We start from the raw sequence: 144,179 nt of genomic DNA, 5'->3' as shown, positions 1-144,179 counted from the left end.
GTTACAATCATTTAAAGAAGAAAACATGGCTTGGTTTTTGGCCATGTGATAAGAGGCTCCAGAATCAATGAGCCACTCATGAGAATGAGAAGAAGATACATTTAATGCATAACCAGACTGAGATGATTGACAACGACATGCAGAAAGTGCCATTCCTGAAGTTGAAGTTGAAGTATGCTCCACATGGATGTTATGTTTCTTCATTGCGGCTTCCAAGGCTTCCATCTTCTTAAAGCATTTAGATTCTAAGTGGCCATCTCGATTACAAAAGTTACAATGTCTATCAGTCTTCTTCCATTTGTTTTTATTGGTCTTATCATTTTGCTGAAATGATCTTTCAGTTTGAGGCTGAGTTTGCTTAGGACCCTTGTTTGGTTTAGGACCATTCTTTTTAGGATAGGACTTCTTAGGATTCTTTGAATTTGGTTGTTGCTGGGCGGCTAACGCTTTCTTGGAAGAGTTTCCAAGATTAAGAAGACCAAGGTGTAAGAGTTTTTCTTGTTCTCTTATTAAAGAATCACAAAAAGAGTCAAAGGAAGGGGCCTTGTAGTCTTTTCCTTGACAAATGAAAGCTTCCCTTGTAGAATGGAAAGTGGAAACAAATACAGAGTAGGCTGGTCCCAACTTAGTAAGGATGGAATAAATAAGGTTACTATCTTCTTTCTTAACCTTAACACCTTCCAAGAGATATCTAAGGGTCTTGAATTTGGACAAGAAATCTTCAATGCAAGAAAAATTATTAGGATCCAATGTAAGCAACTCATTTTCAAGTTGATGGGCTCTAATTTCATTTTTAATCCCAAAAACTTTAGTGATTTGTTCCAATGCTTCATGAGGAGTATCAAGTTCTGCAATATGGAATCTAAGATCAGGAGAAATAGACATCCCTATCAAACCACGTGCTTGATCTTGTCTATTTTCCCATTTTGCAGCCTTGTCTTCATCTTTTGGTTTCTTCTCTTGGCCTGTGGCTATTTTGTAGAGACCTTTACTTCTAAGTAAATCTTCCATGTAGGATATCCATTGGAAGTAGTTAGTGCTGTCAAGAATGACTTGGCATGGACTTTCCATTTTAAAAAATTGAAGCTGAAGATGCTGAAGGTAAGTGTTCCAATGGATAGATCTCGAAAAATTAGGCGGTTTTAAAAAAAACGGCTCTGAAAAAGGCTTCCGGATGAAGAAGTTATGGCTTTTTGAAAAACAATTGTTGAAGTTGCCGGCAAAGTGCGCGAATGTGCGGAAATGAAAAAATCCGCCCCCACAAAATGGAGACTTGAACCCAAGACCTCTACTCTCTTAAAATAGCTTTGAACCAATTGATCTATACAAAAAATTTGAGAGAGAGAGAGAGAGGGGGGGGGCCTTGGTTTGCGTGCTTGCCTTGAGAAAGCTCTTTTTCCCTACAAAACACAAGACACAAAACCCAACACGGACATGCAAAGAAAACGAACCTTATGGCTCGAAGTTAGCTTTAGCCAAAAAACTAGATATTTTAAAAAATGAACCTTGCGGCTCAAAGTTAGCTTTAGCCGAAAAAACTAAATATTTTTCTCAATGTTTCTGATTTTCCGAGATCACACTAAGGTGCAGGGAAAAGAGCATACGCATGAGAAAAATCCTTCCTTTCTGTTTCTGATTTGCCCAGATCGCACATAGTCGCAGGGCAAAGAGCATACGCAGAAATGAAAGGTATAGATCCGGTTAAAAAAAAGCTAAATAAACCGAAACCGAAATAAGCAGAGAGAAAATAACAGTAAACTGCAAATAAAGACTGTATACCTCCAGATCTTAAAAATGACGCAGCTAGGGCTACCAGAAACCTTTTCGCGTGAAACGAAAGGGGTTCCTCACTGGAACAGATGCTCCGAACACAACAGAGCAGTCCTCTCGGCCCGAAAGCAGTCAGAAACAACAGATCTAGGAAACGGCAGTCGGATGCAGTTCTACCGGCTTCAGATTTGGATCACCAACGGACGCGGCCCTCAAATAGCTCTGATACCATGTAGGAATTTACAGGGTAAGTTCCTCAGAAAGAACACCAAAAGGACACCGCTCACAACCAGATCACAGATCAATACACCAATATTTTTGACGTGGTTAAAACCCTCAAAGAGGGAAACAGTCCACGGCCTGTGCCAACGTGGCTACTACAGGCAATTTATTAATCAAAGAATGAAAATTTACATAAGCTTCTCTCATGCACGGATTACCCGAACAATGACCCTCCATGCGCTTTAAATAGAACTCATGGACCAATCGGGTGTCAAGCCACGGATCAAGTGTCGGTAATACCGAGGAGAGAGTGAACCGTCGGATCACTACATATCGTGACCGTCGGATTGTAAGTTACAAAATGTACAACGGTAAAGAAACACACTTTACCTAACTCTATACCTAACTCTATACTAGACCAAGTTGAACTTAACTATTTCCTATGTGTCGGAATATCCTAACATTCTTGACATCTTCACAACTTTAACTAAATTTTTTTAATTATATTTAAAAAGCAAATCACTTCTCAAATTCCATCCCTCATACAGAATACAACCATCTTTGATATTTAAATTGTTTCATAGACACGAAGCCTTCAACCCGCTAAGCCATAGGCAACACAAAAGGAAGCTTTCAAAACGTTAAGCCATCATTAATTGACCAGGGTGCACATGTAGCAAATGATGTAATAATGGGGAACACAACCATCTTGATATTTAAGAGGTTTGCTAGACACGAAAGGAAACTTTCAAAGCCATCATTAATTGACCGGGTTGCACATGTAGCAGAATGATGTAATAATAGGTGAGATTTTGAATTTTGGTTATTTAATGATGTAATAATGGTGAAATTTTGAATTTTGGTTATTTAATAGAGTATTTTACTATTTAAATGAATTAAATATTTTAAAAAATTATTTAAATTATGTAAATTAATATAATTAATATTTATTGTATTATTGGTTTAATGATAGGCATATATTGCGCATTAATGGATCAATAACACAGTGATATTGAGAAGACAATCTAATATTTATGGTGCTAATAACATAGTAAATATTGGGAAGACAATCAAATATTTATGATGCTATTGACTCATAGGGCACTGTATATACTCACCATTATACTTGCTTAAATCTAACTATAAGCATATACCATCCGACACATTAATAAATTAATACTTAAATCTAACAATAAACATATAATACCCCAGACATTAATAGATCAATAACGTAATAAATATTAATTTATTATAAATTACACATCTCAAACTTATAAAAAACATTAAATTATAAATAATTAAAAAACCTATTAATAAATATAAGAATTCACTGTAACTTGATCTTTATTGTAACTTAATCTTTATTACGACACTGAATTTATTGCCACTTCGTATTGTGTCAATCACAAGAACCAGGGAATTTATTGCCACTTCGTATTGTGTCAATCACAAGGACCAGGGACCAGGCCTGAATTTGACTTTCACAATTAACTGTCCCATCAAAATTTGAGGGTGAAAATTTTGGCATGTAAATCACACAGCAACTGCGCCTAAATTTCACTTTAACATTACCCGTCATATCACAGTGTTAGGGTTGAACTTTTGTCATGCACATCAATTTACGGTGAAATATTTTGAACGCATTTCATCCCAGAGGATCATCTCTTTATCGCATAAAGGTAGCTTCATCCCACTGGGCAAGGATTTAAAATTGTAAACCTTCAAAGTATATTAAGCATATTTAGTTGAAAAAACTTTTAAATGTTTAATTATAAGTTGAAATTTGAATTGTAAATAGAATCCTTTTGAGATCTTTCTCAGCATTTAATATCCTTATAATAAGCTTGCTTTCTAAGTAATGTACTAATGTTTTAGGTTAAAAATAATGTACTAATGTTTTAGGTTAAAAATATTGATTTCATTTTAATGTAGGCGGTCATTATTTATTTCATATTTTTTTTTTTTTAATTTCATATTAATGATTTTTTTAATAATATTGGTGAAAATTTATTCTCGTTTTATGGGAATCTTTCCAATAAAATCTCATATTAAAGGATATTGCTAATTCTTTCTTAAATTTACTTAATAAATAAATTTTAAATATAAAAGTAAATTTTAAACTTTTTCTAAATTTGCATTTTCTTTTCTTAATTTTTTTATGATTTCTTGGGTTCTTTCCTTTCTCTCTTTGTCTTTCCCTATACATTATAGTCAAAGCATTACTCAATGCCTTGTATTTTTTTATTGCAGTTCTTTGCTAAGGATAATACCATATCAAACATTAAAGTGTTTGAACTAGAGATATAATTATTAACAAACTTTCCCAACAACCTCATCAAACATTAAAGTGTTTGAATTAGAGATAGAATTACTAACAACCTTTCCTGAGTCATTCTAGCTTTTTGGTAATGAGTAGAAAAAGAAAAAGAAAAAAAGCCCTAGCCTCATCAACAAAGTTTACTCTTACAAAAAATAATTAATTGCAGATTATGTTAAATTCATTTAATGATCAGCAATAAACTCACTTTCTCACATATACATATTAAATAAATGTTTCAAAACAATTACCTTCTGGGATGTTGATAGTTTTTCATACAGTTTAACCCATGCCTTCATCAAACCCACTATTGTCATTTTGATTGAAACTCTAAAAGTCATTAATGCTACAATGCATAGTCATATTGCTTCCAATGCCTTTCTATTAAAATCTCTCATTCTCCATCTTTCACACTTGTAAGCCTTTTTGCTAATTTGGGTCATGTTAGAAAAATACATTTCTAATATAGATAACCCTCCATTTCCATCTTTTATCACTAATGGTTTTGGCCATTAAACATATAGACCCTAAAACTCTCTTTCCCATCACTTTCACTTGGGCTAGACTCTCCCCTCAATTTTATAAGTCAAAATAATCCACCAGCTCTAATAATGGTTATTAGGAATAAAACCACAAACTAATAAGATCAAAATAAATATTAAGCAATTTGAACTATGACTTTCAACTAACAAAATAAAATGATACAACCTATAATACATCTGATGCAACCTTCTCTTCACTTTTTCATAATTTTCTCTCCATTAAAATAAACTCTCAGTAATACATGCTCCAAATACAATACCTTCCTTAAAAAGAATCACCTTCTAATAAAAAAAATATCCCCACATAACTTCTACAGTTTGATCTGTGATACAGTGATCAACCGTCTAAATTAACTATGAAATTGTAATATTTAACCTGACATTTGTTTTCCCAAAATTTATCTCTGGTCATAATCCTCTCGACCGGGTGGTCGGGTACCTGCAGCTAAAAACAGTGAAAATCGAACCTGGAATAGCTGGGGGAAACTCTCAATTTTAGTCAGCACAACACTAGATCCCAGTTATACACCGAATAACCAGTAAATGATCTATTAAAATTATATTTCATTGGTGAGTTTTGTGGAGTTTTAAAAGGCATTTATAAAAGCATTTCACTATAATATCTTAACCACTAAATTATACGTGTGTGATATCTCATTTCATTTTGTGATTATTATTATTGGCGATAAATTGGTCGCGTAGATCATGAAAATATTTATTGGCCTATTTTATTATAAAATTTGTGAAAAAAATTATTACGTATTTTTATATTAGTTAATAAGTTGTTTTTCTCGTGACTTTTTAGAAATTTTTTTGGTTTTTTTTGGTATATTTTCTTTAAAATATAGTAAGAATTTAAAGAAATCACAAGTTTGATAGGTAATCCCTACAAAATCTAAGTGCCCTAAAGGTTTTTCAAGGTGTTGAATCCATATACACAATAAAAAAATCAGTTTAAATAACACAAATCAAGATTTCACCTTAAATTTTTCGGTGGTAAGTCCAAAAAATCACATTAAAAGCAACTCCTTTCAATAAAGCTTGTTTCCCTTTTATTATTTCTTTGTAGGAGCTTATTCCGGTCATGCGAAGTAATAATCCATGGATGCATGGCTCAATGTTATGCAAGCTAATTAGTAACGTTAAGAATGGAAATGAATTATTTAATTAATTTATTATTAGGTTGGTTTGATGGCATTAGGTTGAGTATTGATTTCAATGCAAAAGTTTAAAAATAATAATTTAACATGATTTTGATTAATAAAATTTCTGGTTTTTTTTTTTGAGAATTTTTTAAACCAACATAGATTCATTTTAACTCTAGATCTACCAAATGTGAAGAGGGATTAAATGTCTCAAGATGCAAACCTCTTTGTGAGTGTAAAATTTGAGGAAACATTTGCACCTCTAGAGATTTGATTGCTGTTGGTAGATCTGGAGTTAAAATGGATCTGTGTTGGTTTTGAGCAACACACTAATAAAATATTTTAACTATAATTTGTGTTATATAATATTTACATAGTTAATATTTAAATATTTTATTTATGATTCATAATCTCCACATTAAAATGTTAATACATTCCCCTCATATTCAGAAATAGAAAACATATATCCATAAGAGTGCTCTCTGTCTCTCCACACAGACACATTGTAATATTTTTGTTTATATGATGTTATACATCATATCCATATTAAACATTGACATAATTATAAATCTCCATCATATCTTAAATTAGAACGCACTTATTAATGGAATTAGAATTCTTTCACTATTTCTGTCTCTCTCTCTATATATATGTTCATATTAAAATGTTTTACTCAATATGCATATTGAAATATTTGATTTATTATTAATATTGTTTAGATCCTCCTCCTCGGATGAAGAGAAGCTGCTCTGCAAACCCCAGGAGCTCCCCGCCATTGGAATGCCCAAACCCTAAGGTCTGAAACTTGCATTTTCTGACAAACACAGTAGGAACGGTAGATAGAAAACCTTTAGAAAGAATGAGATGACAGATGTAGACGGGAGAGGGAGGGGGAGAGATCCCCTCCTACCGGGATGCAGCGACTGGAGTATCAAGCCGGAAAACCAAAAATCAGTCGAGTTCCCAAGAAACGACTAACCCGATAAATGGCCCAGACCTTGGAGCACGATGGCACACAAGAAGTAGAGGGCAGTGTCTGTCATGTGCAAAAAGAGAAACCCATATTTGTAATCCCAATGAACAAACTGGAAAGATATCACAGCTTTATGAAGGACCATGCGATGATCTGCAAGTTCATCGGTGTGTGGCCAACCAAGAACGAACTGATCAAGTGGATACAACAAAAATGGTAACCCAAAGGCCATATCGAGCTCAAGCTGGGAGCTAGAGGATTCTTCATGGTAATCTTCTCAAACCTGTAAGATAAGGAAAGAGTATTTGAAAATGGTCCATATTTTCATTATAATGCAGGCCTATTTATGCGATACTCAGAAGAATGTTACAACCCAGATAAAGAGAAATTCCTGGAAGCCCCAGTATGGTAACGACTCTTTGGACTCCCAATGGACTTCTGGGATCCGGAAATACTGGAAGGAATCAGGAACACAATAGGAACATTTGTTAAAATAGCTGAAACCACAAAAAGAGACCAATATACTTCATATGCTATAATATGTGTGTCTATGAATATAGCAGAGCCCATCCCTGAATTAGTAGAGATAGAATATCATGAAGACATCTGGCAACAGACCCTGGACTATGAGCATATGTCGTTCCGATGCCGAAGGTGCCATGAATATGGCCACTTATTCAAAGAATTCCCCTTGAACTAGGAATGCTCAGAGCTAAAAGAAAAATAGTTGAAATCCCCACAAGAAGGAAATGAGGGGTTCTAAGAGGTGAAGAACAAGAGAAGGCCACCAAAGGGACCCCACAACCCAGAAACAGTTAACCAATCTCAGTTGAGTAGTAAAAACAGATACGAGGTACGGCAAGAGGAAGAAGAAACAGAAAATGAAACCCAACTCATGGATTACCAGGAAAAAGAAAAAGAAAGTAGCTCAAGTCAAGAAAAAACAACAACAAAGAGGAAAGCTCAAATAGATCTCACAGATAAAGAAGAATAGGTGGGGATGGAAACCACTACAATGGAAATATACCCAAGCAAGGGGGAGGAGCAAAGCATGGAGGAGGAAGTTCTAAAAAAACTGTTAAATGAATGGAGACACTTAGACGAAAGATTTATACTAGAGGACCAAAAGAAACTATACAAGGAGACCTTCCAACAATATAAGGCCAACCAAGGACATAGATAAGTAGAGATTGCAGAGCAACTGGGTATGAAACAAGAAAAACCCTGGGAATTTCAAAACAGAACAAAATGAGGAAAGAAAAGAGGAAGGATAAATCTACAAGAATTGATCCAGATAATGGGAGAGATGTTGGTCAACGCTGGAAGGGTGGTACCGCTATCAACGTTCTACCAACAACTCAACAAAGTTTCCCAATGATAGTAATATCCTGGAACATAAGAGGCCTAAACAGTAGGGGAAAACAAAGATATTTAATAGATCGCTTGAAAAAGGAAAACCCTCAAATAATGCTTATCCAAGAAACCAAGATAACAGGAGAAAAGCTAGAAGAGATTCTAAGGAGGATGAAACCAAGGTATGAGGTAGTAGCAGTGGATGCGAAAGGAAGTGCAGGAGGCATAGCAATCATCTGGAACCCAGCAGAGGTAAAGGCATATTATTGGATAGGGATGCAACGAATCCTCATAGGTCGCTTCCGAAACATAGGGACCAAAGAATGGTTTATGGTCTTAGCAGTCTATGGGCTGCATATTCCAATAGAAAAGGAAAAATTCATATAAAACATAAGGACCCTAAACCAAATGCATGATGAAAAGCTTTGGCTGATCACAGGGGACTTTAATCTGATAACAACTTTGGAGGAGAAAAAAGGAGGGATTAGAAGGGAAGAACCCGAAATGGAACAATTTAGGGACATCCAAGAAGAGCTACAGCTGGTTAATATCCCGATAATCAATGGAGTCTACATGTGGAACAATAGAAGAGGAGGAAACCGACAAATAACGTCTCGCCTAGACAGATTCTTGGCAACTAAAAACTGAATCAGCAGAGATGTATACTATGAGGCATCCATCATGCCATGTATGGGATCAAATTATTAGCCGATTAGACTAGAAGTGGATATGAAACAAGGGAAAACTAAGAGACGTTTCAGGTTTGAAGCATTCTCGTTAAGATATCCGAGCTTCCTAGGAAACCTAAAGGAATGGTGGAAAGAAAGTGAGAAAAAAGGAAGAAACCAAATGCATAAATTCCAACTCCGTCTTAAAGAACTCAAAGACAAAATAAAAAAATGGAACAAGGAAGAGTTTGGTAATATCCAACAATAACAGGAACTACTACAGGCAAAGAAGAAAAAGGTACAACAACTTATAATAAACAACGGACGCACTGAAACCTTAGTGGAGGAAGAAGGACAACTACTAAATAGACTGGCGGAAAGGAGGCAACAGGAAGAGACCCTGTGGAAACGAAAATCAAGAATTCAATGGCCGAGAGAGGGGGAAAGGAACACTAGATTTTTCCACAAAGCGATGATTCAACATGGTCAGCATAATAAGATCTTCTCCCTATTGGACCAGGAAGGAAATCGTCTCACTCAAATGGAAGATATGGAGAATCTGCTGGTCCAACACTTCCAAAATTTATTGACAGAACCCCATATAGAAAGGACAGAAAACATAAACATGATAACTCAGCATATTCCTCAACTGGTGACTAAGGATCAGAACCTGGCCCTATTAAGGGAAATCACTAAGTTTGAGGTGGAAGAAGTAATCAAAGGTTTAGTGAAGAATAAATCTACGGGCTCGGATGGCTTTACAGCAGAATTCAGGCAACTTGGTCAATTATAGGAGAAGATATCATGGCAGTAGCGGAGGAGTCACGACGCAATAAAAGGATGCATCCGAACCTGAATTCCACCTTCCTAGCTCTTATTCCCAAAACAAACCATTTGGAAGAACCTCGGGGTTTAGATCAATAACTCTATGCAATGTAATATACAAAATTGTGACCACAATCATGGTAAACCGCCTCAAACCTATCCTACCTGGATTAATCTCTCAAGAGAATAATGGTTTTGTCAAAGGGAGGCAAATTGTGGATGGAATAGTCATGGCTCAAGAGGCAATTCACTCATTGAAAAGAAAAAAAGCTAAAAGAATGATGATAAAATTATTGACTTCTTTTTAAGGTATGATGTCATTATCTATTTCATATTAGTGTTTCTTGAAAAAGCAAATAATGAAGGTGAAGGTTTATTATCTCCTTATTGGAAGCTTCCCCAATAACATCTAATATTACAATATATTGCCAACTCATTTTTAAATTTAATTATTAAGTTGATTGGTTCAGTTTATAATGAGTAGATTGCTTTCAATGGTGGGTTTAGTTATGGTGCATTTATGTTGTGGTTGGTATAAAATAGATAATAATTTTGTAACCACATTAAGATTCATGAAATTTTTGTTGAGCCTAGAGGCTCATTCTACAGCCCTATATGAGCTGATGAAAATAAATAATTTTTTATTATTATTCAAAAATACAATTTAAACAATGAAAATTACATATTATATTTGCACTTGAAGAAATTTAATCTTGATCTTTTTTATCCTAAAAGTCATTTAGCTAAATTGATTTATTTACTGTTTTAATTTATAAAGTATCATTTAAAATTTAAATCATATATTATATTCTATAAATATTAAATAGAATATTATAATATTAATATTAAACTAAATTTAATATTTATTGAGACATGTTTTTGGTGATAATGACATCAAAATTCATTTGTCGACGTGTTTTGCACTAGCAAGTGTGGTTCATCATCAAGACAAGATATTGTCTTGACGATGAACCACACCTGCTGGTTCGAAACGCATCGACAAATGAATTTTAATGTGATTATCACCAAAAACACGTCTTAATAAACTTGATATGGATCACAAAAACCTTAATTCAATAAATATAATATTATTAATTAGATTTATTTAGAATAGTTAAGAAACTAATTGAATTATAATTTTGTAAATATTATTGCAAAATAAATATGGGATTTAAATCTTAAATTTTTTGATATATAACATTTTCATGAAACTTGTCAATTGAACTATCTCCTATAAACTATTGAAGAAAATAATTGTTAGTATGGTAATCCAAATTTAATTTATAAAAATCATAATAAGATTTATTGTAATTGTCTCTGGAAAATGCCATCCATAATAATTTAAGTTTTTTTTCACTAGTTGTTTTTTTTTCTCAAAAAAATTGATTGTAGAAATGTTTGAATCATATTATTTACGATGGAAATGGATTCAACACCATCAAAAACCCCTAGGGCACCCAAAATCTGTAAGACACACAACTAGAAACAAAACTCAACTATATATTAAATATTGATCTTAAAGAATGATGTACATAATTTACATATAAATACATAATGAAACTACTGATTCAGTTTTTGGGTCTTCTTGGACTCTAATAACCACTCATAATAACACAAACCTAATACCAATGATTAGTTTTCTAACATTCCCCCCTTAATCCGAAGGGATGTATCAAAGTCCAAGAATAAGAGCTCAAAATGCAAAAATGCTTCTCATCCAAGCGCTGAATGTCTCTGAAAAATGGTTTTTAAGGATGACCACAAACCAATGTGGGAGAAATCAAGGTATCAACCAACACCAACTCTGGAACCTTCATAACAGTTTTCAGAACAACCATAAAATATGTTTTTAAGGTGACCACTAACTCTGGAAATATCAATGTAGTTCCTCAAACAATTCCAAATCTAGAAGTTCTAGTTCACAAATAACTCATTAATAAAAAACTGAAGTCTCTATGGCTAAAACTATGACTCTAATTGGTACAGGTTGTGGCTCAGGCTCACTTGTGGATCTCTGACTCAGGCTCGCTTAACAAATATTCAAACTTATAACAAACCATCAACAATCCCCCCTTATCGGATACAGGGTGAGAAGATGAAGTATTATTCATCACTGCAAGGCTGGTCAATACTCTCGAACATATCCCGTTGTATGACCTGTAAATCTTCTTGGCTATTTTCGACCAATCCTAAGAACCAATTGATCCAAAATTTAGTTTCTCTCTTGTAGTAGTCTTTTTTCTGGAACATCTGTTTGAATGGTGATTTCACTTTACATAATGCTTACACGAGTGAAGATGAAAACACCGATCTTTCACATGTCCAACTCTGTTACAATGTCGGCACTGATAAATTTGTCTTGAAACAACACCATCCATAAATCCAAAACTTTGAAATTGTATAGGTTTAGAAAAATCAAGAAGATGAAAAGATGCATCCAGGACATCTTTGTTATATCCCAAACTAGATATGTGTTTGTTATGTGTAATTTCTTCCCATGGTCTTATAAAGGATTTGGGAATGACAGGCTTCTCATTAGGACTTTCGGTTGCATCTAAATTTGCTTTTGAAATCACTTAATTACTCTTATCATTCTCTGACTAATGATCAGACTCAAATAAACTGTTGTTCTGAACAAGAACAGGTTCACAATTCTTCTTTTGTAATTCATGTTGTTCATCTTGCTAGAATTGGGATTTGAGTTGCAGAAACTCAATCTTCTCTTGTGCATTTTGTAAACAGTTTCTAATGTCAAACAAGATGTCTTTGTTGATTTGGATACTGTTATGAACCGTAGATGACACTAAACTACTTAATAACTCTAACAAATCATTGACTCTTGATATTTTCTACAGCTTTCTATCAGAGATAAACTTGCAATGAGCTTTGAAAAAGGGGTGTTGGCTACCATTGAAAATGCACCCGTTTACAATGTAAAATAAAATAAAAAAAATCATCAGATAACAAATAGTGACCTATGTAGAAATTCCTTGTAGATTCAAACTGCAAATTGTAATATGCTAAAAAAATTGACTTGAATCTACTCTACTCATTAGCGAAAATAATAACTAATCGATGAAATCACAAATAATAAAAGAAAAAGAATTCAATCACACATAACACAATAATTTTATGGGGAAAACTACAACTACAAACCCCTACAATCTGTATATTGCATTATTCAGAAAATATGAGAAGATTACAATGCTTTGCTCAAGCCCGAGCAATCTCTACTATCTCTATCTATCTCACTACCAACTTGTGCACAAGCTTCTCTTGGCACACCTTTCTTTCACAAACTCCATGCACAAACTTGTGCTTCCTATTGATTGGTCTCACCAACTCGTGTTCACAAAACAATGATTAAACTTGTGTCTTCATTCCTCCTTTTAAAGGCAATTCGATTGGCTAAAATTAACGAGTTTTCTAATTAAGGAATGATTTATTGTAGACCTTCTTTTGATTGCATGCACCATCTATTTAATTTAGATGATTTTACAATTGATAGTATATTGTACCTAAACTCCAATCTCAATTGGGTCTTTCTCCGATATGGCATGCATAAGTTAATCATGGCATGCATAAGTTAATTATGAGTGAATCTTCAATTTACTGGTTGAGCAGTACTGGTTACTTTATGACATGCATAAGTTAATTATGAGTGAATCTTCAGTTTACTGGTTGTGCAGTGTAGGTTACACCCCACTACTGCAGGTTACAACCCACTACTGGATCTCCCACTAATTCCTCCATCAGTTGGAACTAGTTTAATTGAATTTAACTCAGTTAAGCTGAATTAAATAATTACAACTCAAAATAACTCTACATGAATCTAGATCAACTCCCAATTACAACTCAAAATAACTCTACATGAATCTAGATCAACTCCCAACTCAAATTAACTGAGTCAATTAAGTCAAATTAACTTAGTTAACTATTACAAGTTACTATGAGAATTAGAATTACAATATAAATTAAATTAGGATTTTCTTTGTTGATGCTCTTTTTTACATTCCCCGTTTCTATTTTCAACAACCTAAATGTCCTCTTCTTGTTGCCCAATGAATATCATAACTTCCAAAATTAACTTCCCTTTTATTTTGTAAAAATAAAATTTATCAAGCACAAAGATTTGAACTTGTGACTTTGTGATCTTTAATAAGCTCTTCTAACCACAATGCCCCTTTATCTCTCTTGATTTTAAATTCATATTTTCTTAAATTTAACCTAATCAAAATCAATGTTTAACAAAAAAATCAAAACTTGATATTAAATTTCTATGCAACACAACCAAAACAACATAAGCTCCCAGTTTTTTTCAACAACCTAAATGTCCTCTTCTTGTTGCCCAATGAGTATCATAACTTCCAAAATTAACTTCCCTTTTATTTTGTAAAAATAAAATTTATCAAGCACAAAGATGTGAGCTTGTGATTTTGTGATCTTCAATGAGCTCTTTTAACCACTATGCCCCTTTACCTCTCTCGATTTTACACTCATATTTTCTTCGATTTAACCCAATCAAAATCAATATTCAACAAAAATCAAAACTTGATATTAACTTTCTATGTAACGCAAACATAACAATAGAAGCTATCATTTTTTTTCACATGCCACAATTCAAAATTATTTCATTTAATGAAAATAAGAATCAACCAATCTCTTTTTACGGTGCTTGTTTAGACAACACATCGTACTCCATTCATAAAAACATTAAGAAAATGTAAAACCTCCTGTGTTGTCCATCCATATTCTAGCACCATGATCTCATAAGAACGTTGAATGGTTATAGCCTGGAAGATATGAATCGATTACTGCAAATTAGACTTATTTTCTCCTTAAAGAATCCTTCGAATTGGACTAATACACATTGCACGATGACATAAACTTTGCACCACAGCCATTTTTTCGAGACCCTACAATACTATGCATCATTCTTTTCCAGGAACTCTGAAAAATACAATGGAAAGCTTCTGAAAAATACCAGGATCCAAAATAGTTGTTAGGGAAGTGTATGTATCAGGTACAAAACTTTAAAATATTTTGGCCATTTTCCACGCTTCAATTTATTTTAGAGACACCACATTAATAATAAATAAATAAAATAACGGGCTTGATCTACCGAAATGTGCACTGCTCTCTTGTATATTTCATGATCGTGAGCATATGGATACCCAGGCTTGAACAATGCCATGTTCGTAGTTGAGGACCAACCCTTCTCCCTTTGAATTCAATCAACATAATCTATCATAAATCCCGCAAATATGTGCATCATGATTTAACATTCACCCCACCGGGTTTCTAAGCAAATAAACCTCATGACTCTCAACTTCTCAGCTATTCCATTCCACCTTATTTCCTCATTTACTAGAGAGAAGGAGATTCTTCAGATTCGAAATTTGATCCAAAACCTTCGAAATCACCACTGCTTTAACATGTTACAATTCACAACTGAATCGTCAGCAGAGTGTATACTAGCATGCTCTATCTGGATCGTGGCAACTCGTGACAGAGAAGACTACCATCTATCCAAGCCCTCTTTTCAATTTGCAGAAGTAGATCCAAAATTAGACAGGAATTCTAGGACAAAAACATCTACGCAGGTTTTAAACTTTCCAGCTATTAAAATTAAGATTTACACAAGAAGGATTGAAACTCCAATTACAAGGTAACATTCAACATCACACAAACATCACAAATTGTAACTATAACATGCCGACTCATGGCATTTAAGCTTACACTGAACCATTTAAACAATTATTCAGTGTCTTCAGATTCAACATGCAAGTATTGAAGATTTGCATACAGACCTTGACATATGCGTTGGACTTATGCCTGAGAAGGATGTTACGATAGGGTTGGCTTTGTTTTCTCCAGGGGTAGCAGCGACAACATTATCCAGCAAGCAGAGGTGGACAACATATACCTCACAACATAGTGGTCATTTCACCAAAAATCATAGTCGACATATTGTTTCATTGATTCTTGATTCATTCACTGACCCAATCTAGCCATGTCACCTTGGAGTCCACATCCCTTCTTCATACACATTCATTTTAAGTCCATTACGCTTTAGACATTTTACTGTTCACTGCAGTAAATGCAAATAAAGCCTCCCAAATTTTGTCTTTGTAATATATTAAAAAAATAATGAAATTCTTCCCAGTTCCATGCATCATAAGGGCCACTTATTTTTATCAGACGGGATCGAGGTTTAAGGATGACTTTTATTCATACAACTAACCAGTCTAGTGTTGTTGGCATTCGACTCAGTCTTGGCGGTTTCTAATTCGACTTAGTCCTGGCAGTTTCTAATTCGAATGGCAAGCATCCTTATCTTTGGTCTAGCGGAATGATAAACAAAACTCCAACACGTTTTCAAGCTTCCAACGATGTTAGTTTTAGAAAAAATTCTCTATGCCTCGATGGTAAACAACGATAATACGACATTTTTATTTACTTTATACCATTTAATTTCTCTAATCGATGCACAAGTGACTTTATGTATTTGGTTGCAAATTCCTTTGAAATGATCTGCGGAACTCATCATTTATTTTCGCCTCAAAACGTGTCTCGAATGAGGACTATGTAAACATGCATGCACTCCTCCATTAGCTCACAACATTTTCATCTCACCACCTCCATTTCCATCGTTCTCACACAACACTAACTGCAAACAGTTAATATATGCAAAAATGCTCAGACAATTTTGCTCTGGAAGGCCAAGGCCATGACTTAACTGTGGGATGCCACGAAACTTGTGGCTCAACTTAATCAATAGGACGAATGAACCTTCGCTCTAATACTATTGTAAGATAGATAACTAACTGAAACCAATCTCAACTATATATTAAATATTGATCTCAAAGAATGGTGTACACAATGTACATATAAATATATAGTGAAATCACTAATTCAGTTTTTGGGTTTTCTTGGACTCTAATAACCATGGACAATCACACAAATCTAATCTTGATGATTAGTTGTCTAATAAAATCTTGAAATTTGACAACTGTAACCCAAATTTCCCAAAATTTCAACCAGATTTTATCAAAATCTTACCATAATTTCTGTTGTTTTCCGGACAAATTTGAAGCTTTATATATATAACACCCGAGTGCATGGTTCCCGTGGTGGGGATTGATGACTTTCTCGCACCCCACCTGCGAACGAATCCCGTCTATGTATTGCTGCACGCTCGACCATATGCTGGAGTTAAATTGTGATCTGATGTGACAATCAATATAACATTTGATGTATATATTGTACAAAAATCAAGCCTGCCCCCTTTTAAAAAATATATATTATTCTAAACCAATCCAAAAAATTAATACATTCAAAAATAATAACCACTGTATATATATCATCATATATAATGAGACAAAGGTATCAAAATAGCCCAACAATAAAATAATTCTGGTTCTTACAATCAACGCAAACCAAAAATAAATTTGTCATAACCACTGTATATATATCATCATATATAATGAGACAAAGGTATTAAAATAGCAGAACAATAAAATAATTCTACTTCTTACAATCAACTCAAACCAAAAATAAGTTTGTCATAAGACATTACAAATTATATACATATATATATATATATATATAACTTCCAAAAACGTTGCATTTCAAATGTAATGTTCATTAAGACATAAATCTGAAAGGTTCAGATACATTTTGAATAAAATTATATATATATATATATAACTTCCAAAAACACTGCATTTCAAATGTAATGTTCATTGACACATAAATTTGAAAGGTTCAGATACATTTTGAATAAAATTATATATATATATATATATATATAACTTCCAAAAACACTGCATTTCAAATGTAATGTTCATCGACACATAAATTTGAAAGGTCCAGATACATTTTGAACTATAAGAAAAATGGTTTTTTTTTCAAATACTTAAAATTTATTGTAACTTTATATTTATTGTAATTTGATAGGCTCAAATTTCACTAAATTACAAATAATTAAAATACTTTAAATTTAGTGTCACTCAGATATTTGTTAAAATTTCGATATTTTTTTTCAAATACTTTATTAATAAATATAAAAATTCAGTGTAACTTTATATTTATTAGAATTTTGATGGCTAAAATTTCACTAAACTACAAGTAATGAAAATACTTTATTAATAAGTATAAGAATTCATTGTCACTTGATATTTATTAGAATTTTGATGGCTAAAACTTCACGCCACTTAATTCATTGTTACTTCGTATTCGTGTCAATCGCAGGGACCGGGCCTGAATTTTCACTTTCACAGTCTACCGTCCCATTCAAAATTTGAGGGTTAAACTTTTGGCATGTAGATCCACTTTAACATTACCCGTCACATCACGGTTTCAGGGTTGAACTTTCGACATGCACGTAATTTACGGTGAAATAGTTTGAACGGACTTCATCGCACATGATGATCTCTTTATTGCATAAAGCAGCTTCATGCCAGTGAGTTAGGATTTAAAATTGTAAATTTAATATTAAATATGTTTTGAAAATAAAATTACATCTCACGTGAAGTTCTAAACTCGAGGACAAACAACTTCATGTATAAAATAGTATTAATATTAAAATAATTAATAATATACTTTTAATTGAAAACCTTCCAACTCTTTTTAGATTTTTTATGATTTTTTGAGTTATTTCCTTTTTCGATTCGTCGTTTTTTATATTTTATATTTTACAGTGAAAACATTACCCAATTTCTCACTTGTACTTAACGATAATATCAACAATCTCTTCGAGCATTGAAGTGTTTGAAAATGTTTGAATTAAAGATACAATTACTAGCAACTTTTCCCCTGTCATTCTAAATTTCTTAGTAATGAGTAGAAAATCCATAAAAATCTTAACTTTATCATCAAAGTTTACTCTTACAAAAATTAATTGATTTTAGATTGTAATAAATTCATTTAACTCACCTCACATATTTTTATTAAATAAATGTTTCATAACAAATACTTGATTGAATGTTGAGATTTTTCAGACATTTGTCATTTTTTTTAAATGTTGAAATTTATTATTATTTCTAGAGAATCTTCCATTTTTCATCTATCATACTTTCGACTTATTTGTTAATGTGTGAGATGCTAGAAAATATTTTTCTAATTAAACAATAAAATCAAAATAAATGTTGAAATAAAATATAGAATGAAACAACACAAAAGGAGACACCAATATATGTGACACATATGCTTCACTCAATGAACCTTTGATATATCATGTGCATTCATGGCATACTAAACAATACCATAGTTTGACTACATATTGGAAAATACCTCTAAAAATCACATTATTTATCCCAATGCTAATATGAACCCAATACACTTTCCTAATTTAAAAAAACCCCTACTTTCACTAGATATTGTATGTATCCATTTTTTCATTAACATTTTTAATACCCTTTTATATTTTTTCATTAACTTTGAGCTCCATTTTTTATACCCACCAATATAAAAACCCTTTATCCCCTACTACATGCTCAATATATTATGTCATTTTTTCCTCAATATATTATTCTCCCATTTTTTCCTCAATATATATCCCCCTATATGAATACACGTGGTATAGTATTTCTCTCTTAGTGAATCCCAATAATATGTGGTTTAATCAATTTAAACTTCTTATTTCTTTCAACAAGATAAAGTGATACAACTTGTAACACATCTAATATAACTGCTTCTTTACTCTCTCACATTTTTCTTTATAAATTATAATACTCTCTCAATAATACACAATCCCAATACAATACTAACGTAAAAAAATTCTTTCTAAAAAACCCAACATAACTGGTACTATCTCATCTGTAACACAATAATAAATAATCTAAATTAACTACAAAATTATAATATTTAACAAATTCGCAATCCCTTGGACCTAGTGGACACACTTCCATCAAATATCAGAGTTAGAAACGAAAACATAGCATAATGAGTATGACTCCACAACCAACCAAGCACAGATGTTGAATTCATCAAATACCTCGAAGGGTCATGGCTACATGCTGTGTGTGTGGTACCTTTTTGGTTCGTAGGGTTGAGAGCACGCACATTTACAAGCCCATGGTTTTTACTTTCAAAGGTTTACTTAGATATGGCTAACAAACCCTTGTCGTTCAAGGGACTGCTTTTCTCCGTTAACCAGCTCTCAGCTTTGGGTTGGATTGCGTGGTTATAACGAGGGGACGTAGCACTCACCCATTCCATCTACTCTCCCACCACGTGTTGGGATGAGAGATTGTATCACTTACCATCACATAAGGCCAACAATATATATAGAGTTGATAATGCATTTGGTTAAATTTGAAAGTGATATATAATTTTCAGCTCATTAAAAGACAAATAGTTAAATTGAAGGAACATATTTTGAAGGGAGTATACTACAAATGTACAAAATTTCGAGCATTAAATCCGTGGCATTAATATAAATTTCCAAAAAGTACGAAATGCTGACCAGTTAGCTTACTAAGTTGGACCACCCTAGGAAAACGTTTGTATAATAAACTCTTTGTGATGCTTTTTGTTTGTATAATAATGCTTTTTGTTGGTACGTTTGCCATTTCGTTTCATTTTGTGATTATTGTTATTGGCCATTAATAAAGTTAGTGTACACCATGAAAATACCGTGCATTCCAAATTTTCTCAGAAACTAATATGTTTTTCTTCTCAAGGGTTTTTTTTTTAATTTAGTGGAGAGATTTTGACTAGACATGTTTGGGCTTATACTGGTCGTGCAGGGTAACTACCTGGGATGTATAGCTGATTAGTAATGCCAAGAATGGAAATAACTTACTAAATTAATTTAGTATTAAGTTTGTCTGTTGACTTTGCGATGGTGTATTGATTGGTGCATTTACGAAGTTTTTACTTTTCATCTTTACAATTATTTATTTAAATTCATGTATTTATTATATATTTAATTTACATTAAAATAATATATAATATTTTAATTTTATTTAAATATAAAATTATAGTATTAATATTAATGGTGTATTATTGTTAATTAGATTTATTTAGGTAACTGTGGAAAATAATTGTTAATAATTTCACCTATATTTAATTTCTAAAATGATAAGATGAATATTATTTTAGTAGTTTTGAAAAATATTATTAATAACAATTAATATTTTTTTCACCTTACTCCATGTTGCATTGAAAGTAAATTTTATACTTACAATTACTTAGAAACAAAGAGTACATAGTGCACTTAAATATATATCTATAAAATATTATAGGCAATTGTTTCTGTAAATTATATATTATTACTTTATTTTTAGATTAAATATTTTAACAATACATTGGAAACTACTCATTACATAATTCTATTTAATTAAACCATTTTTAAAATTTTAACTTAACTATTTTAACAATATATTAGAAACCACACGTTACATAATTCTATTTAATTAAACCATTTATTAAAAAAAAATTATAGTAATTTAAATGTAATCATTAACATTCAAACATATTTAAATAAAGTCTTTTTCTTCTTGAATTGCATAATTGCATGATATATTTAATTAAACCATTTATAAAAAATTACAATAATTTAAATGTAATCATGAGCATACAAACATATTTAAGCACCATTTAATCACAGGTTTAACATGAGCAGAGAGGGATCAAAATTTTTCAAGTGCAAACTTATTCTAGAGTGCAAAAAATAATATGTGATTTTACATCGTTTAAATTGTATTTTTGAATACTATAGAAATTATATAATTTAAATTTGTAACTCCAAAAAATCTTGATTGAATTTCGACAAAAAAAATCATATACCTAAAAAAATGATTAAACTATAAAACACTAAAACAACTTCAGATGTTTCAACTATAAAAACTTATTTTTTTCAATAACTTATTTAAATCAAGTGATCAAATATTTTTTTTAAAAATAAGGTTTAAACATCTACTCACATGTTTTTTTTACTTCTAATTACTTTACTTCGACCTCTGGAGTTTTGGTGTTTGGAATAGATTTGCAAAGAGTCTCACCCGTGTTCAAATCTCTGGAGGTGTCACCATATGCCCGTAGTGTAGGAAGATACAAGCAAATAAAAAAGCAAGTCCCATCACCAACTCCAGCCTCTAGAGTTTTGGTGTTTGGAATCGATTTGCAAAGAGTCTCACCTATGGGCCTCACCCATATGCCCGTAGTGTAGGAAGATACAAGCAATAAAAAAGCAAGTCCCATCACCAACTCGGGCCTCTGGAGTTTTGGTGTTTGGAATCGATTTGCAAAAAGTCTCACCCGTGTTTACGTGAAATTATATTAGGTCATATGGAAAACTAATTAAACATGCATTGCATATTCTTTTTTTTTATGTTTATTTAAATATAAGCGCCATTGAGAATATTTTATTTTTATTTTTATTTTAAGAGAGATACGCGTCAACTCCAAGTTGAGAAAAACAACTCAATGAGCCTCTAGGCTCAATAAAACTGCTTTTGCTTTGCTAAGGCTTGGTCTTCTTTGAACCTAAAGAAATAGGTGAACGGCCCAAGATCCAAAGACTCCCGGGTAATACCAAATAAAGTTGTTTCCCTTAAATAATGGCAATGAGTCAACCAACATCAACTAGTAATAACTATACTCACTACTAGTTTAACAACTAAATTATAATAAATTTTCTTACTACATAAAAATAAAATAAAATATCTAAAATATCTATGTGATAAAATATCATATCACTTCATATCCCATATTATCCCATATTAATAATATGTAGTTAATTTATTTAGTTATACTCCACACTTATGTAGCGTCGAAGGCAGCTTCCTAACGTGCTTCTCTTCCTACTGCTGTGATAGAACCGTACCTTCAAATCATGTTGTTTCCTTTACCGTCGAAGCCACTTGGATACTAGGCCGCATGCAATAATGATGTTGGAAGTTTTTCCAACGACGTTGTCAGTTCAGTGGCAAATTTGGCCTTTTCAAATTTTATCAAAACTTACCAAAATTTCTATGGTTTTCGGGACTAATTGGAAGCCATTAGCCTAGGCATTTTTCAACAAGGTTCACATTACCTTACCCAAAAGGTCATCCTTGTTTTTAATAAAGCTTAACCAATAGTGGTTTGTCCACTAGGAATTTGTTATTTTTAAATTTTTTTTTGGTTTTTGAAACTTGAGATAAATGTGACTTTTTAAAAATTTAAATTTATAATTTTTTTCAAAATTATATAATAAAATTTAGAAAAAAATAAATAAAAAGTTCAAAGTTTTTTATTTCGATTTAAACTGGATGAAGATATATTTATTTCTTTTAATTATTAATTTACTACTTAGAATGATTCTCAAAAGAATATGTTCCAAATATGTTTCGTTTGAATACTTATCAATGATTGTAGTGTGTTGGAGTTTGTTAGGTTGCATTGACTTTTAATAAATTAAAAAAAAATTGATGTCTGAATGCCCACGAATTTCTTAGGGATTTTCAAAGCATAGCTATTTTAGAAAAATGCCTTATATCTTGGTTGTAAAGGATAAAAACTCTTCAACACTTAGACTTGGGGTTTTTAAGCGTTAAGTAAAATCAAAGTTAATAATAATATTTTTGTTGCCATAATTTTTTTTGTTATATATTTATCAATGGTAAATACAAATAAAGCCTTAGACTATATCAATTTAATGTAGTTGTATTAGCTATATTCTTTATTTATATTAGATTTAAAGCCAATACCAATTTTGAAAGATAATGATATTTAGTTTCAAAACACTGCAGTTCTATAACAAGGTATTGGGATTGTTTTTTACTTGGTTTTGTTTTTTTGGTTTCTTTATTTTTTTTTGTCCTCACCTTTATTCCGAAAATCATAATTAATATTTTATTCTTATAACCATAATTAAAATTAAAAGCACATTGGCGCTCCCAGAATACCACCTCCTCATTAACAAACTAAAAGCAGGCTAGTGTTCACAGAATGCATAAATTTCAAGTAATTATCTTGAGTATCAAAAGAAGAAATTTCAAGTAATCATCTCTATGATCAAAAGAATTCGGAGGAGTTCAAATCTAAGTTATAAATTTTTGCATATCTTAACTCAAATCTCTTGAGTGGGCCTAATGGTTAAGAGCACCTCTTTCCTTTTAAGAGGTCACAGGTTCAAAACCAAAGGGTTGATTATATTTTCCGATTGAAACCAACATACCTTTTGTGCCTTTTTGCACAACTTTATGCCTTTTTTCACAACCAGCATAGGGTTGATTATATTTTCCGATTGAAACCAACATACCTTTTGTGCCTTTTTGCACAACTTTATGCCTTTTTTCACAACCAGCATGCATTTTGAACTTTTAACTAAATTAACTTTGTGCCTTTTTTCATAACCAGCATGCATTTTGAACTTTTAACTAAATTATTAACAATAAGGTTGGAATTTTAAAACACATTTATTCCATAAGTTTGACCATCTTCACAACTTTTGTGCCTTTTTTCACGCCATGTCAGGCAACCAACGTTTAACCAAATTATTAGCAATAAGGTTGGAATTTTAAAACAGATTTATTCCATAAATTTGAGGGTATTCACATGGCTAAGCCATAGGCAACACAACCATCTTGATATTTAAGATGAAGCCGAAAAACGCTAAGCCATTAGCAACACAGTCATCTTGATATTTAAGATGAAGCGGAAAAACGCTAAGCCATCATTAATTGACCGAGGTGCACATGTAGTAGAATGATGTAATTATAGGTGAGATTTTGAATTTTGGTTATTTAATATGGGTATTTTCTTATTTAAATAAATTTAATATTTTAAAAAATTATTTAAATTATGTAAAATATTATACCAAAAATTTCTCTTATGTGATTTTTACCAAAAAACTTTGTTTTATATTTATAAGATTATTGATTTAATTGCAAGCATATATAGTGTATTAATAAGTTAATAACACAGTAAATATTGGAAAGACAATCAATATTTATAGTGCTATTGACCCATAAAACGTTGTATATACTCACTATTATACTTGTTTAAATCCAACCAGAAGTATATCTATCCCACCCATTAATAAATCAATTACATAATAAATATTAATTACTATAAATTACACACCTCAAATTTATTAAAAACATCCAATTATAAATAATTAAAATATTTTATAGATAAATATAAGAATTCATTGTACCTTAATCCTCAAACTTAAAAATAAACATTAAATTTTATAGTAATTAAAATATTTTATTAAATTTTATAGTAATTAAAATATTTTATTGATAAATATAAAAATTCAATCCTCACAACTTTTAAAATACATTAAATTGAAATTTGAATCCTTTTAAGATCCTTCTCAGCATTTAATATCCTTCTAACAAGCTTGCTTTTTCGAAGTTACGTAGTAATGTTTCATATTAAAAATATTGGTTTCTTTTTAGGGTAGGCTGTCATTATCTATTTCATATTAATTTGTTTTTTTTAAGATAACTAAAGTGAAAGTTTATTATCTCTTTATGGGAATCTTCCCCAATAACATCTTATATTAAAGGACATCTTATATTAAAGGATATTGCCAATTTTTTTTTAAATTTAATTATTAAATATAATATCAATATTGTTAATTTTTTTTTTTTAATTTAATTAATAAATAAGTTTTAAATATAAAAATAAATTTCAAACAAACTTTAAACTTTTAAAAAAAAAATTTAGATTTCCATTTTTTTCCTTAATTTTTTTATGCTTTTTGGGCTCTTTCCTTTTTCTTTTTGTCTTTCTCTATACATTATAGTCAAAGCATTACTCAATGCCTTGAATTTTTTCATTGCACTTCTTTGTTAAGGATAATACCAATAACCTTATCAAACATTAAAGTGTTTGAACTAGAGATATAATTATTAACAAACTTTCCCAACAACCTCATCAAACATTAAAGTTTTTGAACTAGAGATAGAATTACTAACAACCTTTCCGGATTCATTCTAGCTTCTTGGTAATGAGTAGAAAATAAAAAAAGCCCTAACCTTATCATCAAAGTTTACTCTTACAAAAATTAATTAATTGGAGATTATGTTAAATTCATTTAAATGATCAACAATAAACTCACCTTCTCACATATTCATATTAAATAAATGTTTCAAAACAATTACCTTGTTGGATGTTGATAGTTTTTCATACAGTTTAACCAATGCCTTCATCAAACCCACTATTATCATTTTGATTGAAACTTTGAAAGTCATTAATGCTTCCATGCATAGCCAGATTGCTCCCAGTGCCTTTCTATTAAAATCTCTCATTCTTCGTCTTTCCCACTTGTAAGCTTCATTGCTAATTTGGGTGATGCTAGAAAAATACTTTTCTAAACTAGATAATCCTCCATTTCCCATTGCTAATTTGGGTGATGCTAGAAAAATACTTTTCTAAACTAGACAATCCTCCATTTCCCATCACTTCCACTTTTTCTAAACTAGATAATCCTCCATTTCCCATCACTTCCACTTGAGCTAGACTCTCCCTTATTTTTAAAAACCAAATAATCTTTTAACACTAATATCAATAGTTAAGAATAAGACCACGAAGCAATAAAATCAAAGTAATCAAAATAAACATTAAACAATTTGAACTATAACTTGTTAAAAACAAATAAGGCTTATTTTTATTCCATCTAGCAAAAAAAGTGATACAAGCTATAGTACATTTGATACAACATTCTCGTATCTTTCTCAAAATTTTCTCTCAATTACACTAAACTCTCAATAATACACAATCCAAACACAATATCTTCATAAAAAAGATGGCCTTCTAATAAAAAAAATCCCCTAACATAACTTCTACCGTTTCAACTGCGATACAATCATCAACGTTCTAAATTAACTACGAATTTTTTTCACAAAATTTCTCTTTGGTCATAATTCTCTCGACCAGGACCGGGTGATCGGGTACCAGCTAAAAACAAAAGTCAAAGAAAAATAGACTCCATAACGAACAATAAATGTCGATGATGCAGGAGCATCTAGCTAAGGGAGATCATGGCTGGAGTATTTGTCTTAGCGGACTAGAGAAGTTTTTAGTTAGTTTTCCAAGTCTCATTTAAATCTTTAGTTAACAACATTTAGGATTTTATGTCAAGTTTAAGGCTCTCCCAGCCCACTGTTTTATTTTCATTACTGTTCTTTTTTTTTTAATTTCTTGTTTTAGGTTGACTTTAGAGTTTAGACAAAGATGAACAGTTATCAAGGAATAACTAAAATGTAACTACTGACAGTTTTAAGTAATTATACAGTGAACTTATTAAAGGAAAAAAAATCAAAAACTGTAATCATCCATCATAGTACGAAATAAACAGAAGTATACAATCATTTTGAAAGCAAGAGAGAATCTGAGTCCATGTCCATTGCAACATAAAATTATTTTCTTCCTATCTAAATAATTAAATTGAGTTCATTTCATAATAGTTGACGAGAACAAGAAATTGAGTTCATTTCCTAACAGTACAGAGAACAATTAAATATTGACAGAGGCTAGTCGAATTCCATCAATTGACAGAGAGGGTTTTGCAGAAGAAACAAACATAGTCACAACAAGAAAGCAACCAACATTTACAGGTACCAAGCATCTAACTATTTATTTCTTTTCAAAATCTGCGTATATATACATATATATAGAGGTATCAAAATTTACAGTCCAAGTTATAGACAAAGTTACAAACCAACTGCAAGACCAAACAGTGAGACAGTGGTCCAAAACCCCAAGACTATAATTTAAGCAAAGACCCAATATAAGTTACAGGGTCATCATAGTCGAAGACATAATTACACAGTGCTTGGAAGACAGTGAGGCCGAAGCCGTAAGACCCTCAATTATAGACCCAACGGAAATGACAAACAACAAAAAGCTCGAGACAGGCAAACAAGAGGAGTAACGTGGCACGGCCCTACCCGTTACAGTTTACAGGTATCAAGACAAGAGACCAGCGACCAGAGAGGCTCGATGTCCCCCTGCAGTGACCACAAAACAGGCCATTAGCAACCAGGTAAAGAAACCCTGAACGAATTGAAAATCAGAGACGAGGGTTGGCATAGTATCTACTCACTAGAGGAGTCGAGCTCGTGCAGGCAAAGAAGCCGTGGACCAGGTGACAGTCGCCAAAGCAACCCCTACTCACAAGGAGCGAAAAAAATTAATACCAACAGCAAAACGAAACAGAACTGTAAATCATAGACATAGGTCTTACCTTTGTGAAATTGCCGAACAAGAATTGAGAGTTGGGTCACCCTGCAACCATGGCCTGAAAAACCCAACAAATTGTCAGTTAAACAGTGGAGCAATCACCTAGAGAGTCAAAAGCATAAATAAAACCACATACAGGATCGACGGACAGAGAAGGACCACGACCACAGCCAAGCCATACAACCACAGAGATGAGAAAGGCAATGCATAGCCAAGACCCACAGCTAAAGGAGCGAAGTTCATAACCAAGGTTTGCAGACAGTTACCCTCACAGAGCGCCATCAAACCCTCATAGATTGCAAACAGAACCAGGGACAAAGAACCCTCTCGACAGAGCAGTAGAGTGTCAGAGCAAGAGACTGAATGAGTGAGGTTAGGGTTTCGAGAGTAAGGTGTAGAGGCGGGAGAAGCGGAGCCCGAGGACAGGACAATTGTCCTCACCACATTAAAAGCCAGTACCATATCATTAAACACATCATCAACGCAATCAACTGCCAGAAATGTCAACCATAATCATATATTAATTATTGACCGTAAGACATCAGGGCTGGTCCCATCAATTTTGGTATCAGAGTAGGTTAAGGTTAATTTTTTTTTACTATAAATGGAAGTCGGAAGAAGGGGTCATGGGATCGCTATTCGAAGAGTAGCAGATGAAGGATTGAGAGAGGAGATTAGGATCCTGAGTGCCCATTTGGCGGCAGTAGAAGCAGGAAGGAGAAGGGATCCGGAAGGAGGAAACGATAGTGAGGAAGAAGCTGCAACTACGACAGATGGATCAGATGAGGAAGGACCTGAAATTAGGTTGTTAAATTCAGTTTTGTTGGCTAGCAGTAAGCCAAAGCTTGAGATTTCGAACTGCGATGGTAGTTTGTCCACAGAAGTACTGTTGGACTGGATCAGTGAGTTGGACAAGTACTTTGAATGTGAGGAGATCAACGAAGATAGAAAAGTTAAATTCGCTGCCACCAAGTTGAAAGGACATGCGGCCTTATGGTGGGACAGTGTCCAAGCAGAGAGGAGAAGATCAAATAAACAACTCATTAAAAAATGGACTAGAATGGTAGTCAAAATGAAGGGTAAGTTTTTGCCCAAAGATTATCAGATTGCTCTGTATCGACAGGTGTAGAATCTAAAGCAAAAGGGAATGACTGTGAGAGAGTATATCGAAGAATTTTATCGGGTGAATCTGAGAGCAGGTTACATGGAGGACACCCCAGAAAAACAACAAGGTTTGTGAATGGCATAAGGCTGGAGATATTAGACGAGATAAGTATTCTTTCTCCAAAAACCATAGAGGAAGCATACCAGAGTGCCTTAAAGGCAGAAGAAAAGATCGCAAGGAAGTAGAATGCCAGAAGAGGACGTGGATCTGGTAGAGGGAAAGGACAATCCTTTGGTAGAGGAAGGACTGCCAACAACAGTGAAGAAGGCAGCAGTTCAAAGACCTCAGGGACAACAGAAAAGGAAGGTAGCACTAGGGGAGGAAGGCCATACCAGAGAGGAAGGGGTAATGGTAGAGGCAGAGGAGCTGCCTACCAGTGTTACAAGTGCCACAAGTGGGGGCACAGATCCTTTGAGTGTCCTGAAGGTGAACAGGCTGGACAAAGAGGAGCATATGTTGCTCAAACAGAGGAAGCAGAGGCACCACCCCAGGAGGTAGAGAATGTACCGGAGACAGGAGAGGCCTTAGTCTTGAATAAGGTACTGTTGAAACCGGCAAAGGAGACAGCTGACCAAACCCAAAGAAAGGCATTATTCCGGACTGTGTGTAAGTCACACGGAAAATGCTGCAAACTGATTATAGATAGTGGAAGCATTGATAATCTAGTTGCTACAGAGATGGTGGAGAAGTTGGGTTTGAAAAGGTTGAAGCACCCCACTCCCTATAAGGTGTCTTGGTTACAGAAAGGGCATCAACTGCTAGTTGATGAACAGTGTGAGGTGGAGTTCCATATTGGCAAGTATAGGGACAAGGTAACTTGTGATATTATGCCTATGGACGTGTGTCATATTTTGCTAAGTAGACCATGGCAGTATGACCGAAAAGTGGTTCATGATGGAAAGACAAACTGCTACAAGTTTGTCAAGGAGGGGATTAAGCATACACTTTTACCCATCAAGGAAGAAGAAACAACAGAGATTAGTGGAGCCAAAGCGCTATTGATGGGAGGAAAAAAAAAATTAAAACAGATTGAAGATAATGAGATAAAGTATGCCGTTGTAAGGAGGCCAAAAGAAATGTTGTTAGTATTGTTATGCTCCTATACCAATAGGTGTCATATTTCATGATTGATTTTATGGGCTATGTAATATGTTCATACCTTTACTTGTTGCAAAGGTTTTCCATATTGTCAAAAAATAAGAAATTAAAAAATTAAAAAATGTAAAGAGGGTATACCCTAAAAGAAAAATCAAAGGGTGAAAAGAATAAAATGGTCAAAAAGTGAAAGAAAATGAACCCCACCAAAAGAAAGACCAAGGAAAGTGTGCAAGTCTAAATGCCACTACTTTTTACTCTTATGTAATAAACAAATTGTGTGCAACTTGTAACTTATGCCACAATTGATGAACAATCAAACAACTTAAGCCTGACTAGTTCATATTTTTAATTCTATGTTTTAGAGATAGAGAATAAAGATCTGTCCAAACTGTTTAATCTTGGCAGATAAGTAGATAGGTAGAGTGAATAAAAGGAGCTCAATAGTTTAATCTGAACCCTTGGATGTAATAAGGTTAGACTTAGATAGATATCTGCATGTAAAAGAAAAGATAATGTGATAAGGGTTTGCCAGTCCAAGTGCACCCTAATAAAGAAGAAAAAATGTTAGGTTAAAGTAGGTAGGGTAGGTAGATGATGTTGCAGAATTACATGTGATGGATAATGTCTCTAAATGTGTTAATTTTCACTTTCATCACAAGTGCAAGGTAGACATTACACTTGATGCATTTTAGGCAAGACAAGGTCAAATAATTAACTCCCCTTCTCATTTTTCCTTAAAAATTTCACTAATTCCCCCTAAGTACTAAGGCATTTGAAAATTAGAGGGCTCAAAGCATTTCTCTGACTTCTGGAGGGACCGGACACTCGGCCCAATCATCTAAAAAAGCCTAAATACTTAAAATCATCATTCGTTCACTCTCATAAGTCTTTTCTTAAGTAAAATCCTATTTTACTTAGGAAAAATATACAATATCACATAAAAAACCCTTTTTCCACGTAAGCCTAAGTTAAATACATAATCCTAATGTTTTTCTTAGCGCTTTTACATTTCATGTCATATTAACTATTAACCTATGTATTATATAAACCCCACACTATTTCACCATTTCCCGTATTATTTAACTATATATTAAAATCCCAAAATTGTTATATACCCCGCCCCTGGTTGAATACAACCATAATCAGCATTAAAAATAGGATTAATGAATTAATCCGTAATTAATTAACATCCTAATCTCTTCGCTACACAAAATGGGTTTAATTAACCCTCATGGTTAATTAAGAACCCTTCCCGACCAATCATATCACTCCAGATACAATTAAATAATCTTTAATTTAGTCGGACCCGCTCACATTTAAACCCTGCTGTATCACGCCTCCTGTCAGCCGTCCGATCAAACCTCCATCATCCAACGGCCATTAACGATATTGCACGCCACTTTGTGACCGCGCGTTACCGCGCGATCGCAAAGTGGTTTTCGCACAGTACCCTGCCATGCGTCGCAAGACCTATGGAATCGCTGGCTCCCGGTCAAATCTTGCCCGTCTCCAAAAGCGGTACAATACTATACCACTTACCGCCCTCTGCAAGCAACAAAACATCCTTTCCCGCTTACGTCATCCGCCCGAATAATAAAACTCTCGCCACCTTTGACTTTGTTAATAAAACCAACAAAGCGTCATTTTCTATGTTATTCTGTACTGCAACCTGTGCTTCCATGCAAACAATGTTCAAGTCAACCTTCCAAGCTTTCCAACCGCCACCCTACCAAGAAAATTGCAGCCAACGCAGCCAGAACCTGTTAGTCACCATCAACACCTGTTATTACTCTGTTCATTCTCTAAATACAGGTATTTATCCAATTTCCGCCGAAACCCTGCAAGTTTGGTTTTACAGTATAAAATCCACAGAGAAAGGAAAAATTCATTGCAAATTCAGTCTTTATTTTGCCAATATAAGTTCCCAGATCAGTTAATTCGCCCATTTTTCACCAAAAACCCAAATTCCTTTCTAAATCCACAAGAACCAGAAATGGAAACCCCTGTGGCTCTGTCTGTTGCACCCATCAATGCCCCTCATAAAGACTTAGACTATCTGGCTCTTGCAGATAAAGACTTTCAGATAAGGGAATTAACCACTGATATAAACTGCCTGAAAGTCTTTTGCCAAGCCAAAGACCAATACCTAAATGGCTCAGATATCTTGGCACTGTCAGAATCCAACCTTCCTAGGTATTTTCTCCCCTCAGTCCATATTTTCCCTGATCTGATTCATCAATGCCAGGAAAACTATGACCCTAACCTCAGAGCTGTTATGTCCCCAAGTCAAACAGTCCTTTTCCCCATAACAGTTGCATCCATTAATGAAATGTTGCAATTTTCCCCTGAACAAGCTCTCACTCCTCTTTCTATGGGATATTTACTTGAGAAATCTACCCAATTGTCTCAGTCAGAACTGACTCGCATCTGTCAAATTTTCATGGATCCTAAACATCAGCCTAAAGGCCCACCTCCCTATCTGCAAACTTTCTTCACAAACATAGGAAGACTCATTGTTGATATGATATCCTTAATCATGGGATTCAACTCCAGTGAGTATGTTGATGATGTAACCCTAGTGTTGTTGTCAATTTTTACTCCTGGAAAACCCCCTACTGTTAAGTATGATTATGCCTCCTATATTGCCAATAAAATTCATGACCAATTCCTGAGACTGGAAAATGAAGGAGTCTTTAAATACACCACTTTCATTTATCATCTTATGTTCTATTATCAGTCAGAAAACTTCCCTTTCCCTGTGAGGAAACTTGACAACTGCAACCACTCTATTGATAGGGGTTTCCCCTCCTAGAATCAGTGGTGACATCAAGAGAATCTTACAGCTCTCCAACAAATACAGAATAGGTGATTGGTACCTATACAAGAACCATACAGAGATCCAGATATATGGATGTGAGCGCTGCCTTTTCAAGTTACCCAAATACGTTCCAACGAGACTGTTTGCATTGGAGTATTTTAGACAAACAGTCTCAAATAGTGAACAGGTCAATATTGAGAATGTTATGAGAGATCTTGAGAAAAAACTTGACCTGGATTCTTTTGGGCAGGTACCATTTGAATTATCTCAAATATCAGAGATTGGTGCCTCCAGTGCTGGAACTTCTCAGCAACCTTCACAGGAAACGAGCACACCAGCCACAGGAACGTTAAAGGGCAAGGAATTAGAGACTAGCTTTCAAACCAGAGAACAGTCTACCATGTCTAAGCAGCTTGAAACTTCCAAAGAACAGGCTCAAATACATACTCCTCCCACTCAGATCAATATGGGAGAGCCTCCAGTTTTGTAAACTCCTCTAAATGAGGAAAGAAACAAAAAGAGAGACAGGGAAACAACCACCCCTCCCAGTGAACCTTCAAGATAGCCTGGAACAAAAAGACAAAGATTAAATCCCCTTTCAGAGGAGGAATTTGCTGAAGAAACTACAGATAGTCAGAGGGAAGAAAGAGTAGAGAGCCAACAGACTTTTCCAGTAGGAGGAACATCCACTAGCTCACAGAGACAAGAGCTAGAAAGACACCAAAGTGCAGAGATATCTTCTTTCAGGCCACCAGGGACTGATGCCTCAGATATCAAGAAGACATTTACAGAAATAAAGGCCAAGAATGATCCATTGAGACTTCAGGTTTATAACCAATATTTGAAGATGGCTCCCACAAATCAACAAAGATTGATGTCAGCCTATGACATCAAAGAAGGCAAAATGATAATGAGCTATTTCAAGCCAAAGGTGCAGCATCCTAAATCAGCAACAGATTATATCAAAACAAATTTTGAAGTCATGGCAAAGGGTATTCATCCTTTGGATCATATTGAATTGCATAAACAAACTGGAGAAATGATTTATTCAACCTTGAAGGTAATGATGGCCCGCAGGTTGCAAAATTCTTTGAATAACACTACTGCCCAACTACACTTGGAAAAGGCTTCCTCCCAGGCCAAAGATAACAGAATAAAGTCTTTGGAAGAAATAATTATTGGATTGGGCCATGATCCCAAAGATGTTAAGGCTACAAAAGCCTTAATCAAAAATAAAGATGAAGATATTGTTTCTCTAAGGAAACAACTGAAGCTGCCACCTTCCAAGCATCCACAAACTACTGAGATTATAAAGCAAAAATTTGAAGAAGAGCTGATGGATTTGCTCTTAAAGTTTAATGAACGACTGAATGATACTGAGCAGGAACTTGAAAAAGAATTGAAGTACAACCAGGGAGAGTCGACCTCTCAGCCTCCCAATGTGGTACCAATAGTCTCAACAGCAGTCCCTTCAACTCTTGGAGCAGCTCTAGCACCAAATATTCCAGCAGTTACAACAGAGGTGATTACAGGTACAGCAACAACAGGAACAACAAAAGTAGCACAGGGTAGCATTGCTAGTTTGAGCACAGAGGAGCTAATAAAATCAATGGAGGACCTAAAACTTCAAGTTTTAGAACTAAATAAGGTAAAAGAGCAGTATGCCAACTTAGAGCAAAGGTATGATCTCAAAAATCAATGCTGCAGAAAAGAGAAGAGAGATTAAAGTGTTAGAAAACAAAGTGAAATCATTGGAAAAAAATCTTACTTTTGACAAGCCTCTGTCATAAATCAAGAAAATTCTTTAGGCCAACATCACTCAATCAATAAATGATGCTTGGCCATCAATTCAAATAATTTTTGAGCAATTGATTTAGTGAAACTAGCTCAAGAAGAAATTCAAAAGACAAGGGCAGAATTAGGAAATATGCTTGAGGAAGCCAATAGGCTCATACAGTTTTTGAATACCAGGAATAAGTACCAGCTTGAAGAGTTGGGCATTCAAGATAGAACAGAGACAATTTTGGAAATCAAAAGGGTTTTTACTAAAAGAACTCTGATGCAAAACTTAAAAAGAAGGTGCCACTACATGCAGGAAGAAATTAATGCCTTCATGAAGAGATTTGATGTTTTGCAGAGTAAAGGGTTGCCAAGTCCTCTAGTTATTCATGATAAACTAATGGCTCATAAAGACTATGTGGAGAAATTGAATAAGTATGCAGGCAACCAAGCAGGTTTCTCAACAAGTGCATTAGGAACAAAAGCATTGCCTACAGGCAGAGTTCTCTATGACAGTCTGGAGAACTTGTTTTAATGAAGCACTTGTTCCTAATTCAGCCTACCTTTTTTAGGTACACAAAAACTGATGAGACCCTGAGGAAACTTCAGAAAAACAGATTGCCAGAAGCAAAATGGTGGGAAGACATATTATAAATTTTGTAAAATTATCCTTGGTCAAATGTAAATTTTGGTTATTTACTACAGTAAGTAATGGTAAAGAAGATGAACAGAGATCAGAGAAGTCGAAGTGTATCAGAATAGGTAAAGAGTATCAGTGAAAACAGGGCAACCAACACAGAGTTATCAAAGAAGACAACATCAAGCCAAATCATAGGGCCCGCCCCCAACACACTCACAAGAATAGGAACAACACCACATCAGTTTATCTTCTTTCCAATCTTCGACACCATTTGTCTCTATTTTCTTGTAACTTATTCATAGTCATCCTAGAATATATCTCACTCTGTTATGAGATATTTTTTGTAAAATTTTTGTATAAATACTCCCTCAATTGGAGTATTGGGGGTGGATTCTTAGACATTGCTGTAATACTGATTATTTTGGAATAAAGTGCTGTTGGAACAGCTTTTGTATGGCTTGCTGGATAAAGAATTGATGTAAATGATTTTTCACAGATTTCTTGAGTCAAACACCGGATCAATAAGTTCTCTACACCTTATGTTTTAAATTTTTCCTTGTTTATTATATCATCTATGTTTCATATCTGAATGATAAACAAAAAAGAGTAATTCAGAAAATGCTTGATTGAAATCTATTTTCAATCGTTATTATTCTCAATGTTTTCTTCTGAACTAGCATAAACAGTGAAATCTTAATTGCTCATGTTTTCTAGTTTATTCACTTTGATTATTTTAGTAAAAAATACTTAACTGCTCTTTATTAGTAATCACTCAAGTTCCCTCTTTCAAATAGGTTGAAGGATTCTGAATTTCCCTTCATCCATTTTGGGTCCATTCCATCTATTTTAAGTCTTTATTTGTTCCCCATTTGACCATCTTGCCCTGTGAAACCATCCCTTGTTAAGAAACCGAATCTAGTTAAGCCATCTTCTTTGACTCCATTAGCCCAATGGCCTAAACTACTCAGTCCTACCCCTCTGCTATTGAATTTCACCATCCAAACTCAATCAAAACTCCTAAACTGTCATAACTAGCCTAATATCTTTCAAAACAAATCTAAAACTTAAAGAGAGAGCCCTCTCTGGGTACAGATTGGCTAGATTCTGTACCTAAAAGTTGGTTTGTGGTTACCTCGGACCCCTTTCCTCTTCCCAACAACTTCAAGGAAAATCTGAGTGATAGCAGTTACATACTGAAATTTCTGACTTACCTGAAGAAATTCAGGATTTGTTACAGGAATTCAACAATATTGTGGTGGATGATTTACCGGATAAGTTACCACCCAAGAAAAGTATCAGTCATCACATAGATTTCATTCCTGGAGCTAGTTTACCAAAGAAAAACCTCTTACTGGATGAGTCCTAAGGACAACAAAGAGATCAGGAAGAAGGTACAGTAATTGTTGGACAAAGGATTGATACAGGAAAGTTTAAGTCCTTGTGCAGTTCCGACAGTTTTAGCTCCCAAGAAAGGAGGAGAGTGGCGGATGTGTACTGATTCAAGGGCCATCAATAAAATTACCATCAGGTACAGGTTCCCATTGCCACAGATGGATGACATGATGGACTGCTTGAGTGGAGCAACATATTTTTCGAAAATAGATCTAAAAAGTGGATACCACCAGATCAGAATAAGAGAAGGGGACGAATGGAAAACAACTTTCAAAACCAATGAAGGTCTGTATGAATGGCTGGTGATGCCATTTGGGTTGAGTAACGCCCCTAGCACTTTCATGCGCCTAATGAATGAGATGTTGAAAGAGTTCATTGGGAAATTCGTGATTGTATATCTTGATGATATACTGATTTTCAGTAAGACCAGGGAAGAACATTTTCGACATGTTAGATATGTGCTGGAGAAGTTACAACAAAATAAGTTGCTGATAAGTTTTAAAAAATGTTCTTTTTTCAGAAGGAATTAGTCTATTTGGGTTTTGTGATTGCAGAAAATGAGTTGAAAATGGACCCAGAAAAAGTTGCAGCTATACTTAGCAGGCCATCCCCTAAGAGTCTGTTCGAAGTTCGGAGTTTTCATGAGTTGACAAGTTTCTATCACAAGTTTATAAATAATTTTAGTGGGATCTGTGCACCTATGTTGGATACCATCAAAAAGGCAAGTCATCATTTCCATTGGACTGAAGCTGTAGAGAAAAGTTTCCAGATATTGAAGAAGAAGATTAATACAAGGCCAATTTTGAGATTGCCTGATTTTAGCAAACTTATCCAAGTTCGTTGTGATGCCAGTGGTACAACCATTGGAGTTGTACTCAGCCAGGAAGACAAACCAATAGCTTACTTCAGTGAAAAATTAAATGAAAGTAGGCAGAAATACATGTCTAATGACAAGGATTTTTATGTTGTCATCCAAGCATTGAAGCATTGGAGATACTATTTGTTGGGTAATGAGTTTGTCTTGTTTTACGATAATTCTGCATTGCAGTATGTTATGCAGCAACATAAGTTGAATCATAAGCACACAAAATGGGTTGAGAACTTGCAGAGTTTTACGTTTGTATTGAAGCATATCAGTGGTCAAGCCAACAAGGTAGCATATGCGCTAAGCAGAAGAGTTTTACTCTTACAGGAGAGCACGATACAAGTCTTGGGTTTTGAACACCTGAAGGACTTGTATCAAACAGATATAGATTTCAAGGAGGCTTATGAAGCCTACCAAAATCCCTTGTTGAGGAATAATAGTCCATGGCTAGACTATAACTTACAGGAGGAGCTCCTATTCAAGGGAGGACAACTATGTATTCCAGAATGTTCGATGAGGGAGAACATCATCCAGGAAAAACATAGTGGAGGTCTAGCTGGACATTTCGGCATTGATAAGACCTTGGATCAGCTCAGTCATTTTTATTACTAGCTGAAGATGCGAAGAGACGTGCAGCGATATGTAACCAGGTGTAAAGTGTGTCAGTTGGCGAAAGGACACAATCAAAACACAGGATTGTACACACCATTGCTTATTCCAAGTAGACCATGGGACTCAGTCAGTCTGGACTTTGTCTTGGGTCTGCCGAAAACACAGCGGGGTTTTGACTCCATTATGGAGTTGGTGAACAAGAGCTTGGTAAACCTGCTATGGAGTCTAGTTGGGGAAAATTCACAAATGTGGGATTGTGTATTTGCCCAAGCAGAATTTGCTTACAACGATTCACCAAAACGAAGCACGAGAAATAGTCCTTTTTAGATCTTGTATGGTATGCATCCTTGCGGAGTGCATGAGTTACGAGATCTGGGACAGTTGGAAAGAAGGAGTGTTGACGGGGAAGAGTTCGCAAGAGCAATAAATGACCTACATGAGCAGGTGAAGTCAAAGTTGCAGGACAACAGTCAAAGGTACAAACAGAAGGCAGATTTGAAATGGCAGGAGGTACAATTTGACGTAGGGGATCAAGTCCTGGCACATTTGTGCAGAGAAAGATTCCCTTAGGGCAAATACAATAAGTTAAAATTTAAGAAAATTGGACCTTGCAAAATTCTGTGTAAGTTTTCTGCAAATGCCTATGAGCTACAATTGCCTCCAGGTATAGGCATATCGCCTATCTTTAATGTGGCAGATTTTTTTCCATACATTGCCAGTCCTGAAGACGACAGTTCGGCACAGCCAAATCAGGATACCTAGAAAGGAAGTAGTTCGTGGATGAGACAAATGCCTTCAGCTCAACCACTTGAGATCGAAGGAATCCTCGATACACAGGTGGCTAGGTGGACTCGAAGAAAAGAGTACCTACAGTACCTTGTCAAGTGGAAGAACCGTCCCATTGAGGACAGTTCATGGCTTGACGCAGGTCAGATACAACGTGCATGGTATTCTATCGAGGAGCTCATGGACCGGAGCCATGAATTTTCATTTACCCCAGAAGCCTGATGCAGGAGCATCCAGCTAAGGGAGATCATGGCTGGAGTATTTGTCTTAGCAGACTAGAGAAGTTTTCAGTTAGTTTTCTAAGTCTCATTTAAATTTTTAGTTAACAGAATTTAGGATTTTATGTCAAGTTTAAGGCTGTCCCAGCCCACTGTTTTATTTTCATTACTGTTCTTTTTTTTTAATTTATTGTTTTAGGTTAACTTTAGAGTTTAGACAAAGATGAATAGCTATCAAGGAATAACTAAAATGTAACTGCTGACAGTTTTAAGTAATTGTATAGTGAACTTATTAAAGGAAAAAAATAAAAAATTGTAATCATCCATCATAGTATGGAATAAACAGAAGTATACAATCATTTTGAAAGCAAGAGAGAATCTGAGTCCATGTCCATTGCAGCATAAAATTATTTTCTTCCTATCTAAATAATTAAATTGAGTTCATCTCATAACAGTTGTCGAGAACAAGAAATTGAGTTCATTTCCTAACAGTACATAGAACAAGTAAATATTGACAGAGGCTAGCCGAATTCCATCAATTGATAGAGAGGGTTTTGTAGAAGAAACAAACACAGTCACAGCAAGAAAGCAACCAGCATCTACAGGTACCAAGCATCTAACTATTTCTTTCTTTTCAAAATTTGTGTATATATATATATATATATATATATATATAGAGAGAGAGAGAGAGAGAGAGAGAGAGAGAGGTATCAAAATTTATAGTCCAAGTTATAGACAAAGTTACAAACCAATTACAAGACCGAACAGTGAGACAGTGGTCCAAAACCCCAAGACTATAATTTAAGCAGAGACCCAATATAAGTTATAAGGTCATCATAATCAGAGACATAATTACACAGTGCCCAGAAGGCAGCAAGGCTGAAGCCCTAAGACCCTCGATTATAGACCCAACGGAAATGAAAAATAGCAAAAAGCTCGAGACAAGCAAACAAAAGGAGTAACGTGGCACGACCCTACCCGTTACAGTGTACAGGTATCAGGACAAGAGACCAGTGACCAGAGAGGCTCGACGTCCACCTGCAGTGACCACAAAACAGGCCATCAAAAACCAGGTAAAGAAACCCTAAACGAATTGAAAAGCAGAGACGAGGGTTAGCAGAGTATCTACTCACCAGAGGAGCCGAGCTCGTGCAGGCAAAGAAGCCGTGTACCAGGTGACAGTCGCCAGAGCAACCCTTGCTCACAAGGAGCGAAAACAATTAATACCAATAGCAAAATGAAACAAAACTGTAAATCATAGACATAGGTCTTACCTTTGTGAAATTGCCGAACAAAAGTTGAGAGTTGGGTCACCCCGCGACCATGGCCTGAAAAACCCAACAAATTGTCAATTAAATAGTGGAGCAATCACCTAGAGAGTCGAAAGCATAAACAAAACCACATACAGGAGCGGCGGACAGAGAAGGACCACGACCACAGCCAATCCATACAACCACAGAGACGAGAAAGCCAACGCACAACCGAGACCCAGAGCTAAAGGAGTAGAGTTCATAACCAGGGTTTGTAGACAGATACCCTCACAGAGCGCCATCAAACCCTCATAGATTGCAAACAGAACCAGTGACAGAGAACCCTCTCGACGGAGCAGTAGAGTTCCAGAGCAAGTGACTGAATGAGTGAGGTTAGGGTTTTGAGAGTAAGGTGTAGAGGCGGGAGAAGCGGAGCCCGAGGATAGGACAACTATCCTCACCACATTAGAAGCCAGTACCATATCATTAAACACATCATCAACACAATCAACCGCCAAAAATGTCAACCATAATCATATATTAATTATTTACTGTAAGACATCAGGGCTGGTCCCATCAGTCGAATTCATCAAATTTATTGAAGCTTCATATTCTTTTGTTCAAAATAAGGTCGCACAATTTTCATGGCCACATGTTCTGTGCGGTACCATTTTGTTTCGTAGCACATGGGCAAGATAGAGCACCCACCTTGACAAGGCCAACGTTGTTACTTTCAAAAGTTTTCTTAGAGAGGTAACAAATAAATCTTATGCTATCGAGTTTTAATTGAGTGGCAGTTGTATATGCTCACCGTTCGATTTTTTGTATTGACAAAAAATCGAAATTGGGCATATACAGCGGCTGCTCAATTAAAACTCGATAACATAGGATTTATTTGTTACCCTTAGAATCTTATGCTATCGGGTTTTAATTAAGCGACGGTTGTATATGCTCACCGTTTGATTTTTTGTATTTACAAAAAATCGACATTGAGCATATATAGCATCCGCTCAATTAAAACCCGATAGCATAGGATTTATTTGCTACCCTTAGAAAGGGCTCACCAAACTCTTGTCGTGCAAGGCAGCCGCTTTTCTTCCCTACCCAGCTATCAACTTTTGGTTGGATTGAGGGCTTATAACGAGGGGCGCTCCAATCATGTTGTGTTTTCCCCACTGGACACTCTAAATTGTTTCCTTCTATGGAGGGTCACGATCCTATGATACTTTTTTGTATAGTTTTTATATGCATAATTTGAGTAGCACCCTCAACTCCTCTCCAGATATCCGAACCTGAGGTGAATTGGAGATATTATGTGGCAATCCAACAATGTGAGATGTAATGAGATATTATATGGCAATCCATCTCATATTAGTAATAAGATACATAGCTTGATGTTTTGTAAGCTAATTAATAATTTCAAGAATGGAAATGGATTATTAAATTCATCTATTTATTTATTGTTAGGTTGGTTTGATGGTAATGAGTTGGTATTGATTTTAATATATTTATATTAAGGAAAAATTGTAACATGGTTTTGATTTATACAATTTTTGTTTTTTATTTTGAGAAAATTTTAAATTAATATAGACTCATTTTAATTCTAGGTCTATTAAATATGGAGCGGGATCAAATGTCTCAAGATGCAAATGTCTTTTTTGTGAGTGCAAAATTTGACGAAAAATTTGCACCTCCAGAGGTTTGATTCCTCTCCAATCTTGGTAGATTTGGAATTAAGATGGATCTATGATGGTTTTGAGCAACACACTAATAAAATATTTTAAATATAATGTGTTATATATAACATTTACATAGTTGATATTTAAATATTTTATTTATGATTCATATTCTCCACATTAAAATGTTAATACATTCTAAAATGTTAGTACACTCCCCTCATATTCAAAAATAAAGAACATATATCCATAAAAGAACTCTCTCTCTCCACACACATACATTGTATTATTTTTGTTATTAAATTCTTTCCCATATGATGCTATATATCATATCCATATTAAACATTGAAAAAATTACAAATCTCCATCATATCTTAAATTAGAAAGCACTTATTAATGGAATTATAATTCTCTCACTATTTCTCTCTCTATATATGTTTCATATTAAAATATTTTACTCAATATGCGTATTGAAATATTTGGTTTGTAATCCATATTAAAATTTTCTTTTTTATTAATATTGTTTAGATTTTATAAAGAATGAAATAACTTACACATCTCCCTAGCATTAGAAAGCGAAAATATAAGAAAATGTTTAATTTAAATTACCTTATTTTTCTTATAAAATTGTTATAAACCTATGTTATTCAATAGGCACATTGAAATATTTCAATTATGGATGACACGATTTTTTTTTTTTAAATATTATATGTAAAGTTAATATAGAATGAATTACACATTATGTAATATCAATAATATTACTTTATTACGTAGTGAATAAATTAGCTTAATCTACATAATTCAAGTGCCCCAAGGGTTTATAACGGTGCTAAATCCATTTATACATTCAAAAATGTATTTTAAATAACAAAAAATCCTGAAATTGTATTGAGGATTTTGGTGAATTATGGTGAAAAGAGATATTTCGTCTATAAGTTAGACTACCCGGCTTATTGTAATTTATAGATGAAATGACCTTTTTCACCACTATTTTTCTGGTTAATTTTAATCAAAATTGTGCAAAGCTTTTTAAAAAATTGAGTTTAAATTGTTTAATTTGCATAATTCCACTGCCCGAAGGGTTTTCAAGGGTGCTGAATAGAATTATACATTCAAAAATGTATTTTAAACAATCTTTAAATTGTATTACCGGATTTTGGTGAATTTCCCTGAAAAAGACTATTTTTTTCAATAGGTTAGACTACTCATTTGCCGAAGACGAAATGAAGTTTTTTTTAAGTTAGACTACCCATTTTTAATTTTTGTACTCTAATTTATAGAAGAAATGAGTTTTTTCACAACTATTTTTGTGGTTAATTAGCTCTTCCCCTGAAAAAGACTATTTTTTCCTATAAATTAAGCTACGCCTTTTTAATTGCCGTAGTCTAATTTGTAGACAAAATGAGTTGATGTTGTTGTTGTTTTTTTTTTAAGCTAGACTAAGCATTTTTAATTGATGTACTCTAATTTATAGAGGAAATGAGTTTTTTCACAACTATTTTTCTGGTTAATTAGCTCATTTGCTCTTTTCACGACTATTTTTCTAGTTAATTTTAATCAAAATCCGACAGAGTTTAAGTTTAAATTGTTTAATTTGCATAATTCGAGTGCCCCAAGGGTTTTCAAGGGTGATAATCAATTTATACATTCAAAAATGTATTTTAAATAACAAAAAATCTTGAAATTGTGTCGCTAGATTTTGGTGAATTCCCATGAAAAAGGCTATTTAGTCTAATGTAAATTAGTTGCAATTAAATTTTTTCTTTTTATCTTTAGAAGTATGTATCTAAATTAATACATTTATTATATATTTAATTCACAATGAAATAACATTTAATAGTTGCATATTTCAATATAAAAGTTGTCTTAGTGCGATTTTCTAAATAATTTTAACATAATTTATAGTGCAATAATTTAAACGTAACATGACGATCTCTTTATTGCATAAAGCAGCTTCATCCCGTGATTTAGGATTTAAACGTTCAAAAGTTTGTAAACCATATTTAGTTGAAGAAACTTTTAATTTTTTAATTGTAAGTAGAAATTTGGATTGTAAATAGAATCCCTTTAACATTCGTCTCTGCATTTAATCTCCTTATAACACGCTTTCCGAGTAATGTTTCATATTAAAAACATTGACTTTGCTATCATTATCTATTAAGGCGAAGGTTTATTATCTCCCTAGGGGAAGCTTCCCGAATAACATCTCGTATTAAAGGATATTGCCAACTCCCTTTTAAATTTAATATTAAATATGTTTTGAAAATAAAATTACATCTCGCGTTACTTGAAGTTCTAAACTCGAGGACAAACACCTTCATGTATAAAAAAATATTTATATTAAAATAATTAATAATATACTTTTAATTGAAAACCTTCCCATCTGAAAAATAAGTGGAATTTTTTTATTTTTTGTTTTTTTATTTTATTTTATTTCAGATTTTTGAAAAATAAGTGGAATTTTTTTATTTTTTGTTTTTTTATTTTATTTTATTTCAGATTTTTTATAATTTCTTGAGTTATTTTTTTTCCTATATTTATAGAGTTAAAATATTACTTAATGTCTCACTTGTACTTAAAGATAATATTAATCATCTTCATCTTTTTAGATGTGGAATTTATTTATTTCTTTTAATTTTTTGAGGTTTTTTTTAGAGTTAAAATATTACTTAATGTCTCACTTGTACTTAAAGATAATAGTAACAATCTTCTTGAGCATTAAAGTGTTTGAACTAGAGATAGAATTGTTAGCAACTTTTCTCAGGCCATTCTAACTTCTTAGTAATGAGTATTAATTGATTACATATTGTAATAAATTCATTTAACTCACCTCACATATTCATATTAAATAAATGTTTCATAACACATACCTAGTTGAATGCTGAGATTTTTCAAACATTTGTCATTTTTCTTTAAATGTTGAAATTCATTAATGGTACCATCCATTCATTTCTATAGAATCTTCGATTCTTCATATTTCATATTTGTCGACTTATTTGTTAATTCATACTTGTCGACTTATTTGTTAATTTGTGCAACGTCAGAAAATTATTTTTCTAATATAGATAATCTCCAATCCCCCATTTGTATCTTTCATTGCTGGCAATTTTGGCAGTTAAATATCTTGACACTAAAGCTTTCTTTTTCCATCACTTCCACTTCAGCTAAAAACTCTCTTCTCCCATGTGTTTTATAAGCCAAATAAACATTCAATTGTGATACTTGTTGTTAGCAATAAGATCACGAAGCAATAAAATCAAAATGAATGTTGAAATAAAATATAGAGTGAAACAACGCAAAAGGAGACACCAATATATGTGGCACATACGCTCAACTCAATGAACTTTTGACATATCAGATGCATTCATAGCATACTAAACAATACCATAATTTGACTACATATTGGAAAATACCTCTAAAAATCACATTATTTATCCCATTGCTAATATGAACCTAACATACCTTCCCAATTTTAAAAAACCCCTATTTTGTATCCATTTTTTCATTAACATTTTTAATATCCCTTTAAATATGAACCCAATACAGTGTCCCAATTTAAAAAAGCCCCTACTTTCATTAGATATTGCAGGTATCCATTTCTTCATTAACATTTTTAATACCCCTTTATATATGAACCCAATACACCTTCTCAATTTAAAAAAGCCCCTACTTTCACTAGATATTGTAGGTATCCATTTTTTCATTAACATTTTTAATACATCTTTATATTTTTTCATCAACTTTGAGCTCAACTCTTTACCCCCTATTACATGCTCAATATATTATCTCATTTTTTTCCTCAGTATATGTCGCCCAATATGAATCCATGTGGTATAGTATTTCTCTCCCATTGTTTCCTCAATATATAAACCCCCATATGAATGCATGCCCCAATATGAATCCACGTGGTATAGTATTGCTCTCCCATTTTTTCCTCAATTTATATCTCCCCATATGAATGCACGTGGTATAGTATTTCTCTCTTAGTGAATCCCCAAGATATGTGGTTTAATAAATTTGGGCCACATCCTCAGAGAAACAACTTTATTTCTTCCAACAAAATAAAGCGATACAATTTGTAGCACAACTAATACAAGTGCCTCTTTACTCTCTCACATTTTTCTCTATTAATTACAATGCTCTCTCAATAATACACAATCCCAATAGAATGCTATCATAAAAATAATAATTTCTTTCTTAAAAACCCAACATAACTTGTACTATCTGATCTATAACACAATAATAAATCATCTAAATTAACTACAAAATTATAAAGAGTGTCGCAATCCCTTGGACCTAGTGGACACACTGCCATCAAATATCACACTTAGAAACAAAAAACGAAGAAGCACAATGAGTATGACTCCACAACCAACCACATGAAAGGTTGAATTCATCAAATTCCTCGAAGGGTCATATTCTTCATGGCTACATGCTTTGTCTGTTGTACCTTTTTTTGATTAGTAGCGATATCACTCACATGGGCAACATGCGAGAGCAGGCACCTTGACAAGTCCATAGTTGTTACTTTCAAAGGTTTGCTTAGAGATGGCTCAACAAACCCTTGTCGTTCAGGGGACTGCTTTTCTCCCTTAACCGGCTCTCAGCTTTCGGTTGGATTGCGTGGTTATAACGAGGGGACGTCGCACGCACCCATTCCATCTACTGTCCCACCACGTGCTGGGGATGAGAGATTGAATCGCTTGCCATCACATAAGGCGAACAATATATACAGAGTTGATAATGTATTTGGTTAAATTTGAAAGTGATATATAATATTCAGCTTATTAAAAGACAAATAGCTAAAGTGAGGGAACATATTATGAAGGGAGAATATCACAAATGTACAAAATTTCCAAAAATATCTCAAATGTACAGAAATTTCAAGCATAAAACCCGTGGACAAAATTTCCAAAAAGTACGAAATGCTGACCAGATAGCTAACTAAGTTGAACCACGCTAGAAATACGTTTGTATAATAAACTCTCAACCTCCCACGCACTTTGTGATACCTTTTGTTTGTATGTTTGCCATTTCATTTTGTGATTATTGTTATTCGCCATTAATAAAGTTAGTGTACATAATGAAAATATTCATTAGCCTATCGTATCAGCATTTCAAATTTTCTTAGAAACTAATATTTTTTTCTTCCCAAGGGTTTTTTTTTAATTAGTGGAGAGATTTTGACTAACATGTTTCCGTTTTATTATTCCTTTGGAGGGGCTTATACGGTCGTGAAGGGTAACTACGTGGGATGCATGGCTGATTAGTAATGTCAAGAATGGAAATAAATTACTAAATTAATAGTGATTAATAATGTCAAGAATGAAGAACTTGTCGAAGTAAGCGAATTACGGCTCTGAAGATGAACCCTAGAAGCTATGTCGCCGTCGCCTCTCCTTCGGCCGCCGTCGGGCCCCTGCTCGGCCCTGCCGATGTTGGAGAAGCGTGTCTCAGTCGGGGATTGCTGGTCCATGCGATCATCTCTGTTCCGAATGTCTCCAAGCGCCTTTCGAGAGCTCCCCTCCCTCTGTGTTGGGCCGAAGAGAAATATTTTTCGACAATGTCCTCCACGGAATGCCAAGGATCGAATCGCACAATAACAAATGTTGAGGGTGAATGGATTCCAGGCCTCCCCAACGACATTGCTATCCGCTGCCTGGTAAAGCTCAGTACCGGCAGCCATGCCATTGCCTCTGTCGTTTTCAGCGTATGGAGATCGGCCCTGGACCCTTGCCTCGCCTTCATGTCGGAGGCTCGAGTCGCGCTGGGCGCCTTCAGTGACAACTACCTCTTCCTCGCTTTCCTCCAGCAAAAGGACAACCGCATTATTCTCCAGCGCGACCTGGTTGATCTGGTGCAGATGAAAGGGAAAATCACAGAAGACCCACTCTTGTTACCCCATGTGACCGAGGGCTGGTCGGAGTCAGCGAGGGACATGGTCTCCGGGGGTTTATTAGCAGAACAGCTCGACGGCTACGCTAAGTTGATCCTCCACCTGGAGCAGTCCTCCTTCAAGAGCTTCAGCTATTACCCCTCGGTGGCCGCCACTAACGGGTCAATGCACAGATCTGGATCGGGCGTCTTGACCACGAATGGCAGTCAGCTGCTTAGATCTGCCATTGAACCACCAGGTCAGAAGCCCAGAAGAACAAGAAGCCTTAAAAAATCCCAGATCTATGGGCATGAAAACCGTCGGCAGAAGCCTTTTCCTCCCCCTCTGCCTCCAGTGCGTCAAGAGATAGGAGACCCTACAGCCTCTGGCCCTGTGTTGCTTCAGAAAGTTTCTGAAAATTTCTCTGCCCCCTTTCAGGTTCAAATCACACAGATCTCAGGCAAAACCGCTCTGCAATGGGTACACCCTTCAGATCTGGTGCAGAATCTCAAAGTAAATCTGGAACGTCGATTCGGGATCCCCTCTGCCCTACAGAGACTTATATTTCAAGGTAAACAACTCGATGATAATCTTCCCCTCTCTTCTTACAACATAAAAAATAATAGCTCTTTAGTGTTTTCCCTTCGTTTGAGAGGTGGCGCTGCAGGTCAATCTTCTTCTGCTCCTCCCTACTCCTACAAAGCTGCAGTTCGCTCTGAGATACCCAGCTCCCCTGAACCCCCCAAACCTAAGCCTTTTCTGGTTGACAAGCTAGAGGAGGTCCCCTCTGTTGAGATCTCCCACTCTGACCTTGCAGATGACATTCAAAGATTTGCTGAAAGGGCCATCATTTGCAGATTCAATGGGCTTTGGCCTCGCTCTAAGGACCTTTATGACTGGATCAATGACAACTGGACTCACCATTGCAAGGTCTGCTTCTGCTCAAAAGGATATTTTATAGTTCTGTTCGACAGTCTCAAGCACTATGAAAAGGCCTTAGAAGAAGGTCCTTGGTTCATGGGTTTAGCAGGACTCTTCATAACTCCATGGTTCTCAGATTTTGACCCAGCTTCTGCAGTCATTACCAAAGCCCCTGTCTGGATCAGACTCCCAAACTTTCTAGTTCACCTGTGGCATACAGCAGTCTATAGGAGCATAGGCAACACCTTGGGCAACTTTTTAATGGGAGATTACAGGCGGGAACAACAAGGTCTCTACACATATGCTAGAATATGTGTGGAGCTAGATCTAAGCAAGGGACTGCCAGAGCAAATCAATCTCAAGATCAATGACTCTGTCTGGACCCAGAACCTAGATTACGAAAACACCGCCTTCCGCTGCCGCCACTGTCACCTAACAGGGCACCTGCAGAATTCCTGCCCATCGCTGCCAGCAAAATCGAAAAAGGGCAACTCTACAAAGTCCAAACCCAAGCGTTGGACCCCTTGTTCTCCGCCGCCAGCAGTGAGCTCGGAGTCCTCAAGCTCGGAAGATGAGGACAGTGATTCAGAACCGGACCAGGCGCCTCAGACGATGGATCCGTCCACAGATACAACTGCGCACAACACTGTCACAGCAATCTCCCAGAAACGTGTCCATGAGACCTCCTCTTCTGAATCAGATAAGGAGATCTCCCTGATGGAGAATTCCAGTCTTCAAGTTGTTTTAGCTCACACTCCCCAGGATGGCTGGATAAAAGTCAATACAAAGAAAGGGAAAAAACACCGTGTTGAGGTCACTGCCCCTGTGGGGTAATAGTCAGTTTTTGCTCTCAAGTTATTTGTTGTAGCTCCGTGATTGGTTCACTCCTTCTCCGGGACCGAGGTTGATAGTTTCATCATTTCCGGTCTGCCGGTTTCTTGTCTCTCATGATTGTACTATATTTTACTCAATAGAAATAGTTTAATTTTACTGAGAAAAAATATAATGTCAAGAATGGAAATAAATTACTAAATTAATTTATTTTGATGGGTATTGGTTGGTGCATTTATGTTACACCTAAGCTGAGAAAAACGATAGATTTGTAACATGATTCTCATTTATGAAGTTTTCATCTTTACAATTATATTATATATATATATATATATATATATATATATATTATTTAAGTTAGGTATTATATTATTTAAATATAAGATTATAGTATTAATATTAAATTGTGTGCTATTGTTAATTAGATTTATTTAGAGTAGTTATGGAAAATAATTGTTAATAATTTTACTGATATTTAATTTCTAAAATGATATGATGAACTTTATTCTAATAGTTTTGAAAAATATCATTGATAACAATTAATATTTTTTTTCACCTTACTTCATATTGCATTGAAGTAAATTTTATACTTACAATTACTCATAAACAAATAGTACATAGTGCATTTAAATATATATCTATAAAATATTATAGCTAATTGTTTTTGTAGTTTTTATATATTATTACTTTATTTTTAGATTAAATATTTTAACAATATATTGGAAACCACCCATTACATAATTCTATTTAATTAAACCATTTATAAAAAAATTAGTTTAACTATTTTAACAATATATTAGAAGCCACTCATTACATAATTCTATTTAATTAAACCATTTATAAAAAAATATAGTAATTTAAATGTAATCATTAACATACAAACATATTTAAATAAAGTCTTTTTCTTCTTGAATTGCATAATTGCATGGTATATTTAATTAAACCATTTATAAAAAAATTACAGTAATTTAAATGTAATCATTAGCGTACAAACATATTTAAGCACTATTTAAGCAGGGATCTAACATAAGCCTAGAGGGATCAAATTTTTTCAAGTGCAAACTTATTTTAGAATGTAAAAAATAATGTGTAATTTTTCATCGTTTAAATTGTATTTTTGAATACTATAGAGGTTACATAATTTAAATTTGTAAGTCCAAAAAATCTTGATTGAATTTTGACAAAAAATTATATACCTAAAAAATAAATAAACTATAAAACATGTTACCATTTCAAATGTTTCAACTATAAAAACTTATTTTCTTCAATAACTTATTTAAATCAAGTGTCAAATATTTTTGAAAAAAATAAGGTTTAAACATCTACTCACATGTTTTTTTACTTCTAATTGCTTTACATGAAATTATATGAGGTCATATGGATAACTAATTAAACATGCATAGCTTATTCTTTTTTCTTTTTATTTTAAATAAGCTACATTTTTTCCATTAAGAGAATATTTTATTTTTATTTCTATTTTAAGAGAGACATGTGTCAACTCCAAGTCGAGCACGGCACCTCAATGGGCTCTAGGCTCAATAAAACTGCTTTTACTTTGCTAAGGGTTGGTCTTCTTCGAACCTAAAGAAATAGGTTAATGGCCCAAGATCCAAAGACATTTGGTAGGGGTGAAAGTCTCTCGCGTAATACCAAATAGAATTGTTTCCCTTAAATAATAGCGATGAGTCAACCAACATCAACCAATGATAACTATACTCACTACTAATTTAACAACAAAATTATGATAGATTTCTTACTCTATAAAAATAAAATATTTATATAATAAATTATCACTTTAAATATGTAATTCATTTATTTAGCTATACTCCACACTTAACGTGGTTCTCTTCCTACCGCTGAGATAGAACCGTACCTTCAAATCATGTATGAAGGCAGCTTCCTAACGTGCTTCTCTTCCTACTGCTGTGATAGAACCGTACCTTCAAATCATGTTTCCTTTACGTCGAAGCCAGTTGGATACTATGCCGCATGCAATAATGATGTTGGAAGTCAGTTGCCGCATGCAATAATGATGTTGGTAGTTTTTTCAACGACGTTGTCTGTTGAGCGGCAAATTTGCCTTTTTCAAATTTTATCACAACTTACCAAAATTTCTATGGTTTTTGGGACTAATTGGAAGCCATTGGCCTAGGCATTTTTCAACAAGGCTTACATTACCTTAGCCAAAAGGTCATCCTTGTTTTTAATAAAGCTTAGCCAATAGTGGCTTGTCCAATAGGAATTTGTTATTTTTAAATAAATTTTTTGGTTTTTGAAACTTAAGATAACTGTGAGTGGTATAATTTATAATTAAATCATTTAAAGATATATTTTAAAAAGATAAATTTATTTATATGTTTAAAAATAATTTTAAAATTAAAATTTGCATTTTTTTTAAATTATATAATAAAATTAAGAAAAAATATAAATAATTAGTTCAAAGCTTTTTATTTCAACTTAAACTGGATGAGGATATGTTTATTTCTTTTACTTTTTTAACTTAGAATGATTCTCGAGGGAATAGCTTCGTCTTAATACTATCAACGATTGTAGTGTGTTGGAGTTTATTAGGTTGTATTGACTTTTAGTAAATTTTAAAAAATTAATGTTGGAATGCTTACCAATTTCTTAGGGATTTTCAAAGCATAGCTATTTTAGAAAAAAATGTCTTATAACTTGGTTGTAAAGGATAGAAACTCTTTAACACTTAGACCTAGGATTCTTAAGCCTTAAGTAAAATCAAAGTTAATAATAATATTTTTGTTGGCATAATTTTTCTGTTGTTATATATTTATCAATGGTAAATACAAATAAAGCCTTAAACTATATCAATTTAATGTAGTTGTATTAAATATATTCTTTATTTATATTATATTTAAAGCTAATACCAATTTTGAAAGATTATGATATTTAGTTTCAAAACACTGCAGTTTGAGTGTCACGCTTCCACAAATATTTTTTTTTTTTATTTATTATAATACAGCAATGTTAGTTTTTCTACCTAAGCATTATTCCTATGACTTACACATTACTGGATGCATTCAAACCTTACCAATACTTACACATTGCTACTTTGTTATATTCATGGTTTGATATATATGTTGTTATATTCGCATCCATATATATCCACTTACGTTCCCCACACTCATGACTTCAATGATTCAATATACATTATACCTTAATTATATGTGAATGAAATAGACATAATCCACGGCTTATGGAAAAGATTAATCGTTGACCACGCAATATATATGGTTGTATGCAATGTTGATCATGGAATGTTTATTACATATCCCGAGAGATCGGGTTTGATCGTTTGTCCGGCCACCGTATTCTCGGACCAGGTGTAAGCATCCTCCATCGTCCATTTGGAAAGATGTGTGGCAGATGGCAATCTTGCCATGTGCGTCCTGTACATGGCCCTGACTCCTCGGCCTTGATGCTTTTCGCGCCAGAGAACCTCCACGGTAAACCGGCAATCGAATGGTTGACAATTCCTTCTGCAGATCAAGGGTTCTCAATGAGCCACGAGCCGGTGACCTTCTGGAGGGTTTATAACTTGTCTAAACTTTCGGGTTGCCATAATGTTTATTCCATTTCCTCCGCCTCGTTCCAGCTCTGTAGACTCATGGTGCTCCGCCACATCGGTCTTTGGCCTCAGGCATGCAGATCGGGCCACCATTCATCCTCATTGTTGTTTGAAGATAAGATACCGTGTTGCAGAAACCAGGTGCAGCTCGGTTATGATTATTGTTTAGTTTCTTTGCTCTGGATTCCTTACAGTTTTAATACCAGGTTTATATGATGCTAACAGCGTGTAGCTTTTTTGTGCAGGAATGGAATCCCTCCGCCATAAGGGACGAGGGTTCTTCTTCTCCTCGTCTTCCTCACCGACAGGTAAGTTTCAACCCCACTTACCGCCGCTATACATACAAGTTCTGTGTAGTTAGAGGCTAAGTTGTGCTCGTCCGCTTGACAGGGGTTCTGACACTGCGTCTCAAATCTGTTCCCTGCACAAGCTCAGGGTCTCTTGAAGGCATGTAGTGTTAACCTTTTGTATATTAAAACCCTTCGCTAGGACTCCGAGGGTTGAATTACTGGCTCATGAATGATTTACAGTTCTGTCTCAGACACAGTACTGACATTTTATCTTTTTTGAAAAACAGTCTAATATTATTTCTTGAGCTCGGCTTCGGCTCTAATGGTTGTTTAGTCTTTGTTGTATATGGATATAGTGACTTTACGACCGTCTGGTCATTTGTTCCAATGGGTCGTGCCATTTGCTTCCAATGAACAATATAAATGTATTTTCCAGGTCTTTTATTGCATGTTTGAGTTTTTACTACCGTTCAGATGAATGACCCTAAGGCCATCCGACTCCGGCTTGGTTACTCCACTGGCGGAGCGTAAGCTCCCGCTGCAATAGTTACCAGGTCAGGGTTTCCACCGGCTATAACCGCCTGAGAGAGCATGTAACCCTGGTTACCCTGCTCTGTCCTCGGCGTCCAATTATTTATACATATGTTATACAAGAATGGTGCATGTTTCATTTCAGCGTTTTATATATTACAGCGTGAAGGAAGACTCCAGTTCGACATTGCTGTGAATGTGAATGTATAAGCTTTAATGTTCAGATAGTCTATAGTTTCCTTTTTGATGCGGAACACTTGTGTCCATTACATCTTAAAATGTTGCTGTGTAATGTTTCATGGTTCGGTTCTTGAACGCGTCTTAGGGTTTCTCAGTAATCTTTACAGAACTGTATATTCTCGTTTAATAAGGAGGCCTGTACGTTTGGTTTAGCTTCTTATTTGCTAAAGGATGCAAAACATTTGGAATGGGTTACGTTTTTCCCTATCGCAGGCCTATCCCTGCATTTTCTGTTATAATACAAAAGACTGCATTCTCTGTTATAATACGAAAGACTGCGTTCTCTATTATATGCAAAAGACTGTTATAATACAAAAGATTTTTGTTCTTCCTTATACTCAGTTATGAATGAGTAGCTAGTATCGATCTCTGTTTATAGAGTTATTCTTGCTTTTATGTTATTCTCAGGAAAGGAATAGCTAATATTAATCTCTGTCCGAGTTAAAGAAATTAACCTTCTTTACATCTTATACTTAAGAAAGAACAGCTAATAACCGTCTCTGTCTGTGTCATAGAAATTACTCATCTTTATCATACATTCTCAAGAAAGTAGCAGTTATTACCAGTGGTTTTTCCTTCAACACAGAATCATAACAGAAGTATTTCTAGTAGATGTGAGCATTGTGAGCCATACCTGCTCTTCCGCAACCTACTTGTTATTGCTTGCCAAACCTCCCGACCGTAGGAAGACTTCTCTTTGATCTTCCACCCCCAAGCAATTGCAGGTCCTACTCGACCGCAATAACACTGGACTCGCCAGTAACGCTATCTGATCCTAACCAGACTTAGCGTGTACAGGAAGTTCTTTTCCTCATGCCATCTGATCCTAACCAGACATAGCATCCCAAAAGAAAAATGTTTTTCCTCTTTTCCTCTTTTCTGTTTTCCGCCTGTCTCTATTATATACTCATACGTCTCCCAACAAAGATACCGATCGAACACGCGACCTTCAATCCTATTCAGTCTCACGCTCTTCCATCAAAGATGCCCCGACCAGCATCCCCTCGTTCAATTTTACAGGAATCAAGAATCGGTTCAATAACTGATTCAAGAATCGGTTCAACAACTGATTCGTAAGTTTTTTAATTTAGAATTACTTTTTACTCAGGGTAGTTGCAAATAGGGATATGACATACTCCCCCCCTTAACAGGAACACCGTCCTCGGTGTTCATCTCTTGTTGGAACTTTAGATTGTACTCAATGTATAATCATCTAATCCACACACAATGATGATCCTTCCTCTTTGGAATCCAAGATTTTATTCCAATTAATGACAATACCCGAAACAATAATGATATAATCATAAGAAATATCATTAGTTATAAGCATCAATAATCATAAGCATTCGTAATTGCAAACTATGCAACTTTTAATTGCCACCACTTGGCCCTTATTCATTCATGATAACAATTTTCTGTGTCAACTTACCATTACTTACCATCTATTTTGAAAACCATGAATACTTTCATGTAAGCATTTTAATAGTAGTTGGAAATCTCTTCATTCCTCCACGGTAAGTAATTCCTGTAATATATGACTAACAAATAAATTGCATTAGTCACTATATTTTGAGTCAAATGAAATATTTTTTTGACTATCAATTCAACTGTGCAATGCTAGATGATTTCTAAATCACAGTACTTTTACAAGTACTTAAAGAGCACTAACACCAATCATCAAATGATAAATCACTGCTCACGTGCACACTGAACGAATTCTTACTAAAGACATCCGCAAAGTGCTTCTAGATGTATCAAAAGAGCACCTAGCTCTAAAACAATCAATCACTGCATCATTTGAAAATGGTCTTAGTCCCTACTAAGACTTTCACAAGATTAATAATATGATAAAGGAATTAAAATTTCCAATAATTCCTTATTGAGTACTAAATTCATTTCCTGTTAAACGTGCATAACATATTTTACACAACTATATATAGAATTCATCTTTAACATATCATATAGCTGATTCGTTAATTTCTTTAACTATGAGTACCATAAAGGCTAAAGAATTCCCAACCCATGGGAACTGGTTTCCATAACCAAACCGAGTCATTTTCACATCCAGACAGTTTCTTTGATAGAGACCTTACCAGGTCTAACATGGAATTTCACTGGCCAACCAGCTCAAGAATTCCAGGGAGAATGAATCTGGGCAGACAAGTACCATCAACCCCTCTGGGCAGGTAGCTGCCATCAACCCAACTCCGGGCAGACAAGTACCATCAACCCCTCTGGGCAGGTAATTGCCATCAACCCAACTCTGGGCAGACAAGTACCATCAACCCCTCCGGGCAGGTAATTGCCATCAACCCAACTCTGGGCAGACAAGTACCATCAACCCCTCTGGGCAGGTAACTGTCATCAACCCAAGCACTTGCAGGTCCTACTCGACCGCAATTACACTGGTCTCGCCAGTAAACGCAGGTCCTACTCGACCGCAATCACACTGGTCTCGCCAGTAAACGCAGGTCCTACTCGACCGCAATCACACTGGTCTCGCCAGTAAACGCAGGTCCTACTCGACCGCAATCACACTGGTCTCGCCAGTAAACGCAGGTCCTACTCGACCGCAATCACACTGGTCTCGCCAGTAAACGCTATCTGATCCTAACCAGACGTAGCGTACACAGGAAATTCTTTCCTCTTATGCCATCTGATCCCAACCAGACATAGCATGAATATTTCTCTTTTTTCATCTCTTTCTCAAAGTAATTTACACAATGAACCATATGAACATTATCTTTAGCACAACAGACATGCATGTATACCATGCATTTACACTTAACCCCAACATGGGTCCACAACATCAAGATTGATGGGAAACATATCCATCATACACGTTGTATGCATGCAAATTTTCCAAATAACATAATTCATGCATATCATATAACATCATTCTTTCTCGTTTATAATTGCATTTCACATTGCAGCAATTTACGTGATGAGTTTTCTTGTTGCCATTAAGCTACCACTACTTAATCCCATCAGCAACGTTAGTTATAAATATGCATCAGTTAACACGTATTCCATTTCCAAGAATGTTCATGCATACAATATTGTCATGTATAAAAGCATATGCAAATACTCATTAATGTATAAATGTCAACAACAGTTGAGTTAATAATCTAAACATTTCCAATTTTGCCATAGTCTGTTGTTCCAATTCAAATCATCATTAATGGAGTATTAGCTTACGTTTACTATGTCTAGCTTTAGTCATGCATTGTTAATGTAATTAAACATAATCTCTCTAATAAAGATCATAACTCTATATCATAATGGCTAATCTTTGTGCATACCATTGCTTATCATATAAGCCTTTCTTTAATGTATGCAACCCATATTCCTTTCACTAGAATACTACCAGCATTTCATACAATAAACCACATACCTCTTTCTTAAAGGAAGTCATTTTAATCCTCATTTCTCTATCTTCCGATGTGAGGGTTTCTCAAGATTCCCTTTCCAAGAAATTATTAAAGATATCTATCTTTAGGCATAAAAATCAAGATACAAAAACAAAGTTTACTTATCCTTTATGTATCAAAATCAAGCAATCGACACAGCTCATCCAACAAGACAATCTCTCCAAGAGATTATTATTTTCAAAGAAGCTAGCATGACCACTTTCTCTAAGTACACACCGACTTAAAATTTCAAAGTCACAATAGCTACTCATATGCAACATGTGTTCTCCTAACACAATTACTTTACTTCAATGCACATAGTTCTTTTCATGAAACAAGTAAGGATTTTGGTTCTTGTATGAACACTATTCTAATGTGTCTTTAAGGAAAGAACCTCTATTTTCAAGAAAATTCTCATAAAATCCTGCATCTTCATACATGAAGCATGCATACTCTTAGGATGAGACTATGTTTATGTATATATGTAATATACTCTTTCCTCAGGAAGTTACTTTGGCCATATTTAGCAAGATTTTATAGACAAGAGACAAGCATCTCACATACAAGACTCACGTGGAGTCTTCCCAATAAGAACTACTTATTTGCTTTATTAAGAAAGCATACAAAATAATCAATCTTTAATTGCATGCTTTAACACATTTTCTTTACCAAGAAAATCTATAAAAGAACCATTCTTTTATTGTATGCATTCAAATACTTCCTCTACTAAGAAATCATATAAAACATTCATACGTGTTCTTCAAGAAAGTGAACAAGACACTTATCTTATGCATAACTTAACAAGTTAAACCACCCTTACCGGAAGCAATGGCTCTACTTTATGCAATTAGAAGCATAATCTCCTAAGTGTCACACACGCACCAGAGTTACCACTTGATGCTAGATGCAACAACTATCATAACAGTACTATGTGTCCATTTCAGAATAATAACTTCAAGGAGGCATTACGAAAATCATTACATCAATACACTATAGTTATCATTTTCCAACTCCTTAAGCATGGTCAAGGGAATACTCACATGCACATCAAGCGTTATCTAGTCATTTCCAGACTTAGAGTTTTCTGCAAGATTCCGATACCCAGAGCTTGCTCTATCTAGTCATCACCAGGCTTAGCGATTTCTTTTCCCATCTCCGTCTGTCCCTACAGCACGGTCTTCTTCCTTCTCCTTGCTTCCTTTTCCTTTGGAAGCATCTATAGCTGGGGAAGGTAGTTAGAGTTTACTGACAACTGTATTAACACAGGTAGTCTATTTATGAGTAATTATCATATGTAACTATACCATAAATGGATCCTAGAAATGTTACCCACCGAACATGCCTCTCCAATTAGGTTCACACTGGAATGCAACATGCATAAGAAATCCATCATTCCCATAGTAGAGATAAATTCAACCATCATTAAGGCTCCAATGGTTTTTATCTCTCAACCAGTAATGATAAACACATACCATGCTAATGGATTTCACTTAATTAGAGGGCAATCATCTTTAAATCTATTAGGACATAAGCATATACTATTCATCATGCATTCCCATGGTGAATAAAATTAAGAACTCTTCTCATAAACAACTAGAACTATAGCACAGAGAGAGTAAGAATCTTCACACACACATTCCATGCATGCGACATCAATCAACTTCACTTGTTTACGGATTGTAGCAATCTTAGTCCAATTCAATTAATGCATATAAGTTCCATGGGTTAGTCATACAACACTAACCAATCTCAACTACCAATCATCTTCATGCATCCATGATAAGACTGAATCAAAGTTAGTTATGACAATCAAGTCTCGCTGCTTGACTCATTGCATGTTTTTTTTTTTTTTTTTAAACAATTTTTCATCCTATTCAAGGATGTTTCCCCTGATTTATATTCATGCATTAGCCTATTAAGTTTCGTTCATTGTAATTTCAATCTAGTTCAATTTATGCATCATTGTTATTGCCATATTTGCAAATTAAAACTTGGTAGTTGATTGTCACTTCCTCAATGAGTGTTCAATATTGTTCTTAAGTGCGACAAAAGTTTCATTGTCTTTTTCCTCATCAGGAATCCAATGTTATGAATGTAGTTATGCAACAACTTATTACCTACTTCTCAAAGAAGTTATAAACATGAATCACACCTGTCATACCAAAAGTAGTGTACGGCACAAATGAATATGCGAATGATTAAACTCATACCTGAGTTAATGCCTACTAATGGCGTACTTCAATATCCTTTCCGCTTACCAATTCCCAAAGGCGCCAGTATTGCAACCTTTAGCTCTGATACCAATTTGTCACGCTTCCACAAATAATTTTTTTTATTTATTTATTATAATACAGCAATGTTAGTTTTTCTACCTAAGCATTATTACTATGACTTACACATTACTGGATGCATTCAAACCTTACCAATACTTACACATTGCTACTTTGTTATATTCATGGTTTGATATATATGTTGTTATATTCGCATCCATATATATCCACTTACGTTCCCCACACTCATGACTTCAATGATTCAATATACATTATACCTTAATTATATGTGAATGAAATAGACATAATCCACGGCTTATGGAAAAGATTAATCGTTGACCACGCAATATATATGGTTGTATGCAATGTTGATCATGGAATGTTTATTACATATCCCGAGAGATCGGGTTTGATCGTTTGTCCGGCCACCGTATTCTCGGACCAGGTGTAAGCATCCTCCATCGTCCATTTGGAAAGATGTGTGGCAGATGGCAATCTTGCCATGTGCGTCCTGTACATGGCCCTGACTCCTCGGCCTTGATGCTTTTCGCGTCAGAGAACCTCCACGGTAAATCGGCAATCGAATGGTTGACAATTCCTTCTGCAGATCAAGGGTTCTCAATGAGCCACGAGCCGGTGACCTTCTGGAGGGTTTATAACTTGTCTAAACTTTCGGGTTGCCATAATGTTTATTCCATTTCCTCCGCCTCGTTCCAGCTCTGTAGACTCATGGTGCTCCGCCACATCGGTCTTTGGCCTCAGGCATGCAGATCGGGCCACCATTCATCCTCATTGTTGTTTGAAGATAAGATATCGTGTTGCAGAAACCAGGTGCAGCTCGGTTATGATTATTGTTTAGTTTCTTTACTCTGGATTCCTTACAGTTTTAATACCAGGTTTATATGATGCTAACAGCGTGTAGCTTTTTTGTGCAGGAATGGAGTCCCTCCGCCATAAGGGACGAGGGTTCTTCTTCTCCTCGTCTTCCTCACCGACAGGTAAGTTTCAACCCCACTTACCGCCGCTATACATACAAGTTATGTGTAGTTAGAGGCTAAGTTGTGCTCGTCCGCTTGACAGGGGTTCTGACACTGCGTCTCAAATCTGTTCCCTGCACAAGCTCAGGGTCTCTTGAAGGCATGTAGTGTTAACCTTTTGTATATTAAAACCCTTCGCTAGGACTCCAAGGGTTGAATTACTGGCTCATGAATGATTTACAGTTCTGTCTTAGACACAGTACTGACATTTTATCTTTTTTGAAAAACAGTCTAATATTATTTCTTGAGCTCGGCTTCGGCTCTAATGGTTGTTTAGTCTTTGTTGTATATGGATATAGTGACTTTACGACCGTCTGGTCATTTGTTCCAATGGGCCGTGCCATTTGCTTCCAATGAACAATATAAATGTATTTTCCAGGTCTTTTATTGCATGTTTGAGTTTTTACTACCGTTCAGATGAATGACCCTAAGGCCATCCGACTTCGGCTTGGTTACTCCACTGGCGGAGCGTAAGCTCCCGCTGCAATAGTTACCAGGTCAGGGTTTCCACCGGCTATAACCGCCTGAGAGAGCATGTAACCCTGGTTACCCTGCTCTGTCCTCGGCGTCCAATTATTTATACATATGTTATACAAGAATGGTGCATGTTTCATTTCAGCGTTTTATATATTACAGCGTGAAGGAAGACTCCAGTTCGACATTGCTGTGAATGTGAATGTATAAGCTTTAATGTTCAGATAGTCTATAGTTTCCTTTTTGATGCGGAACACTTGTGCCCATTACATCTTAAAATGTTGCTGTGTAATGTTTCATGGTTCGGTTCTTGAACGCGTCTTAGGGTTTCTCAGTAATCTTTACAGAACTGTATTTTCTCGTTTAATAAGGAGGCCTGTACGTTTGGTTTAGCTTCTTATTTGCTAAAGGATGCAAAACATTTGGAATGGGTTACGTTTTTCCCTATCGCAGGCCTATCCCTGCATTTTCTGTTATAATACAAAAGACTGCATTCTCTGTTATAATACGAAAGACCGCGTTCTCTATTATATGCAAAAGACTGTTATAATACAAAAGATTTTTGTTCTTCCTTATACTCAGTTATGAATGAGTAGCTAGTATCGATCTCTGTTTATAGAGTTATTCTTGCTTTTATGTTATTCTCAGGAAAGGAATAGCTAATATTAATCTCTATCCGAGTTAAAGAAATTAACCTTCTTTACATCTTATACTTAAGAAAGAACAGCTAATAACCGTCTCTGTCTGTGTCATAGAAATTACTCATCTTTATCATACATTCTCAAGAAAGTAGCAGTTATTACCAGTGGTTTTTCCTTCAACACAGAATCATAACAGAAGTATTTCTAGTAGATGTGAGCATTGTGAGCCATACCTGCTCTTCCGCAACCTACTTGTTATTGCTTGCCAAACCTCCCGACCGTAGGAAGACTTCTCTTTGATCTTCCACCCCCAAGCAATTGCAAGTCCAACTCGACCGCAATAACACTGGACTCGCCAGTAACGCTATCTGATCCTAACCAGACTTAGCGTGTACAGGAAGTTCTTTTCCTCATGCCATCTGATCCTAACCAGACATAGCATCCCAAAAGAAAAATGTTTTTCCTCTTTTCCTCTTTTCTGTTTTCCGCCTGTCTCTATTATATACTCATACGTCTCCCAACAAAGATACCGATCGAACACGCGACCTTCAATCCTATTCAGTCTCACGCTCTTCCATCAAAGATACCCCGACCAGCATCCCCTCGTTCAATTTTACAGGAATCAAGAATCGGTTCAATAACTGATTCAAGAATCGGTTCAACAACTGATTCGTAAGTTTTTTAATTTAGAATTACTTTTTACTCAGGGTAGTTGCAAATAGGGATATGACATTGAGGTTGTTCTTCATTGAGAGGGTCCAAAATGATTTGATCTGTAACAAGGTATTGGGATAGTTTTTTACTTGGTTTTGGTTTTTTGGTTTTTATTTTTATTTTTTTCCCCTGTTCTCATCTTTATTCTGAAAATTATAATTAAAATTTTATTCTTATAATCATAATTAAAATTAAAAGCATATTGGTGCTGGAAGAATACCACCTCCTCATTAACAAACTAGTGTTCAGAGAATGCAGAAATTTCAAGTAATTATCTCCACTCTTAAAAGAAGAAATTTCAAGTAATTATCTCCACTCTTAAAAGAAGAAATTTCAAGTAATCATCTCCATGATCAAAAGAATTGAGAGGAGGTCAAATCCAAGTTAGAAATTTTTGCATATCTTAAATCAAATCCCTTGAGTGGGCCCATGTTAGGCAACCAGCGTTTAACTAAATTATTAGCAATAAGGTTGGAATTTTAAAACAAAGTTATTTTATAAATTTGACAGTCTTCACAACTTTAACTAATTTTATTTTATTGTTATATATATATATATATATATTTTTTTAACTATATTTGAAAAGCCCCCGGATGCGGGTGATGACGTGTTGAGGGAGGACGAGCCACATGCCCAGCATGTGCCGCCTCGTGGTAATCCTTAAGAAGCTGGTTCGACCGTCATTGCATAGAGGTTCAGCACACACGCTATGGAATTCATTGCAGTTAATGAGCCGGGACGGAATGCAGTTAATGTTCTGGGGAAGAGGAAGATCAGAACTCGATTTCAGCAGACAATGTGGGAACCTTGGCAAGTTAAATCTAGACGGATGTGGGAGCTGAGGAAGAGTGAGCCGAGGGAGGCCAGGAATTCAGCCGCAGTGCATGTTTTGGTATGCCGCTGTAACTCGTGGTGTGGCAGAAAGCAGTGGTGGCAATTCAAAGGCTCTCTGGTTCAGTGGGAGGCACGAAGGGGCAATTCGCACGCAGAAAGAAGTGGTGGCAATTCAAAGGCTCTCTGGTTCTCTGCCTGCGTTTGGCTCTGTGGTCTTCACCTTGGGCGGCTCACGAGACACCACAGGAGTCAATGCTCACATCTCTGTTTTATTTACAAGAATTCCTGAAGGAGTTGAGGCAGGTGTACCAGAGGGCATGGTGGAGACACCCTTAGAAGATGCGGGCACGAAAGCAATGGAGAAGCCACCAGAAAGTTCGGGCAAAGAGGATGCTGGCAAGGGTAGCACGGAGGAGCTGCCGCCGGTTGAGCAAGGAGGTTTGGGGAAGGAAGTGGACAAAGACACCGGACCATACTTGGGGCCGGCTCCTCCGGGCGTGGACGAGGACAGATGGAAGGCCATGTGGGCAGGTGTCCCGGAGGGAAGGGGATGGTGCTATGTGGTGGAAGACCCTAGCCTCAGCGAGGAACCAGACAGCGAGGCCCAAATCCACTCAGTCCCTCCTCTCTCCACCAGAATCGACGCCCAAGGCCCCTGCGGGTAAGTCGGTCACGACAACTACTGTGCATTGGACTGGTTGGAATTTTCTGAGTCTGTCTATCTGGCCCATGTATGTCGGGTTTAGCTTTACTTTCCTTTACTGTTGTGTTCAGTCAGTCACGGTTGATAGCCCCTGCGTGGGCAGAAATGATTTTGTTTAAAGCAATGAAGTGCCACAGCTTGTTGATTCTCTCTGCTTCTGAACCTTCAGAAGCAATAGTTTTTTGGAAACACTCTGTTAGCTTGATTAGTCGCCGGAGGGATAATTTTGGTGGTTTAGTCGGTGCTGCCCCTGCGAGGGAGCTTCTTGTTTTAGAGTCTAACCTTTCCAGGGTGCATCTGCTGGCCTGGAATGCCTGCATTACTGTCTGTAATTTGATTTTGTAAATATAATAGAAACTCTTAGATAGTCTTTTAACGACAAAAAAAAAAACTATATTTGAAAAGCAAATCACTTCTCAAATTCCATCCCTCGTGAACCAAGGTGCCTTTTTTCACACCACATCAGACAACCAACGTTTAACTAAATTATTGGCAATAAAGTTGGAATTTTAAAACAAATTTATTTTATAAATTTGAGACTCTTCACATTTTATTTAATTTTTTTATTGTTTTAATCTTTTTTAACCATATTTGCAAAACAAATCACTTCTCAAATTCTCAAATAAATTTTTTTATTGTTTTAATCTTTTTTAACTATATTTGCAAAACAAATCACTTCTCAAATTCTCAAATTCCATTCCTGATAGACAACACAGCCATCTTGATATTTAAAATGTTTCCTGGACATAAAAGGAAGCCTTGAAAACGCTAAGCCATACGCAACACAACCATCTTGATATTTAAGATGTTTCCTACACACCAAAGGAAGCCTTCAAAACGCTAAGCCATCATTAATTGACATGTGCACATGTAGCAGAGTGAACAAATCACTTCTCAAATTCTCAAATTCCATTCCTGATAGACAACACAACCATCTTGATATTTAAAATGTTTCCTGGACATAAAAGGAAGCCTTGAAAACGCTAAGCCATACGCAACACAACCATCTTGATATTTAAGATGTTTCCTACACACCAAAGGAAGCCTTCAAAACGCTAAGCCATCATTAATTGACAGGTGCACATGTAGCAGAGTGATGTAATTATAGGTTGAGATTTTGAATTTTGGTTATTTAATATGGGTATTTTACTATTTAAATAAATTTAATATTTTAAAAAATCATTTAAATTATGTAAATTATTATAATTAATATTTACAGTGTTATTGATTTAATGTAGACATATATGGTGTATTAATAACATAGTAAATATTAGAAAGATAATCAATATTTATGGTGCTAATTTAATGTAGGTATATACTGTGTATTAATGTGTAACATAGTAAATATTCGAAAGACAATCAATATTTATGGTGCTATTAACCCATGGGGTGCTATATATACCCACTATTATACTTGCTTAAATCTAATTATAGGCATATACCATCTCACTCATTAATAAATCAATACTTAAATCTAAAAGTAAACATATACTACCCCACACATTTATAGATCAATAACATAATAAATATTAATTACCATAAATTACACACCTCAAACTTATAAAAACATTAAATTATAAGTAGATTTCCAACTACAGCCTTGGATGGTGGTATCCCTGAAGAAGTTTGGACTGGCAAGAAGTTGAATTATTGTCACTTGAAAATATTGGGATGTGAAGAATTTGTACATATTCCCAAAGAAAATAGAACTAAGCTAGATGATAAATCTATGAAATGCATTTTTCTGGGATATGCGGATGAAGAATTTGGTTATCGTCTCTAGGATCCAGTCAAACATAAAATCATTAGAAGCAAGGATGTTATATTTAATGAGTCATAAATGTTTAGGAGGGTTGTAGGTGAGCTGGAGGTCAAGAAAGTTATTGATAGGTTTGAAGAGAAGCATGAAGACATCCCATCAATGCAAGAAAATGGACAACAAATTCAGGAGCAGGAAGAACAACAAGTGGAAAATGATGAACACCAGGAAGAAGGAATCTCGCAGGAACCTTTACAGGAGATTCAACCTGATAATGCACTGACACAGTTGGTTCACAGATCTTCTAGGCCTCATAAGCCTTCACAAAGGTATCCTCCTTCAAACTATATTTTGTTGACTGATGAAGGTGAGCCTAATTGTTTTCAAGAAGCTTGTAAAGTTGAGCACAATAAAGAATGGAAGAAGAAATGAACTCTTTGCTGGAAAATAAAACTTGGGAGTTGGTAAACCTCCCAAAAGGTAGAAAGGCTCTACAAAACAAATGGGTTTACAGGATTAAGCATGAAGGTGACGAAAAGAAGGAGAGGTATAAAGCAAGGTTGGTGGTGAAAGGATTTGCCCAAAAAGAAGGTATTGACTTCACTGAAATTTTCTCACCTGTTGTTAAAATGTCATCCATTAGAGTCATTTTTGGTCTTGTTGTTGCTTTAGACCTAGAATGTGAACAGTTAGATGTAAAAACTACTTTCCTTCATGGTGAATTGGAGGAACAAATTTATATGGAGCAGCGAGAAGGCTTCATAGAAAAAGGCAAAGAAGACCTTGTTTGTAGGTTGAAGAAGAGTCTCTATGAGTTGAAACAGGGACCTCAACAATGGTACAAGAAATTTGATTCATTCATGTTGGAACATGGTTTTCACAGATTGGAAGTTGACCATTGTGTCTATATCAAGAGGTATCATCAAGGAAAGTATATCATATTATTGTTATATGTGGATGAAATGTCGATTGTTGGGCATGATAAGAATAAGACAATAGGTTGAAGAAATATTTGTGCAGTAAATTTGCAATGAAGGATTTGGGACCAGCACAACAAATATTGGGCATGAGGATTATGCGTGATAGGAAAAACAAAAGGTTGTGGCTGTCACAAGAAAAATATATCAAGAAGGTGATTGGCAGGTTTAATACGAAGGATGCCAAGTTAGTTGGTACACCCCTTACAACCCACTTCAAGCTGAGTATTGAATTATGTCCTAGTGATGACAAGGAGAATGAAGAGATGAGCAAGATTCCTTATGCTTCAACAGTTGGCAGCTTGATGTATGCCATGGTATGCACACGACCAGACATTGCATATTCAGTGGGAGTAGTGAGCAGGTTCCTTGCCAATCCAGGAAAACAACATTGGCAAGCAGTAAAATGGATTTTGAGGTATCTCAAGGGTACTAGTCATTATTGTTTATGTTTTGGTGATATTGAGACTACGCTTGAAGGATTTACAAATGCAGATATGGCTAGAGATATGGAGACCAAAAAGTCCACTACAGGGTATTTGTATACATTTGCAGGTGCAGCAGTATCTTGGGTGTCAAGGCTACAAAGAATAGTATCTCTTTCTACAACATCAGCAGAGTACATAGCTACAACAGAAGCTTGTAAAGAGATGTTGTGGATGCAGCGATTCCTAGGAGAGATAGGAATAAAGCAGAACAAGTATGTGCTATATTGTGATAGTCAAAGTGTCATTCACTTAGCGAAAAACCCAACATTTCACTCAAATACCAAGCACATTAACTTAAGGTACCATTGGATCCGGCATGTGTTGGAGGAAGAACAATTATCCTTAGAAAAGATCCATACAAATAGGAACCTTGCTAATATGCTCACTAAGATTCTACCAATAAATAAACATGAGTTATCTAGAGGAATGATAGGACTCGGTGTGATTTGATTCATGACTCTTATTTGGCTTCAAGTGGGAGAATGTTAAGTGTGAAGCCAAACCGACGCACACTGTGCTAATACCGGCACTAACTCCCCGACACTCTGCGATCACCGCCACACTCGCACCGAACCTACCACACCACCATTAATTTCTAGATATTCATCTGAATCACATGTGTATTCTAGATCCTCCTTCAGCGTCTATAAATTTGTATTTTCTTAGTGAGCAAAGTAAACCAAAGACCAAGGCCTCTGAAGTGATTTCATTTCCCATTAATAATATATTTATGTTTTCTCTCACATTGCTGAAATGGTGTTGTCTCCCACACTATTTTACATTCTCCCGCCTCTGTTAATGTTTTGCTGCGCTACTCTATACTCTAACACTTTTGGCATGTAAATCACATGAACTGAGCCCGAATTTCACTTTCACATTACCCGTCACATCACAGTTTCAGTTTCAGGGTTGAACTTTCGACATGCACGTAATTTACGGTGAAATATTTTGAACGCACTTCTGTAAAGGCAGCTTCATCCCCAATAATTAAGGATTTAAAATTGTAAACATTCAAAGATCTATCAAGCATATTTAGTTGAAGAAACTTTAAAAATTTTAATTGTAAGTAGAATCCTTTTAAGATCTTTCTCTGCAGCTTTCCGAGTAACGTTTCATATTAAAAACATCGACTTCTTTTTAAGGTAGTCTGTCATTATCTATTTCATATTGATGTTTCTTTTAAAAATAAAAGAAGGTGAACGTTTATTATCTCCATATGGGAAGCTTCCCCAATAATATCTCATATTAAAGGATATTGCCAACTCCCTTTTAAATTTAATATTAAATGCGTTTTAAAAATAAAATTACATCTCACGCTACTTGAAGTTCTAAACTCGAGGACAAACAACACGTATAAAAAACATTAATATCAAAATAATTAATAATATATTTTTAATTGAAAACCTTCAAACTTTTTTAGATTTGGATTTTCATTTTTTAGATTTTTTTTTCAATGGTTTCTTGAATTAATTTTCTTTTCATTTGTTTTTTTCTATATTTTATAGTCAAAACATTACTCAATGTTTCATTTGTACTTTTTCAATGATTTTTTGAGTTAATTTTCTCTTAATTTGTTTTTTTCCTATATTTTATAGTCAAAACATTACTCAATGTTTTATTTGTACTTTTTCATTGTATTTTCTAATTAAAGATAATACCAACAATCTCCTCAAACATTGAAGTGTTTGAACTAGAGATAGAATTACTAGTCACCTTAAGTCATTCCAACTCCCTGATAACGAGTAGAAAATAAATAAAAAAACCTTAACCCCATCATCAAAATTTATTCCTAAAAAAAATAATTCTCTAACCTTATTATCAAAGTTTACTCCTACAAAAATTAATTGATCAGAAATTGATAACCCACCTCACATAATCATATTAAATAAATGTTTTATAGCAAATACTTGGTTGAATGGTGAGATTTTTCATACATTTGGTTGCTCACATTTGTCATTTTTCTTGAAATGTTGAAATTCATTAATGCTACTATCCATAGTCATATTGTTCTCCCTGCATTTCTATAGAATCATCCATTCTTCATTTTTCTGGACTTTTTTGTTAATTTTGGCGATACATCTTAACACTAAAGCTCTCTTTTGCTACCACTCCCACTTCAGCGAGAAACCCTCCTCTCCCATGTGTTTATAATCTCCCATGTGTTTTATAAGCTAAATAAACATTCAATTGTAATATTTGTTGTTAGGAGTAAGATCACAAAGAAATAAAATCAAAATGAATGTTAAAATAAAATACAGAAGGAAACAACACAAAGGAGACACCAATATATGTGGCCACTCAATGAACTTTTGATATATCATGTCCATTCATGGCATACTAAACAATACCCTTAATTTGACTACATATTGGAAAATACACATTATTTAACCCATTACCAATAGGAACCCATTACACCTTCTAATTAAAAACAAAACCCTACTTTCACTAGATATTGTAGGTATCCATTTTTTCATTAAATTTTGTTATACTCCTTTAAAAACTTTTTAGCCCCTATTATATGCTCAATATATTATGTCATTTTTCATCAATATATATCTGTATTATGTCATTTTTTCATCAATATATATCCCCCAATATGAATGCACATTGTATAATATTGCTCTCTGATGAGTCCCAAAAATGGACAATTATTCGGGCTCATTCAACCTCCTATTTTGACTTAATCCACCATTCTCATTAGTTTATTGCATGTTTTTTAATATATTTGTGTTAATAGAGTGAATTTGGTTAGTCATTATGCCAACAAGTCTAATGGGTGCTTTGTGTAGCCTTTTTGGTCCACTTGGAGACGAAATTGAAGGTTTTAATGAGCACTTGGCAGCCAAATTCGTGGGAGAACAAGCTAGAGGATTTGTAGGAAGGTGTCCCCGTCATTTATGGGCCCTTACCTCGAATTCTCCACCATCAGCTCGGAGTTAAAAGGCCACCAAATCAATGAGCACAAGGGCAGCCAAGCAAGTCAAGTAGGACTGCTGTTAACTACAAGTCTTGTGCAGCCAAGTCCCTAAATTTTAGGAGGACTGTTGGGTCCTCAAATTGTATAAATAAGAAGGCTTAGGGCCTCATTTTGGTTAGCCAGTTAGTCATTTTGTTAGCCAGTGGATGTTAGCTAGTTAGCCAGTAGATAGTAGCTAGTGGTTAGTCATTTCATAGCCTTATTGTAGTCATTTTGTAATTCGATTTGTAGGCAATAGATTAGCTTTGCTTTCAGCTCATTCTCAAGTTCTCCTTGTGGACAATTTTGATGTAACTCTTCATTTCTTGATCAATAAAGATGAATCCAGCTTTGCACCAGCTCTAAATCTCTCTTAGGAGGCTGTAGCTCTTGGGGTTGGGCCCATCTCAAGCGCCCAATACCTCCTTTGATTATCTTTATGTGTTTTTGCTGCATTCTTAGAATAAAATTCGTTATTTAGATCTAACTCTTGTTTTGTTATTTAGTTTGTTTTTTGATGAGTAAAATAGTTTTCATGCTTAGATTTAGTTGATAGGTTGTTAACAGAAAAAGCTTCAAGAAAAGGGCCAACAAATATCTGTGGTTTCACCTCTCCCTCAGTGGGATCAGGAGCTGTGACTAGGATGACTTTGCTGCCCACAAAAACACTGACTTTGCTTTGCCATGCAATCACTAGTGTTTGATTTTCATGTGTAGAAGTTGGTTACCAGTTCAAACTTTCATTTGCTTATTTGCATGAGTTAAAATACATGGTTTCATTGCAGGTCACACTTCTGTTCATTCTCTTTACTAACAGCTAGCAAATTAGGTCAACGTAACTAGGTCTTTGAATTTATAAGTTTTGTTGGTTCAGATTGGAAAAACGACTTGCAGAGCACCTGTACCACTCCTTCATCTGCTTATTCTCCATCAGCACCATCCACTCCACCCTCTACTTAGAACCCTTGCTTCACGTTTGCCATTCGCTCCCAAAACCCTAATTTTTGTGCAACATTGCTTCACTCTCCCTTGAACAAATCCAATCGCTCCTTAGCCTCATCCACCAAGTCCTAGGCCTCTTCACACCCCTATTTCACCTCCATACTCGTTCCTCCACCTTTTTCCCTCCATCCATTCTCCAAAATCCTCTTTTCAGAACATCTTGTAGAAATCTCTGAACATCCTGTAGAACCCCTGCAGACTTCCTGTAGAAGCTTGTAAACACGGTTGCCAAGCATCTGAACTTCATGAACTTCTCTGAAAGGATGTTAGGGACTCCTTAGACCCTTTCTGTACCTTCCCAACCTTTTCCAAGCATTTCTCCTCCTTGATCCACCTCTGCACAGTGAAAATCCAGTTAAAAGCACATGCATGATAATTCTAATAACTTAGTCAAAAATACAAAAAGATGTTTTCTTTAGATAGTGATAACTTAGACACATGCATTTTACCTTCCTAGAAGTAATGGCATCTCTTTTCGTAGTTTGCATTCTCTCCTTTGCATCAGTAGGACTAGCTGGTAAAATTAGGGTTTGCTAAGGTTTGCGTTTCTTTTTGGCTTTCAGTTTCTTTTCGCAATTAGATTAGCTTCTTTCGAGTTAGCTTTCATCCATCAATTAAAAAGCTTCTTCTAAGAGCTCATAGAAGTTGGCTTAAGCTCCTAGCGGACTTGTGCCAGTTGACCAAGTGACAGCTGCGGCAAGAGCTAGTACTTGTGCATATAGCACCGTCGCTTCCAAGTTTGTTACGAACTACCGGGTTGATAAAATTAAAGAAGGGAGTTCCAGGAGTTGTAGCATTATTGCTACAATACTGGGGCCCACCACTCTCCCACTGCATCCCCGTGATATGTGGTTTAATCAATTTAAGCTACATCTTAAAAGAAACAATTAATGCTTCCTTTTATTTCTTCCAACAAGATACAACTACATCTTTAATTCACACACATTTTTCTCTAAAGGTATGATATTCTCTCAATAATACACAATCCTAATACAATATCTTCATAAAACGAAAATTTCTTTCTAAAAACTCAATATAATTTGTACTATTTAATCTCTAACACAATAATAAATAATCTAAACCAACAAATTCACATTGTTGCAAGCCGCTAAACCACACAATTCCATCAAATATCGAGAGTTCGAAACAAAACATAAAGAGAATTAGACTCCACAACCAACGAAGCACAAATGTTGAATTCATCAAATTCGTGGAAGCTTCATATTCTTTTGTTCAAAATAAGCTCGAGGGATATCACTCACATGGTCAAGTGAGAGCACGCATCTTGACAATTCCATAGTTGTTACTTTCAAAGGTTTGCTTAGGGATACCTCAACAAACCCTTGTCGATGAGGGGGACCGCTTTTCTCCCTTCCCCAACTCTCAGCTTTTGGTTGGATTGCAGGATTATAACGAGGAGACGTACCACGCACCCATTCCATTCCGTTATTGTAGTACGAGAGATTGAATCACTTACCATGACATATTGCTAATAATATATATGGAATTATTTGTCCATTAATGAGTGGGCCACTGTCTGTCTCGGTCTCATAATGTATTAAGTAACATATAATACTCTGCGCATTAAAAGACAAATAGCTCCATTTCTTGAGACCTCAAACTTAGGGACAGTGTACGCTTGCCATTATCATGCTTAAATTCGAAACGTAGATCTTTGACAACAGAGTTGAAATATGTCCTCAGAGAAACCATGGCTGGCAATGCCATTATGGAATTAGAAGCAGAAAATGACCCATATTTTATTCACGTTAAAACTTAATTCTGTGTATTCCTGCTACGCGTCTCCGTCTATAGGGTCCATATTAGCACAAGTCAGCATGCACGAAAAATAGCTAAAATAGGGTCCATATTGGCACAAGTCAGCATGCACGAAATATAGCTAAATTAAAGGAATATATTTTGAAGGGAAAAGATTACAAATATACAAAATTTTGACAAAATTTCCAAAAAATATCACAAATGTACACAATTTCGAACATTAAACCCGTCGCTAACCAGTTAAATGCTGACCAGATAGCTAGCTAAGTTGGACCACGCTAGAAAAACGTTTGTATAATAAAAGTTTGTGATGCTTTTTGTTTGTATGTTTGCCATTAATAAAGTTATTGTACATCATGAAAATATTCATGAGCCTATTGTATCATACATACCGTGCATTTCAAATTTTCTTAGAAACTAATATTTTTTTCCTCTCAAGGTTTTTAGTGGAGAGATTTTGACTAGACATGTTTGGGTTTATACTGGTCGTGCAGGGTAACTACCTGGGATGTATCGCTGATTAGTAATGCCAAGAATGGAAATACATTACTAAATTAATTTACTATTAGGTTTGTCTCTTGACTTTGCGATGGGTATTGATTGGTGCATTTATGTTACACTTAACCTGGGAAAAGCGATAGATTTGTAAACGTGATTCTCATTTATGAAGTTTTTACATTTCATCTTTACAATTATTTATTTAAATTCATGTATCTATTATATATTTAATTTATATTAAAATAATATTTTTATATTTAATATATATATATATATATATATATATATATATATATATTTTATTTTTATCTTTTAAATTAAGTTATATTATTTAAATATAAGATTATAGTATTAATATTAAATTGTGTATTATTGTTAATTAGATTTATTTAGAATAATTGTGGAAAATAATTGTTAATAATTTCACCTACATTTAATTTCTAAAATGATATGATGAACTTTATTCTAATAGTTTTGAAAAATATCACAGATAACAATTAATAATTTTTTTCACCTTACTTCACTTTGTATTGAAAGTAAATTTTATATTTACAATTACTCATAAACAAATAGTATATAGTGCATTTAAATATATATTTATAAAATATTATAGCTAATTGTTTCTGTAGTTTTTATATATTATTACTTTATTTGTAGATTAAATATTTTAACGATATATTGGAAACCACTCATTACATAATTCTATTTAATTAAACCATTTATAAAAAATTTAGCTTAACTATTTTAACAATATATTAGAAGCCACTCATTACATAATTCTATTTAATTAAACCATTTATAAAAAAATTATAGTATTTTAAATGTAATCATTAACATACAAACATATTTAAATAAAGTCTTTTTCTTCTGGAATTGCATAATTGCATGGTATATTTAATTAAACCATTTATAAAAGAATTACGTTATCATTAGCATACAAACGTATTTAAGCACTATTTAAGCACGGATCTAACATGAGCCTAAAGAGATCAAATTTTTTCAAGTGCAAACGTATTTTAGAGGGAAAAAAATAATGTGTAATTTTTCATCGTTTAAATTGTATTATTGAATACTATAGAGGTTACATAATTTAAATTTGTAAGTCCAAAAAATCTTGATTGAATTTAGACAAAAAAATTATATATCTAAAAAATGCTTAAACTATAAAATATTGAAACCATTTCAAATGTTTCAACTATAAAAACTTATTTTTTCAATAACTTATTTAAATCAAGCAGTCAAATATTTTTGAAAATAATAAGGTTTAAACATCTACTCACATGGTTTTTTTTTTGTAATTACTTTACATGAAATTATATGAGGTCATATGGACAACTAATTAAACATGCATAGCATATTCTTTTTTCTTTTTATTTTAGTATAAGCGACATTTTTTTCCATTAAGAGAATATTTTATTTTTATTTTTATTTTAAGAAAGACACGTGTCAACTCCAAGTTGAGCAAAACAGCTCAATGAGCCTCTACGCTCAATAAAACTGCTTTTGCTTTGCTAAGGGTTGGTCTTCTTTGAACCTAAAGAAATAAGTGAACAGCCCAAGATCCAAAGACCGCTGGGTAATACCAAATAGAGTTATTTTCCTTAAATAATGGCGATGAGTCAACCAACATCAACCAATAATAATTATACTCACTACTAATTTGACAACTAAATTATGATAGATTTTCTTACTATATAAAAATAAAATATCTATATGATAAAATATCACTTTATATCCTATAATTATACTCCACACTTTCATTTATTTAGCTATACTCCACACTTTCATTTATTTAGCTATACTCCACACTTAATGTGCTTCTCTTCCTACCGCTGAGATAGAACCGTACCTTCAAATCATGTATCCTTACCGTCGAAGGCAGCTTCCTAACGTGCTTCCCCCCTACTGCTGTAGTAAAACCGTACCTTCAAATCATGTTTGCTTTACCGTCGAAGGCAGTTGGATACTATGCCGCATGAAATAATGATGTTGGAAGTTTTTTCAACGACGTTGTCAGTTGAGCTGCAAATTTGCCTTTTTCAAATTTTATCACAACTTACCAAAATTTCTATGGTTTTCGACACTAATTGGAAGCCATTAGCCTAGGTATTTTTCAACAAGGCTCACATTACCTTACCCAAAAGGTCATCCTTGTTTTTAATAAAGCTTAACCAATAGTGGTTTGTCCAATAGGAATTTGGTATTTTTAATTTTTTTGGTTTTTGAAACTTAGATAAATGTGACTTATATAATTTATATATTTTAAAAATAAATTTATTTATATATTTAAAAATAAAATTAAAAATTAAAAATTATAATTTTTTTTCAAAATTATATAATAAAATTTAGAAAAAAATAAATAATAAGTTCAAGGTTTTTTATTTCAATTTAAATTGGATGAGGATATATTTATTTCTTTTAAATTTGTAATTTATCATCTAAAATGATTCTCAAGGGAATATGCTCTACATATGCTTTGTTTGAATACTTATCAATGATTATAGTGTGTTGGAGTTTGTTAGATTGCATTGACTTTTAATAAATTTAAAAAAATTGATGTCGGAATGCCCACCAATTTCTTAGGGATTTTCAAAGCATAGCTATTTTAAAAAAAATGCCTTATATCTTGGTTGTAAAGGATAAAAACTCTTCAACACTTAGACCTGAGATTCTTAAGTGTTAAGCAAAATCAAAGTTAATAGTAATATTTTTGTTGCCATAATTTTTTTTTGTTATATATTTATCAATGGTAAATACAAATAAAGCCTTAGACTATATCAATTTAATGTAGTTGTATTAGTTATATTCTTTATTTATATTAGATTTAAAGCTAATGCCCATTTTGAAAGATTATGACATTTAGTTTCAAAACACTGCAGTGATAGATTTGAGGTTGTTCTTCATTGAGAGGGTCCAGAACGATTTGATCTATAACAAGGTATTGGGATTGTTTTTTACTTGGTTTTGGTTTTTTTGTTTCTTTATTTTTTTTCTTTCGTCTTCACCTTTATTTTGAAAATCATAATTAATATTTTATTCTTATAACCATAATTAAAATTAAAAGCACGTTGGCGGTCCAGAATACCACCTGCTCATTAACAAACTAAAATTTCAAGTAATTATCTCGACTATCAAAAGAATAAATTTCAAGTAATCATCTCTATGATCAAAAGAATTTAGATGAGTTCAGATCCAAGTTAGAAAATTTTGTACATCTTAACTCAAATCTCTTGAGTGGGCCTAATGGTTAAGAGCACATGTTTCCTTTTAAAAGGTCACAGGTTCAAAACTAGAGAGGTAGATGTTGGAATTTTAAAACACATTTCCATAAATTTGACAGTCTTCACAACTCAACGTTCAAAACTAGAGAGGTAGATGTTGGAATTTTAAAACACATTTCCATAAATTTGACAGTCTTCACAACTCAACATGCCACCAACTTTCAACTAAATTATTAGCAATAAGGTTGGAATTTTAAAACACATTTCCATAAATTTGACAGTCTTCACGAATTTTAAAACACATTTCCATAAATTTGACTGTCTTCACAACTTTTGTGCCTTTTTCACACCATGTCACGCAACCAACGCTTAATTAAATTATTAGCAATAAGGTTGGAATTTTAAAACAGATTTATTCCATAAAATCCATAAATTTGACAGTCTTCACAACTTTAACTATTTTTTTTTTTAAACTATATTTCAAAAGCAAATCACTTCTCAAATTCCATCCCTAATAGACAACACAACCATCTTGATATTTAATATGTTTCCTAGACACCAAAGGAAACCTTCAAAACGCTAAGCCATAGGCAACACAACCATCTTGATATTTAAGATCAAGCCTTCAAAACGCTAAGCCATCATTAATTGACCGGGGTGCACATGTAGCAGAATGATGTAATTATAGGTGAGATTTTGAATTTTGGTTATTTAAGATGGGTATTTTCTTATTTAAAAGAATTTAATATTTTAAAAAATTATTTAAACTATATAAAATATTATTTTCTTATGCAATTTCTACCAAAAAACTTTACTTAATATTTATAATATTATTGATTTAATGGTAAGCATATACAGTGTATTAATAAGTCAATAACACAGTAAATATTGGAAAGACAATCAATATTTATAGTGCTATTGACCCATACAGCATTGTATATAATTAAAATATTTTATGGATAAATATGAATTCACGGTAACTTAATCCTCACACTTATAAAAAACATTAAATTAAATTATAAATAATCAAAACTTATAAAAAAACATTAAATTAAATTATAAATAATTAAAATATTTTATTGATAAATATAAGAATTCAGTGTAACTTGATCTTTATTGTAACTTAATCTTTATTAAAAGATTAATTGTCATTTCGTATTCGTGTCAATCACAGGGACCAAGCCTGAATTTCACTTTCACCATTAACTGTCCCATCAAAATTTGAGGGCGAAACTTTCGGCATGTAAATCACACAGCGACTGCGCCTAAGTTTAAGGGTTGAACTTTTGTTATGCAAGCCAATTTACGGTGAAATATTTTGAACGCATTTCATCCCAGAGGATCATCTCTTTATCGCATAAAGTACCTTCATCCCACTCAGTGAGGATTTAAAATGGTAAACATTCAAAGTATGTTAAACATATTTAGTTGAAAAAACTATTAAATGTTTGATTATAAGTTGAAATTTGAATTGTAAATAGAATCCTTTTAAGATTCTTCTCAGTATTTAATATCTTTATAACAAGCTTGCTTTCTAAGTAATGTATTAATGTCTCATATTAGAAATATTGATTTCTTTTTAAAGTAGGTTGTCATTTTCTATTGCATATTAATTTGTTTTTTAAGATAACTAAAGTGAAAGTTTATTATTTTTTTTATGGGAATCTTAATTTCCTTTTAAAGTAGGTTGTCATTATCTATTTCATATTAAATTGTTTTTTAAGATAACTAAAGTGAAAGTTTATTATTTCTTTATGGGAATATATTCATCCACTGATACCAGTTCTATTTTAACTTATTGCTTTTTCTATATTACTTCTTTCTATACTATTTCATAAAAATAGTATATTGTTCGTAAAGATCCTATATCGTTCCATTTTCATACAATGAAATATTTATTGAAATTTCAATGTATGAAAATGGAATATTTATTGAAATTTCTTGATTGGATATTTATTCATGTTCCTTTATCCTCGACATATATTCAAATGTTTTTACATTTGAATGTATGTCAAGGATAAAGACACCCCCGATTTCAAAACCCTTCAATGGATACATGCAAGAAACGGGCTGATTCAGCGGCTTTCTGTTCGATCTCCCTTAGGTTCACATTATCACCAGTACGAGTTAAAGGAATGTCTTGTCGGCCCTTTATTTCCATATAAAGAACACGACGAGGGGAAATACCTTCTTGAATTTCCATTTTGATCATCTGAATATCCTTCATAAGAAATCGTGGGAAAATACGACGATTTATTCCGGGAAATCCCCAACGAAAAAGACATACAATTCCTTTTTTTTTATCGAACTTATTATAGCCACTACCCACATTGAACAAAATTGTGCACCATAGATAAGAGCTAATGAACAGACCTGCAATACCATAAAAACACATTACAATTCCTTGTGGAACAAAGAGTATTTGCTGAGATGACAATAGGGGTATCAGGTTCTCACCAAAATAACTCGAGATCCCGACTAGGAAAGATCCTAGTGAACCCAGAAAGAGGATACAAGCCCAAAAGAAATTACTTCTTTTTCGAGACCCTGTTATAGGTTCTATCTAGAGCCATTTGGATCGACGATTCATAAAAAATTGTATTCAATTCCATCCTATTGAAGTTGAGGGAATAGCCAACTTTTTTATCCTTTGGTTCCCAAACTCTTATGAACTATCTATATAGATAGATAAATTTTCAGTTAAGTCAGCCAAGTTTGTCTTCTTGTCCATTCTTACCATCCATTTCAAATGGGTCCTTCCCTAATTTCTCAATTTTAGAAACAACATTGGATCAGTGGAGTATAAATATCTCCTGGAATAGATATCTATACCGTATGAAAAAAGAAAACTGACCACATTAACATATTGACCCATACCTATTTATTGACATATGTGTAGATCCTATTTGTATATGTATATGAATATGAATATGAATAAATATCCATATTCATATATATATAATTTGGATATTTATACCTACTTTGTGTCTATAAGAGTTCTATCTTATATCATCTAAAATAGATATAAATACCCATATTCATATATATATATAATTTGTATATTTATACCTATTTTGTGTCTATAAGAGTTCTATCTTATATCATCTAAAATAGATATAGATATCCTATCTGTTCTGCAATTGAAAGATCTAAACCCATTTATTAAATCTGATTTGATCAGATTCATAAAATCTGGTCATTCTGAATATACAGATGAGAAAGAACCATTGTAATTGCCAGAAGTAATAAGCCGACTAAAGGCACCAAAATAGAGGGTAGGATAGGGAGTAGGTTAGAGAGTAGGTTAGGGAGTAGGTTAGGAATTATCATAGAACGAGTACCTTACTTAATCAATGAAATGTTTATCCATATTACAAAGAATAATTATAAGGTCAAATAAGTGATGGGACCAAATAAGCGGTCCCATTCGTCCTTCTTCATAGAATACATGTATGCAAGTGTTCGTTGTTCCTTTCCCCGTCTCTCCCGAAAATACTAAAAAAGCATTTCCAGTTGGGGCAATTTTTTTTTAATAAGATCTCGATGAGTTCAACAATGAGTTCTATATTACAACATAGAGATCCATTAGAACACTTACTATATAAGTAAAATAGTGGAAGAACATGAATCCTGACCAAAATTTCTCTGATTTCTGAAAGCGGAGAATTGGCTATATGGATTGTTAGTATAGGCTTGAGGATCATAAATTGTTAATAAGAAGGGGGTGAAAAGCAATTCTCTCCTTCGCCGCGATAAGAAACTGCATCACTGTCACTTCCGTTACAAGGAACTCGATTTGATCCTTTTTCCTGATAAGGAAACTCAACGTTCATTTTTTTCTTTTTCTTTATTTACAAGGAAGACCGTAAAACGTAAAACCAAAATAGTTCACTCAGAACACCTTTTAAGAGATTACGTGGAACGATCAGATCAAATAAACCATGACCAAATAAATGCTCAGTCACCTGAAAATCTTCAATCACTTTCTGACCTAATGTCTGTTCGATTACTCTTTTACCTGCAAATGCAATGTACGCTTTAGGTTCGGCAATAATAATATCTCCCAACATGCCAAAACTAGCAGTCACTCCACCAGTTGTCGGTGACGTCAGAGTCGATATATATATAACAACTTTTTCTCCTTCTGATGAATATATAATGCAGAAGCTATTTTAGCCATTTGCATTAAACTAAAACTTCCTTCTTGCATACGTGCTCCTCCAGAAGCACACACCATAATTAGTGGAAGAGATTCCGCGGTAGCGCGCTCGATCAGACAGGTTATTTTCTCACCTACTACAGAGCCCATACTACCTCCCATGAACTGAAAATCCATAACTCCCAGTGCGATAGTAAGACCATTTAATTGACCTATGCCTGTTTGAATAGCATCAGTTAAACCTGTCTCTATTTGATAGAAAGTGATATGATCCTTATAAGATTCATCCTCAGAATTAAGATTATCAGAATGAGAAGGTTCATTCTCAGAATAAAATTGAAGAACATCTAGAGTGTACATGTCTTCATCCATAGGATGCCAAGTGTCACGATCAATTGGAAGTTCTATTCTATCTGAACTATTCATTTGCAGATAATATCCACATTCTTTACAAACACTTTAAAAGATATTACTATAATTTTTTTATTTATTTTTATTTAATTAATAAGTAAGTTTTAAATATAAAAGTAAATCTCAAATAAACTTTAAACCTTCTAACTTTTTTCTAGATTTGCATTTTTTTCCTTAAATTTTTTATAATTTCTTGGGCTCTTTCCTTTTTCTCTTTATCTTTCCCTATCCATTATAGTCAAAACATTACTCTGTGTATTTTTTCATTGCACTTCTTTGCTAAAGATAATACCAATAACCTTATAAAACATTAAAGTGTTTGAACTAGAGATATAATTATTAACAAACTTTCCCAACAACCTCATCAAACATTAAAGTGTTTGAACTAGAGATAGAATTACTAACAACCTTTCCAGAGCCATTCTAGCTTTCTGGTAATGAGTAGAAAATAAAAACAGCCCTAACCTCATCATCAAGTTCACTCTTACAAAAATTGATTAATTGGAGATTTTGTTAAATTCATTTAAATGACTGGCAATAAACTCACGTTCTCACATATTCATATTAAATAAATGTTTCAAAACAATTACCTTGTTTGATGTTGATAGTTTTTCATATAGTTTAACCAATGCCTTCATCAAACCCACTACTGTCATTTTGATTGAAACTTTGAAAGTCATTAATGCTGCCATGCATAGCCATAGTTATCCAAATGCCTTTCTATTAAAATCTCCCATTCTTCATCTTTCACACTTGTAGGCTTCTTTGCTAATTTGGGTGATGCTAGAAAAGTACTTTTTTAATATAAATATTCTTTGCATCTTTTATCACTAATAGTTTTGGCCGTTAAACATATAGACCCTAAAACTCTCTTTCCCATCACTTCCACTTGAGCTAGGCTCTCCCCTCAATTTTATAAGCCAAATAATCCACCCATTCTAATATTAGTTATTAAAAATAAGACCACAAAGTAATAAAATCAAAATGAACATTAAGCAATTTGAGTGAGTTTTATCTAAAAAAATGAAGTGATACAACCTATACACATCTCATGCAACCTTCTCTTTACTTTCTCATAATTTTCTCTCAACCAAATCCAATACCTTCGTTAAAAAAATCACCTTGCCGTTGACTTTATCAAACTTTTGCAGAAAAGAACGAACTTCTACGGCCTTCTAGAAATACCACCCAGATAAAGCTAAAAACAGTGAAAATCGAACCTGGAACAGCTGTGGGAAACTCCCAATTTTAGTCAACCTGATCTATTAAAATTATATGTCACTGGGGAGTTTTGTGTAGTTTTAAAAGGCATTTAGAAAGCATTTCACGAAAATTTCTTAACCAAATTCGCAAAGAACGAGGACACAATTTATTTTGGAATCCAGTAATTTTCTTTTAACCAAATTCACAAAGAACGAGGACACAATTTATTTTGGAATCCAGTAATTTTTTTTTAAGAATTTGGTACGTGGGATTGTTTAAATAGCTTTTATGGATTTAGCGCTGTTAAAAACAAATAAGGTACCCAAAATCCTAAAAATTTATAGTTATAATTTATATTTTTAAAAATTTCCAACATATTTTATCAAAATCATACCCTAATTTCTATTATTTTCCAACTAAATTGTAATTTATTTAAATTTTATACTATTTTTCAAATATAAAGGTCGTGTACATCATGAAAGTATTCATTGGCCTACTCTATTATAAAATACGTAAAATTCTTTTATGAAGTATTCTGTTTATTAGTTAAGGGATTTCAATAAGGCTGGTTTCCCTTTCATTATTTCTTTGTAGGGGCTTATGCCAGTCATGCAGCGTAATAAGATGCATTGTGTAAGCTAATTAGTAACGTTAAGAATGGAGATGAAGTACTTAATTAATATATTTATTATGAGGTTGGTTTGATGGCATTGATTGAGTTGAGTATTGATTTAATATAAAAAAGTTAAAAATTAATAATTTAACATGGTTTTGATTTATAAAGTTTTTTATTTTTTATTTTTTGAGAATTTTTAAACCAACATAAATTCATTTTAATTTTAGATTTACTAAATCTCGAGAGATTGAGAAGATTAAATGTTTCAAGATGTAAATCTCTTTGTGAGTGTAAAATTTGACGAAAAATTTACATCTTTAAAGATTTGATTCCTCTTCACACACTAATAAAATATTTTAACTATAATTTGTTTTATATAACATTTACATAGTTGACATTTAAATATTTTATTTATGATTCATATTCTCCACATTAAAATGTTAATACATTCCCCTCATATTTAGAAATAGAAAACATATATCCATAAGAGAGCCCACTCTCTCTCTCCACACACACACATTGTATTATTTTTGTTATTAATATTTTTTTTCTATATGATGTTATATATCATATCCATATTAAACATGAACTAATTACAAATCTCCATCATATCTTAAATTAGAAAGAACTTACTAATGAATTAGAATTCTATCACTATTTCTCTCTCTCTCTCTTTATATGTTTCATATTAAAATATTTTACTCAATATGCATATTGAAATATTTGATTTGTGATCCACATTAAAATTTTCTTTGTTATTAATATTGTTTAGATCTTATAAATCAACTCCATATTAAGAATGAAATAACTTACACATCTCCCTAGCATTTGAAAAGCAAAAATACAAGAAAATGTTTAATCTAAATTACCTTATTTTCTCTATATAAAATTGATATAAAACTATGTTATTTAACAGACACATTGAAATATTTCAATTATGAATGACACAAAAATATTTTTTTGTTTTAAATATTACATGTAAAGTTAATATAGAATGAATTACACATTATTTAATATCATTAATATTACCATATTAAGTAGTGAAGAAATTAATATTTTATTTACATTTTTTTTGTTATTACTATTTTTAATATGTTAATGTAAGTATTATTAAATTATTTATAAATGTAACATTAGGTGACTGGCAACAATCAATTTTTTATCTTTTCTCTTTATAATTATGTATCTAAGTTAACATATCTATTATATATTTAATTCACATTGAAATACCATTTAATAATTGCATATTTATCCAATCGGACCTTTTATCTTTATAATTATGTATCTAAGTTAACATATCTATTATATATTTAATTCACATTGAAATACCATTTAATAATTGCATATTTATCCAATCGGAGTATCTTAGAGGAACAACAATTTTGACATGATTAACACGACAAACGGGGGCCCTGATCGAGCTCTGGCGATTTTGAACCTGCTTCCCGCGCTCGCCTGAGCCTGCTCCCCAGGCCCTGCCTAGCAGGGCTGCTGCCTCCCTCGATCCCCTCTTTCGCTTTGGACTGTTCTGCTGGTCCCTGCTCGGTCCCTCGTTGGGACCCAGCCTCTGCCTCTCATCCCGCGCTGGTCTCCTTATCCTTTCTCCCGCTGGCCATTCACCTCTTGAATGGCCGGGCTTGCTCCCCCCCCTCCAGACTCTGAGATCAATGAAAAGTTGTTCGCCTCCCTTCTTCCTGAATCGGCTAATCCCAGACCCCGTCCCATAGTGACCAAGTTCATCAAAAAACTCGATGAAATACCTGAGGTTAATCTCCCTCCATCCCTACCAAGGAAGTCAGCAATAATACTCGCGGAAAGAGGGCTAGTAGGCCAGTTCACTGGTCTTTGCCCCTCTCCGAGATCAGTTCAGAAATGGGTAGAGCGCAACTGAAGCACGATGTTACAAGGGAAAATAGCCATCAGATTCTGTGGAAGAGGCTATTTCACTTTCCTTTTCGAAACAAAAGAAGACAAGAATCTCATCTTCAGAAACGGCCCCTACTTCATGGATTCAAGAGGTCTCTACTTGAATAGATGGTCTCCGGACTTTGATCCGGAAATGGACATCCCAAATGTAGTACCAGTTTGGGTCCGGCTTCCTCATCTGCCGCTTCATTGCTGGGGAGACGAATCAGTAAAGGCAATAGGGAATGCAATAGGCAAATACATCGACAGATCTGAGCCAAGGGAGAACATGCATGCGTGCGCCAGGATTTGTGTGGAAGTAGACCTAGGGAAAGGTCTGTCGGAAGCTATCAAGATCAAGGTAGATCAATGGACGCACATCCAGCAGCTGGACTACGAGCAACTACCCTTCAAATGCAAGGTATGCCATGAATATGGTCATTTCGCAAATAGATGTATTAAGTCAAAAACAAATGAACCTACTGAAAACGAGGAAAACCCTGAGGGCACATGGGAACCAGTAAAAAGGAAAAAACCCTCCTCCTCCCAAGGACCTAGCTCTAAACCCCCCCCGGAATCCCCCCCTTCCCCTCCCCCTCCCCCTCCCAGCTCAGCTTTCCCTTCATCCTCTAACCCCTTTGAATCTCTGTCCGTCGAAGAACCTTCTTCCCCTCCCTCCTCCCCCCGTGCAGCACCCTCTCCCTCCCTCGTGATCCCCCTGCCTTCCCCCCCTCCAACCATAGAGAGAATCCTCACTAAAAACAAGTCGAAAGAAGCTAGCCAATCCTCAGACCCCCCCGAGAAAAGCAGGTCGAAAGTCAAACAAAGAGCTCAGAGATGAAACAACGGCAAAAGAGATGGCTACGGGAGCGCAGCAACCAATGGATTCATATTTAGGCAAACTAAAAGAAAGCAGAGAAAAAGCAAAGGAGAGGAGTGGACCTCTCCCAAAAATTGGTAAATAATGAACTTGGTCTCTTGGAATTGTAGGGGGATGGGCTCTTCCTTAAAAATAAAATCAATCAGGGACTTATTAAAACAGGAACAGCCGGATCTTCTCCTCATCCAGGAGACCAAAATCTCTGAACAAGACTTTCAAAATCAAATCAAATGCTTCAAAAACTTCACAGGAGTATCAACAGGCTTAGAAGGTGCTTCAGGAGGAATAGGAACAATCTGGAACAAGAATAAATGGGATCACAACAATTTTCAATTTTTCAACTGGTGGGTAAGAACAGACTTAAAAAACAAAGGATCTCAGGAAATTTACTCTATATACAACATATATGCTCCAAATCATTACAGGGATAAAGGCCGCTGCTGGGACACTATATCCTCAGATCTCCAGGTCGTGAAAAACAGGAACATAATTCTGGGAGGAGACTTGAATGTAATAAGAAACGTGGAAGAAAAGTTAGGAGGAAATTATCACGCAGACCCATCAAGAGACATGCTGGAATCTATAGTACAGACCCACAATCTGATAGACATTCCCCTCTCCAACGGGAAATACACATGGAGTAACAAAAGAACTGGCTCCTACAATATAAAAGAGAGACTAGACAGATTTCTTCTTCAGGAAAGAATCGCAGCAAGCTTCCAGTCGAATAAGAGAAAAATAATTCATGCTTCGGCCTCCGATCACAAACCTGTGGTATTAAATCTAGACAAAGGCAGAAACTTGGGGCCTCTCCCTTTTAAATACAACAAAACATGGGATCTCAAAGAAGAATTTCACACTCTCATCCAAAATCAGTGGGCCAAGGAAGTTTACGGATCGCCCTACTACATATGGGAAACAAAACTAAAATCTCTAAGAGCAGTCATCAAACAGTGGGCAAAGGAAGAAGCAATTATGGAAAAAAAAAAATCAGATCTGCTCACGAAGATGGAGCAGTGGAATCAGGAAAAAGAGAACATTCAATATTCAAGTGAAGACTTAAATTATGAAAAAGAAATGTACAGGGAACTCTTTAGACAAAATAGAGTAGAGGAAGAGGACCAAAGGCAGAAATCTCGGTGCCTTTGGCTGAAAGCCGGAGACAAAAATACATCCTTTTTCCATAATAACATAAAGCTCAGGCGAGCTGGAAACCAGATAGACAAAATAGAGGCAGAGGGGAAAGAGACCAGTGATCAAGAAGAAATTAAAGAAGCAGCTTATAACCATTTTAAATCTCTACTATCGGCCGCTCCTCAGCAAACGGACAGCTCCGACTTTCTTAGTGCAGTTGAGAGCAAAATATCAGATTCTCAAAACAAAGAGTTGGACCAAGACATCTCAGAAGAGGAAATCAGATCAGCAACCTTCAGTATGTAGCAGGATAAGGCCCCGGGTCCGGACGGGTTCACGATCGCCTTCTACCAAAATCATTGGGAAACAATCAAAAAAGACTTTTTGTGGATGGTAAAGAATGTATTCAAAAATCACAAGATGGGTGAAAATACCAAGTCCTCTCACATAGCTCTCATTCCTAAGGAAGCGAACCCTCTCTTTTTTGACAGGTTCCGCCCCATATCCCTATGTAATGTTTCTTACAAGATTGTCACCAAAATTCTAGCCAACAGGCTCAAAAATCTCCTTCCCCACTTAATCTCTGAGAACCAAGGAGGATTTGTCCCGAACAGGCAAATCACTGACAATGTCATTCTGATCCAAGAAGCGATCCACAGTAGCTTCAACAGAAGAGAAAGAGGAATTATAATCAAACTCAACATGGAAAATGCTTTTAATAGAGTCGACCATTCCTTTTTAATAGCAGTCCTCAAAAAATTTGGGATTTCAAAAAACTTCATAAGCATTATCAATGGGTGCATCTCCAACCCTTGGACCGCTCCCCTGATTAATGGTCGCCCCAGCAACTATTTTAGAAGCTCTAGGGGACTGAGACAAGGCTGTCCTCTCTCTCCCTTCTTATACATCATAATTGCAGAGACTTTGAGCATTCACTTAGAAAACCTCCGCAAGCAAAAAGAGATCACTGGAATACGCATAGAAAGAGGGACCAAAGAGATCAATCATTCGCTCTTTGCGGACGACACCCTCCTCATTGGGGGAGCTTCAAGCTTAATGGCAAAAAGATTCAAGAAAGTGTTGGATGCATTTCTAGCAGCCTCAGGAGGGAAGTTGAACAATAGAAAATGCAAGATCTACACTTGGAATGTCCCTCTCCAAATTAGGCAAAGAATATCCTTGATTCTGGACATACCAGTGCAAAGGAACTGGAGTTTCTTCTCCTATCTAGGTATGCCATTGGCCAAAGAAATGGTCAAGGCTGAGATTTGGGTCAAACACAAAGAAAAGGTGAGAGGCTTCCTGCAGAGTTGGGGAGTGTCTTGGCTAAACTTGGCAGGAAGATCGATTCTCATTAAGGCCATCCTCTCTGCTCTCCCAATTTATCAATATGCGGTCACTATGGCTCCGACCAGCATACACAAACACATGGAGCTTATCTTGCGAAGCTTCCTCTGGCAGGGAGGGAAACAGGAGACCAAGAAATTTAGTCTTGTCAAATGGGATCAGGTAACCCTTCCATATGAAAAGGGAGGTCTATCCATCAAAATTCCGAGCCTCTCTAATCGTGCCTTGGGCTTTAAGTTTATTTGGAGAATCCTTACCGGCAAAGGTTCGTGGTGGGTCGAGGTCATAAAAAGGAAATATCTCAGAGGCCCGAACTCTGATCTTCTTTCTGAATCAATAGCTGAAAGACCCTGCACCCCTGTGTGGAAGCTCATTAAAAAAGTGCTTCCTCAATTCAGAGAAAACACCTCTAAAACCCCTGGAAACGGTAAGGATATTAACATCTGGTCAGAAAGAATCATGGGCTCTAAGCCGAGAAATCTTCTCCAAGCTTTTCGACCTCTGCAGATCTGGATGGATGAAAGAAATCTAACCACCTTGTTTGATATATCAATCTGGAATAATAACAACTGGCAAGATTGGAAGGACCTACAAATCCCCAACGAACTCAGAGATCTCTGGTCTAATCTCAAGTTCTCTCTCTCTGGTTCTGCGCCCACTAAGATAGGGGCCGAAGACAGGTATATCTGGGATCCCAGTGGAGGAAAATTCATGGTAAAAGAGGGGTACAAATCATTACAGGCCACTACCCAAACAGCAAACTGGAACCTTTCCACAACTGTCTAGAAGTTAGAGTGTCTCCCAAAGATCAAACACTTCAATTGGACTCTTCTTAAAGGTAAGACCCTCACTGCTGAGAATCTAAGGAAAAGAGGAATTCTGGGCCCATCAATATGCTGCTTCTGTCGCACTGAGGAGGAAAACATTCAACATATTTTCTTACTCTGTCCCTTCGCTCAAAGCTGCTGGAAGCATGCTATCAGTCCCATGGAAATTGGTGAAACTTTTGATCAACACCTCTCTTCAGAAAAATTGGGGGAAATGTTATCCCTTCTCCAAGAAAGGCAAACAAAATATCAACAGATTGTGGAAATGCATTCCAGCCACCCTATGTTGGCAAATTTGGCTAACCAGGAATAACTACGTTTTCAACAATAAAAAGCCCAATACAGCCAGCATCCTGGCTAAAATGACAGCCATCATCTCTGAAACAATAAGCACAAATCTCATCGCCCTCCCAGATCAGTCAAGATGGCATCAAGAAGAGATGGACTGGTACAATAAATTTAGCCTCAGTTATACCAACAATTACCATTCACAAACAAAAGCTCACAAGAAAAGGACTCATTGGAAACTCAGAGGAACTAAGGAAGAATTCAATCAGTGGATCTTAGAACAGAAGCGCCCTACTCTGCATTTCGATGGCGCTTCTAAGAACAACCCAGGGAAAGCTGGAGCAGGGGGTATCATAAAAGACCATCATGGCAAAACTATCATAAATTATGAATGGGGACTGGGAAAAGTTTCTAACAACGTGGCTGAAGCTTATAGCCTCCTTCTAGGTACCACCATTCTAAATAGGTTGGGAATCAGAAACCCAATCATCTTGGGGGAATCGGCCATCATTATAGCAGCCTTGGTCTCGGGAGCAGACTTTAATAAAGCAACTCTTAGCAATATAAAGCTCAGGATACAGGATAATCTCATAAATATGGGAGATACGATGTTTAAGCATGTTTTAAGAGATAACAACACCGAAGCAGACTTTTACGCCTCTAAGGCCACCAACAGACAGTGGACAAATCAGATAAAATGAGAAAATCTACGTCAAAGCAATCCCATAGCCGACTAAGCGGTCCGCCAAATTATTTGAATAGCAGCATCACTACGCTTCTGAAATCAAGTCATTTCAGTCATCATTCTTATCCTGATTCTCTCTACCTCAATCTTGACAAGCTGACCTCAATCCGCCCCCTCGAGAATTGCGTTCCACCTTTCTCCCCATCTGCATTCTGGCTCGCTCTAGGGATTCGATCACACCAAGCTTCACGTGATTCTCCCTCTCGGATTTCAGGTTTGTGTCCCTTCACAATCCTTTTAGACTGCATCACTGATTCTACTTTCGATTTAGAGCCTGCCCAAATCCATGAGCATATCCCATATCACCTGCTTGCTCAGCCTCCCTTGGTGTTTTATATACCCCTCTCCCCCCTCGCTTATCCCAGATCTCCTCCCCTCTCTCAGAAGCAAAGCAGAGGAATAGTGTCCGGCTTTCCGCTCCCGGAAGTCCGCAGCAAAATTGGTAGACAACAGCCCTGTTCCCCTAAGTATCAATTCTTTTCCCTCCTTGCCCATCACAGATCTTCTCCTCCTCTTCAGCAGCAAAGGAAAGGAACAACCTTTGGCATCCAGCCTCAGGAGTTTGGCAATAACAGTGATCGGTTCCAACACATCTCTCCAGCGTGATCGCCATTTTCAATCTTCAGAGGTATATTCAGCTTCTCTTTGTTTCAGTTGTATTATCATAACCAACCCTCCTTTAATTTGGTTCTCTTCAGAGACTGGCCGATCTCTCCTAGCGCTGACACACACCTTCAATCCCTCTGCTCTCCCATTTCTCGTTCTCCTCTCTCTCTCAGAGCCCCCTCTCTTTGTTCTTTCTCTCTTAACATCACCTCTGAGATGGCCTCAAATCCGGAAAATGATGAACATGCCAAGAATCCTTTGGACGGAGTTATCACGAACAACTCTTGTACGCTTTGTAAGGCTCATTGTTTTATGATTGCTCGGTTTGTGAAACATTTCAACGAGCTCAAAGAAGATTTTCAGGCAGACAGTAGGTCTAAGAGAAAGAAGCTTGAAAAACAGAAAGTGGAAATTGAAGAATTAAAGGAAAAATGTAAACACATGGAGGAAGCAATCGCCCACATCAAAACGCTCACTCAAAGTATGCAAGCAGAGAACTCCACCAGAGCCAGCGCAAAGCATGAACTGCAGTATGATGATTCGGTCAACCAGCATGAGTAATTTATCTAATGTCTTGTAAATTTTGTCTCTTAGCAGGTTTATATGTAAGGCAATATAGCCGTTTCCTTTTCAATCTGTATTTCAATTCAAGCAACAAGGAGCCAGGGTCTGCGAACCCATTTTGGAACTCTCCTTCTCCTCCTCCTCTTCTCTTCCCAGATGTAATAGGACTTGGTCCCAGCAGTTTTTATAATATATGAGTAACCGAACTTGTTAAAAAATAAATAAATAATAATAATTGCATATTTGAATATATAGTTATATATAATATTTTAAGAAATGATTTCTTGGAAACTTTAACAGCAAAATTATTGAATGTTCTAGATAATGGTGGAGACACTTTGTAGTCTTTTGGAGGGTTTTGTGGTCTACAAGCTGAAGCGAAGGTAGCAATTTTCTGGTTAGCAGACGGTTATGGGAGTTGAGATGACCCCCATGACATGGGTACTATCTTTACAGAGTGGCCACCTCAGACAAATGATGTATCATTTTGCAATATAGATGGCATGACGAAGGGGGGTTACCCAATATTGTAACATCTTTAGGACGCATTGTAGGTGAAGGGTGAGAACAAGGCTCACTTAGGGTTTTCATAAGGGGGGACCCCGGTTGTTTCGCAGTGAGTGACTTTTCAAAATCTGCCAACGGTAGATGGTCTGGTCTATGAGGGTTTCCAAAATCATGGCTCCATTCCTGCAACTCAGCATTTGGATCTCCTCCCAAACAACCTTTCGAATCCATTTTCACTCACATTTGGGTCATTGTTGGAAGACCCTTCCCTTTTCTTATTTGAGGTGCTAATTGAAGATGAAGGTAGGGGAGAAGAAAAAAGGGTTTTAAGCGAGGTGTTGGTGCCTCCATCTACAACAAGGCCCCGTTCTTCCCATGAATCAGGAAGGGTTGATGTGGGTGTGAGCCCTAGCTAGCCAGAAGCAACAAAATAATTTAATGGGGTGGTTGAAAATGGTGCTACAAGTGGCTTAGGATAAACCCTAAGTGAGCTAGCTATATCAAGGGACCTTCCCAGCTGGAGTAGAAAAATAAAGAAATGAAAGGCTTCTAAAGTAAAAGATACGGAAAAAAAATTTGGTTCTAGGGGAGGACATGTTGATGGATGAAGTAATGGACATGACTGAGAAGGTTGTTGTAGGTAGGGCCAGAGGAAGACACTTCTCTTCTGAATACCTGATAAATTGGGGTGAAAAATAATGGGGAGGATTCGTGGAAGGTACTCCAAAGGTGAGCATACCCTCTCATGGTTGGCTTATGTTTGAGTTTATGTCAGTCGAAGCAATGAATTAGGTGCTTGGTAAAAAATGGAGTATAAACTCCACTTTAGTAGTTTTGAAGAGATAGAACCATATGTTTGATGCGAATGGAGAAGAGGTTGACATGGTCCAGGTATGGGTGAGGATATTGAGTCTTCTACCTTAGTTGTCGATGTTGGATGTCCTCAAAAGGATTGGTAATAAATTGGGCACCTTCCTACAAGAAGATATGTCCTTTTTAGTTGATGGGAGAAATATGATGGCATGGCCTTTAGTGAACATGAATATGAGAGAGGGGTTTTCAGAAGAATTGAATATTAGTTACATAAGATATTCTCACCATCAACTCCTGGTTTATGAGGGTTTACCCTTTTGATGTCGTCATTGCCACAATATTGGGCACGTCTTGAGGAAATTTCATAATTCATTATTTAGGAAAAGTTGGATGTCATGGGATAGGAAAAGGGGCAAATAATGGCGCTTCATTTTCTTAAAATGGGTGCCAGATTGGGGAAATTTCATTAGATTAGAATATGATTCTCCATGAGATGCATGCAATGAGGCTCGATGATGGTGGTGCGGAAAAAGGATTTAAGGATGATGAAAGGACCCAAAGATCAAGATGACACATCTCCTTTTTTGGGAAACTTTTTTCTGGGTAATCACTCTCCCTCATATTTGGTTAGTAATCTAATACATTCTTTAGGATCTCTAGATATGGATTTTGGGCTTTAGGCACATTCGGTAAATATTCCTATGGATATTTCTCCATCTCCCTCTGTAGCAATGATATCTTTCCATTTACCCTTGTCCTCAGCTTGTTGCCTCTCCCCTAAGTCTGCATCTTTGTGGGCAATTTTTTTTACTATGATGACCCAGGGTTCGACTGCAAGGTGCCAACAAAGGGCTTGTGGTAGTCTAGCATGTAGTTGACATTTTCTATCTTCTGGAAGGGAAGAAGGTCTCACTCGAGGCATGCCAAGACTTTAAGTGATGTTTGGGGTTAGAAAATGAAAGGATTCATTTCCTTAGTTGAAATACACATTAAACTCATAATCATTCATAGATCTACTAAATAACTCTTGCGTAAAAATAAATAGATACGTAACAGGGAGTTTAATAGAGGATTTTTAATTTTTTTAAAGGAGCTACAATACAATCATACTCATTCATAAACGAACACATGTGGATCCCCACAACAATCTCCTTTTATATATATTTAGGCTAGTTCAAACATTACAATATAGAACAATAGAGACTCAACAATAGCTCTTTAGAACTCCACCCAAACTCTCATTACAAACTCAACTATGACAAAATTACAACTACATGTTTTGCATAGAGTAGGTTCTCATTCTGGCAGCATAACTTCCCTTCTGTGATCTCTCCCTTCACAACTTTCTATGCATGGCTATATATAATTTTCGACCTCTTAGATCTTTTCTGCACTCGCTTGATATGGTCCACTTTAACCAACTTGACTAGTTCTATCTGCTTGGTCCACATTTACTTGATCTCTTCAAACTTAACAACTCGATATTTCTTTAATGACTTTGATGAGTTCCAATTTTTCTACTCAGTTTTCTTGCTCACCTCTTTCTTATCTTTTGGAGTTGTTTTTTGAACAACTTAACCATTTACTTTTCCAGCTTCTGCTTCTTATTTCCGTAACTATTTTCCACCAAATTTTTTTACAACAATGAAGGACCCAACAGGTCCCGAACACAACCTATTGACTCGCCCTTGAGTCAATCCTTTGCTTGTGTGCTTGGTCCTTCTTGCGGTTGTGCAATTGATGCCAATGCACTCCGTACATGTGCATATGCCTCTCCTTCAAATGAAGGACCCAAATCAGGAACAATTTCCGAAACTTTGCATAAAAAACAACTATACACATCCATTGCATATTTCCATGTGGAAAGAAGGGCGGAGGATTTATCAATAAAATATGTGGTTTTCTTTGCATTTGGTTTCTTAAAATGCGATGTAATCAAAGTCTACCACTGAGTATTTATATTAATATTAAGCTTACATAATTTCATGTATTTGGCTTGGGTTGCAGGCTTAAGGTCCCAAATAATGGGTTTAGCCTTGTGGGACTCCTCTTCTAACCCAAGGATTTGTTTATCTATCACTTCAGCCTGATTAAATATCTTCTGTGGTCGCACAAGCTATGTAGTAGCAAGAGATTCTTCCATTAAGATTTTTCTTTTCTCTCACAAGTTCTGTAATGGTTGATTACATTTAGCAAGTAACCTTGTCTAATCCTATACTTGGTGGAATATTTCCCAATAATCTCTTATGTGTTGCTAAAGTGTATCTTCAAGGAGAGCTCCTCGCTCTATATTTGATCACTTTGTTGGTTATATTGTTTAGTAGGATCAAGATTCTTTCTACACAACTATGAAATAGTATGATGCAACTATTTGTTTGCAACAACTAATTTCGTGTGAGCACTCTCAATGAATTCTTGGTTCGCAAGAAGAAATATCTTTTGGTGCGTTAGAAACAAAATTGTAACTATGGGCCACACCTTTTGGAGTTTAGCATTGATATCCTCAATTTGCTGCTCAAGTTGTTCTTTTTGTGCATGCATCTAATCTCACTCCTCCATGACTTTGAGAAGTTCTTCTTGTTCTTGCTTGTGGGTGACATTGAGGTAGTTATATCTTATATCTGCAAGGACCAAACGATCCTCAAGTTGCACTCATGAAGCCTGAATAAGCTGAAACAACTGTTGAGAGGACAAAAGTCGAAGATATTTCGTGGATAAGGCATCAACTAGTGGCATCCTAGATTTTAGGGGTTGTCCAATGGTGAAAATTTTCTCGGAGTGAACTTACAGTGAGGCCTCTAGTACATATTCTTGTCCTTGATAAAATATTCATGGAATTTGGCAAGCACACAAGGAGGAAGCAATAGAAAAATATCCAAAGTTTGAGCATACAAATGCAAAACTTCCTTACAGTATCTTGGGTCTCAAACAAAATTAGAAAGCTACACATGATAAATAGTGTTTCTTGTTTCCAATTGTAATTTGGGAAGAAGTTGCACGTGAGACAATGAAACTATCTCCGAAACTTTCTCTTGTTCCCCTGTATCTTCTAGTTCAAAAGTTGTCTCCATGTTATCCACAACTTCAAGATCACACAAAATATTAGCAGTCTCTTCCATATTATAATGTTGAAAAGGATCATCATAAATGGTATCAGAGGGTGCAAGGGATTGTGGTGAAGAAATAGGGTTGTGCCAAGTATATGTAGTGGGTGGCAGAACAATATGTTCTTCAATAATAAGAGTAGGCTGAATAGGCTAGTCATGTTCATTATAAGGGATATGCTCTATGGTGGAAGGATCTGGAAGTGAGGAAGAGTGTTTAGACATAATGGTGGCTAATGATTATGAAGAAAAAGTGTAAAGAGACAATAGGGTCACTACTAGAACTAGTAGGAAGTGCAGAAGATGACAGGGCTATAGAAGCCAAAGGGAGGGCCCTAGGCTAAGAAGTTTTGCCTTGCAAAGGAATAGCTTCTAGAATAGAAAAATTTGTGGCAAGTGTACTTAAAAGGGACTCAAAAATAAATATAGTAGCATGAGAAAAAGATAAATAGGTGTCCAACCTCTTAACTAAGGGTTCAAGATCAAAACCAAGTGCAGTTGAATACTTTCAGGATGATGAAGCACATAAGGAAGAAAATTTTTACGACATTAAGCCACTGAGAAAATAAAGAGTACCAAGACCAGTCTCCGTGTGTTGAATACTAGGCCATGGCACAAATTCCCTATGGAATAGCTCTTCTATCATATAATAGGGAAATGCCAACATGTGGAAAGTGTACTTGTCAACAACTTTTGGACGAACATTTGAATGGTTGTGGTCGATGCCAAACTTCATATGATAAGAATTCTTATCCAAGATGGACTGAGGAATCCTGATAGTAATAGTGCCATTGATCAACTTGTTGTACCATGCCTCAAAAGTAGTTTCATTAAAACAAGCATTGGCAGAATCAACCCGAGTTTTACAAGGAGCAAAAGAAAGGGTTGTAACTTCACCATACAGAATCTCAACCATTGCATGATTTTAAGGAGTGCACCATTTCATCATGGTCATAGCCACAACCAAATATCCATAGATGAACTATTCTCCTCGCTTATACACCTCTTTGCATGTAAAGAAAAGTTCATCTAATAAGATATTGCACCAATTTGGGTGCATTCCCTAGAACCAAAATTATTCTATGGAGATGGAAAAAAGGGTACATTCACCTTTAGTATAATTCTATGCTACCTTCCCTGTGATAAGGTAACATGAAAACTTGATCTACTCATGCTTGATTAGTTCAATTATAACTTCATGACCCTTACGTTTGGTACCATACATTTCATAGAGGTTTGCATTTATGGTCTTCTTGTTGCGCTTGGACATCCCTTGGAAAGTTGTGGAGACATATTTTCCATATATTGACAACCTTGTAAGTTTATGAATATCATCAACATGTATTGAGTACTCCTTTTCTAACTAGAAAGTCATTTTGGATTCTACTGATAAGAAATTTTGTGCATATTGCTACTTCACTCGTGGTCCCAAATACTAGAAAATCGCGCAACTTCCTAATAGTGCACTTGTGTAGCGGTTGGAAATTTGGCTTAATTTTAGGGAAATTTCTCCTAATGGGGTTGCAGTGAAATTCATACAAACCTCCCACCGAAGAGTTGGAAATAAGGCAGGTTCAGAGAAATCGTTGTCAACCAATATTTCCTTCTCATATTTCCCTAATAAAACATCCATGGGCTCGAAGCGGGGGTTAGAGAAATCAAAAGGGACAATTGACTTAGCACTAAGACCCATAGTAGAGCACCCGCGACTATAAACAATATGAACAGGTAAACATGGATGGGTTTTTGAAACAGAGTGTTGGGATGTGGAAGCCAAGGTGAAAGACAAAAATTACTATGCAAAAGCAAGTGAATGATATGAATTCAACTTTCTACACTTATAGAAAATTCTAACTCGGTGATAAAGAACTATGCCATTAGACATTAAATTAAAACTGCTGATAGAATCAATATTTTGATTCGGGTGTTATGATAATATGACACAAATCCCCATCACATGACACAAATTACCAAAAAGGACTTAACACATTGACCATTTAGAAGCAAAAGGACAACTGGAAAAAAATAAAAAATAAAAATTAAAGGCCAAGTTAGAGGATTTGACTGTTATAGGGAAAAGACTTGACGGGCTGAAAAGACTCACATTAAATGACACAATTAACAAAAAAAGACACGACTTATATCACCCCAACCATTATCAGTTGTGGTATATTACAACTAAAATACTTTGATTCTATTGACACAACTGAGACGACCAAAAGAACTAAAAAGGTGACTGACCCTACCCTACAACCTAACTTATGTTATTAGACGGAGAGAAGTTAGAAAAAAAAAGAATTTAGTGGCCATATTAAGGCTTCGGACATGTGCATTCACCCAACTAGGTAAGAAAATTCCATCAATTTGTGCGACCTTTATGGCTCTAGACTGCAGATTACAAGGACCTAAACAATTCATTTGTAACTTTCCATGATGCTTTACATACTTATTATCATATATCAGGACCTGATCTCCAACTAAAAAATACTTGGTTTTAATATGTCAATCATGCCAAGCCTTTTGTCTTTGTTTTTCTACACTCTTGTGGAAATCTGCTGGAAAGCATTGCTCATCAAGTTCCCATAGTTCTTGTAAACACTCCATAATAGGCTCATCATCAAAGAACTTAGTGCCTTCCACAATAAATAAATTATAAATACTAAACTTGATAGGTACCGCAACTTCTCTACCATATATAAGATGTAAAGGGGTATACTTATGCAAACTTTTTATAGTAGTCTAATAATCCCATAAAGTAGTAGGATCTCTCTCATCCTAGTTGTCCTTGTTGGCAAAGCATACTTTAGTGAGTCCCTTTTCCAATATTTTATTGAAAGATTCAACTGTCCCATTTTCTTGCGGATGATATGGACTGCTTTTGTGGTGTTGAATCAGTAATTCTCATGTCAGAGTTGCAATGGTCTCATTGATGAAATGAGATCCTTGGTCACTTGTCAAACTCAAGGGACAACCAAATCTGGTACTTATGTTCTCAAATATAAATCTAGATGCAATACCAAAAGTATAAACTTTGAAAGTAGTTGCTTCTACCCGTCATGTCAGATAATCAGTTGCGGTGATGATATAAGGGGCATATGAGTGTCACACAAGAGTATTTATGGGAGCAATGAAACCAAAAACCCATTTTTAAAGGATTGTAATGATCTAATTGGGTCTAGTGGAAGCTCATCTCGATGAGAAGTCCTTCCAACTCTTTGACAAATGTCACAATTTATAGCTAACTCCTTTGCATCCTGGAATAAAGTCGACTACCATAGTCCTTCTTGTAACACTTTTCTTGCAGTAGCTTTTCCTCCAACACGTGCTCCAACATCACCACTATGACATTCTTATAAGATATCATCCCTTTCATGATTATAAATACATCTGCGCAAAACACTGTCAAGTCTCATATTGTACATCTAACTTGTGATCAACTACTAAATGGTTGCTCTCATCACCAAATGTCTTTTATGGGTGGTGGAATAATCATCTAGACACTTACCAATGGTAAAAAATAGTGCAATAACTTCCAGGTAGTCTAAAATAGCTTCAATTCTCAACAAATTTGCATAAGGTAACTGATCATTGAATGAACCTCTAGTTTCTCCTAATTCCAGACGCGAGAGATGATTGAGCCCCACATTAGTTCATCCTAGCTTAATAATAACTTGAAAGGAAATCTTATGGAACAATAACAACCATCTAAAAATCCTTCCTTCTAGCACAAACTTATTAACTAAATATTTCAGTTCAGAATGATCAATGAAAATTTTAAAATGACCTCTAAGCAAATAATGTCAAAAATTTTGAAGAGAGTATACCATAATAATAGCCTCATGCTCAGTTGTGGTGTATTTGCCTTCAATAGTGGAAAGTTCTTGACTGGAAAAATAAATAGGATGATCAATATTACCTTCTCCAGGTTGTGTTAGAATAACACCGAGAGCAATACCAGATGCATCAATATGTACATAGAATTCCTTAGTCTAGTCTAGATAGACCAAAATCGGAGAACTCGCCAAGTTTTCTTTCAAAGTATAAAAAGAAGCTCCACACTCATTATTCCATATAAAATGCTTAGTCTTCTTCAAAAATTTCTCCAATGGTGCAGTGATCAAAGCATAGTTATAGATAAATCTACGATAAAAAATCATATGTACTAGTGCAGATCACAACAACTTAATACTTGTAGGTGGTAGCATATTAAGAATTACTGTGAATTTGGCAGGGTCCACCGATACACCATCCTTGTATCCAATATTTCCTAGCAAAGTTCCAAAAGGCACAACAAAGATACATTTGTTCAGATTTAAAGAAATTTGCAACTGCCTACACTTGTTAGACATAATCCACAACATAATAGAGCTGTTTTTCAAAAGGCTATAAACTATCTAGTCATCCATATAGACTTCAAGAAATTTATGGACATCTCCCTGAAGGATGCAATAACTATTCTAGAAAAAACAACTGTTGCATTCTTAAGGCCAAAAGGCATAACATGATAGGCATATGATCCCCATTTGGTGGTGAAGGTGGTTTTATTTTTATCTTCCTCTACAATTCTGACTTGATGATACCCAGAGAACCCATCTGTGAAAGAGTAAGCTTCGTGCCCTGGAACATTATCTAAAATTTCATCACTGAAAGGAGTGGGAAATGGGTCATCAACGCAAGCATTGTTGAGGCTACAACAATCTACATATGCTCTAATATCGTCTGAATCTTTCTTATCTTGAATAATAATAAGACTAATACATTCAATTTCATCAATATGAAAAATCAATACTGCTGCTAACATCTTGTCAACTTCTTTCTTGACCTTTTCTTTGACTCTTGGGTTTGTGCAATAAGGTCGATGTTTTATTGGTCTAGTATCAGGTTTCAAAACAATCTTCAACTCTCCTAGATCTCGTTTGATGCCTTTATCTATAATTTTATAATATAGATAATCTTCAATCCTCCATTTGCATCTTTCATCACTAATAATTTTGGTAGTTAAACATCTTGACACTAAAGCTCCCTTTTTCCATCACTCCCACTTCATCAAGAAACCCTCCTCTCTCATGTGTTTTATAAGCCAAATAAACATTCAGTTGTAATATTGATGTTAGAAATAAGATCACGAAGCGATAAAATCAAAATCAATGTTGAAATAAAATATAGAATGAAACAACACAAAGGAGACACCAATATATGTGTCACGGAGCTTCACTCAAGTAACCTTTGACATATCACTCATGCCATACTAAACAATACCCCTAATTTTACTACATATTGGAAAATACCTCTAAAAATCACATTATTTAACCCACTACCAATACAAATCCAATACACCTTCCCAATTAAAAAAAATCCCTATTTTCACTAGATATGGTAGGCATCCATTTTTTCATTAACATTTTTTATACTCTATATTTTTTCATTAACTTTGAACTCCATTTTTTATACCTGCCAATATAAAAACCCTTTACCCCCTATTATATGAGCAGTATATTATGTCATTTTTTCCTCAATAGATATCCCCTAATATGAATGCACATGGTATAGTATTGCTCTCTCAGTGAATCTGCCATAATATGTGGTTTAATCAATTTGGGCTACATCCTTGGAGAAACAATTAATGCTTCCTTTTATTTCTTCGAACAAAATAAAGTGATACAACTTGTAGCACATCCAATACCTTTTTGATTCGTAGGGATATCAGTCTCATGGGCAAGTGAGAGCACACACCTTGACAAGTCCATAGTTGTTACTTTCAAAGGTTTAGTTAGAGATGGCTCAACAAACACTTGTCATTCAGGGGATAGCTTTTCTCCCTTAACCAACTCTCAGCTTTCGGTAGGATTGCCTGGTTATAGCGAGGGGACGTAGCATGCACCCATTCCATCTACTGTGTTGGGATGAGAGATTGAATCACTTACCATTACATAAGGCAAACAATATATATAGAGTTATCGATATTGGCGGGTAGTATAGTTGGGATGAGAGATTGAATCACTTACCATTACATAAGGCGAACAATATATATAGAGTTATTGGTATTGGTAGTATATGTTATGTGTTTGATAATGTATTTGGTTAAATTATATGTTAATGTATTTAGTTAAATTTAAAAGTGATATATAATATTTAATTTATTAATAAATAAATAGTTAAATTGAAAGAATATATTTTGAAGGGAAAATATTACAAATATACAAAATTTTGACAAAATCCCTCGACAAAATTTCCAAAAAACTATCACAAATGTACACAATTTCGAACATTAAACCCGTCGCTAACCAGTTAAATGCTGACGAGTTAGCTAACAAAGTTGGACCACGCTAGAAAAACGTTTGTATAATAAACTCTTTGTGATGCTTTTTGTTTGTATGTTTGCCATTAATAAAGTTAATGTACATCATGAAAATATTCATTAGCCCACTGTATCATAAAAACCGTGCATTTCAAATTTTCTTAGAAGCTAATATTTTTTTCTTCTCAAGTAATTTTCTTAATTAGTGGAGAGATTTTCACTAGAGTTGTTTCCCTTTTATTATTTCTTTCTAAGGGTTTATATTGGTCGTGCAGGGTCATAATCTGGGATGTGCGGCTAATTAGTAATGTCAAGAATGAAAATAAATTATTAAATTAATTTAGTATTAGGTTTGTGGGTTGATTTTGTCATGGGTATTGATTTCAATTCTAAATTTAGGTTAAAGTGTTTTTAGTTTACATTTAATACGACAAAGGTGTTTTTAGTTTACATTTAATACGACAAAAGAGATAAATTTGTAACATGGTTTTCATTTATAAAATTTTTACTTTTCATTTTTACAATTATATATATATATATATATATATATATATATATATATATAATTTAAATCTATTTTATTTAAATCAGATATTATATTATCTAAATATAAAATTATAGTATTAGTATTAAATTGTCTATTATTGTTAATTGAATTTATTTAAAGTAGTTGTGGAAAATAATTGTTAATAATTTTACCCTATTTAATTTCTAAAAATAATATGATGAACTTTGTTTTAATAAGTTTTGAAAAATGTCTTTCATAATAATTTTATACTTACTAGAGACAAATAGTACACTGTGCATTTAAATTTAAATCTATAAAATATTATAACCAACCAAATTGTTTATGTAGTTTTTATATGTTATCATATTACTTTTAACTTAATTATTTTAACAATATATTGGAAACCATTCATTATATAATCTATTTAAATAAACAATTTGTAGAACAATTTAAATTTATTTAACATACAAACATATTTAAATAAAGTTTTTTTCTTCCTAAATTGAATAATTGCATGATATATAAATAGAAGCTATAATTTTTATATCTTACAAATATCCTTTCACATACATGTTTTCCTGTTAATTTAATTTATTAATTTATTAATGGAAATAAGATATTTCTCATAAATTTAACCATTAAAATTTAATATTTTTTAAAGATTTAGTAGCTTTACAGAGTAATATATTTTTTTTGGTCTGGACAATGTCTTAAAATTGTTTTTGCTTAGCTAAGGGCCGAGCTTCCTCCAAGCTAAAGAAATAGGTTATCGATCCAAAGACATCTAGTATAAGTGAAAGACTCTCGGGTAATAAAAGATAGAGTGGTTTCCCTTAAATAAGTGGGATGAGTTAATCTACATTCACTAATAACAACCAACAATAACTATGTGTACTACTAGAGTGACAACCAAGTTATGATTGATTTTTCTACTATATAAAAATTAAAAAAATACATCACATAGACTATTATCACTCTGTATCCCCACAATTATATGTAATTTATTTATTTCGTCATCGTCATTCTTTAATGTGCATATTTTTTGATTGGTGAGAGAGAACCATACCTTCAAATGATGTAGCTTTACTGTTGAAGCCAGTTGGATACTATGTCGCATACAATAATGTAGCTTCATTGTTGAAGCCTGTTGGATACCGAGTTGGATACTATGTCGGATACAACAATGATGTTGGAAGTTTTTTCAACGATTTTATTTAATGAAGTGATAAATTTGTTTAGAATTTAAAAAATCTAAGAAATTGTTGTTTTCTCAGAAAATCTGATAGTAGAAGTGTTTCAATAATATTTTTATAGTGGAAATGGATTTAACACTATCAAAAACTTTTAGGACACTCGATCTCAAAATTTATGCCTAATTTCATCAAAACTTACCAAAGTTTCCATTGTTTTCTGAACAAATTTGAAACTTCATTAGACTAAGCATTTTCAACACATCTCACATGACCTTACCCAAAAAGTTACCCTTATTTTTAATAAAGCTTAACCAATAGGGGCTTGTCCAATAGGGATTTCTATTTTTAAATATTTCTTTTTGATTTTTGAAATATAAGATAAATGTGAGTTCTATTTACCATGTAAATATTTTTAAAGATAATTTTTAAAAAGATAAATTTATTTATATATTTAAAAATAATTTTAAAAATTAAAATTCACAATTTTCTTCAAAATTATATAACAAAATTCAAATAAATAAATAATTATATTTTTTATTTATATTAAATTTAAAGCTAGTACAAATCATGAAAGATTATGATATTTAGTTGCAAAACACTGCATTTCAAATATGTTTTTCATTGAATGGGTCATGGATCTCAGGTTGTTCTTCATTGAGAGGGTTCATAATGATTTGAACTATAACAAGGTACTGGTATTTTTAACTTGATTTTGGTTTGTTTTGGTTCTTATTTTTATTTTGATAATTATAATTAAAGATAATTTACAATATTTTGATGATAAATCATAATAAATAGTTTGAAACGTATTGATTTACAAAATTATATGTGATTTGATTCTAATTTTTTTTAATATAAATTATAAATCACAAAAAAAACTGCATTATCAAATAATAATTAAAACTAAAAACAAACTAATACTCATATAATACCACCTCCTCATTAACAAATTAAAAGCAAGCTACTGTTCACAAAATGCAAAATTTTCAATTATGAAACTTTTGCACATTTTAAATCAAATCCTATATGCAATGCAACACTTACGTTATTGAAAATTTAGTTACAGATATAATCCATTCACTGATCAGTGTGGACGGTCGTATACTTTTTCACAGCATGTATAATGTTTTTAAGTAGAGCACAACAAATAGAGTTATGCTTCCCTGACATGGCTAAACATTAATTAAATTATTTACGATTAGTTAAATTTGACAATTTAATTTCAACTTTTTTAAATTTTTTTTAAATTATATTTAACAAACAAATCAAACACTTAGCCATCATTAACTCATTGACGGTGGTGCACATGTTTTGCAGGGGGCCTCGTGCCATCTTAAATGGCATTGTTTATTATTATACATTTTGATTTTTTTTGGCTAAGTAGAATGATGTAATTATTATAGGTGAGATTTTGAATTTGATATTTTAATTTTTTTTAATGTATATATTTTTAATTTAAATAAATTTAATATTTTAAAAAATCATTTAAACTATACCAATTACATACTTCACACTTACTTAAAAAAACCTAAATTATACTTAATTAAAATATTTTAGGGATAAATTATAAAAAACAGTAAATTAAAATTAATTAAAATATTTTATCGATAAATATAAAAATTCACTGTAACTTTATTTTATCGCACTCAATTCATTGTTACTTCCTATTAGTGTGAATCACAGCGACCATGCCTGAATTTCACTTTCACAATTAACTGTCTCATCAAAATTTGAGGGTTAAACTTTTGGCACGTAAATCACACGGCAACTGCGCCTAAATTTCACTCTAACATTACCCGTCGCATCACAGTCTTAAGGTTGAACTTTTCTTAAGAATTTAAAATTGTAAACATTCAAAGTATATTACGCATATTTAATTGAAGAAAATTTTAAATATTTAATTGTAAGTTGAAATTGGGAATGTAAATAGAATCCTTTTAAGATCCTTCTCTGCATTTAATATCCTTGCAACAAGTTTCATCTTAATATATTGACTTCTTTTTAAGGCAGGATGTCATTATCTATTTCATATTGGAGTAGTCTTTAACGCGACTTTTTGAAAGCCTTTCCGGCGATTTTTTCCGGTGAAAATCCGGCAGTAATTTATTGGAATCCAAGTTTGATAGCTAATTTCTGCACAATGAAACTGTCCCAGGGGTTTTTCAGGGTGCTGAATCCGAATATGCAGTTAAAAAACCATTTTAACTGCAACAAATCATGATTTCATCTCAATTTCTTCCGCCGGATTCCGTCACCGGAATCTCAAAAAGTCGCATTATAGACAACTCCTTTCATATTAATGTCTGTTTTAAAAAAAAATAACGACTTCTTTTTAAGGCAACGAAGGTGAAGGTTTGTTATCTCCCGATAACATTTCATATTAAAGCATATTGCCAATTTTTTTAAAATTTAATTATTAAATAATTTTTGAATATAAAAGTAAATCTCACTCAATATTTAAACTTGAGTACTAACCATTTTATGTATAAATAATATTAATATTAAAATGGTTAATAATATATTTTTAATTGAAAATTTTCCATTTTTCTTTTAAATTTACATTTTCTTTTCTTAAATTTTTTATGATTCTTTGAAATTTTTCTTTTTCCAATTTTTCTTTTTCTATATTTTATAATCAAAGCATTAATCAGTATTTGTGTTTTTTCATTCTACTTCTTTGCTAAAGATAATATCAACAACCTCATCAAACATTAAAATGTTTGAACTAGAGGTAAAATCATTAACAACCTTTCCCAACAACCTCATTAAACATTAAAGTGTTTGAACTAGAGTTAGAATTACTAACAACCTTTCCCAAGTCATTCAAGCTTCTTGGTAATGAGTAGAAAATCAAGAAAGCCCTAACCTCATCATCAAAGTTTACTCTTACAAAAATTAATTAATTGTTGATTGTGTTAAATTCATTTAAATGATCAGCAATAAATTCACCTTCTCACATATTCATATTAAATAAATGTTTGATAACAATTTCCTTGTTGGATGTTGAGAGTTTTTCATACAGTTCAACCAACCCATTCTTCATCTTTCACATTGGTAGGCTTCTTTGCTAATTTGCTTGATGTTAGAAAAATACTTTTCTAATATAAAAAATCTTCCATTTCCCATCACTTCCCTTGAGCTAGAAACAAAATTCAGAGAAAAATAGAGTTAAATCTTCCATTTCCCATCACTTCCCTTGAGCTAGAAACAAAATTCACAGAAAAATAGAGTCCATAACGAACAATAAATGTGGAATTCATCAAATTTATTGAAGCTTCATATTCTTTTGTTCAAAATAAAGTCGTGTGGTTGTCATGGCTACATGTTCTGTGGGGTACCTTTTTGATTTGTAGCGTTATCCACTCACATGGCCAAGAGAGAGTACGCACCTTGCCAAGGCCAACGTTGTTCCTTTCAAAGGTTTGCTTAGAGATGGCTCACCAAACTCTTGTCGTGCAGGGGGGCCGCTTTTCTCCCCTACCCAGCTATCAGCTTTTGTTTGGATTGAGGGACTATAACGAGGGGGCCTCCAATCATGGTGTGTTTTCTTCGATGGAGGGTCACGATCCTATGATATTTTTTCGTACAGTTTTTATACTCATAATTTGGTCGCACCCTCAACTCCTTTCAGGATATTCGAGCTGGAGATATTATGTGGCAATCTAACAACCGGTAATTTTTTTTAAGAAATTGGTATATGAAATTGTTTAAATTATTTTTGATAGTTGAAATAGATTCAGTGTTATTAAAACATTTAAAATTCTAAAAATATATATAAAATTTTAAAAATATACGACTATAATTTATATTTTCAAAAATTTCTATTCAATTTTATCAAAATCATACCATAATTTCTATGATTTTCCACTAAATTCTAATCGGTTAGACTACTTTTTCACAGATGTACAAAAATTTCTAATTTAAAACCCGTCACTTTAATATTCCTAACCAAACTTCCCAAAAGTACAAAATGCTAACCAGTTCGCTAACTAACTGAGATCGACCACGCCTGAAAACTGTTCGTATAATAGACTCTCGGACTACCATGCGCTTTCTGACACTTTCTGTTTCGATGTGTGGCATATTCATTTCATCTTTTGATTATTATTATTGGCCATTATTAATAAAGGTAGTATATATTAGTGAAATATTTACGGGCTTAGTCTATTATAAAATTTGTAATTTTCTTTTATTAAAGTTATTGCTGGGAAGGATATAAAGTATTCAGTTTTTTATTGACTTGTTATTAGTTTTTCTTTGACTAAAAAAATTTAAAATCTATTCAAAGTTTAACATTATAAAATTAAATTTATTATTTTTAAATAAAATTTATTTCTATTTATCTCAAATATGATTGGTTGAAATGTCTACCCTCTTATCATGTAATGATAACAAGAATTGACTTTTGTGTACTTTATTATTAATTACTATTTACTATATCATTAATTACTAGGTTGCAGGTTATAGAAAAGCAAAACCAAGATACTAACCAAACATCCTAGCAAGGAGATGATGATACTTTAGAGAGTCTTAAAATGAAGGACATGATTAAAGAACTAGAAGAAAAAGTTAATAGCCGCCTCACCCTAAATAATGTGGTAGATAAATTAGATATCAAACCAATTAAAGATGAAATGAAAAAATTAATAGAATTAGACCATGAGCGTAACAAAAGGGCCTTGAACCTTATAATCTTCGGTTTAAAAGAGGAGGTAGATGAGGATACTTTAGCCATAGCCCAGACAGAATTACATAATAGATTACAAATTGAAACAACGTGTCTCACAGAAGCAACAAGGTTGGGGAAATTAACTGAGAATAAAGGAAGATTGATCCGAATAAAGGTGAGCTCTACTGATCATAAGTATGACATACTTAGTAAAACCTCAAGTCTAAAAGGAACGAGAATATTTATAAATGAAGATCTCATTCCAGAAGATCAAATCAAACAGAATTAAGAAAGGAGGTTCAAAAGGTAAAAGAAACTAGGAAGGAAGGAAAATGGGCAATAATCAGAAATAGAAAAGCCTTTATTCGAGATAGAAACCAAAAAGATAGTAATAAATAGCAATTCAACATGCTCCAGATTCTTTCTTGGAACTGTCGGGGTTTTCCATGGAACAAAGGCCCCAAGCTAAGTTGGATCTCAAATGATGTTGATATTATTTTGCTTATTGAAACTTGGGAGCACGAAGAATCTAAGGTCCCTAACATAGATGGCTTTACGCTAAAGTCTACTTGGAACAAGCGATCCTCCTGTAGAGGCATTGGGGGAATAGCTTGTTACATTAAGAAGAACATCTCCCCCCATGCTAGGATTTATAAAAATGACCCTTACAACCAATATAGTTGGATAGAGATCACTGACATTAATAATAAAAAAACCTACATAGCAATATGCTATTTCCCCCCATCAATTCTAACTCCTATAAGAAGAAGAATCTAGATAAAAATAGTCCTTACAATGGTTTAGAGAATGATATTTATAGCTTAAGGAATGAAGGTAATATCCTTTTAATAGGTGAATTTAATGCTCGAACTTCAAGCAACCAAGATATTATTCTAAGCAATCATTCCAACCCTAATCCTCTTTGGTTAGACAAAGACCCTACTCTGGCTAATAGGTACAAAAGGAGCTCTGAAGACCTTAGGCAGAATTTGTTTGGTCAGAACTAGTCAAGCTCTGTAGTGCTCAGGATCTCATAATTTGCAATGGTCTAAAGAAGTGGCCCAATTCTAGCCAGATGACCTGCATCCATGGGCTTGGTAGTAGCGTGGTAGACTATGTTATTTCCGATCTCCCTTTATACAACGAAATAATAAATTTTGACATCTTAAACGACCATAAGCCTGACTCTGATCATAGGCCTTTACTTATAACTCTCAATTTTGTCATGCATAGAGATCCCATAGAAAATAATCCTTATAGCCAAAAGAACTTAATATTTGATAGAAATAAAAATGATCTCTTTCTAAATGAATTAAAAACTAATTTGCTTCCTTTATCTAGGATAGACAACATAGAAGACCTCTATCACAATTTTACTACAACCCTCTCATATTCTATTAACAAGTTCTCAATTGAAGTTTCAAATAATAAAAGAAATAGCAAAACCAACCCATGGTATGACAAAGATTGTAAAAGTGCGAGGAGAGCAATTAAGGAAGTTGTTGATGAATCTCTTAAAATGGGCAAGATAAAAATATACAAAGCCCTAACTAAAAGGAAAAAGAGGCAGTACATTCGTAAAAGACAAGAGAATCTCTTACACCTCTCTAAGGTAGCTCCTAAGAAATTTTGGAGGCAGATTCTGACTAGGAAAACTAAAGATAATAATAAAATTGCTTTACACAATTGGAATTCCTATCTTAAAAAGCTTTATGAATCTCCAAATGTCATGGATAACTTTGAAACCCTGCTCACAACGAAAGAAGTTTTCTCATTAGAAGACATTGATTTTGGGATTAATCGCCTAGAAAATGGGAAAGCTAAGGACATTGAAGGTTACCAGGCAGAAATCTTAAAAATTGGAAGTCCTGTCCTCATCCCCCACATCCACAAGCTTTTCAATCAAGCAGTCAAGCAAGGGTTCCCTAAACCATGGACTGAGAGCCTCATTATCCCTATTTTTAAAAGTGGGGATACAAATAACCCCTCTAATTATTGGACAATTATGATCAGCTCTCTTTCAGCCAAGTTATATGGTATTATTTTGGAAAAGAAGTTGAGCATATGGCTTGAAAGTGAAGGTAAGCGGGCTAAAGGCCAAGCGGGTTTTAGAAGGCATCACTCAACAACAGACCACCTCGTTACACTTAGGATCATTGTGGAGGAATGTCGTAATGATAAATCCAATCTCTTCTGTTGCTTTGTGGACTTTAGAAAGGCTTTCAATACGGTTCCTAGAAACAACCTTTGGAATAGATTAGAAGAGCTAAAGGTTCCTTTCGAGTTGAGAGCTGCCATTATAAGGTTATACGAGAATGTAATTGCTAAGCTAAAAAGCAATGAGGGGTGGTCGAAAGATATTAAATGTAATATTGGAGTTAAACAAGGTTTCCCACTCTCCCCTACCCTATTTGGAATTTACATCGACAAGCTTGAAGGTTATTTAAAGGAAGCAGGATGTGCTGGCACGATCTTAGTTGGGATAGTCATCATCCTTCTTCTCTATGCTGACGATATTGTTCTTCTTGCAAGGTGCCTATCTGATCTTGATAAGCAACTTAGACTTCTTAAGGATTTCTGCTCTACCATGGGTATGATTGTTAACACTGATAAAACAAAATTTATGATTATCAAATCCAAGAAGGACACTTACGCTAATTTTATGTATGACAATAATAACTTGGAGGAAGTGTATTCTTACAAGTACCTAGGAATTGATATTCATCACAAGCTCAACTGGAACTATAGCATTGAGAAAAGGATTAATGGGGGGTGGAAAGCTTATTTTGGTCTTGAAAATAATTGTAAAATGGAAAACCTTGTAATGTGGGATAAAAAGAAGTTCCTTTTTGAAACTTTAGTCACTCCTGTTATCTTATATGGATGTGAGGTCTGGGGTTGCAACATCTCTAGAGAATCCTGGAGAAAGATTGAGCAAATCCAGAAGCGTTTTATAATGTATAGATTGAAAATGAAAAGCAATACACCCTATCCTATTCTCCTTATAGAAGTAGGTCTTTCCCCTATTGAGAGCCTAGTTATGACTAGGCTTTTGTTGTACAAGCACAAACTCAATAACATAGGAGATCATAGACTTCCTAAGCTAGCTCTAAATTCCAGCCAAAACCACCTAAGGCTCAAGCGGGGGTGGTATAAAGACACGAGGGCCTAGTTAAACCATTGGGAGATCAACGAGAATGATGCATTGCAAAACATTAATAACATTAAAAATATTGTTACTTCTAAGTTCAAAGAAAAAATGTGGTGTGAAAAAGATTTAGCAGCTAAAAGAAAATTAAGTTATTATAAGAAGGTCATCAACCCCACCCTAGAAGATCAAAAGTATCTCTCTGTTTTAAATAGCTCAAAGAAGAAAATTAATATAACGAAGATTAGAACAAACTCTCATGAGCTCCATAGTGAAACTGGTCATTGGGCAGTTCCTAAAACACCATGGATGGAAAGGATCTGCCATCTCTGTGAGAATAGGAACATCGAGGATGAAAACCACTTCCTCTTAGAGTGCCCCATGTACAACCACATTAGATCTCAGTTTCATAATCTCTGTCGCAATACTGACCTTCCTAGCCTTTTACGATGTCAAAATTATAGTGAGCTCGGGAGGCTTCTCTCTAAGCTTTTTGAGCATAGGAATAAAATCTTAAATCAAACTAAATAATTTGTTTCTTTAGGTCCGATAGACCAAAGTTTGGTCTCAGTGGACGTTAACCATCATCATCATCATAAATAATTTGAAAAATAACATTATATATTAATTAATATGTACCATAAACACAAATGGTTTGTAATCAAATTCAAAAATTCCGCTTTCTCATTGGTGTAAAGTATTGAATAGACAATTTTTATGGGTTTTATCTTTTAATTTACAAAAAAATAATTTAAAAAATATAAAATTGAAAAAAATATGTAAAAATAACATGTGTACAATTTGTACAACTCTCATTATATCAATCTATACTCTAATGGCATGACATGTGTACTATAATATGAGCATTATATAAAAAAAATTGTCATCATTCAATATTAAATAAATAATTATTAACTTGTTATCATTCTCCTCAATGTCAATTATATATAAAACCTTTTTCTACCAAAAAATGTTTAATTATATTTAAAAAATTAATAAAAAAAGGTTAAAAAAATATTCATATAACTCATTTTACAATTTTATTATTCTTTGGAGTACATACAACACATCATGAAATTAAAATATTTTATTAAACTAAGCCACAGGGAACGCTAGCTATGCAACCTTGTTAAGTATTCTTTTTATTCGTTAAGGGATTTCAATAAGGCTTGTTTCCCTTTTATTATTTCTTTGTAGGGGCTTATTCCGGTAATGCAGGGTAATAAGATGCATGCCTCAATGTTGTCAGTACATGATTCAGAAAATTGGGCTATCAACCACCTTGTTCCAGGATCCTATCTATGTTTAGCATTCATGTATATCTAGCACCATATTCCTCATACAGTTTACAACTTTATAAGACACTAATATATACCAGGAAGTGTAATTATCCAACATTGTCAGCTATATGCGGAAGCATAGTGTGTCATTGTTTACATATATACCATATATAAAAAAGACAGAGTAAATACATATAAAAATATACTTATCTCATATGGCAGTGTTCTTCACATGATTAAGTAGAGAGTGTTCACTACCCAGGCAGGTGGAGGCATCCAGCTTCTGTAGTAATTGTCCTCATTTTTATTTGGATGTGCAATCCTTCTGATGTATCCAATAGGCCCTTCTTTGACATCCTATCTGCATTCTGGTTGTAGTCTCGACTAATATGTTGTAGAGTGGATTCTTGAAATGTGGCCCATAGCTTTTCAATCCAACATAGCCAACCTTGTAGTGTGTTCTGTTGAATCTTGTTTTTTCCAGTGATATGATCAATGATGCACCGGGAATCCCCATAGATATGCATGTGAGGGATGTCCATGTATTTTGTGAACCAGAGTAATCCCCACAAAGCGATGGCTTCTGCTTTCATGCTCGATCCCCCTCCCGCATACCAGTGTATCCAATACTCTTGGTCTTCAAAGAACTTGATCCAAAAGCCACAGCTGCACCTCCCTCCTTGTGATGCCCTGTCGAAAAAGCCCTTTGGGTAAGTAGTGTGTGGGGCCGCCCCCTTGACAACCTTATCCTTGTTCCATCTGCCTTTGTCATTATCAACACTGATCCATTGATTTATGTGAGCAAGTACCATATCTTCTTTCACCTTAACATTTCCAAATATACATTGATTGCGCCATTTCCAAATCTCCCAGAAAACTGCCAAGGAAAGCATCCTCCATCTGGAACATTGTATGCTCCACCATTTTAAACAGTCAATAATATTATTGTATTGCACATATGGAATGTTCATATTAGCAGAAAAATGTTTCCATATGCGGACAGAACAAGGACATTCCAGAAATAGATGACTGTTATCTTCCCTCTCATTCCAACATAGGTAGCAGATCCTCGACCCTTGTCGATTTCTCTTTTGTAGGTTGTCCCAGGTAAGGTTTTTATTTTTCCATGTCAGCCACAGGAACATGATGAGCTTGGTAGGCACTTTGGTACGCCAAAATTTGTAAAACCAACATCTTTCAGTGAGCTGTAGCTCTAGCATACAAAGGTTGAAATAAGTATCCGCTACCTCGATCTCCCCAATTTTTTTTTTCTTTCCAGCCCAAGTGATCTAGTCACCCCTTCTGTCATTGCAAATTCTAGCATTTTTCATCTTTGCTGTGATTCACTCCCATTCCAGAGCTAGTAGTCCAGGCAGTTTCAGCAGGTTGGGCTTCTTCCAAATTGGAATGCTACCAAGCCATTCTCGGATGACTTAGTTCCAGAAGAAGATGCCTCTGCTATTGAAAATATTTAATAAGTCTATAGAGATAAATGATTCCGTGCTCATACCTAGGATCCGATCACCTCCTATCATAGTCTGGTGTCTAATACAAAATTTCCAAGATGAATTTCACAGAAAGTGTTTTTAATCCTGTTAAAACTACGCCATATCGTCGACCCCATTGTGATACCAATGGATCCCTGGCGCATCCAGCATATAAAGTCTTTGTTCTTGAGGTATTTGTAACATATCACTTTACCCCATATGCCTTCTCCAAAAATACCACGCCATAACGACTTCATTAACAACGCCCAACCAAAACATCTAAGATTTATTATGCCCCATCCTCCAAGCTTTTTTGGTCTGGTAATCTTCTCCATTTTGACGAGATGATATTTGTAGTTTTGTGCAGCCCCTGACCAAATATAGTGTGCCATAATGCGATTAAGAGAGTTTATAATGAGCTGTGGGAGTCGAAATAAGTGAGCCCAATAGACGCCTAGTTGGGTGAGCACAGACTGGGTGAGGGTAATACGACCCCCCAATGAGAGGCACCAGAATTCCCAACCCTTGATTCTCTTATGAAATTGATCGACCAGCCACATCCAGTCGATGTTCTTGTATTTACATGGCTTTAAGTGATATCCTAGATATTTCATGCCCATAGCCAGTGGATCTGCACCCACCCCAAAATTTCTCTGTATATATGCAATGTCCTCTAAATTACATGTGCCATATAAAATAGAGGATTTGAGATCATTCATAAAGAGACTTGTGGCCCATCCAAATTTTTTGAAAATTTGAGATAATGTGAGCCATTTATATCTATTAATCATGCCCATTATCAGAATATCATCCACAAAAAAACTGTGGGATATAGAGATTTGACTACTTATTTGTAATGCATCAAAGTGACCTTCCACCACCGCTTTTTTAATATGTAAACTTAGACCGTCCATAGCAAGAATAAATAAAAGGGGGGAAGGGAACAACCCTGTCTAAGACCCCTCCCAACCCCGAAAAAACGAGATGGATATCCATTTATAACAACAACGTACCTGACATTAGTGACACATGCCATAATCCATTCAGTTGCATTGGACCGAATCCCTATTTTGTGTAGAACCATCCGGAGATATCCCCAATCTAAATAGTCGTATGCCTTTTTTAGATCAACCTTCATAACCGTTGCATTCATTTTTTTTACATGAATAGAGTGCAGGCACTCCTGAGCTATGGCCACAACATCATGAATTTGTCTGTTTTGTAGGAAGCCATATTGTTCCAGGGATATATACTTTGATAATATTAACTTCATCCTGGTGGCAATTGTCTTTGAAATAATCTTATAAATAAGATTGCAGAGAGAGATAGGACGGAATTCAGAGAAGGTGGACATCATTGCCTTCTTCAGGATGAGAGAAATGTATGTAGAATTAATGTGAGGATGTATAAACCCCCGAAGTCTTGTCTCTTCCACCATGTTTAGAAGGTCCTCCTGAAAGATGTCATAAAAATGTACAAAAAGTTCGACCGTCCAGCCATCTGGTCTCGAACTTTTGTCCCCCTTCAATGTTTTTATAACTTGTAGTATCTCCTCCACCGTGACAGCCTTATACAACTCCAAGTTCGCCTCCTCCTCAAACATCCTTGGGTATTCACTTACCCCCCAGACTTGTTCCTCCCCGCAGTCAATTTCATTACGCTTGTAGGCTTGTTCAAAGTGTGTGAGTGCCAGATTAGTGATCTCCTCTTGTGAGCAGTAACAATTCCCTTCAACATCCGATATCTCCTAGATAGTATTGACCTTCTGTTTAGTCAATTTAGTATGTCCTAAATTGCTACATAAGTTATCAATCCGAGAGTTGTAAACTGATGAAGTGTAGTGCACTGTATGTGCTAGACAACCCTTTTCTTACCTCACTGTTTTCAGTTTTATCTTGTTTTGGGGTTTTGTTCTGTTGGTCTCCTAAAGTGGTTTAATGCAATGGAAATCCTAATATGTTGTTAAAGCAAAAGTTTAAGAATACTTTTCAAAGATCAAGTGTGGATGTAGAGTTGAAGACAAGGCTTATCCTCTTGCTTCTTGTGATAATTTCCAAACTTTGAACTTAGGAGATCTTAAACATGCTGTCTACAAAATCAGAACTTGAATGAGAGTGTGAATATGCAGCTATATAAACCAAAATAAAAATGAAGTACTGAAAATGAGATTATTATCTCTGCTGTTCATCCTAATTGAAAAATTGAAATCTAATAAACTGCTGCAACTTAAACCAAAAAGGAAAGAAACTGGAAACTAATGACAAGTCAATGATTTCATCCATAATCACAACATTTCGCCAATTAACTTCTAAAACGGGGTTAAGCTAAAGGCTCTAGAAATATCATCATATGGCATGAAAGAAATGACATCTAAATTATCTAATTGCACACTAATGAAAGCAAAGCCAATTACTTCATCTATAATCACAATATTTCGCCAATTAACTTCTAAAACGGGGTTAAGCTAAAGGCTCCGGAAATATCATCATATAGCATGAAAGAACTGACATCTAAATTATCTAATTGCACACTAATGAAAGCAAAGCCAATTACTTCATCTATAATCACAATATTTCGCCAATTAACTTCTAAAACGGGGTTAAGCTAAAGGCTCTGGAAATATCATCATATAGCATGAAAGAACTGACATCTAAATTATCTAATTGCACACTAATGAAAGCAAATCCAATTACTTCATGTATAATCACAATATTTCGCCAATTAACTTCTAAAATGGGGTTAAGCTAAAGGCTCCGGAAATATCATCATATAGCATGAAAGAACTGACATCTAAACTATCTTGAACAGTAAACAAATCTCACAAAGTAAAAGCATAAACAACTGAAATTGAAAACTGAGTTTCAGCAGAGGAAGTAAGTCTCAATAACACCACTTGATGCAAAAATTACACTAAGAAGCTCGAGCATAACCAGACTTAAAGACCTATTCTGAAGTGCACCTATCAGTGTTAGTAAGAAATGTGACAAGCTGCAAAGACATGTACAAGGTTAGAATGATTAAGATCATAAGCAAAACATGAGAAATATACAATTCGAATGAGAGAAAATATACATGAAAACTATACAAAAACAAAAGAAGGACCTCAGCTACGCAGGGGCCCTCTGCACAGCTTTGGACTAGCACGCTGTTACTTCAAAACACGCTCAAATAGCCATGTGAAAAACAGAGTTTTGTATTATGAAATAGAGTAATATGTCTCTCGGTTACAGAACAACAAAATAACACTATAACAACAATATTAAGAACGTCCTATTTGCATTGCAAACACTTATATTTATAGAGAAAATGGATAACTATATCTCAGAGGAATTTCTTCAACGATAGACACGTGAATAGGTCAAAATCCGAGGATTCAGCCTCTCGGTTGCCATGAGCAGTAAATCTATGCGAGGTGGATGTTGGATTGCGTTATATAGATGGCATGTAGGTGGCAAAAACAGATCCACGAGTTTAGGAATGGCTTCGGGCTTCTTTTACGTGCAGGAACAAAGTTCTAGTTGGCATAGAACTCTCCGTTGACCTCCCTTTGACCGAGACCTTTCCTTCCGAATCTGGCTAAGTAAATAGGACCTCATCCACATGTGGACAATTCCTGAGCTGCCCATGTGTCTCATTCCTCCTCCTGACACCTGTAACCTATAAAACAATGGAAATGGCTGCGGAATTGCCAGTTAGCTGCGGAAAGTGGCTACATTCCGTAGCTGATAAACAAAACCTAGATCAAATAGCACACACAATGATATAATTTGAAAATCACTCAAATACACTCTTGAAATCAACATGTAACAACTTTTGATAGCTTAGGATGCACTGACATGGGAAAATAGAAGAGAAAGGGTTTAAGAAAATGCTTGGAAGAGAGGTAGTTTTGGGGCTCAACATACCCCCACTGTGAAGATGTTGCATGTCCTCATGCAACCAAAATTGTAACTATCCTCCCTTCAATGCATCTGCTCTGAAAATTCTACTAAAACATCCAACCTCTTTTTCTTCTTTCTTGTTGTCACTGTCATTCTAGGCTTCATCATAAGACATCTGTACTTGAGATTGATGAGGGCTCTACTCAACCTCCTATTCTTCTTCTTTAGTTTTCTATTTTTCTTATGCCATAATCCTAAATGCAGCATGGTATTGTCATGGATAACTTTGTCCAATTTGTTTTGCTCTTTTAAGGTTTCATTCTCCCTTTGGATATGTCTGTTTAAGACTTCCAGCTCATAAATTTCTTGCTTCAATGACTGAATCAAAGTTTCCTGAGTTGTACCTGGCTGATTGGATGAAGTTCCTTGTTCTGCTGTAGTTTTCTGTTGTTCCAATGATTCAATGAAATCATATATCTGCTGCTGGGATTGATCAATTTCTGGAGTTGTTTTCCTTGGATTAGTTTCAAAATCTAACTGAGGAGAAGGAGAATACTGTGGACTTTGATTAGGTGGAGTGTTTTCTGGTGACTGATCTGGAGTTTCACCTCCTAGGTTTATGAATTGAGCTCCTTTAATTTGCATTTTCTTCAACTTGCCCTTCAATCTAGAGCTTCTTCTTAGACCTTGTGAGATTATGTCTCCCTTTTCTATGATCTGTTTCTCCTTTCCTTTTTGTTTTTCTTTAGTTGACTGTTCTTTAAGATGAACTAATCTTTCAGAAAGCACTTGCTCTTCCTCTGAAGAAGGCTCAGGAGTCTGGTAAATGTCTTCAATTTTCCTCTTTCCTTTCTGTTTTTCTTGTTTCCTAATTTCAGTCAATGTTTCAGAAGGCAATTCTTCTTCACTGTTTTCCTTAGTCACACTAGTAGGAGTATCTTGGATTGTTAAAGTTGTTCTTTTCCTCCTACTTCTCTTTGCTGAACTCCCCTCAGGCACTTCAGGAGGGTCTTGGAAGAAGTTCCTAACTAGGAATTTTTCCCATGTATCTTCCCTCTCTTTCAAATGATTTTCAACCAAGATCTTGATAAGGCCATGATGGTAGAGATGAGGTTCCACATCATCTATATTCTTTTGCACAGTAGTAGACATTTTTCTCAAACTATTCAACAAGAAGTAAGGGAGGTTGATAGTTTCATTCTCCAAGAAATTCATTAATAATCTGATATGATACATATACATGGAGCCATACCTGCCCTCGCATGTAATGAATTTCTGAATGATCAACAACAGACTACTCCACTTATCTTTTAAGGCTGAGATAGGAATTCCTCATTTAAAGATTGATATGTCCATACCTGGATTACGAAGAATGACCCTCCAAACCTTTTCATCGAAGTCCTTGTTCTTAAACCATCTCTCTCCTTCTTGTGGAAGCTCTGTGGCTGCTGCAATTGATGATTCTGTCACTGGAAATTTGATGTCTCCAATTTCAACTTCTGCACCATTGAAAGATCTTGCAAACATTTTTGTGACCTCCTTGTGATGACCCTTGAACTTCTTAATGAACTGCAACCATCCTACCTTCTTCAATGTGCTCTTAAGCTGCGGGTATCCTTCCATGAATTTAACTCCTTCGGGCTTTGTTCTCACTATAAGACCCATTCTTCCTTCTCACTGTGAAGACACCTCTGTAAATGACAATTTTACGGAAGCAAAACGGTTATGTGCACGGAAAATAGAAGAGGGCCGTGGAGAAAATCGGTGGTTACGAAATGGGGAGAGTACTGAGCATGAAATGAAAGAGGGTTTACGGAGTAGAAATCTATGTAAACAAACAATGACATGAAGACTGTAAAAAAACCTGGTGTGCAAGCGTGGAGGCAGAGTGTCACTCGTGAAAATTTGCGGGACTGAACGGAGTTTATGATTTTGAGTTCATAAAAAGGCTGCGGAGTGGAACGTCGGTGGAAGAGAGCCGTATTCAATCAGCTCATGTCTGCATGATTAGCCGTTTTAACAAATGTAATGAGGGTGTACGACTAAGTACGAGTTAAACTCAGAAATAGATTATGAGACCGTTAGGATTAATGCGGAGGATATGGTGGAGTTAAGGCAGCCATCAAGTCAAATCATTACACGTTAAGGAGCTGTGATTTACAAACTATACAAATTATGCTTTTGAAATGCTATTTGAAACGGTTTTGTCCATACCTTGGAATCATACCTCTTTCGTTTTGCTAACTTTTAATTGCCTGCCTCTGTAGGTGCTTTTCAGGTGTTGATGTCTTCAAAGATCTTCTCCTTCCATACCTGCATCTTGCTTTTATTTTTTTATTTTTTGGCTAATCACTTGACTGTCACTGCAGAGTAACAGGATTAGCTGCAGAATCAGAATTCAGCTGCGGAATTAGAATTCAGCTGCAGAATTGAAAAACAGCTGCGGAAAATGACATTGTGAATAACATATGACTTGGCGAATGAATGGAAATGAAAAATGACTGTATGGATGATACATGGAAAGGTGAATATGAAGAGAAACTGAAAGAAATTTTGTTGATGGAATGTGGTTGCGAGATGGAGCAAAATGAAATGAAACAAACTATGAGTGAAATGAGAGATTTTTTTGGAAAATATAGGGCATCAGAATCTTCTGATTTTTGCCGTGTATTTTCTATATAAGAATGCCAATCAGTGATTGGTTTTCAAGCTTATACATTTTTTATTTTTATTTTATATGATGATGAAAAAACAAAGACTAGGTTGGTGGAGAAGAATGATTCTTCTTCACCAGCCTCATTGCAGAGTTATCTTGAAAGATTTTGATAAACTCTTCCTTTGAGATTGGCTTCTGATAGATCTTCAATCTATGACCATTCACAAGGAGAGGAGTTTGGTGCTCATCAATTGTTCTGATTCTTACTGCTCCATTGCTAAAAACTTTTTCAATCTCATATGGCCCAAGCCAATGAGTCTGAAATTTACCTTGAAAATCTTTGAACTTTGAATCAAATAGCAATGCCCAATCTCCTTCTTGAAACCTTTTGTCCTTGATGTATTTGTCATGCCACTTAGCTCTCTGTTGCTGAACTAGATCAGTTCTTTGAACTGCTTCTTGTCTGATCTCATCTAGTTCATTCAACTGCTCCAGTCTATGCTTTTGAGCTTCTGATAGATCCATTCCCAACTGAACTGCCATCTTGAAGGTTTTAACTTGGAACTCAATGGGGAGCAGAACTTCCTTCCCATAAACAAGTTCATAAGGAGTGTGTCCCGTTGTGTTCCTCCATGTAGTTTTGTAGGCCCATAAGGCTTCAGGAAGCCTTTCTGCCCAATCTCTTCTATGTAGATGCACAGTCTTGGTAATGATTCCTTCAATTACTTTATTTGTGGACTCCACTTGACCATTTGCTTGCGGATGATAAGGAGTGGATTTCCTATGCTTGACCTTGTACTCTTCCATAAGCTTCTCCATTATTTTGGATGTGAATTGAGTTCCCTGATCTGTCACAATTTCCCTTGGAACACCAAAGTGAGTAAAAATATCCTCATAAAGAAAATTAACTACTGTATTTTCATTAGCAGAAAATAATGCTTTGGCTTCTACCCATTTAGTGACATAATCAGTACATACCAATATATACTTTTTCTGCTTGGATGGAGGATTAATAGGTCCAATAAAGTCTAAAGCCCATTTTTCAAAGGGTTCGATGAGTACCTGAGGTTGTAATGGCATCTCATTTGAGGGGGTAGGTTTCCCTACCCTTTGGTAGTTGTCACACCTTTTGACATATTGTTTTGCATCTTTGAAGAGGGATGGCCAAAAATATCCTAAAGAAAGGATTTTATAAGCTGTCCTCTTGTCAGCAAAGTGTCCACCGCACGGTTCATCATGACATGCTTTGAGAATATCAGGCATTTCATCTTCCCTGACACATCTTCTGATCACAAAGTCTGGCCCTGTTTTATACAATTCGTTAGAAATCCATGAATATCTTGAACTATCCTGAATAATCTTTCTTCTTTCTTTAGGAAATAAATGTTGAGGTAGGTTCCCTGTAACCAAATAGTTAGCCATATCTACAAACCAAGGAGTTTTAGTAGTTACTACAAATAAGTATTCATCAGGAAACTTATCCTCTACAGGAGAGTCTTCTTTGATATTCTGAATCCTAGACAAGAAATCAACAACTGTGTTTTGTTTCCCAGGTCTATCTAACACAGTAATATTGAATTCCTGTAAAAGTAGGAGCCATCTTGTAACTCTGCCATTAGTAATAGGTTTGTTCATCAAATATCTAATTGCAGAATGATCAGTATGAATAAAAGTTTCATAGCCTATTATATAATGTCTGAACTTATTAATTGCATGAACAACAGCTAAGAACTCTTTTTCAGTCACAATATAATTTATCTCAGTGGGAGTCAAATTTTTACTTGTATAGTAAATAGCATAAGGAATCAAGTCTTTTTGTCCTAGTATAGCTCCTAGAGCTGTATCTGAAGCATCGGTAGAAATATGGAAAGGAAGTTTCCAATTTGGTCCTCGTAAGATAGGTGCTTCAGATATTCTTGTTTTCAAGGCTTCAAATGCTGATTGGCAATTAGGATTCCACTTGAATTCACAGTCTTTTGTAAGCAGTTTGAATAGTGCAGATGCTATTTTGGTAAAATTTTCTATAAATCTTCTATGATATCCAGTAAATCCTAGAAAACTTCTAACATCTTTTTGACAATTTGGAATAGGTAACTTGGAGATGACTTCAACTTTGGATTTTTCTACTTTAATCCCATCCCCTGAATTATGATGTACCAAAACAATACCTTCAGTAAACATCATAAAGCATTTTTCATGGCTTAATGAAAGGTTTGTTTCTTTACATCATTTGAGGACTTTTTCCAAATTTTCCAAGGCTTCTTCAAATGTATTACCATAGACTATAAAATCATCCATATAGACCTCTACACAATCATGGATTAGATCAGAAAAAATTCCTAGTACTGCTCTTTGGAATGTTGCAGGTGCATTACATAATCCAAAAGGAAGCACTCGGTAGGCAGAAGTTCCCCATGGACAAGTAAATGTGGTTTTATCCTGATCTTCAGGTGCTACCTGAATTTGATTATAACCACTAAAACCATCCAAAAATGAAAATTACTTTTTGCCTGCTAATGTATCTAATACTTGATCTAATAATTCTCACGTCAGAATTGCAATGATCTCATTGATAAAATGAAATCCTTGGTCACTTTTCAAACTCAGGGGATAACCAAATCTAGTACTTATGTTCTCAAATATAAATCTAGCTGCATTACTAGCAGTACAAAATTTGATAGAAGTTTCTTCTACCCATTGTGTCATATAACTAGTTGTGGTGATGATATAACATACATATGAGTGTCATGTACGAGGATTTATGGGATAAATTAAATTGACAACACATTTTTCAAAGGCTTGTAATGATCTAATTGGGTCTAGTGGAAGCTCATCTCAATGAGAAGGCCTTCCAACTCTTTGACAAATGTCACAATTTCTAGCAAATTCCTTTGCATCCTTGAATAAAGTTGACTACTGTAGTCCTGCTTGTAACACTTTTCTTGCAATAGCATTTCCTCCAACATGTCCTATAGCATCACCACTATGAAATTCCCATAGGATATCATCCCTTTCATGATTCAAAATACATCTGCTCAGAATAATGTCAAGTCTCATCTTGTACAACTTACCTATGATCAACAAGTAATTGGTTTCTCTCGCCACCAAATGTATTTTTTGGGTGGTGGAATAATCATCTAGACACTTACCAATGTTAAAAAATAGTGCAATATCTTCAAGATAGTCTAGAACAACTTCAGTTTTGAACAAATTTGCATCAGGTAACTGATCATCGAATGAACCTCTAGATTCCACTAATTCTAGAAGTGAGAAATGATTAAGCACCACATTGGTTCAACCTAGCTTAAAAATAAATTGAAAGGAAAACTTTTGGACCAATAAAAACCATCTAAAAATCCTTCCTTCTAGCACAAACTTATTAACTAAATATTTCGTTGCAGAATGATCAATGAAAAATTTAAAATGACCTCCAATTAAATAATGCCAAAACTTTTGAAGCGAGTATACCATAGCAATAGCCTCATGCTTAGTTGTGGTGTAGTTGTGTTCAATAGTCGAAAGTTCTCGATTGCAAAAATAAATAGGATGATCAAGATTAGCTTCGCCAGGTTGTGTTAGAATAACACCGAGAGCAATACTTGATGCATTAATATGTACATATAATTCTTTAGTCCAGTCCAGATAGACCAAAAGCAGAGCACTCACCAAATTTTCTTTCAAAGTATCAAAAGAAGCATCACACTCAACAATCCATATAAAAGGCTCAGTCTTCTTCAACAATTTCTCCAATGGTGTAGTGGTCAAAGCATAGCTACAGATAAATCTATGATAATAAATCATATGTCCTAATTCATATCATAGCTACTTAATACTTGTAAGTGGAAACATATTAATAATTACCACAACTTTGGAAGGGTCCACCGATACACCATTCTTGCATACAATATGTCCTATAAAAGTTCCAAAAGGGACAACAAAGATACATTTATTCATATTTAAAGAAATCTACAACTACCCGCACCTATCAAACATAATCCACAATAGAATAGAGTTGGTTTTCAAAAGACTATAAAATATCCATTCATCCATATAGACTTCAAGAAATTTATGGATATACTCCTGTAGAAATTTTGACTGTAGATTAACCTAATAATGCAATATAACTAAAGCAAAATACTTTAATCTACTTCTACAATCATCTTTGCGGAAGCTTAAAAGATTTGAGCAAGATCAAGTTGAACACATATAACTAGAAGAAGAATCAATGCACATGAAACACAAAAGAATACTCAGGGGAAAGCCTCAGCTAAAAACCCCACTATCTGTATTATCATATAAGTGGAAATATATTAGGATTACACAAAGCCTTAGCTCTCACAGCTAGCCAGCTCTTAGTAAAATCCCTTACAGATGCTCACAGACAAAATATACTGCTCATAAGCCTTCTCCTCTACCCTCCAAGCTCCTATTTCCTTGTGTTGTTTCTCCTGGGTGATCCTACTGTTACCAAGTGTAACACTGATCACTCACATTGATCTCACACCCTGTAAAACTGCGCAATACTCAAGGAATGAATTCCTTCTGCATGCATGAGTTTTGTTTATAGGAAAACACATGCAACTGATAGTACATTGTCCCTGTCTTTAATCTCAACTGGGTCTTTCTCAGAATAGACATGCATGAGTTACTGATGAGAGAATCTTCAATTATCTGGAGTACACTAGTTGGATGCATGCATGCATTAACTGACTGAACTCACAATTAGTTCCTCAAACAGTTTGGAACTAATTTAACTGGACTTAACTCAGTAAACTGAGCTAACTAATTACAACTCAAATACAACTCAATCTTATCTCCTTAATTAAGGGATAATCTCCTTAATTTAAGGGATAATTGTTGCATGACTTCACAAAGACTTCTAACTTGAATTTCTCCAACTAATTAACTCAAGATGAATTAATTAATTATTTTTCAAGAAGCTGGTGAGACTAAATTTGAATTTTAATTCAAGGACAAATTAAAATTGGAATATTCTTGTTGCCACATTTCAACAACTCCCTGAAGGATGCAATAACTATTCTAGAAAAAACAATTGGTGCATTCTTAAAGCCAAAATGCATAACATGATAGGCATATGATCCCCATTTGGTGGTGAAGGTGGTTTTATTTTTATCTTCCTCTGCAATTTTGACTTGATGATACCCAAAGAATCCATCTATGAAAGAGTGAGCTTCCTTCCCTGGAACATTATCTAACACATTATCAATGAAAGGAGTGGGAAATGGGTCATGAACGCAAGCATTGTTGAGGCTACAATAATCTACATATACTTTGATATCATCTAGATATTTCTTATATTGAATAACAATAGGACTAATACATTCAACTTCATCAATCTGAAAAATCAATACTACTGCTAACATATTGTCAATTTTCTTCTTGACCTTTTCTTTGACTCTTGGATTTGTGCGATAAGGTCGATGCTTTATTGGCCTAGCATTAGGTTTTGAAACAATCTTCAACTCTTATATATCTCCTTTAACACCTTTAAGCTTTGAAATCGACGCACAGAATAGATCCTCATACTCCTTTATTAAATCAAATATGTCATTGGTAGTCCGTTTATCCCAATAATAACCAATAGAAGCTATCTCGTGTTTGTCTTCAATCCCAATACTATGCTTATGTAACTTTAAGGATTTCATATGTAGAGCATATTTTACAGGATCATATTTAATATTCCTTTCCCCTTCATACTCTTTGAAGGAAAAATGCCTTAATTCTTCCAAATCATCATCCTTAGGTTCCTTGTTGATTTTTCTGTAAGCAACAACTTCTTGAAATCTTGAATCAAGTAGAAATATGCAAATTAGATAACTATTACATTCAACCATTGGTTTTACAGCAGGGAACAATACCCTCTTGATTTCTTTTAAGGATTTAACAATCTGCAAATCCTCATTTGAGAAAGTAAAATCACTATAGAATTGAGATATCAATGCATCCCATTTTCCTGTCTGCATCTTCATCTCTTCAAATACTAGGCTTGAGGAATTATACCCGAAGTATAGATAAATTGATGCACCCAAAACTCAGAAGGGAACCTGAACTTCTTCCATATAGTGTTGCAGGTTTGAATATGATTTTGAGGGCTAGTATAACCCTCATACATAGTGATTTCATTCAAGCTCTTTTTAGGTATAATACACTGGCATAACATAGAAAATTTAACCAAGTCCCAAGTTTGGAACTAGTTGTGATGAGCTCCCCACCACCACGTAGGAGTGGATTGTAAGGAAACACCCATTAAGTGAATTATCTAACTCTCTCTTTCACAAGTATGACATAATTCACAATATTCATTAGCAGACAGACCTCGTTGGTTAGGGAATGTGTGGTATTGGGTATGTCCTTGGAAAGGAACACTATTTGAAATTTGCATGACTCCTCTAGAAGGTTCTGACTATGGTAGAGGTGGTCCCATAGATACAGTACAAGGTCCTACACTTCATGATCTTAGGCACTTTGTGGCATGATGCCCTTTAATATGACCAATAGTACACCAAACTTGTGGACGGGAAGGTCTTGCAGTGTTCATATCCTTCAATCTCTTAGCCAAATTATAAATTTGATGTTGTAACCCAATTATAATAGGATCATTGGAAGCAGAACCTAATCTATAGTCATGAGGATACCCTACCATTTCCTCAATATTAATGCCTTTCTCAATGCATCTTTTATAGTATCGATCTTTTGTTGCGTTAAGTTAATTCTAGTCAGTGGTAAAAATGCTTTGATGAACCAATATTTTTGTTGATGTGGATGAATAGGATGAGTCAATTTCCCAATTTCATCCTTGAATCGTTGCATATATTCCCATGTCATTTCTCCCTCGTTTTTTGATGTCCCAAAATTCAGCTAAACCATGCTCCTCAGTCTGAGGAAGTTTGTGCTCCTTAATAAATTCTTGTTTGACTGTATCTAGAGTCATATTCTGAGTTATTGCTGGCCATTTAACTAACTCAGTAATTTTAGAATCATCTGGAGTCTATCTAGAACTCAATAATTTTAGAATCATATGGATTCTCTCTAGCCTTCCAAATAGCTTCACACATGTACAATGTTGTTATGCATCCTCATTTCCTTAGCCTGAAAAATCAGGGTATTGAGTAAATGATTCCACGATGTTCCCAACCATTGAGGTATGACTGGGAAGAACTAGAATAAATCCTCTTGAACCAGGTTGTGAATAATTAATCGAAGGTGACTAAATTTTGTTACCAAAACTACCAGAAATACTAGCTGAATACACCTTATGGACTCTTTGAAACTTCAATGTTTTGAAAATATTTGAAATAAAATTGACAACATTTTGATAAGGTACCAGGGGAAGTTCAGGGAGAGAGACGACCACACAACTACCTTGAATAATCGTCATGATTACTCTTTATAGGGGAGGAATAATCGTCATGAAATAACTTTCTCGTGACAAAGTGCATCTCCTCATCTACTGGAGTATTTAGATTAGTCATCATGGTGGTCTATCTTGACATTTATGGTGTTCAGATTTCATATGACTCCTAGTGGGCTCCAATATCCTTATTCTGATCTCCTATCTCATCCTTTCTATCTCCCCCTATTGCACTCGAATTCGATCCTTCACCTATTGTTCCATTCCACAACTCTAGGTTGATCATCTCTCCTTTGCGCAACCTTGAACTTCTCAACACTCCACCTATTTTCTATAACTCTCTTCGTCTTCTCTTAATCTCACGTAGCTTATGTTCCTTCCACTTGTTAGAGATTCACACCCTCCTAATTTCTCTGAAAAATCTTGTGGCTTCCACAACTCCTCCCCATCCATAGGAACTTCTTATCAACTTCCGTAACTAGTTTACATCTCCCCCTATAACTCTACCCTAGCACAAGGGTTTTACGCTGTTATATTAGGTTGTTGAAATGCCAATAATTTTTTTTCCACAATAAAAAATTTAATCCACAAAGGAATTTCTTTAAGAAACATGCCTCTTAATTTGTACTTGAACACCGCTTCAACTTTAGAAAACGATTAGTGATTTTTCATGGTGAACTCAATAATATATTCTTCCAACGTGGCTTGTACCTAGAAATCAACAACCCTTATTAACTTGTGGTCCAGCTAATGTCAAGAAACTAGATGAACTATGGTCCAAGCCCTAAATATTCACCGAACACTTCCAATCCCCACAGTATGTTGCAATATACTCAACCAATGATATAGTTCGTCAGGGAATTTACACGAGAAGATTTCATATTGGTCACATGCAGGCTTCGCAAAAAGAATCTAAACCAATCTAGGTTTTTATGTTGTAACTCATCCTTTTGATGAAAAAATAAGTCAAGCTTCTCTTCCCATCATTCTCGAACATTGCTCTTAATAACCCTAGTCACCATTATCTAAGAACCCCAATTAATCTTTGAGTTTCGACAATGGACCATTTTTTGGTGAAAAGTTTTATTGTGATGACCCAAGGTTCAATTGCAAGGTGAAAAGAAAGGGTCCACGGTAGTCTATCGTGTCGCCAGCATTTTCAATCTTCTGTAAGGGAAGAAGGTCTCACCCAAGGAGTGCCGAGAATTTAAGTGATGTTTGGGGTTAGAAAGTAACAAGATTCATTTACATAGTTGAAATACACATTAAAATCATAATCATTGACAAATCTACTAAATAACTCTTGCATAAAATAAAAAAATACATAACAGAGAATTTAATAGTAGATTTTTTTTTTTTTAAAGAATCCATATAATATAATCATACTCATTCATAAATGCACACATGTGGATCCCTCCAACAATCTCCTTTTATATAAATTTTGTATTGTTCAAACATTACAATACAGATCCATAGAGACTCAACGATATCTTTTTATAACTCCATCCAAACTCTCATTATGGACTCAACTATGAAAAAATTACAACTGAATGTTTTGCAGAGAGCAAGTTCTCATTCCGACAATGTAATGAGCCTTATATGATCTCTCACTTCATAGATTTCTCTATCTGGATATATATAATTTCCAGCCTCTTAGATCTTAGCTGTAGTCACTTGATATGGTCCACTTTAACCAACTTTACGAGATCTATCTGGTTGGTCCACATTTACTTGATCTCTTCAACCTTAGCGACTCGACCCTTCTTACACGTCTTTGACAAGTACCAATGTCACTACTCAATTTTCTTACTTGCCTTTCTTCTTTTCTGGTGTTGTTTTCCAGCCAATTTAGCCATTTACTTTTCCAACTTTCACTTCTTGTTTCCACAACTATTTTCTTCCAAAATTGGTCACAAAAATGAAGGACCTAACAATCTTCTTTGGCTAAATTGGACCCTTTGGTTCCTTATTCACCCTACAATCTTCGTCCCATAAATGGAAAGGGGGACACTTTGGGATGTATTGGTGGTCTGGGTAAATCATCCTCGGTTAAGTTTGAAGGATGAGTGTGGGGTAGAAGATCATTTATGAAAAGGGGAAACGCAAAGCCAACCAAGATATTGCATCTGGGAAACATAAATCGATTTTTGGGGCTCTTATAACATTTCAATCCCACAATCATATGTTATTGTTATTTTTCTCTCCTTCAATTATAGGGACATGTCCAACCCATCTAAAATATTTTCTTTGAGAAGATTGGTGAATTTGACAAAGTTGGATGTAATTTTTATTCAAGAAACATTGGGGAAAGGGGATTTAGTTAAGGGAAATTTTGAATATTTATTTCGTGGATGGTGGGTTGTTGCTTCAAATGCTAAAGATAGATTGGGGGGCTGACCATTAGAATAAATAAAAAGTCTATTAAATTTATTGGCTCTTGGGGGTAGATATGATTTTGGGAGATGATCTATACTCTTGATCTAGGCAAGGAAATCAAGGTGATAAACATCTATGTCCCTTTTAAGGATAGGCCTATGTTCTAGGATGGGTTTATCAGAAGATATTACATGAGAGACAAAAATCATGTCATGGGGGGTAAATCTTTCACTAGGGGCCTTGAAAGGTTGTGGTCCCTATGCACATGTGGATCTATGTTGAGTATTTCAGGCATCTTCTAGAGGAACACAAGCTATGTGGTGTGGATTTGGAAAAACAGGCCGACATGGAGAAATCGACATACGAGTGAAGCAAGGGTGGCAAGAAGGATCAATTGATTTATTTTTTCCAAATCTTTCATGGAAATGAATCCTTTGTTCTGGCAATGGATAGGAGTTGGAGGTGAATATGACCATCACCCTATTTTTTAGAACTTAGAGGGAATGAAAATAAACACGCCAGTCCCTTCAAATTTAATTCTTCATGGTTAAAAGAAAAATAATTTCGAGAGTTAGTTGTCAAGAATTGGAACCCTATAATCTAAACCAAAGGGAGTTGAGTGTGGAATAGTTTCCAACTAATTTGAGAAGGGTAAAAAAGGATATTGTTTTGTGGGACTCCCAAAAGAAGCAAAGGGATGAAGAAAATCTCAAAGTTGTGGAGGAGAAATTGGATCATTTGGAGGATATTGAAGGAAGGGGATACTTATCTGAGGAAGTTAAAAAAAGAGTTTTCCAACTTGAAAAGTTAAAAGGATAATCTTGGACTAAAGAGAAGAGATGTGGAGACAAAAAAGTTGTTCCATTTGGCTCCAAAGTGGTGATGACAATACCAAATTATTTCATAATTTTACAAAGGGGTGAAAGGTTCTTAATATGATAGGGGAATTATACAATATGAAAGGGGGAAGGGATTCTTCATTTTGAGTATTTATCTAGGCTTGAAATGAACCATTTTAGTAATCTCTTCAAGGCCCCTCAAGATGTGTCTATTGCAAAAATAATTCAAACAACCCATGATTTCCCTCATTTTGTTGATTAGGAGGACAATAGAATTTGAGCTACAAAAACTGCTTCATAGTTTTCAAAAATATAAAATCTTAGGTCTAAATGGTTGGTTGGTGGAGTTTTTCTCATAGCTCTTTAACATCATGGGTAGTGACCTCCTACGGGTGATTGAAGGTTATTGTCTATCTGTGCAAACCCTTCCTTCTTTCAATTCCACCTTCATTGCACTAATACCAAAATAAAATGATCCTCTCTCTTTTAATGACTTTAAGCCTATCTCTCTTTGCAACTGTATTTACAATTGCAAAGATTATTTCCAATAGACTGAAACCGATTCTATACAAAATATATCAAAAGAGAAGTTTGCATTCCTAGAGGATAGGAAAATTCATGAAGCGATTGGGGTTGATAAAGAAGTTCTACATAGTTTAAAACTATGGAAGAGGAAGAGTATGGTGATAAAGCTCGATTTATCAAAAGCATATGACTGGGTGAGCTAGTGTTACATTAGGATTTTTCTTATGCACTTGGGATTCAAAGTGTATTTCATAAACTCAGCGATGAGATGTTTAAATTCAATGTCTTTCATTGTGCTTATAAATGGATTTGCCTTGGATTTCTTCCAAGCACAGAGGGGCATCATTCAAGGATGCCCTTTCTCCCCCTTTCTTTTCTTATTGGTGGCTAAGGGCCTGAGTTAGCTAAAATAAGAGGTGATCTTCATGGCATGTGGGTGGCTGAAGATCTGACCATCACCCACTTGTTTTTCATGGATGTTGTTCTGTTATTCTATGACAGATCCAGAAGAGATCATGCTACCATCAAGGAAGTGCTAAGTTTATTTAAGAAGGCTACCAAAATGCTTATGAATGTTCATAAATATTCTCTCTCCCCTAATGGGTTGTCAAGGGATGAAGCTTCATATGCGAAAAATGTGTTTCCTTTCCAATCATTGAATTTCGAAGTTGGATTAAGATATTTGGGGTTTCATATGAAACTAAATGATTGCCAGAAAACTGACTAGTTATGGTTAATTGAAAAAAATGAAAAAAGGATAAATACTTGGTGTTTCAGATGGTTATCCATAGGAGACAAAATAATGCTTACAAAATTAGTATCAGAAGTTATATTGGTGTTCTAGATGTCCTTGTCCTAGATTCCATCTGGTGTGCTAAATTCCATACCATAATTATGTTGCGGGTTTCTATGGATGGGGAGTAAAGATGGAAAGGTATTTCCATGCGTGAGGGGGGATAGAATCACATTACTTAAGGGGTGAAGAGGCTGGGGGTTTAAAATCCTACCCTCATTTACAAAGGCTCTGGAATCCAAAGTTGGTTGGAGGCTTTTCTCCACAGAAAGCCTCTGGATAATGATAGCCCACAAAAAATACATCTACCTCAATTATATAGAAGAATGGATTTGGTATCTCGATAAGAAAAGACCTAATATTTCCATCATCTAGAAATTAGTTTTATCCTCTCTAGGTGTTGTTGAAGATGGGATGGCGTGGAAAGTAGGGAATGGGTAAAAACTGAAAATAGGTTTGGATATGTGGGAAGGATGTGGAGAAAATTATCACCTTCCCACGATATGGTCAAATTTATAAATGAACATGGCAAACATACTCTAAACCAAGTTTTTTATCCCCTCCACATATCTATATGGGCACAAGGTTGACCAACACACTTTAGCTAAATTTACTTCCATAATTTCACGAGTTATGGAATAACTATACGGTTTCTTTAAACATCTCTCATGTTTGCCTTAGAGAGGAAGAAGATAAAATACGTTGGGTTCATTCCCCTTTGGGGGAATATTCTCCAAAAGTAGGTATGTGTATATTTTTAATGATAGACATTCGAAGGTTGTGGCATGGTGGTGGAAGAATATTTGGAAGCTAAAGAATCCCGCAAAGACTCAATTATTCCTTTGGAGCCAATTGAAAAATAAAGCATTAACCTAGGATAATATTTAAAGTAATTGCATGAATGGCCCTAATTTTTTATGCAACCAGCTCAAAAAGTAGAAGAAAATATAGATCAATTACTTCAAAATCAACCTCTTCGAGGGGGAGACCTCCTTTACATTACACAAATAAAAAATTCTTGGATGATAAAAATGACAAAAACTCCTTTCTATATATAGGAGTCTAAGGGGCCACAAGATAATCAGAGACGACATAACAATAATAATGTAAGGGCACAACAATAAGAATAGTGGGATTCTATGGGGCACAATAATAACAATATGGGGACAACAGGGGCACAACAATAACAATAATAATGGGGGAATACACTAGTATAATAGGGACCTAACATGCCACTCTCCTTCAAAAAAGTGTTGTTCTCAATGCTTGAGTAGTTATGGATGCTTCTGTATAAAATTATAATTCTCCCATGTGGAGTCTTCAACGGGTAAGTTCTTCCACTTGATGAGATACTCTAAAAGTGATCGATTCCGTAGCTGTCAAGTTCTTGTTTCTGTGGCTGCTTCAGGTTCCAATATGATTTTTCCTTCCTCGTCAAGTTCTGGAAATATTGTTTGAACTGGGAACTTGTCACCTATAACCTTCTTTAAGCATGAAACATGGAAAATTGGGTGCACTGGTGAAGATGCAGGAAGCTCCAATTTGTATGCCACAATTCCAATCTTTTGCAACACCTTGTACGAACCATAATAATGTGGTGATAAATTATTATCCTTCTTAGATGCTTGAGGGATATTTTCTTGTATGGTTGTAGTCGTAGAAATACCCAGTCACCTACATCAAAACGTCTTTCGCTGCGATGTTGATTTGCTTATTGTTTCATTCTATTCTGCGCCAAAGTGAGGTTATCCTTTAAGAGTTGGAGAACTTGTTGTTGATCCTCGATGTGATCTTCCATTGCTTGAACCTTAAAAATTTCTCTTAAAGATGATGTGACGGACGGTGGATGATATCTATAAAGTTCCATAAATGGGGTCATTTTTGCTGGAGTATGGAAGGAAGTGTTATACCACCATTCAGCCAGAGGAAACCACTTGACCCATTGTGTTTGTTTATCAGATACAACACAATGAAGATATCCTTCCAAACATTTGTTCACTATCTTAGTTTTCCCATCCGATTGAGGATGATAAGATGAGCTATGAGCTAATTGAGTACCCAGATAAGAAAATAATTCGGTCCAAAAATTTCCAGTGAAAATGGGATCTCTGTCGCTTACAATAATCTTTGGGTTTCCATGTAGCTTTTGAATTTTTTTCATAAATGCAGTGGCAACTGTACTGGCTTTAAATGGATGAGATAATGCAAAAAAGTGTGCATACTTGGTAATTCTATCAACTACCACCATGATGAAACTTTTTCCTTTGGACTTGGGTAAACCTATGATAAAATCCATTGAAACCTCTTCCCAACTGATGCAGGAGCATTTGGCTTAGAAGAATCATTGTATTTTAGTAGACATAGGGGGGTCTTGTGTTTTAAGGAAGTTGGTTTCCTAAGTGTTGAATTAATGTAATTACTTAGGTTTTGAGTGATTTTAATGAAAATAGGAATTAATTAAGTATTGTGAGGATATTTGTAAATGTTCCCGAATGTAGGAGAACATGATGATGAGTAATTAGTATGGATTGAGATATTGTAATCTTAGAAATTTGTTCATGATTTATGGAGGATCCTTAGGACTAATTGAAAGTTGAGATCCTTAAGGGATAATGAAGATATTTTAAGAACTAATTTAGGACTTAGAGGATTCTTAGGATTTAGTTGAAAAGATTGAGGATCTGAACCAAAATTAGAAATAGAGTCCTTTCGTATAAATGTAAGCCAAAAAGGCAGAGAAATGGTAAGTCCAATAAGTCAAGTGAGTCAAGCTAGTCAAGTCGAGTAAGTTAGAGAGAGATTTAGTAGATAGATAGGGTTAGATTGTAGCCTATGAGCATTGAAATGAGAAAGGGCCATTGATACAGACCATGTAAAGGCGGATCAGGCCAAAACTAGATTGTAAACAGGTTTTTATTTGTATCTTTACATTTGTTAATGAATGATGAAATTGAATTCGTTGTGACTATGTGTGTCATTCCTTTTATGTGCTGAGTGATCCGTAATTGGGAATTTATGGTTATGTGTGATAAACCATGATGAATGAATTCAAGTTGAATTTCTGACTGCCTTTCCGAGTGACAAAAGACTTATTGTCTGCGTAGAATCCATGTGATTCAAGTCGGGTTTAATAGATGTATGTACAGGTCAAGTAATTACGAAATCTGAAGAAAGGGAAATAATACAAGGTGTATTATGTATTCCAGTTCGAAGTGGTGTTAAAGAAACAGAGGTATAAGTAGCAGGCAGAGTAATCAAAGAAGTCTCAGTGCGTTGTTCCTAAGCGGAGAAATGAGTTGGCAGAATTGAATCTGATAACCACAGTTCTGGAATGGTGAGCTAGTGATGAAATTGAGTTATCAGTAAGTGCGGGGATAGGAACAAACGAATGTTTTGATCATGGTTAATGCGCCGTATTAAACCCTGCTCATCCATCGTGTTTTCAACCGATGATGTCACAGTCAACTGCGGGGTTTAAAGTTTCGTTTAAACCGTGTGTTAGACGAAGAGCCGCTAGCCGAAGGATTGGAGAAACTCTGTTATCCAAGGGATATCGGGGTTTAAAGTAATCGGGATTTAAGTCTAAAACCCGGACCCGAACTTTTATAGACCAAGGCTTATAAACCATATCGGCTCTGTGAGGTGGGTAAACGTCGCGCAAGTTCCCAGATGCGATATCACTGGCGACCATTAGATCTGTAGAGGAGATCAACAGCGTAGAGGGAATTGTTGTTCAATCGGGCATTGTTCAATTGCTATTCAGTTGCAAGTGCTGTTCAATTGCTATTCAATCAGTGTTGTTCAATTACTGTTCAATCCTGTGTCATCTTGCGTCATTTTTAAGTGAGCCTCGGGAAATGTGCCAAAGCCGTGGAAAAAGTGGAAAGGTAAAGTTAAAAGCGATTTATGTCTATTTCTATAATAAAGCAGATTAAGGTCAATTAACCATGGTATGATTAGTGTTGAGACCAAAGTAAGAAGGTATGGTTAATATGCGCAGGTTTAAGAATTAATCAGAATGGATGAGGGTTGAGTAAAGTTTCCGCTGGAGTGATTAATTAAGGTTTAGACCATTGATTAGTTTTTGAAACATTTCCGCATGAGAATTTTTTAAGCGGTCTTAAACCTTAACTAGTGAACGTTTGACTAGGCAGGATAAATGAAATTCCTGGGAATAAACGAGATTATGCATTTTGGATGCATACTGTGGATATTGTCGGCCTAGCCCGACATCATTTTGGTATCAGAGCAGGAAAAAGTTTTTTTTGGGAAAAAAATTAGAGTGGGTTTGTCTTTTGAAGATAATTCAGAACTTATGGAATTATTTTATTTCATAATTAACTTTGTGGACAGAGAACAAATTTTGAAGAGTTTTCTTTGAAAAGGACAGAACGGGAAGAATTTTTAGGAAACCAGAGTGGCATGACAGAAGTGAAGAGAAGAATCAGATCTGAATCTGATTGAGGTAAAAAGAAATTGATTTTCTTATTTGATTTTGAAATTGGTGATTGATAAATTGATTTTTGAAAGAGATAGAAGAAAATCTACTTTGGGAGAAAGTAGAAGGACAAATTGAAAAATTGTTTATGAAGGGATAGTGGAAAAACTACAACAACAACATGTATTCAAAAAATTTGGACAGTGAGGTATGGTCTTTATGATTTCAGTTAATTAATGATGAATTATTGATTGAAAAATGTTATTAATATGTTTGATACTTGTAGCGAAGAACAGGTAGATTTTTTGATGATGATGGCAACGAACCTATCCAACTAGAGGTTGGAAGAAAGGAGAAAGGTGACTGAGTGCAATAGCCAGAGGAGAAGTGAGAATCTAGAAGGTTCGAGAGAGTGGACCAAGAGAGAGAATACCTAGGAAGAGATCAAGCTCAGAGAGGAAGCTTGATAGGGTATTGAGTAGCAAGAGAATAATGCTATAGGAAAAGGCTATGTTGCAGATCACCAATCGGGCACGGATGAGCTCGTGAAGGAAGATGGCCATGGAAGGTCATAGAAGAGGTTCTAGAGAATTCCATATAGGTAAGATGAGTAATGAGGAGCGAGAGAGAAATCTTGCAGTGATGAGAGTACAGTTGGAGATACTACAGGGATGGCTACAAGAGAAAGAGAACGAAGACTGAAGACATGGATGGAGAATGAAGAAACATGTCAAATGGAACCCATTGCAAAAGAAATGGAATGCCAAGTTGATAGACGAGTTCAGAGAAATTGAAAAAATACATATTTCTTTGTTGGAAAAGGAGAGACCTAAAGAAATTGACTCACAACAAAGAGGATCTGTTGAAACCTAGAAAGTCCATTTTGAAAGATTGGAGACAGAGAAGCTTGAAAGAGTTGAGCTACAACAAAAGGAAAATGCTGGAGAAGGTGTTGAAGTTTTGGTATGTGAACCAGAACATGGACCATTACTTTTTGAAAGTGATGAAGAGACAGAGGAGTTGAATCATATGAATGATTCAGAGCAGCTAGAAGACTTGATGTCTGAAGCATCAACTGAGACCGAAAGGTCTTGTATTTTTAAAACTAATGATTTGTGTATGGTTGCAGGTACAACACAGGGTGATGAGAAAACTTTAGAGTTTGTTAAGAAGGAGGAGCAGAATCTGAAATCTGTTCAGATTAAGACTGAGATAGCAAGATCTCAGAAATGAAAGGAGACAGGAAGTTCTCATGGAAATATGCAGCAGAATATTGGAGCTGGTAATAGTGAAGATTGGAATAGCAGATATGAGTTAAGACATGAAGATAAAGAAAAGGTATTTACTGTGCCTAATGAGTTTGGAATACTTAAGCATGATGATTTAGATTTAACAGAAGAAATATCATTTGATGATGGGACGACAACAAGTGAAGGTACTGAAAATCGTGTAAAGTTTTCAAATTCTACTCCAATTAAAGTTATTGAATTATATAGAAAATTAGATCTTCAAAGAAGAAAGCTAGAAAAGCAGAGGATAAACGTTCAGAGTAAATTGCTGATGAAGGATGACAAAGAAATTGTCATGAATGACAATCAGGAAGAAGAAGTTGACAGGTACAGCAAACAGAAGCGGAAAATTATCTTGGAAGATAATATGGCAGTAACTGAAAAGGTGCGAAATTCTACAAAAGACAATAATGAACAAGAGGGTAAGGATGTAAGGGTGGCAGTAGTAGTGAGGATGAGAGTTCAACAATTCAAAGTTGAAGACAATCAGTAAATAGAGGATGTACTAGACAAAGAAATTGAGTTGATAAGAAGGATAATGATGAAAGTGTCTCAAAAGAAGACAACTGCAAGAAAGGAAAGAAGCAACAACAAGAGGAAGACAACAGAAGAATGTGAGAGCATAACAAGTGGAGCATTGCAGCATAAGATATGGAGACCTGGAAAACAACAACAGACAACCGCGACAACAGAGCAGCTGAAAGGAAAAGAAATAGGCAAAGATAAATTATAGAATAAAGTCTGGGATCTAGGAGGACAAATATTAGAAGCACATGATGTGGAGATCATTATTATTTTCTACTTTGGTAGTTTGATGTAGGAGCATTTGGCTCAGAAGAATCATTGTATTTTAGTAGACATAGGGGGGTCTTCTGTTATAAGGAAGTTGGTTTCCTTAGTGTTGAATTAATGTAATTACTTAGGTTTTGAGTGATTTTAATGAAAATAGGAATTAGTTAAGTATTGTGAGGATATTTGTAAATGTTCCCGAATGTAGGAGAACATGATGATGAGTAATTAGTATGGATTGAGATATTGTAATATTAGAAAGTAGTTCATGATTTATGGAGGATCCTTAGGACTAGTTGAAAGTTGAGATCCTTAAGGGATAAAGAAGATATTTTAGGAACTAATTGAGGACTTAGAGGATTCTTAGGATTTAGTTGAGAAGATCGAGGATCTGAACCAGAATTAGAAATAGAGTCCTTTTGTATAAATGTAAGCCAAAAAGGTAGAGAAAGGGTAAGTCAAGTAAGTCGAGTGAGTCAAGTTAGTCAAGTCGAGTAAGTTAGAGAGAGAGTTAGTAGATAGATAGGGTTATATTGTAGCCTATGAGCATTGAAATGAGAAAGGGCCATTGATACAGACTGTGTAAAGGCGGATCAGGCCAAAACTAGATTGTAAATAGGTTTTTATTTGTATCTGTACATTTGTTAATGAATGAGGAAATTGAATTCATTGTGATTGTGTGTGTCATTCCTTTTATGTGCTAAGTGATCCGTAATTGGGAATTTATGGTTATGTGTGATAAACCATGATGAATGAATTCAAGTTGAATTTCTGATAGTCTTTCTGAGTGACAAAATACTTATCGTTTGGGTAGAATCCTTATGATTCCAGTCGGGTTTAATAGATATATGTACAGGTCAAGTAATTACGAAATCTGAAGAAAGGGAGATAATACAAAGTGTATTATGTATTCTAGTTCGAAGTGGTGTTAAAGAAATAGAGGTATAAGTTGCAGGTGGAGTAATCAAAGAAGTCTCGGTGCGTTGTTCCTAAGCGGAGAAATGAGTTGGCAGAATTGAATTTGATAACTAGAGTTCTGGAATGGTGAGCTGGTGATGAAATCGAGTTATTAGTAAGTGCAGGGATAGGAACGGACGAATGTTTTGATCATGGTTAAAGCACCGTATTAAACCCTGGCCGTCCATCGTGTTTTCAACTGCTGATGTCACAGTCAACTACGGGGTTTAAAGTTGCGTTTAAACCGTGTGTTTGACGAAGAGCCGCTAGTTGAAGGATTGGAGAAACTCTGTTATCCAAGGGATATCGGGGTTTAAAGTAATCGGGATTTAAGTCTAAAACCCGGACCTGAACTTTTAGAGACCAAGGCTTATAAACCACATCAGCTCCGTGAGGCGAGTAAACGTCGCGCAAGTTCCTAGATGCGATATCACTAGTGACCGTTAGATCTGGAGAGGAGATCAACGACGTAGAGGGAATTGCTGTTCAATCGGGCGTTGTTCAATTGCTATTCAATCCTGCATCATCTTGCGTCATTTTTAGGTGAGCCTCGAGAAATGTGCCAAATCCGTGGAAAAAGTGGAAAGGTAAAGTTAAAAGAGATTTATGTCTATTTCTATAATAAAGCGGATTAAAGGCAATTAACCATGGTATGATTAGTGTTGAGACCAGAGTAAGAAGGTATGGTTAATATGTGCGGGTTTAAGAATTAATCAGAATGAATGAGGGTTGAGTAAAGTTTCTGTTGGAGTGATTAATTAAGGTTTAGATCATTGATTAGTTTTTGAAACATTTCTGCATGAGAATTTATTAAGGGATCTTAAACCTTAACTATTGGAGGTTTGACTAGGCAGGATAAATGAAATTCCTGGGAATAAACAAGATTATGCATTTTGGATGCATATGTTGATATTGTCGGCCTAGACCAGCATCACCAACGTTGACTTGGAATGGATAAAGTTTGTAACAGACCTGAGGTCTTAATTGTCTCAACTTTATTTTGTTGGCAAACAAAACATTCCGCCACAAAATTTTGAATATAAGATTTAAGGTCATCCCCAAAAAATTCCTTCTTAACCCTATGGTAAGTTTTTAAAAATATTGAGTGCCTTAAGGGAGAGGTGTGCAATTCCAGAAGAATATTTTGTTTGAGTTGGGGATTCTTACAGAGGTATAAGCGATCTTTGTACCATAGCAAATCATTTTTCCATCTAAATGTATAAGATGTACTGGGATATTGCTACAAATTTTGAAAGAGCACCCACACTTCTTTATCATTCTTCCATTCATTGATTGCTTCATTTATACAATCTGGTTGGATGATAGAAATGGCACAAAGAATTTTTTTCACATCCTCATCCTTTCTTGAGAGTGCATCTGCAACAACATTTTGTTTCACTTTTTGTAGATGATTTCAAAGTCATAACCCAACACCGTTGCAAACCATTTTTGCTACTCTTCTGAAGATAATATTTATTCTAAGAAGTATTTAAGACTATCATGATCTGTTTTTATCTTGAAGTGTCTTCCCATTAGGTAAGGTTGCCATTTCTTAAGTGCATGTAGTATTGCCAACATTTCCTTCTCATAAATAACTTTGTGTAAGTACTTTGCTTTGATTGGACAATTTTCAAAAGAAATGGGTATTACTTCAGCATTAAAACAACATCAATTCCATTTCCTAAGGCATCACATTCCACAATAAAGGTTTTTGTGAAGTTTGGAGTAGTTAAGACCGGTGTTTGGTACATTTCCTCTTTAAGATGTTCAAAGGCCTCCGTTGCTTCTGGAGTCTAAGAAAATGCATCTTTCTTCAGTAATGTTGATAGAGGTGTTGCTATTTTCACATAATTGTTAAAAAAAATGCGGTAATACCCTGTCAACTCACGAAATCCTCACAGATGCTTTATGGATGTGGGGATTTTCCATTCCTTAATGGCTTCAATTTTTTTAGGGTCTACCTTAACACCTTCACGAGATACAATATGACCCATATATTCCACCTGCTATACTCCAAAGAAACATTTGGAGGTTTTTGCATATAATTGTTTCTCCTCCAATGGTTTGAGCACCCTGTCAACATGTTGAACCTGATCCTTCCAAGACTTGTTGTAGATTAGTATATCATAAAAAAATACTAACACAAATTTTCTAAGGAAGGGTTTGAAAATGGAATTCATCAAACCTTGAAATTTAGAAGGTGCATTGGTAAGGCCAGAAAGGCATGACCAAAAATTCATAATGACCCTCATGAGTTCCAAATGTTATTTTCGGAATGTCTTCAGACTTCATTTTGATTTGATGACATCCTAAATGGAGATCCAACTTGGTGAAGTAAATTGCTCCATGTAATTGCTCCAATAATTCATCAATGATGGGAATGGGAAATTTATCTTTAATAGTGAGCTTGTTGAGCTCCCTATGATCTAGACACATGTTCCATGATCCATTCTTCTTGTGCACCAATACTACTAGAGCAGAGAAAGAAATTTGATTAGGTTGAATTATACCAACCTCTGGCATTTCTGCAACCATACGTTCAATTTCACTCTTTTGGGCATAGGGATATTTGTAAGGCCTGATGTTTGGAGGAACACTTCCTGGAATCAAATGAATAGCATGATCATTATCACGAATAGGTGGGAGGCCTTTGGGAGTCTCAAATACCTTGGAATGATTGTCCAAGAATTTCTAGAGATCTGGAGAAATAAATGATTTCATTATGTGAACCTCTAGTGAACATAATTGTGCAATTACACCCAATAATTATTTATTTAGAAGCTTTTTCATGTCGTTAGAGTTGATTGTATTTCTTGATTTCCCTGCGATACCCCTTAATTCAAATTCCTTTTCTTCCCAAGAAAATTTCAAGAAAAGTTCTTGAAAATTAAAATCTATCGTACCCAAAGATTGTATCCATTAAACTCCTAGTACAACATCAACACCACCCATTGGAATAGAAATCATTGGACTATTCAATACATATTCTCCCATAGATATCTTTGATGTTATGACACTTTCCAGATAAATTTATGGTTCCTCCATTTGCAGCCATTACTTGACACTCTGTTGCTGGATATAGGAAGCAATTCAATTCCTTGGTGTTACACTAAAAATTGTCACCATGACTATTTGCAGTTAGTATGGCTCCATCAACTGTCATACTATCCTCCTTGGCAAGTCTCATACCTCCGCTCTCCATGTCAAACTCCAAGAAAGAGAGAAAGTCATTAAA

Source organism: Pinus tabuliformis, chromosome 7, assembly GCF_031772625.1.
Source record: "Pinus tabuliformis cultivar Carrire ecotype Pingquan chromosome 7, CPIR1, whole genome shotgun sequence".
Lineage (NCBI taxonomy): Eukaryota > Viridiplantae > Streptophyta > Pinopsida > Pinales > Pinaceae > Pinus > Pinus tabuliformis.
Note: the sequence above shows the minus strand (reverse complement) of the source record.